At 35.3% G+C, this 144179-nt stretch overlaps 1 protein-coding gene across 8 annotated transcripts; it reads left to right on the top strand.

Annotated features, from left to right (window-relative positions):
- Window positions 1-35923: 35923 nt before the first annotated feature.
- Window positions 35924-134564, top strand: LOC145693633 (uncharacterized). Of its 8 annotated transcripts, none has more exons than XM_081769864.1 (12): window positions 35924-38520; window positions 48435-48762; window positions 84605-84695; window positions 95477-95572; window positions 96305-96445; window positions 106807-107514; window positions 111435-111523; window positions 112420-112550; window positions 116207-116360; window positions 125412-125481; window positions 126994-127147; window positions 129358-129497. In XM_081769864.1, exons 1-11 carry the CDS (start codon window positions 36901-36903, stop codon window positions 127136-127138), a joined length of 3573 nt encoding a protein of 1190 aa, XP_081625990.1. In that variant the 5' UTR covers window positions 35924-36900; the 3' UTR covers window positions 127139-127147; window positions 129358-129497. The 8 variants fall into 8 exon arrangements, with proteins under 8 accessions (XP_081625990.1, XP_081625980.1, XP_081626009.1 ...); XM_081769854.1 differs by lacking the exon at window positions 116207-116360 and adding an exon at window positions 115525-115684 and having other exon boundaries at window positions 35932-38520; XM_081769883.1 differs by lacking the exon at window positions 126994-127147 and having other exon boundaries at window positions 35956-38520; window positions 48435-48576; window positions 129358-134564.
- Window positions 134565-144179: the final 9615 nt, after the last annotated feature.

The raw sequence follows: 144179 nt of genomic DNA, 5'->3' as shown, positions 1-144179 counted from the left end.
TACCACGGGAAATCCGAAAGATAATGTATTGTTAACGTAATTTCACTTTCGCGGTACGCTTGTTCCCTCTTGCACATTATCAGCCCTAACTTTCAGCGTTTGTTGTAGTACTTAAGCAAATCTACAAATCAGATTTTACCTAATTAAAAGAGAAATACTAGTAATGCATAGTATGACATAACGTCTGAATTTGAACTTATATTTTAAAAGCAATATAAAGTCAAATATTTAGCAAAGCAAGCCAAATACATTTCTCAGGAATGTATTTACCGGACTGGAAATCAGGGTTTGCCCAAGTGGGCCCAGCCTGAAAAAACCCACCTTAAAACCCACCTGGGTTTTTGAGCTTTTTGTTAATATATTATTGCTACAACTAAGTTGATCACGTTGAAAGTGATTTTTATCAAATTTTGGACTTTCCTCGGGCGAATTAAATGCTTTCACGTTATGGTATACAACAACATTCTACATAAGACCTTTATAAAGTTCTGAATGCACTGAATAAATGAAAAAAACTTACCTTAGCTTGAGATAATTATATAACAAATTCATGTATTGATTATGCTTATAGCCTATTTGAAAAAAATGCAATTTTATATTTTAGAAAATACTTTCCGTAAATAGTGTGCTCGCCGACTCGGCTATACCGAGGGACGTTATCCCTCATAGGGGACACCGGGGCACATTGTCACAATTTTCACGTTTTATTTTCTTGTGATGCTCGTCTAAGGCCGAAAATTATAATTTTTAGTATACACATACTTTATTATCTTGTGCATAAGATATATTTCTCTGTCCAATGTATCTCGCTCTGAACTGGACTTATGTTTTATGATCAATACAGTTGTGACAATGTACCCCATATGCGGGGTAAGTTGTCACATTATGTGGGGCAAATTGTCACACGTTATTCTTGTAGCACTTTCCAGTGCAACTATTACTAATGCAAAAAGACTGTACATGTTACCAGCATTAAATACTTAGCGTCTGAAAGAGAATCAAAACATCATTAAATGAAAGGGGAAACTATATTAGTTAAATAGGTAAAAAAAAAAAAAAAAAAAAAAAAAAAAAAAAAAAAAAAAAAAAAAAAAAGGGGACCTTGTGATTGTTGAATCAATATTGGACCACTCTTAAAACTGTCATATATGCCTTGGGCTCCATAGCTTATATTTTCTCAACCTAAAAGAGTTATTGTTACATCAAGCTTTGTAGGAAAACCAAAACGGCCATGAAAACAGAACTAACTCATAGCTAAGGAATCAAAACTACAAACTGAAAGGTCATAACAAAATGACGAAAAATCATAGCCTACGTCTCCAATAGGCCAACACAAAATTAGCCAATCGCATTTAAGTTGTTTCTGATTGTAGTTTATGAATTGCAAAGAAGTCCTCTGATGGGACTACTGTATAGCTAGAAGAGGAGTAAATATTATTACGAAGTTTAGTTGCGTTTTATTAGTACGCACCGCAAACTAATTTGAAAATGTTTATCCTTTTGCTTCTACAAAGTACCATACCTGGAGGTCATCGTCAGAGTCACAGTTAATACACACGTAAAACATGTTCTGCTTCCCTCAGTTTTTGTAGGCCGATTCCGTACATCGAGTGCACTGAATCCACTTCTCGCTACGTGTACTCGTACTGTATGGATCGCCATAAACTAAACACAATGTATCGTCGTCCTCTGAGGAAGAATCGTAATCTTCTTTGGACCTTCGTTGACATTGTTTATAGGTGCAAAACTATTTCCTTGGGGAGTTCTTATAGCAAGATCATCACCATGTCTTTTCAGAAATACCGGATACCAGTCTGGGCCAGCAATGGCCTTTTCATTCCACAACTATGGGCATTTCAATCCTAGCGCTTTTCATAGTTGTAAGCCAAATCGCGAACCTCTTTTGTAGTGAGTCCAAATTATATGTGCGAAGCTTGTTTTGGTATGATACTAGTAATTCTTCCTAGTATTACGAAGAGTAACCTAATGTAAATCAGCATTGGCCGAACTGTAGTTCGCCATCTGTAACACGTGCACAGAGTCTTGCCAATGTTCTGTAGTGGACATGAAATTCTTGAGCAGCTTTAGGCCTACGTATTGATATGGGGTTGTTATTTCTTTTCATAGCTCTTGCTGCAATCAGTAGATCTTCCATTGGTGGTGTTTTCCTCTCTGTCTTTCTTTTGTATATTCTCACTGTCTGCGAAACAGAGTGGGGCACATTGTCACAGTGACAACATGCCCCGTCTTATTTGTGACAACTTGCCCCACGCGTCGCCATTACTCTTTTTACAAAATATTTATACCAAACGACAAGATTAGGCGCATTCAAAGTAGCACACTATGAAGCTCTATTTGTAACCTACATAACACACACAAAAATATTTGCTTCTACCGCTTTCACGAACACACAAAACAGCAATTTCAGGACTCGGAAAATTTACTTGGAAAACACACACAGTTCAACTGACGCAGCACCGTTGTTCCCGCGCATCTCCAAATGAGTTCAGTTAGTAGTGACATCTAGTAAGTAAACAAGAAAGCAGCACCGGCGCGCTAATATTTTCGCTTTTTTCAGAATTGCTACTGTGACAATGTACCCCGGTCTCCCCTACGTTTGACGAGTCTAAAGCCATATGTGCCGGTACTACCAGTAAATATGTAGTGCATTAGTAAAACTATTAGTATTATTTCTTACCTTTGATGGTAGCACAAGTATTCTTCAGTAAAATTTAGCTTTCCAACAATAACGGTTTAGTTCAGTTATTTGTTGATATTCTTCAAATAAGCATTCTTTAGAATCAACACCAACAATAGCGTAAACATTTTTGTCCAATTTAAGAAGCTTAATGCTCAGAGTTCCGAAAACTACGTAACACTTACTACTTCAAGTGCTGAATTCAAACTTCCGTACTAGTGGAAGTTTCGATGTACAGTAAAGAAAGCTGCATTTTCGAGGGGAAAAAAAAGTTGCGAAAGAAATGCTCGGGAAATTCCCGCGATTGAACGCACAAAGCATCGGAACTGAATACTTCAACAATAGAACTATTTCTTTTACGCTGGAAGATATTTAACTTCATTTAAGACATTTTGAAACATTTACTTTATAAAATATCAATTATATCTTCGTTAATTGTCTAAATTAATTTTCTGGAAGGAAACGTCTTGCAACATATGCTCGGGAATTTCACCTGATTGAACGCACAAAATATCGAAAGTGACTTTTAAATAAAACCATTTATTTTACGCTGTTAAATTAATATATATTTGGTGTTCATATTTGGCAAACGTCACTGAGGCTTCTGGGATGATTCGATCTACATTTGTTCGTTCGTCTGCCTGTACCACACATACTACAGGGTACCCCCTTCGATGTTTTAAGTTTAAATTTTCAGGGTACAAGCACGAGACACACTAAATTTCCAGTATAGATTTTGGCGGCGATCTAACGTATAATTTCAAAATGGTGGCTTTTAAAAAAAATAGCGTGTATCCACGCTACAAAGTGCAATTTTCGGTCTTTTAACTTGAAATTTTTAGAATATAAGCACGAGACACACTAAATTAGCTGTATATATTTTGGCGGCGATCTAACGTAAAATTTCAAAATGGCGGCCATTTTTTCAAAACAGCAGTGAATAGAAAATTGTTGCAAGTTGTGACAATGATAATCTTGAAATATAAATCACATTTTAACACTTTTACCTTAAAGACATTGAAATATTTCGAAAAAACCCAATTAAACCCGAAAAAACCGATTAAACCCGAAAATACCCGAAAAAACCCACATGGGCCCAGGTGGGTTGGGCTTTTTAAAAAAAAACCGGGTTTTTTCAAACCCTGCTGGAAATACATCTGTAAGAGTCTTATTTGAGGCATTTTCTCCACATCATGTGTGATGAGTAACACTATACTATGACTATAATAATTTGTATATTATGATAGACGTAATATTTGTATTCCTGACAGTGTCACTTCTACTCCTGCGTACGTCTCACTTTTCGCTCTACATAGAGTAACTTTCCTTTAGTTATACTTTGGGTAATTGTGTAATAAAAGGGATGTGTAAGCTGTTTGAATATGCATGTTTTAATGAGAGTATAATCTTTTGAGCTTTAGAGAAAAATAAAAACAGCAATAAATATTAGATATATCGTTTTTTTCTCAATATTGACTTTGTCAACTATTTCGATACCTTGATACCTGCTATGACAGATGCACAAGTATTATATATTATGTCCACTGTAAATAGCTCCATGGCAATATACAGTGAACAGTTTTCGCAAAGCTCAAACTCTCTGCTTTACTAGGGCACACGTACCACTTCGAAACGGTCTCCTGAAAAATTTAGAAAACTGGACATATGACATTTGTGCTCCCAAGATTCGATATATAATATAAACAGTAAAGATGTGAAAACCAATAACAGCAATTACGAGAATTCTTATATGAATGTCGTTCCCTGATTAGATAGAATAGCTCATTGAGGTTAAAGGGGACAGATGCTTAATGGCAGTGAATGATCATGTAAAGTTTTGTGCTCTTCCACCGGGAGTCAAACGCGGGAGCTCGTACACCAAAGACACGCGCTAGCGACTAGACCAACGGGGATAGCTACGGGTACGGGAAAAGAAGGATCAAACGTGATATCGCCGCCTCATTTCTACATCCAATGGTACATTAATGGGATCTGGGCCGAAAATAAGTACTACCTTACTATCCTACCTTGCTCTGGTTTTTCGTTCGTAATTATGACTTATTATTGTTCCAACCTATTTTCAGCAGGCTATAACTGCAAAATGACATTTGTACACCTAGATTATATATATATATATATATATATATATATATAAGGCCGGATTCTGGATTCTCTGAGGAGGGGTGCAAAAATAACTACCAGTACATTTGAATTAAATTTTAGTTTTTAAATGCCTTTAGGCATCTGTGATGTGAATGAGGAATCCCTTTGGAAATGTCTGCTCTCGATGAATTCTTTTTCTTCAACCTTCCGAAAATTGACTTAAACTATTGATTTTGCAAAACTCACTGCTAACTTCTCATTTTAGGTAGTGTATATTTACAACGAAAGGGGGTGCACGTGCATCTTTGCACCCCCCTAAATCCGGCCCTGTATATATAATATTGCTTGTCATTAAAAATAACAGACAAAATAGGAGCGTCGAAGTTGGCAGGCAAACCTCTGATATAAGTAGCAATTTTTAAACTTACATCTCTGTATGATACGTGACAACATGACTACAACGGAACAGAACTGGCCGTAATCAGTTGCCTGTGAGCCCACCGTGGGCTGTTTAGAACTTCTGCAACACAGCCAGGCAGCGAGAGGAGCCCTTGAATGTCCTTCTGGGGTATGGCAAGCCATGCGTCTTACGCGATGCCACGGCTCATCAACTGTAGCGACGAAGTTTGCAGTTATGAGATGCACTGTGCAAAATTAGAACAGATGTGCTCAATTGGCATCGGAAAACGTCTGGTCAAGGAAGCAGAAAGGCTGTGTCGAACCAGGGAATGTAGGACAGTACGTGTAACATGGGGTTCATGTTATCCTGCTGGCATGTGTTCCCCGGCAGGACCTGCACTAAAGGGACCGCAGTCGGATCCAACACCTCGTCAGTATATCTGTTGGCTAGTCAAATATTCGTTAATAAGTAGGAGGTAGGGATGGGCACGAAATCCAATGCCCCTTCACTCCATATCACCCGATACCGGACCGACATGTCGATGTAAACTGCAGCCCAGTCTATGTACCCCAGTAACAACAGATAAGGATGCGGCTATTATGATGCTACAAACAAAAGTGGGATTTGTCTGAAAGGACGGCGTCCTGCAATTTTGACTCTCCATGCGAAACGTTCGCAACACATTGTGATCTCCCAGCGGAAAGAGCAGCAGTGAGCGCCATTCAGATATGCCCAGCTCTGCTAGACGACGTAGAAGTGTTAGTGGCGATACTGGGCGTGTGCAACAGCGTTCGATGCTTGCACCAATGTGCGGGTTGTGGTTGTCCAATCCACCACAGACATCCACACAGGCTATTTGTCTTTACGGCCCATGGTATGTTATGTCGTTGGGATCTGGTATGTTTCTGCATAATGCTTTCTTGGAGCTTCAAGCCATATGCGCTACACTGTGGCAAAATTCCGACCAATATGGGCATTAATATCGCGGAAGGATAAACTACACTTGCAATAAAACAATCCCCCCCCCCCGCTATCAAGGGCTGAAACGTGCTGCAAGGTATGTCACATTCGACGACGAGACATCTTTTGATTGTATGCACACACACCAAACTTCTCTGTACCAGTAAACTGTGGTTTTCTGGCCTTCCTTGGTTTGTTGTCACTAGATGGCATACCCGGCGCCCATGTTGCTTTACTACACTGTCGTGCCAAATCTTTCAATGCCCTACATATTCTGCAAATTTTGATTTCCTCAGATGTCTCCTTGGTGTTATACCTTAAATGGCTAACAGTGTTTCTTCATGTTCGTGTGTGAAAATTTATTTTCCAAGGTTTCGATTGTTGTTTCGAACACCCTATATATAGCGAAACAAACCAAGGTAACCGGTACTACCAACTAAATGATGGATCTCATCAACGTATAATGTTAAAATTACTATCAAATTCGCATTTTTGTGCGTATATAAATATATAAAACTGATTATATTTAGTTTTGAGCTGAGCGACTTGATGGCAGAGCCACGGCTACCCTATAATATTGGTGTGGGCCATTCTCCGTGAGACTTCCCTGAATTTGATCCCTGCTTTAAAGATACTCTGTCTGATCTCCTTCTAAAAGTAGTCTTAACCATCTTCCCATGATTTGATGATTGTTTATGAATAAAACAGATTTTTTTAACGCTATTTATTAACTGTTTCACTGAATTGCCACTAAAGCCAGCGTGATTATTTAGGATGTTATCCTGCGATAGGAATGCAAAAATTGAGTGGGAAAATGTTCTTCAATGGAATGTTAAAAAAAAAAAAGTAGAAAGAGAGAGAGAAAGAAGGAAAGAAACACTTGAGACTGTTGAAGAGTCATGAAGCGTCTTATTAGTACAGAAGATACTTCACTAAGAGTTCCATAGATTATGTTTAAAAGCTAACATTTAATTGTTTGCACTTGAATTCTTTGGTGTAATGATAACGGAAAATTGTCGACTTTTTTGTTACCTGAATGATTGAAAGATAGAGTTGTGTTTATATGGTGTAAAAATTATTAATCACTTCTATAAACTTACAAGTTTATTTTCTTTTCCCATCTCTCTATATACTTATTTTAAGCAGTCATATTTTATACGTATTTATATTGATTCACTTGTATAAATTGAAAGCTTACAAATTCAATATTTACCACAAGCACAGTGTTAATATTAGCATTTTTTAACTATGCGGTAACTGTTTTAATGATCTCTCTTTTTTGTCCGACTTGAAATTTGCACAAGTTTTGTCATTGTTATGTATTTTCTCCAGTTCTGGCAACACAGAAGTACATGATCGATCGCTGCCCCATCTGTGAAGCAAAGCTGTAACTCATGCGAATGTTGAGCGTTCCGTATGTGATGAGGTCACGGGTATCATGGAATTCTTATGGAGCAGAGAAAGTATTTAGTATTCTCACTGGATTATGCGGCGTAGACGACTAGAATAAATAAAAGTTAATGATAATGTCGATAAAATGGAAGATATCAAGAAAACACAATAAAATGGAAGATATTCTTAATAACCCAAGAAACAAACACAGTTGTTCACTATGGGTGTTGTGTAGCCTAATAAGGATGTGCGCCCGAGATTAGCGTGCATCTATCTGCTTTATCTTTCTTTCAATTGAGATTTACTGGTATCCGAGTTTAACATCTGGGAGCACTTGCACCAGTTTCGCACGCTAGCATCAAGGCTATATGAAACGTGGACTTGCAGTTTACGGTGGAATTTGAACCATCGTAATGCCCCAAAAATTTAATTCTTTTCCTCCAAGAATCGAAACTATTAGGAGTGGGTAGAGCTTAAAAATGCACTGTAGATTTAAATTTAATCAAAATATTTTATATTTTGTAAGATGAGGGAAAGCTGAACTTCACCAATTATTTCAAGAGTATGCATAGGACACAGTGCCTAAGAGGTAGCGCATTCAGGTCTGGTACGAGGGATCTAAGGTTCGATCCCGGCCTTGCTAAGTTTGTAGCGGGCAGTATCGTGTCCATAGTTTCTCGGAGCTCTTCCGTTTCCTTCCACTGTCATTGATCATGTATCTCTTTTAGCCTACAGGACATAATTTTGCTTCGTAAAACTTCCAAGGTTTCATTTCATTTTCAGGGTATGCTAGGCTTTTTTAAAAAAATCTAATTTTGGAAGTTAATTCAAGGTTATTTGACTTCAAAAAATGCCTAAGATGATTAATAATCCTGATAATAGTTTCACTGAAGAAAATAGATAACTCTGAATCTAGATCAGTGATGGGCAAACTACGACCCATGAGCTAGACGCACTCCGCCTGAAAGATTCTATCGGGCTAGCGACCTGACAAATTCAAGTTAGAAGAGAATTAGATTTTTAAAATGCATTCACAGTTTTGTTCATCACACCCTCCTTCATAGTATTTCAATCATTAATAGGTTTAGTGGTACCAGAATTTTGCGAAATGTGTCATTATTGTTTTTAATCAATTATGTTGGCCAACGTTAAGAATTTTTTTGGCCCCTCCTAAGAAACTTCTTCCATCAGTGATCTAGATCAGTGGTTTTCAACCTTTTCAATTGATGACACACTTTACCGTACGCCTACGAGAGTGTGACACACTTGTTTGATTTTTTAAAATTTAAAATCATACATAAATTAGAATAGTCAGTGGCGTACTCTAAGTTTCATAAAGGGAGTTCAAGCACTCAATCTCATCGTTTCAGGATATACATGATTTTTGTATATATCATATATCTTAACATAACCTTGTAATATTGTCCTCAAGAGGGTTAAAATCCCGAAATCACACTTACGTACGCTACTTATAATAAATAGTGTGAGATTGAATGTTTCTATAAAACAGTGACGCTATGTAATACTGGGCAAAATTTGACGACACTTCGTATGAGATTGCGCGATACATCAGAGTGTCGCGACACAGCGGTTGAGAATCACTGATGTAGATAGTCAAGAAGAAACATTGATTGAAATATTTAGTACATGTAATTTACAGTGAAGCAGCGTAATTACTTTTTTTTTTAGTGCAACAAGGAAAGAAGCTGATCTTACATATTAAGCAAATTCTTGTTTGACAGTGAGGCGCTTCTTGTTTAGCAGTGGAGGATCATGTATTATCATTGTTGAATGAATGTTGATGCGAGCCATTGTTGTTTCATTTTCGGGTACAGCATGAAATGTGTAATTGCGTGCCTTCTGGCTACGTCTCTGTATTTATCCAACGTTCTTATACAACTTCTTGTAGGCGCATTTGAGAAGTTGAACACATCGTTAATTACAGAGTAAGCTTGTGAAGAAGAATCCCTCGACGGGCTGGCCATCCCATACCATCCTGCTCCGAATGCTCTGTTTTTATTCCTTACGTGTGTGAGAGAGAACGAGAGAGGGAGAAAGCATTTAACTCGGAAAGCCGTTGTATTCGTTAGCAGTTAATTCTATCCTCCGGATGACGAGTAAGCGCCGCTGGACTTCTCTTGTGTGGGTAGTTAGCACGTCGTTACTAACACGTTACATTATGGGTTTCCTTTTAGTGACTTTCCAAGCCAGACACGTCTTTCTGTTTGTCATTTGTTGAAACTATTGCCTGTTGTTTTATTCTTGTAATAGATCGGCCCAAACTTCTTCAGTGCATGGAAGGTTCTACGTGTACATTCCTTCATTTCCTATTTTAAACTAGAAAAATGAACCATTTATATTATTGACCGTGTCCAGCATAGACCCACTGCTTGTTTGTCATGCTTGTCGCAAAGGAAATCATTTGCGAGCTAGAGCAGTTTCAAAATTGAGTCGACCGATTTTAAAACTTTCATACCTCAAAAGCTATTGCACGTATCAAATAATTGACAAACTAAGCAAATCGCACTCAAATAATCGACTGAAGAAGAAATCTTAGGTGTCTTACATAAGGGAATTCTCCAATATAGTCAATCGAAGAATCACTTCAGAACATTGCATTAAACATAAACATTCATATAAAAAAACAACACATTTTTCAGTACCTAATTTTCGTGAGCTATCTCATTTTCAAACGACTAATTTCGGAAGACCTTGAACCCACCCATATTGATACCTAGGTGTAACACTTACAATGGAAATTGTCCTATGTTGTTTTGTTTGTGTCCTGTTTATCGGGAGTAACCTATTATATGCATTTTGTGGGATGAGCAAATCAGTTGAATCAGGTGAAGGTGGCTTTGCTTTTATCTTCACTTACTGGAGAATTCGACATTCGGTACTGATTATGGTGCTTATTGAATTGTAAGTATTGTGCTGCTTAACGCAATACCAATGTTTCATTTGATAATTTGATAGTGAATAAGTGAAATAAATAAAGATCCCAGGTTCGAAAAGTTATTGGTAGGTACTGAAGCAAACAACATTAATATATTAATAAAACAAAACTGACGAAGGCATCAAATATAGGAGGATGATTCAGAAAGTAATGCCTCCAATGGAATATCTTTGTGTTCGACAGCACCGATACAGGTGTCAGTGGAAAGCTTGCAATGTCAGCTGCAAATTATGACATCATTTTTCAACATAGTCCCCATGACGAGCAACACACTGGCGCCAGCGCGAAACAAGGTTTTTCATGCCGTCAGCGAAGAATTGTGGTGGCTTCTGTCGACACCACTGCCGAACTCCTGCTTCCTCCTTCGCGACACAACTATAGCATTGGCCCTTAAAATGATCCTTAAGTTTGAGGAAGAGCCAAAAGTCGCAGGGCACAAGATCCGGACTGTGGGCAGGATGAGGCAGAATGTCAATAACATCTTGCCAACAGATAGGACAACTTTTAATTTTTTGCGGAGGAGAGGACGTGTGGCGGTACCCCATCGACTGACGCCTCGTTTCCGGGTCGTAATAGTGTGTCCACGACTCGTCGCCGGCGATGAATGTTCCTGGGCGCAAACCTTCCGCAGTCAGAAATTCAATGACATCCCTTTGTTTCAACAGGACGTCACTTCGGGTGCCATGGATTGCTCCATTACTCTGGAACGAGAAGAGATAGAACGGTAAAACAAGTGGCATTCTATAGCTTAAACATCAGGGCATTAATGATAAACAGTTCAGAATGTTTGCAATACTATTGGCCAAGTAGTGGGCTTGGAGGTAATACTTTCTGAATCACCCACGTAGTAGTAGTAAGAAAAGGAAGCATCCGCATTAGAGCTGATTCGAAGCCCTTTGATTTTTAGAGATCAGTTCGACGCTGAAAGTTGGAGAAATGCACTACCAAGAATAAAATGTCCGATCAATAGCAACAAAGAACAAGCATGTAAACAGATAAAAATGGCGTAGAATAGAGGGACCTTGACAGGGTGATGTCCTTGAGACCAAAAGAGACTAGTCGAAGTACAGGAAAATTGATATTTTTTTGGCCCTCTGTTTTGGATCCCTATGCAATATTGAGGCTATAAACGATGGTTTTGTATCTGTGTCTCGATTTATAGTACTTTTTTCTTGCCTGCTAGATTGAATTTAGGCAACCAATAAAACACAAGATGTATAACTTCCAGCTACTTGATAAGGTGGTTAGACAATTAAAACGACACTTGCTATGAGCGGGTTACATAACTTACACCTTGCTGGTAACAACTGCAATGCTAGTTCGAAAACAAACTCCGGATATCCAAATCTCGGACTGAACATAATAGAACGAGACAATGGTTCTTGTCTTAGAATATTACTATTCTTATTAGTGTCGGTGTGGTAGTACAGTGATAGTGTGTGACCTATGATTCGATTCCCCTGTAGGGTATGCTATCTGCAATGCAATATACAGTATATGCTTCTTCGTAACGAGGCTGGGCGATAAGCCCCTGCAACTCCACATCATAAATAAGAACGTAATTATTTTATAAACTACTTGGTGAACTTTCGCTAATATAACGCTACTAGTTTTTACAACCTTTCGTTAACCTTATTTAAGAATTGTAAACTGGAATAAGAGAGAAAACATACAATGACGATGATTGTTTATTTATATAAGCTATACATACAACAAAAGGGAATCTGTTGGTCACTACTGTTTATTTGCTAAACCAGGGTCAAACTCTGTGTGTCATAAAAGTTAGTTTAACAGAGTTTAATTAAATCATATAGATCAGAGCTGTCCAAATGGCGGCCCGCGGGCCGCATGCAGCCCGCCAATCCATTTTCTGCGGCAAATAAAGCTCTCACTACATACGATTGTTATTACTGATAATATTTTCATTTATGTTCATTCTTTTAATGTTTCTACTCTTCTTTCGAAATAAGGCATCCATTTAGCACTTCTGTACAACAAAAAGGCCCGGACAGCCAAGGCAACACGGGAGTCGGTAGCTATAGGCAAGGCATCGTTGCTGAAAGGAACGATTACTTCAATTAACCAAAGCAAACCAACCATACCAATTCACTAAGAAAATTGTGAAGAATCGCTTCAGAAGCTGCCTTGGAGATTCTTCTTTTTTACATCTTCTGCGGCTCGCAACAACAGGATTGGATGTAGATATCCCAGCCCTTGTAAACTCTCCTAGTCACCCTCATTTATCACATTGAATGTAATATTTCAAATACAATTTTTATATTTTTCTTTTGTAGTATAATAATAATAATAATAATAATAATAATAATAATAATAATAATAATAATAATAATAATAAAACACAAGATGTATAACTTCCGGATTATTATTATTATTATTATTATTATTATTATTATTATTATTATTATTATTATTATTAATAGCTGCGGCCCTCCACCTTGCTAGCAAAGACGGTTATGGCCCTCAGGCTCATTATAATTGGACACCACTGATATAGATTGTCTGACTTACAAAGATTATTATATTACCAAAGTGATTTGAAATAATACGCTAGGCATATGATAAGCCTTGGGCTATATCGCTTAGAACTGCCTTAAGAGAGAATTTATCATTTATGCATTGAATTCCATTACTGGCTACCTACAGGTTTCGGCCTCGTCTTGGAAGTTAGCTTCTGGTCTCATATTCATACCACACGATAATGAGTTTAATCATGTACTAATTATAGGCACTGTAGTTTACTGGATACATCACGTCTTCCTCTTCCAAGCCCAGAGCAGCTGTTAGAATGCAAGCCCACCGCATATCTTTTGGTGTGGCTACGAAGTCAGGATCGAACTTTGGACCTCTAAGGATACCATTAATAGTAGCCCACATCAAACCTCTTTGCGTGACTATATAGAGTTGGATGGATCTCAGGACCTCTGAGATAGGCAACAGTCACGTCCCACAGCAAACCTCTTTGCGTGGCTTATGGAGCTGAATATAACTGGATTGAACTCTGAGCCTCTCTCTTCCGAAATCGAGGCAGCCTGTTAATCAAGAACTCTTCGGCGAATGTGCAGCACCTTGGCCTACCCTCCGAGAACGACCCTCGTGACCTCAGAACCCAAAGTTTAAATACTGCTTGCTGTTCGTGGTTTTCCAGGTCACAAACTACTTTCTGTAACTAAATTTTACGTGGGAAATTAATTTTTAGCTTGTATTCCGTGTCTTAATGCGGCCACGGAAACTTTTCCAATGGTTTTCTTGTTGACTTGTAGAAAAACATAGGTTTATTTTGTTTAATATTAGAACAAAATATAGAAGTTTTTATAATTTTTTCCATTCTTTCAGTGTATATTATCCTGATCCTAAATGATCATTACAATAAAGCAGCGTTTCCCAACTTTTTCAACTTGCGGCACACTACGGGTGTTACTTGAATTCTCGTGGCACATATAGATATTATTATTTGTAAATATAAAACACAGAGGTATTTTTTCTGTGATTATTGATCTCCTCACAGAGAAGAAAGCTATATCACTGGTTTTCCCCCGCGGTAAATCATTATGCTAATTTTTCATTCTAATTTAAAAATAGAAAACAATTGCAATTAAATATTTGACTCAGGTTTTAAAAATATGCTTTCTTTTTAAAAACTGTATCCAGCCTTTTATTAAGAAGGAAGATCACTAAGTAACGAACGAACAAATATCTTTAGCTTTTAAAAAACATATAGGCAATTTATCGAAAGGATTGAATGATATTTTAAATTTTCAAGTTACGAAATAGTCTGCAACAATAAAGAGGCAATAGTGGTTGGTCATAACAATGAGAACAATAACAAATACTTTTTTCAACATTAGAAATGTACAGAACAGTAACCTGGTATGAAACTTAAAAGTGTGGATTCATAGTAGAATTTCATAGTAATGTGAAATACAAATATATATTTATTTTTCCCTACGTTTTGCAATTTGATTGCTATAAAATTATTTTTTTTCGATTCCTCGTGGCACACCAGTGTGCCGCGGCACACCGGTTGGGAAACTCTGCAATAAAGAGTCAAAAGTTCTCTTAAGTATACTTTATTAATTGTAGAATCCATTACAGGGAAACAGAAGTAGTGCTTGAACAAGAAAGTCATGAAAATTCAAAACACATAAAATTTCCGGCTTTTTATCGAAAAAAAAATCTAACTCCTCCTCCAAAAAGCCGGCTATTTTCATCTCTGCTCCGATGTAATTCTGCAGTCAGCAACTCTCCAAGTTGTCGAACAAAACTAAGATAAACCCGTGAGTTTTTTCTTCTTATGCCCATTATGCCTTCAATCAGTTTGGTTGACATTCTTATCAGAGTTATATTATACGTATGTGGTTTTCTTACGTGTGTGTTTTTTTTTCTTTCTTTTTATTAAATCCTACTTCCCGTGTCTAATGAACCAAAACAGCAATTTCTGCCTGGTCGTTTGACCCCTCATCAACCTTGTGTGGTGATATTCCTTCACTTCACCATGCTTGTTGGAAGGAAGACTTGCTTCTTAGCTGTTTGAAATAACCTCGTCCTTGACTTCACACAAAACAAACTAGGTAGACAGTGATGGCATATCCAGTAAAATGGTGCTAAATCGGGTATGTAGAACATTTCGGAAACTGTTACATCAGATAAAACTGACATATCAGTTTTGTTTGAAATGTGGTCATGAATTCAGTGAGTTATTTTCTTACAGGAATGAGAATAATCCTCTGGCTCTATATCTACGTGTATCCTACGTCTGTTTGATGTTATTGGGATCATTATAGGATATTTTCGAGTATGTTGTAACATTTAATGGCGCTAATAAGGAATGACCAACCATACTTGTGTAGTTAACATTGACATGCATTGACGTTATTTATGCCTTTCTGAACTGAACTCACTCATCTTAATTACAGTACGTAATTCCTCAATGTCCTCACGGTGCTGGGGTGACGCATGGGAAGTGTTTCTAGGATTGCACACTCCCAAAGGAAGCATGCAGTTGATTATAAGTTTTGTTATCCTTGTAATTTAACATTACCGCATATTCCAAGCACTTGTCACGCCATGCTATTTTTTCATTGCATCTAATGCCTTTGTTCTTATTTATTGATTGATCTTGCTGTGAGATAATAGTATAATTAATATACATGTTAATGCACATCAAATATATATATATATATTCAAATTATTGATATTATGTTTTGATGGCCACTGAAACATATAACAAAAATATGTACCTAGTTGAACATTCAACGATGGCCAACATAAGCAGATTTTACTTTTTTTTTTTTTTTTTTTTGTGGAGGGCGTTTCAATAGTAGGAATGCAAGGACTAAAAAAATAAATATGTTTTAAAGAAGGAAAAATTTTCTTCAGTGCTTTATTCTTCAAATTGTTAGTGCATTCAGTGCATCCCTTCCGACAGTCGAATCCGGAATCTCGTGCATCAAGGCCATGAGAGCTAGCAACTACAGCAGCGATGAGTGGTTTCTAATAAAATTTGGAGAGTTCTTTTTTTTTCTTCATTTCTCTCCGCACAAAGTATCTTCTAAACTTTTTTTTTTTTCAGTTAGCTAGGTTTGGCTTTTCGGATCCCTGTCCTCCACCTGTTTCTGTCTTGTCACATCCGCTATCCCACCACACTGCACCATATCGTTCTTAAACACAATTTCTCCACTTCCTCTTTGTGCGGCCTCGGGCTCGTTTCCCATTCAGTTCTATAGCATCTACTCCCAAATCAAATAGATTTAAGTGGGGAAATATCAATGAAAAATGATTTTGAGTATTTCATTCGTAAACGACACTTTTTTTTTTTTTTTTTTTTTTTTGAATGAAGTTGTATCGAACATTTTCAGTTTTGTAGTTTTCAAAAATTCTGGTATCGTGCTCAAGAAGAAACATCTGCCAGATTTAATTACAATGAAAGTATAGGGTGTTTGAAAAAGAACTCCCTAGTTTTAAGTATAATCGGGAAATGAATGAAAACTTACATCAATGAGTACATATCATGAAAGAGAATTCCTTTAAGTTTTGCTTAATGTTGGTAGACTTCAACGTGAGATCCATTTGTGACCTTGCACACGTTGAAACGATATTCCACTTCTCGCCACGTATTCATCAACATTTCAGATGTAACTGTCCCAACCGCCGCGACGATTAATTCCCATAAATGACGATTAACTGTTCTACTGACGTGAAATGTAGCCTCATCAGTAGGTTTAATTTCATGCAAAAGTTGCAATTTGTAGGCGCGCAACTTAAGTCTTACGCACATCATCATACACAGTACCTTTAGGCACTTCCAATTGTAGACTACATCTGGCCAATGACTTCTTCGGGCTCCGAACACAAGAAACACGGATCTGTTCAACATCATCTTCAGAAGTTCTCGGTCTACCTGGTGATTTTGCTTTTAAAACACTACCGACTTCCTTGAAAGACATTAGCCAATGACGGATATTTTTTGCTGTAGGTGGTTTACCACCATACTGACGTCTAAAATTACGTTGCACTGTTATAACTGACTCAGTTTTCACAAGCCAAATAACACACTGCGCTTTCTGTTGCGGAGTAGAACTACACACCGAGTAACCAGAGTTCCTGTTCTACACGTTGTTGCTGAGTTGCTCTGCACTGCACGCCTGCCTGGACTGAACTGAGGAAACAGGAAGAAAACAGCACTGGTGCCGTCTCAAGGTCAAGCAGACCTGCCAACTGCAGGGGAGCCAAACTTGGAGATTTGATGAATCAAACACCAAAACTAAACGGCGTGACGAACATCTTGGCATTTAAAGGTGGCGCTCCAAGTTCCCTTCAAATGCTGCTAGCAAATGAGAGGCCAGCGGTATTGCCATGTTTATTTTGCACACATCCACGTCTATCCCCTGTCACCTGATCGCGCTGTAGTTTGTCTTCTTACCCATAGCCACACCCCTTTACCACTTGGCAACGTCACGCCATACCTTGCGTTTTATTCGTTTAGCTGAAATGCCAAGATGTTTGTCACAGGCCTTAGAATAGTGTATGTCACTTTGTACATATTCTAGGACACTTTGAAACCAGGGAGTTCTTTTTCAAACACACTGTATATAACTGCCGTGTTTCGTTACATAGAAGCATCATTGCTGGATTTTGACCACTATAGTTTTGAAGTAAAACTTGATAGAATCGAGGTCTAACTGTATTTAGAAACATAGCGTGAACAAATATTTCCATTACACTTAAATGTCTTCAAAATTTGAGGAGGAAGTTCAGTTTAATTTGTGACTAATATTTCAGTTTTAAACTATTGATAGGCCTAGGAAAAGAACGTCTCAATTAATGTAAAGAAAGTTATAAAATAAAGCTAACTTCAGTATCATGTAGAGTTTTACAACATACTCTCAATTGCCATTAATTCTTTCAGTTTCGCAATCGGTACTTACATCAGATTTTCCAAAGTCCTGGAATGTTAGGGAAAAAATGTGCTTGGTATGTTGTAGAATTACTTAAAATGCGACTTCCGTTGCTTTTACGTCTATTTTTCATTCAAAATACTATAGCTTTTATTTTGCATGTTTGAAGTTAGCAATCCAAGAAACCAGAATAATGTTTTTGGGTGCGCACATAGAGTGAAGTTGGCGAATAAACCCAATAAGTGTTACGTTTGGTTGCATACGATTTTAACTACCGTATAGTGTAAGAGTCTCTTCGGTAACTGAAGAATCCATTTTCGGAAGGAAATTCTTTAATTTCTTTCTTTCTTACCATATGATTACTTTATTTCTGATCTCATGGTTCGACTATCGATGGATCTCCAATCTGTATGATACTGGGACAAAATTCAAAATATAATATTTTTAACAGTAACACCAGTACCTAGGTGGTAGGGTTTCCTTCACTATTTTCGGTGGTAAATGGTTCTGATATTTCCATTGCTTGAATGTATAAAATCAAATACGTGGTGACAAATGAAACTTTTGTCAGATAGAGTAAGGTACACTCATGTCCTAAATTATTGTTGCATGTCTTTAAATATGTTGTTGGAATATAATTTGATAACGAATTCGCCCGGTATTTCTTATAATATTAGTATGTGCGTAATCGGCAAAGACATGTTTGTGGCAAATTTCATGTCAGAAGAGCAGTAAATAAGAACAATAAAAAGAAAATAAAACTTTCTTGTCTGTTTAGCAACATTTTGTTTTACTCTCTCTAATTTTCGTATTTATAATTCTTTTTCTATGAAATTTACGACAAATATACATTTCGCGATTACACACGTAGTATCACTGTTAAAAGTAGCCTGCAAAATCATTTATCAAATTATTTTCTTACAAGAAGACAGTTATAGATATGCGACAATCATTTTGGTCATGACTGTACATTTCCTCGTCACGTTACTTCCGTTCGCTTGGAAGTTACGTGCACTCGGCGCAGATCATTTAAACCACAAAACACTGCAACAATAACAATGCTGTAGGGACTACAAATAAACAGTTGAGAATGCTTGAAGAAGAACATTGCCAGAACGAACTTAAAGGAATGGAGAGATGGAGCGAGAAAAATAACTGCCATTGTTCCTACATGTAAATCTATTTATCTGCACTTCTTCTCTTTATCGCAAAAATTAGCAAATTATCATCTCTATTACTTACAGTTCTCGAGATAAGGCTGCTTAAATATCTAGAAAGTCGAACTTTTTTGGCCAATATCTGGGGAATGGTGGCCAGTTGGCCAATAGACAATAATCAGTGGCCTCCGGTTACTATTTGGTACCAAAATGTTCACCAACCTCTTAGGTATTGAACAACATCAATATGATCTCTGCGTGACTTACGATTCCCGAGATTTGGCTCCTTAAATCTCCCAAAATCGGGACTATCTTTTGACCAATATCACGGGAACGAAAAGTCATAGAGAGATGATATTGGTGTTAATTAATACCTAAGAGGATGGTAAACATTTTGATACCGATATTAATTGATGGCAACTGGCCAACTGAATACCAATATGATCTCTCTATGACTTACAGTTCCCGAGATATAGCTCCTTAAATCTCTTTAAATCGGCCGCTTTTTGGCCAATATCTCGGAACGGTAAGAGTGACGCGAAAAATTTTAATGACTTACCGTGATAGTTTTTGATGCTTTATCGAATGCAGGGTTCAAAATTGGAAAAAAAATATCAAATAACACACAGATGGACAAATACACACACAGACATAGAGAAAAAGGTCTAAAGAGCTAGTAATCAGCAGACTTTTACTTAAATACAAGGCTTTTATTTTACTATATTCACTTGAAATTGTGAATGTAGTTCTGATGTACATAGGTTTCCTTCAGTAACGATATGAGAAACACAAGTATGAGGTTACTATTGATAGGCCATTTTTCCATAAATTGGAAATCTGTTATATTCTACTGTTTTGTCGTTGTCGAAAGACACACATAATGAGGACGGTATTTAAGTAGAAGATAGAATGATTAAGTATATACCAGTGGTTTTCAACCTTTCTATATTCGCGGACCGGTAAAGCACCACACTTGTAGTGAAACTAATTAAAAAATAATTTAACGGACTGGATTGAAAACTACTGGTGGATACAATTTGAAGATGATATGGCGCTTATTCCGGGAGGTAAATAGAAAATTAGATGTTACGAAGACAAAAGCAGTTGAAATTGGAGATTGAACCGGTTGGTAGCAAATATAGAAGAGGAGAAAATAGATCTGACTAGTTTTTGAAACCTGGAGAAGATAAGTGTTATTTTGTGGATCCTTGAATAAAGCTTAAAATGTGTTGTGTGGGATACTGTACTCTGAGAGACAGAAACCGGAGTATTACTTAAACACGATGAAAAAAAAAAAAAGACGAAATGCGAGTACAGAGAGAAGTGGAGATAATTATTGAGCAGAACAGAAAACTAATGGACGAATGTGTAAAAATAGTGGGAGAGAAAATAATTTCAGATGTGATTAAAAACGAGAAAAGTTGGATGGGGAATTGGCTAAGAAGAAACTGTATCATGAGGGACGTGCTTCAAGTGAAAATAAACAGGAAGCGGCGAAAGAGCGACAGTTTATGAACTGTATTCAAACTAAATTCCTACTTCAAAGTGAAGAGGTCAGCTGAAGACTGTAGTGCATGAAAGTTCCTCGGTTTGTGGCAAGTGACTGCCAATAATAGCAGAATTCCTATGATAATATTGATAGGTGTGGTCCTTTTTAACAGTATCCATCGTTTGTTGGTTGAAGTAAGAGTTTAGCGTGTCCCACAGCAGCGAGGCTATGTGGAATGTGGACCTACGTCTTAATGTGAGATCCGAATCATATGAGCACTCAGCGGTAATCGAACCTGGGTTTCCTGCGCCTTCTTCACTTATTGCCTTTACCTTCCTGCGTTAGTTCTCCCCCACTGTATTTTATACATCTCTTCGATTCAAACGATGCGCTAACCAGTTTATTTTCCTTTCAAGATGACGGAAGAAAAAAAATCACTAACAATCTGGCATAATCATGGTTGTATAGTATGGCAACACTAGCTAGCATACAAGTCAGTTGAACTGATGTGGAAGTTTCTCACTAAAAAGGATCTGAAAATCATGTGGGAGTTGAGGTGAGGATTCAAAACGGGTGGGAGAAGAGTCTCCCATCCATAATAGCTAGCGCTGGGTAAATATTTTGAGAGATCTGGCTCGGCACCGTGAAATCATGTAATGTGCCACGGTTGAATCGGAATACTAGCCAACCTGCAATTAAGCTTTTCACTCTTCAAGCAAAAGCTCATGCTTTACGGCCTCCTCCTCTTTAGTGCATTCATTCATCCTTTACTGCAAACCACACCTTGTTTTCGACATACCTTTCTCTCTCTCTCTCTCTCTCTCTCTCTCTCTCTCTCTCTCTCTCTCTCTTATGTTACAACCATAAATTCTTTTCCTTCTTCGTCCACATAGTTAAATAAAGAATAACTAACTGCTTGACAGAATTCAAGATTTTTTTGTAGAGGAAATAAAACCCACCACATGATATTAACAGAAATAACTACCAACGGTTATTCTATGTTAAACTATGATAGTTTTACCTCACACACAGTGGCGGCAAAAACAGCTTCTTTCCCTTACATGCACAGAAACCCTCCTCCTGTTCTTTTGGGGTCTTCATTAGTTTTTCAGTTTTGAATATATTCTTTAAATCGTGTGTGAGGTGCAAATATTACATATTTTCTTGTATCTTGTTCTTTATATCTTGTCTGATGAAGGCGATGTTAGGTTTCGGAAACTGTTACTATTATTATTATTAGCCCTATATATAAATACACCTCTTGTAAAATAGTTCCCTCGCCTGTAGAAAGATTAGGAATTAAATTTCTGGGCTGTCGGCATTTATGGTCATTTAGCCCGTCACGTATATGAGGGATTACGTCCCTCGGCGATCACACTACCCGATGAAAGGGAAGGAAGAAAGCGGTCTAGAACCAATATGTTAGGTACCATCCCGGCATTTGCCTGGTGTGAATGAGGGGGAAGCCCAGGAAAAACTCACTCAAGATTTCAGACCTGAAAAAGCTGTTACACTTTTTCGACGAGAGTCCACCGGAAGTCGAACCCGGGACCGCTCGCACCAGCTGTAAAAAGAGAAACAGATTTGCAAGTGATTATGTAGGTAATAAATTCAGAAGCAATGGCATTACTTCACTCCCTGTTACTACCCATAATGTATAAAGTATTGTTAATAGCTTAGTTTAATAAAATTTGGAAACATTTTCGAATTATGTTCCAAGAATCGTTTGACACAGTAAGCTGTGTGTCTGCAATGGGGAATGCTTAATTTTAAAATGGTTGCAATATCAATCATGCTTAGTTTGAATATTATTACTTTCTTTAAAAAAATTAGTATTTTCACCGTTTAGTATGAAAGCGTAAAAATGTCGAAGTTTAAAAATACTATTCTATCCATTTCATTTAAAAAAAATCATAGTTAAAAGTATGTAGCAACCATAGATGTTCATTTTACTCTGACCTCACTCACCCTCGCAGTGGCAGCTGGCCCTCGTTCACCCTCGTGCTAGAAACTTGTCCTTGCCCCCCCCCCTCGCACACCCTCGCTCTTGGGATGGTTGTTGTCCATTGCCCTCGCCCGCCCTCGTCTTCGTGCTGGAAACTTATCCTCGCCCCCCCACCCGTCGCACACCCTCGCTCTTGGGATGGTTGTTGTCCATTGCCCTCGCCCGCCCTCGTCTTCGTTCTGGAAACTTATCCTCGCCCTCGCGAAGGGAATTGTCCATCACCCTCGCCTTCGCAGTGAAAGTTGGCTCTCCCCTTCGCGAGGATGGTTGTCCATCGCGCTTGCTCGCCCTCGTTCCCGTACTGCAAACTTCTTCTCACCCACCCCCGCCCTGGCAGTGACAGTTGGCCCTCGCCCTCGCGAAGGGAGTTGTCCATCACCCTCGTTTGCCCTCGTCCGCATGTCATTAAGGGTGAGGAAGCCCTCGCGAGGATTAGATCCTCAATTTTCCAGCCTATTTGCTGAATTATTTCCTTAACATACGTCCTAAACAAATAAAACTTAACATACCATCGTATAACTTACTACGGATCACCTAAAATGAAACAAATCATTAACTACTCCACGCATAATATTACCATGGATATGTTCAGATAAAATTTGAATAGAGTTTCCTTTACATCTTTCGGTGCAAACTGGTGTTGCCCATGAGACGAGACGAGAAGTAAGATTTATCATCTCGTCTCATAAATTTTATAGGTCTCGTCTCGTCTCAATTCTCAGAAACTTCTTTATTGTCTCGATTCTCGACGACTCGCTTCTCGTCTCGTTCTGTAAATTTAAGAACAAAATGTATTCCTTTATCTAGAAGTTCTCAGAATCCTTCTGCGTCACGAGAATTGTAAGAAGGGTGTATCTAACAACATTTAAACCATATATATTATTGGAATATATTGTGATTTGAGTATCTTTAAAGGCTCATAAATGCTCTTCATTCTGATCGTACAATTACTTGTTTCGAAGCTTTGTATGCCCAGCAGAGTTTGGAACTCCGAATGCCGAAAACGAGCGTTCTATAACGACGAGCCCTCCCGAGAATGGGTAGCGTCGCAGTAGGAATTTGTTTAGGATTACAAAAATCGTTTAGATTCTAAGAGAGAACGTGGAGCAAGAGAAGCGTGAAAAACCTTTGTGATACTATCATCCATCTCGCTCATCATCCCTTACTCTTAACTTTCTGTGATTTTCGTGATACACAACACTGTAGTACATGTCAGTCGTATTCAACAGAAGTTTCTCCACTTTGTCGTATTTTTCTATAACAAACATTCATATATACACACTTAATATAATAATAATAATAAAGAAGGCAAGAGAATAGAAGGAAAACACAATCCTGCGTTAGGTTTAGAGTAACTCTTTTTTTGTAGGGTGTGTCTGTGACATTCGGAATTGCCAGGACACGCAACATTTTTTTCTCCCTCCTGTTCCCGTGATACAGATAATTAACTATCACGCCATTTGCTATTCAACTGTTTTGTCACTCGTAGACATTGAATTAAAGAGGGGCGTGTTTCCAAAATAAAGAACTGAGCATATTTAAGCACTAAAAAGTTTTTTTTTTCCTTTTTTAAAATTGCTTTTAGTAACATTTACTCCTAACCTTTCCTCTGTAAATATGTGATTGTCACTGATGTTTGACGGTTACTCCATTCTAAAGTTGTTTATTTGTGACAAAATGTCTGTGTAGCTTATTTCGAGTGACTGGGGGTGCGTATTTATAATAACTGATTTAAGATCTTAAATAACCTACTTCATGCCAATGATACTAGCCATTCTTGCCTTACCGTGCATGAGACCGAGTTCGACTCCAAGTAGAAGCACACGTTGCTTGGTTTATACGTTGAATTAATTCCACGTCCCATCCAACCTTAGTGCTGAAAATGATTTGAGTCCAAACTACACATCTCGTGTTATTCCCGTTTAAATGAGAGGGCCACTATAAGCATCTGCAATTTTGTGTTACATCTAGTTGCAACAGGATTGTGCGACATCGCAAACTGCAAGGCAGTCAATAGAGACTGTGCGAGAATTATCCAGTAGCCGTGTTATTTCAAGGTTAGGTGACATTTTCTGGCACCTAATTTCACCCAATTTGTAAGTTTATATATATAATAAAGAGTCGGGTGTACATGACTCGGCCCAGAACACTGGGCAAATTGAAACAAAGAATCCAATAATTCAAAGGAAACTTGTGGTAGGTATCCTAGATGATATGTTGCAAGCATTGGGGACCTCAATACCAGACCAGGAGAATACATATGTGAAAGAGGACATAATTTTGAGATATTAGTAATTTTGGATTACATTAGGGGTTAATTTTTTCTGTCAATGAAATTTCTTGGAATATATATATATATATATATATATATATATATATATATATATATATATATATATATATATATATATATATATATATATATATATATATATATATATAAAGATTCAAACGTTGCACTTTTTATGTCAGTCACTCTGTATATACAGAACCTCATTTCAGCGGAGTTGGTAATATGTAAAGATTGTGATCAATATTCCAAGTCTCTTCCCAGCGATCATTAAGTTTTAATATTCTTCGTTTACTATTACCCTTCAAGGTTCGTCGTCGACAACAGATTTTCATCATCATGTGAGCGAGTGAAAGAGAAATTTTTCGGGGTCCATTTGCTGCTGAGTCGGTCGAAAGGCTTCCATCATTCGCAGGAAGCCATCCATACAGGAACTGTCATCATTATCTATCTCCCTTTTCCCTTTGCATTGGTATTCTTATGAAGGGAGAAGAATCACCGTCAAGCAGACAAGAGTTTGCTTGGGATTTCTGAAAGAACACACTAAAGCAACCATGGCTGAAGCATGCATGCATTTTTTCCCTCCTTTTTCGTCCTCTCCTGTAATATGCGAATTTCCTTCAGTCCTCTTCCCCCTCGTTCTCTGCTCATTTCACTATATAAGTTGGTGATGGGGGGGTCTCTTTCACCTGGCCATCCGTCCGTGCACATTGCGTCGTCTCGTGCTCTTCCTCATTTCATATTGATTTCAAACTTGAATGGGCAAATTATCCGGAGGACCGGCGAACCATCTTCTTCTCTGTTCGAGGTTCAGCAATCGGTAATTGACGATCTCATCCAATTATGGCGTCCCGTAGGCCCAATAGATTACTTCCATCATCTCTCTCTCTCTCTCTCTCTCTCTCTCTCTCTCTCTGCCTGCAACCCACTTACTCTTTTTCGAATTCGAACGAAGTCGTCATTCTACTCAAATTCTTCTTCTTTTACCAGTAGCTTTAGTGCTGCTTTTCTTCTCAGTGTTGCCAGTTAGCGTGCTATTTAGAATTAAAGTGGTTGCCCTGTTAAACTTTTTCTTCAATACCTGAACTTTAAAAAGAAGAAAAAGAAGCTGCCATTCACAACTTGAGATAAGTGGATCCTGGATACCACATCTTAGGTGTTCTCGGAATTAGTTGAAATCAGAGTGTAGAAAGACGGATTTTTATTAAAAGGCGCTTTTATGAAAAAAAAAAAAAAAGTTCTGTATTTGTATTTCTCTAGTTCTTACCTTGTGACACAAGGAAGTAGAATATCACAGTACATTTTGAAAGCTGATGGAAATAAGTAGCTAATGACGAATTGATTAAAACATGTTTTTATTATTATTATTATTATTATTATTATTATTATTATTATTATTATTATTTATAGTAATAGTAAACAGGTATTTAAATCAATTAAGTTCTTCGGTTTTTCGAAATATGCTCTTGCTGTCGGATTATAAGAATTTCACCAGTTTCGCACAACAAGTAGCTTCAACCGTCAGCTGGCAAGTGACGTTATGTCTGACTCGTTGCAACTTACATAACTTACAATAGTTGGGACACTAACCCCATGCTAAATCCCCACTAATTTTTAGACTATCTGGTATCACATAAGAAGACCTGAAGATTTGTTTCTTCTTTATGATGAAGATCACATCCTTAGCTTTTCTGCTAAACTAGAGTTGATCGGAAGTCCCTATGAATTTCTTAAATTTTCTGTTCATTAAATATCAGCATCATAATGGTGTATCATATAGGTAACGAGGAAAATATTTCGTGCGAAGAAAGCTATTTTTAGTGGCGAACTTCAGAGAAAAAATAAACTGTTCTGAAGACCAATTATCTGTAATTGCTGATACTGGAGAGGTCTCTCTCTTTTACTCCTTAGATTCTGAAGACGTTGAAGCTGTGATCGACACGAAATTACCTTTTGAAGGGAGAAGGTAGGGAGGAACTGTTAGTAGCCTAGCCTGGTATTTAGAGTTCTGAGATCAATTTGGCTGGCGTTAGAGACTGTTACCCGTGAAGGCAGTTAAGGTGTGAAGCGTTTCAATAGTCTGTTGGTAAATGCATATATTTCTGGCCGTGTTTTTCCACACCTTAGAAAAAGAATGGTTGATAATACTGGAATTCGAATGGGAATACTCAAGCCTTCTAAGTTTTTTTGACGCTTAACTCGGCTGTTGATTTTGTAAGTACGAGAGTACGAGTGTGTGTATAAAATCGAATAGAAGTGTGATGAAATTTATGCCAAAAGGAGGGAATTCGAGACTATCAAAAAGAAGTTACTGATACAGATGAAAATTTACCAGGGTGGAGTTAATGTCAAGAAAGAATACTGCAATGAAACGTTTTATCAGCTTCCAGTGGAAGCATAAGGGAGCGTAGTTTCACTCCAAATATATCTACAGGGTGGGGCATGTATCTTGATACACCCTTGTGTCTTTTAAACTAATGGACAAAAAACACTGGAATTTTGCACACAGCAAATATCGGCAGGGGGACATTGTTTAACATACTCTGAGATACCTCAAGGTTAACAGTGTTGCCAACCCAACATAAAGTTGTATTGTTTCAAATGGCACTACGTCAGGTTATTACAAATTTCACATCTATATGTTAAACGAAAACTTAACAATGGTACATTTGTTGTTCAGTGTTTGCAAGGTACATTTTAATGTTTTTTAAATCCATTATTTTAAAAGTTACAAGAGCGTGTCAAGGTAAGTGGTCCACTCCTTCATATGTATATATATGGTGTTTTTTTTTCTCAGTCTCTACTGGGCGGATCTGAACCAAATTTGATGGGCAAGTAGCCCGTCGTCTAAGGCAGTGATCGCCAAACTTACAATCTTCTGAACTACCACGCCGTTTTTAAATCCTACTGTGAGCTACGAACGAAAAAATAAATACCATTTTTGTTTAAATCTTACATTTGTTTATTGCCTATCAAGTGGAGAAATCAAAGTTAGCCAACCGGAGCGTTAACACGATCTACCGAAAATGTCCCCGCGAGCTACTAGTCCCCGCCGATTTGGCGATCACTGGTCTAAGGAATAAAATTCGCTATATTTGGTGTCCCATCTCGGCCACGGATAGTCTTGGCTCGGCAACAAAGGCTGTTTCCCTCAGCTTTGCACGCCGAGAGCTTCTGAGCTAGGTTTACGTTAGCTTGTATAATAGTTTCATTTCTTGTAAAGATTGTTCTTATTGAATATGTTGCAGTGTTAAGTATATTGACCGAGAATCTTATTTTTGCTTTTTCACAATGTTAAACATAAGTGATGGGTATCACGGGACAATGGTTTAGGTTTACTTGTCTGGAAAATGTGTCGAAGTCTTTTCGTTTAAAAAAAAATCCAATAGAAACTAGACTCGTCCCGAATATGGCCATGAAATGAAATAAAATTTCTAGTTTTACGCCCCACGAGCACGCTCTTAGCTTAAAAAAAGGGGGGGTGATCAATAAAAGGGAATGATAATGAAATTATTGGTGGAATGAGAATGTAAGAAAATACAAGCATATGTCATTTAATGCCGCTAACTTGTGTGGTTGCGGATTGAGCCAAGGATCCTTCATATCAGAAGCGGGTTTTTCTATCACTGGGCCCCCAAATATCGCCACGAAAATTTCGTATCGATCCTTCTTGTGTACAACCGTACTAAACCTATCGTAATGTCAAAAGGTAAGTTCTAGCCCGTTTACATGAAGTAGCTACTATAGCTACAGAGTTTATCAAGTAGAGGTAGGATAAGCGAAAAGAGAAGAATGATGAACGTAAGTGAATTACTATGAAGTAATTGAAGGAATGAAAATGTGAAGGAATCGGAATAATCTGGAGGAAGTCTACATATACAAAAGCACATGGTCCACGAACTCAAGTGGCCTAAAATTGAACCGTGGATCTCGTGCATTAGTGGTCAGCGCCCAGACCAACACATCATGCCCTCTCCGCTGGTCTAGTGAGAGTCTTTAGTATGCGGGGTCTCTGGTTCGATTCCCGTTTGGAGAGCTTTGAAATTTAAATGCATTACGTGGTTCGGATTCCACTTAAACTGTAGGCCGACGACTATATAGCTTAAAAAAGAAACGGTAAATTTCAATCGATCAATCTTTCTTCTACATCGTGACTACGCATATGAGAAATAACTTGTGTTAGTTAATTAACATTTTGTTGATACAAAAGTATATATACCGGTAACTAATACTTAGTATCACTATTTTGTTATGGTTTGTTGTTTGAATAATCAAAGGGAATTCTCTTATTGTAATATGTAAAAATAGCACTAATATTATTAAAAAAAAAAAAAACAACAATGGCTGAAAAAAGATACGTCGTTTACGGTATAAGATAACGAAGCCTGAAGTTATTAATTCTTGCTGAAGCTAATTAGCGAAGTAAAGTTGAAGAAAGACATGTTAATAATGTTGGTGTTTGTTCTCAAACGAAGGAGTGAAGTGGTTGCTTCTTCTTTAGACGTAGTCTAAGAGAAAACATTAGATTAGAAAATGGTTCGCGGAAACTTCGAAGCAGCAACGAATTTTTTTTCTTGTGGTTTGCGAGTGAAAAACACTTTCTCGCCGAGATGCTTCCAATGATTTTGCTGAGGTCGTGGCAACGAAATTGCTCACGGATGGAAGATCTGTAGCAAGCAGTCGTCGCCTGAGAGTAAATTAACTCCGTCTTCACAACAACGGTGGAAAGCCACTGGAAAATGCTGAACGTTTCTCCCTCTGTGCGGGCGACTACTCTGTTTCTTTACTTAATCGCCAGCTATATTTTTTTTATAAGTATATACTAGCGGCGAACCGGTACTGTGCGTCGTGACAAAAGAATGGCCAAAAAATTTAAGAATTAAAATTTTATACACTAAATAAAAGTGCACGCAGAAATCAGTTCTGTGTCGAATCTTCTTTGATAAGTATCGTCAGGTTTCGATTTATCTAGAGAACACAACATTCAACTTATTGTGTTGAGTTTGATAAAAATCGAAAGTTTTGAATAATTCCAAAAAATAAATAAGTTATATTGCGTACAGTTGTAAACAAGATACGATATAGATGTGTTTTGAAGCAGATTTTAATGAAATGTAAGAACATGGATATTGAAGATTAAATATTGGGGTGTTGTAAGAAGACGACTAGATGTAATCGAATAATAATAATAGAATACTTGATGTAGACTAGATTGATTTGAGACTAGAATAAACGAAACAATGATAAATATTATTCTGTGCGTTCCGTGTGTGGTTATACTCTTGATATTATTCTGCCTAGTTCGTGTTTTCCTTCGTTAGTATCTCGGCATTAGGGTTAATCATTGAAAACTTTCAGTAACGCCAAGTTACTTTTAAAAAAGTGGAAAAAAAAAATGAAATATGATCAGCTTATTTTCGAAACCTCACTTGTCCATTTGACAATTTATGGCAATTGAGGAATGATGATTGATAAATTATGTTCAAACTCTTTCGATTGTGGAAATATTTAGTGTGTAATAAAATATAGTCCAGAAAGTAACACACGAAATATTTTCATAACCAAGAAAGTTGAAATATAATTAATAGTTTTTTTTTTCTCATCTCTTTTGCCATAATTTTGTCAGATAAACAAGGGGCGTGTTTAAAAACTCTATATTAAGAAGTGCTTGATTTAGGGACAAGAGAAGAGATGTAAATTTTACAAATTACCTGTGAAATATAAATTTCCCTGCACGAAAATGTGACCGATTATCACGAAGTGTTTGAGAAACGTGGGGATGTGGGGTGATGTGGATAAATCACCAAGGATTTGAGTGAAGGAATAAAGATTGTTAAGTTCTCAGGGAGGAAGAGTTATATTTATCAGTGTTGTAGTTTTTGCTTTGATGCTATGAGACTCCGAAGACTCGTGTTGCCTACAAAACGAGACGATACTGAACTCGTCCAACAGATACTTACTTTTGGAGACGAGAGAGTATCAAATCTAGTTCCATGGGCAACACTACAACGGCTGGTTTAACATGACATTCGAACTCAATTGTTCTCCTAGTATGCCATGATTTCCATCAGACCTATTGGCGCATCGAGAGATTCATGGAGAATATACAAGAATTCCTTCACTGTATGCTGTGAGAGTAGGGTGCGTCCACTCCCCCTTTTTTTTAACCAACTTAAAAGAGCTTCTCAGTTTGACCTGTATAATTGTAAGTATGTTCACAAATAAGGACGACACCGTGGTCTAGTGGTTGGAGCGTTGGACTCATTTGCGCGTGGTCCCGGGTTCAATTTCCGGCCGGTGCTTCCACCCAGCGTCGTGAGGCAAATTCGGGAGTCATGCAAATAAAATACGTGATGGCCACTGAGTCTAGAAAGCTCCCGATACATTAAATTCAATAGCGTCATTTCAGAGTCTGCTTTGAATGTTTGTCGGGGGGGGGGGGGATCATTTTCAGATAAAAGTATTTTTTTTTTATTTTTCATTAGTATAAGTGATTAAAAATATACGTATCTCGCATACGTACGCAGGAGGACAGTTACTCTCCCTGCAGGTCCAAGTGACTTCACTGATTGGGTTGGTGTTAGATACTCGAGGGCCTACAAATTTTTTGTTCGTGATACTTCCATTCTCATTCGGAAATAAGTGCCCATGTTTTGACGAATTTTGTTTGCGTGTGTTTTTGTGAGTGAGAGAGAAAGAGATTTGACTTGAAGTTCAGTTTACCGTTTAGCAGCGAGGCTATATGAAACGTGGACCTACGGTTTTTAACGTGGGATCAGAACCACATGAGCTCCCGCTGGGAATCGAACCCGGGTCTCCCACGCGAAAGACGCATACGCTAACCGCGTATCCATTAGGAAGCTCATGTGTGTGTGTGTGTGTGTGTGAGAGAGAGAGAGAGAGAGAGAGAGGAGGAGGAGGAGGAGGAGGAGGAGGAGGGAAGTAGGTGCTTTGATGGATTTTGACCATCACTCTGCTTAGTGAGCCAGCTCGAGCCTGACTCTTTCCCAAACTATATAGGCTCGCACCGGTAATCGAACATGTGCCCATCGGAATTTGAACTAGGAGTCTCACGCGCTAAGACGATCTTCATAACGACAAACATGAGTATAGTTTAACTAGTAATATATTTGCCAATGAGTTTTGGAATGAGGAGTGTAAGTTATTCTGAAACAGGATTTAATATCATTTGAATCGTGTAATCGCAATCACATACAAAATTGCACTAAAGAAATTGCAGTAGTGAACACAATTATACACGTGTGTGTCACAAACTTGCTTGAAGAAAGGAACTGTCAAAAACAGTCATTTAAAGAACAATAATGCAGAAATGTTGTTCCCTGTTGTACAAGATGAAAGGGAACTGTCGGCTCCTTTTTACCTTGTCTCAAGAAACACTTCCGTTCCAGACTACACGACGCGTGTTACGATTACAACTTCAAATGCCACTAATCTTCTGAGATGAGATTGCCGTGAAGTTTGTATTGACATAATAGTAATAATAATAAAAGCTGTACGTAGGATTGTTCACAACACGTGTTTTCTAACGCATACATATATGCATTTACTTTTCCTGTTTTCCTTCTTTTTCACCACTACATGAAACGTCATGCTGCGATGCTGTATGCGTTGTGCTGCCACCTATCATATCGATCGTCACGGTGGAGCAAAGCAAGGTATCCAACCACCGCACAATTTGTCCCAGCTAACAGATACAAGAACTCGAAAAAAGTCTTCGTCCAGAAGTTAGTTTTTTGTACTAAAAGTTCTTTAACTTTCTACACAATTGAAATAAAGAAACACGAGGTTGTTCTATCAGTTTCCCAATTGTATTACCAAATAAATGAATAAATAAATAAATAAAACAAGTAACGAGTGTATTCTGAACGAAGAGTGGAGAGCGATTGAAAAATGGGTCATATCATACGCAAAGAGAAAAATCGTTGGCGCAGGTGCTTCTCTTGCCGCAACGGATGTTTTTATAACTTTGTAGAAGTATTAGGCGCTGGAATAATGTTGCTGGGTACCGCGTACTCCTTTGATATACGTGGTCCCAGGTTCGATTCCCACTGGAAGAGCATTAAAGTACGGTTGCTGGGAATCATAAAGTCTCGGTTCTGCACAAAGAACACTGAACTTGATCGAACAGAATGCAAATTGGTTAGTATATGCGTCTTCGGCGTTCGAATTTTGTTGGGAACTCATGTGAGGTGGATCCTATATTAAGCGGCTGGTCGGGGCCGCGGTGGCTCAGTGGTAGAGCGTTCACCTCTGGTGCTTGGGGTCCCGGGTTCGATCCCAGCCCCCGCCAAGTGATCTTTGTGGTGGACAAACACCGTGTGCGTGGGTTTTCTCGGGGTTCTCCCGTTTCCTCCCACTTTCTTCATTCCACCATATCATTCATTACTCATCATCACCGTCTCCTTTAGCCTAACCGGCATAACCGTGGGACGTAAAACTCAAAGATTTCATTTCATTTCATAAGCTACTGGTTCGTGTCTCATATAGCCTCGGTGCTAACAGTTGAAGTTAAACAGATAAATACATGACGAAAAATATTGAAGGAGTATCAATACTAGTAGTAATTGTATTGAAAGTGTTATTCATATTTTGTCCCACGAACTAATTAGTGATAACTTAAATAATGTGAGTGCCTAGGCCAAACCAGTGTTTATACCAGATTTAAAGCTTTTTAAAATTCAGGGAAGAGAAATCTAATTCGGACGTTTCTCTTTCACATGCATTAGCTTCAAGAACCTTCCCAGTGTATACATGTAAAGAAATAGCAGCTATGAATGTAGTAACTAACTACTCCGTGCTAAGCTTACAATATACTCAATATACTAGTTTATTAACTCGAACCGAGTGTTTCGAGTGTTTCATAGGTTGTGGAAAGGTGTGCTTGACTTAACGCGATATAATCAAACGTTTAATGACCAGAATAAGCACAGTATGTTCGAAGTTCAGCAACCCGCAGTTCAGATGAGAAGTTTGGTTGCATAACTTACAGCCTTGCAGATTTGAAAACCAACTGAGGTAATCAGCCCGAATTGAATGGCAGGTTTCACTTCTACTACTATGAACTGTAAGGTTTATTTGTAATTGTAGTCTATTGAGAAAAGCACAAATATAATATGTACGAAAACTTTAAGATCTATGATTTTTTTCGTTTTTGATTTTTTTAATTTAACGACCCACGATTATGCGATATCCTTTAGGGCACTGTTTCTCAAAATGTGGGTCGTGGGTCGCGAGAAGTTTTTCCTTTTAATTGTGAAAATTTTATTTTGATGCAGAAACACATGTTGTAAAGTAAGCGCCATTCAGGAAATGAAAATTGAAAGCGTTTGTTAATAAGGTGAAGAGTAAGCGATTACTCAGAACCCTGCCCTGCTGTACAGTCAGTAGAGATGCTGGGTTAAGATGGAAAGAGAATGGCTGAGTCAAAATCTGTCACGGGGTAGGGCATTGCGTTGAAAATAGTGTTAGCTCTGTGTTACCTTTATATGAAAAAAAATGGAAATACAATCTACAAAATTTAATTGGTTTGAAATACTACCATAAAAGTAGGTGGGCCACAAAGTACTTTTTAATATTTAATGGGGTTGCAGTAACAACAAGTTTGAGAACCACTGCTTTAGGATAAAGGAGAATGAATGAATTAATGAGGGTGTGAAGATTATGAAAGAATTAGTAGAATGAGAATATGGGAGGAAATGGAAGATGCTCGAGAGTACCCACGGATACGATAATCCACCATGCGTACATTGCATGAGGTTGAACCGAGGACCTCTCACCAGAGATAAATACTTTATTACTGACCCACCATTCTTTTTTTGTGAGAAATGAACAGTCTTCTAAGGAGGGTATAAACTGGTTTGATTTTAGTTCAGCGTCCTTCTTAACACCCAAGGCTGTATGATACATTAACCTAGAAGATCCGTGTAAGATCGGAAACACTTTAGTTCTCACTGGAAATCGAACTTGATAATCCGTGCCAAAGGCGCTAATGCCAATGAATTAGCCAGAAGGGAGCTCGTGACGAAAGAAAGAATTGGATCATATGATGGGAGATATTGCGTTGTCCACTTAATGCTTATAAAAGTTATAGATTCAAATTTTGAGTTGGGTGAATGAAGGTCCTACAAGGTTTGTCAGGTTCCCTGTATATTAAACATATAACCGTTGAAATTAGTAAAGTAGCCTCAGAACATTGAATATTTACATGTTTTGCGATAGAAGTGCTGAATACACACAAAGTCCTTACGGCAGGATTCTATTGAGCAACAGTATAGATTAAACCTTGTTTGCTTCCTCTAATTTATCCTTTTTATATACAAATGAAGACTGTATACCGGCAATCGAACCCGAAAACGCACCTAAAAGAGTAATTAACAGCTTGTCTAATAGAAGGCTTAGAACTGATAATCACATACCATACTTCTATCCCTTTTCCCGTCACGTAGTTCTATTCTAATGGTGTAGTATGGCAACACTTGTCGTTGGTCTGGCTTGACGTCATTACAAAGCATTGCGAATGGAGGGAGACTGAACTGAAATGCGAGTGTATACGGCAGATCTATTGTTTGTGTCAATCGTGTGTCTATACAAGAAAAGAAAACCAGGGGAAAAAAAGTTTTAACCAGAGTTCTATTGGATTTATTTTGGTCTTCTTTCTTTTTGCTGAGTTATCTGTCACAATAAAACTCGAACGACCTGCATTGTTAGCATGTGCAGGCATTATATGTCAGAGCGCACTTTTATGTACTTTTTCCCTCACTTTCTTTTTAATGACTTTTTTAAAAAAAGATGGAAATCGAAACATCAGTGAGTTTCTCATTTCTCTATCTGTATGTGCTGTGTATCTCTTGTCACCATAGCTCGTCATTTCCCTTCATGTTCCTACTTTGCTTTTTCGTTCTTTTATGATCATGTCTTTGTAGGTTGAGCTTTGATATCAAAAGTGCCGGTTGTTTCAAAAGCTCCTTTGCGCTTTGCCTTGATTACGAGTGAACAAAGGGTACCGCACTTTGTTTCCCCGTTGCCCCAACTTCCCTCCCTAGCGAAAGACTCGCCCGCCAGACTCTCTTTTTCGCCTTTGTGTAGCCGCTCGCCGCCGCCCTTGTATAGAGTAAAGCTGAGGTAGAAAGCAGCCTTTGATCCTGGCCGCTCTCAATGCAGCAATAGTTTGTGTGTAGCTCTCTGCTCGAATCCAGGGAAGCTTGCAGTCTCTCTCAGTTGGATTTTGTAGCTACGTGCTGGTGCAAGCTCTCTCATACACAGTGCGCTTGGTGTGCATTTTTACAGGACCTGAAAATAAAACATAAATTTTCCGTTTTCAACAGACATAATTCGTATTCGATTGCAAGTTACTCTCGACTTCCTGTTGGATTTCACAAGCAAACTAACTCTCACGATTGTTCTGAATGCCGTTCTCAATTCAGTGATTATGGTGACCGAGTGAGTGAACATGCCAGCTGCTGCAGTGGTGCAGAGTGCGAGTGGTGAAGAAGTTTTGTCTCGTGGTGTACCAATTTTATACGAGGAGCGAACGTTTTGTCCAGTGTAACTTAGAAATATCGTGTAGTGTCTCAAGACCAAGACATGTGTATAGTTAAGTGTGATGGCATAATAGATAATAAGAGATGAAATTTACTAAAGAAAAGATGGCGAAAAAAGCGAGCATGCAGCCGAAAGACAAGCAACCTGCTTTGACTTACCCACGTCCGAACCTCACACTTATTTATATTATTTTGTTTGTGAGCTTTTCTTTGTTTATGTATTCTGTCGGTGTCGCAAAACGTTTAATTAATCAACTTCTCAGAATGTAAGTTTAGTAATTCAAGTTTGCTTTTTCTAAGAAAAAAAATCAACGAATCTAGTCAAAATATTAGTCTTTATAACTCATCGAGTTTATTCATCTGTGATAGAAAAAAAAATTGTCATTTTTTTACTTTTTCAAATTTGAAGCTATTTCTTCGTGCGTTTTCAAGCTTGAAACGAAATATGACACAATTCACGAAATAAATTATAGAATGCCTTTGGGGAAGTTGAGCGTAAGTTTTACAGTGGAGCAAAAATTGCACGTGGTTGAGCGTGTTAAAAGTGGAGAATGTAGCCATAGGCGTATTAGAAAAGAATATGGTATACCAGAAACCACCTTGCGTCAATGGTTGGATAGTGAAACTCATTTTCGAGAAGAATTGGCTGAAATGTCAAAATCGTCCTCGACAGCATCTTTGGCTTCATCATCAAGGACTGACGATGATCCAGCAGACTCTACAGCCCAGATTGTCAGCAAGAAACTCTTACGCCCTGGTAGAGAAGTGGACATTGAACGTTTACTTTTTCGATGGTACGTACGCCAGCATGAAGAATTTGGTGCGGCATCTTTGTCTGATACCGAACTTCAAGCTAAAGCTCGCAGTTTGGCTCGTCGCCTTAACCGCCCCGATCTGAAAATTACCGATGATTGGCTTATCCGTTGGAAAGAGGCATATGGAGTTAAAACGATAAGCTTATCCCCTTCTTCACCGCCCGCTGCTACCCCTGCACCCATTTTGCAGAGCAATGGGGACCAAAGTCCAGGAGCTCAACTTCGAAGAATCATCGAAGATGGCGCCTATCAAAATGAGCAAATCTACTTTTGTGCCAAAACGAATCTTGCGTGGAAACAGTTACCAGATAAAACTTTATACAATAGTATGTTAAGTGGTGCTAATGTAGATAGTGTTAGTCTTTTAATAGCAAGTAACAAAACAGGGTCTCACAGATTAAAATTAGTATGTGTTGGTCGGGAATGGAGACCGAAATGCTTCCGCCATGTTAACATGGTCAACCAACCATTGTTGTATGTGGTTGGTAACAATACGGAACCATATCCGGAGCTACCACCCGAAATATTTGTATGGTGGTTTTATCAAGAGTTCGTGACATCAGTTACATTTTATTTACGGGCTAATAAACTAGATGAGAAGGCTTTGCTTGTTGTTGAACGATCGGAATTCCTGCCACAAGAGGAAGACTGTGTAACCGTTGATGGGAAAATTCGATTAATAATACTTCCGCAAGATGACTTCAGTGAGACAGGAAAGTGTTGTTTAAATCATATGGCCGTTACCAACGAACTAAAAATTCGATACAAGGCTGAGCTGCTCTCAGGTATGGCGTTAGTGAAAGACGAGACCTCCGTTACGAACTTCATTAAAAAATTCAACATGAAGGATATGTTTGTGATGTTGCACAGGGCTTGGATGTCACTTCGAGCAGAAGTGTTCGAAAAGTGTTGGTCAAAAATTGATAGTGCATCGTCATTCAAATGCGAGAACGATACTTTTTCGTCCGGCGAGCATGAATTCCATCAACAACAATTGTACGAATTGCAGTGGTTAGCGCATGATTTAGGACTGGAAGTGACCGATGACGATCTCAAAAGATGGGTTCAGATGGAGAAGCCACTGGATTTAACGGACACATCTGTAAAAGCAGAATCGGATCAGGATGCAGATGAGTCGAGCACCGAGGAAGAACCAAGGATTCCTACAGCTGGGGACGCAGCGTCGCATCTTGAACAAGCTCTTTTGTGGATGGAAACAGAACCTTTTGATCCTGCAACCCTACTTCTAGTCAAAGAAGTTCTGGCCAGGGCTAAACAGGCAAGTTTTTCTTCCTTCATTATTACGGAATGAAAACTCATTGTTTTCGATTTAGACTACTTTTTATTGTATTTTCCATGAGTGTATGATCATTCTTAATTAATGTAGGGTAGAGGGAATGATATATATAATCATAGTTACAAAATTTTACGATAATACTGTAGTCATACAGAGAATGGAGGTCACGTTGGCTCAATGGTAGAGCACTCACCTCTGGCCCGTGGGAACCCTGGTTCGATCCCAGCTCCCGTCAAGTGATTTTTGTGGTGGAACTACATGGGTGGTTTTTTTCCTGTTTCGTCCCACTTTAATAATACCACTATCATGATTCACCTAATCATCACCGTGTCTTAGAACTTTATTTAGTTTTACTTAGGTGGATGGGGAGTGCTATTCAAAAGGCAGCCGAACACTGTTGTAAATCTATGTTGTTCTATGAATGATGGGATGGTATTGAGATTTACTTAGGTTCGTGGAAACTGCTATGCAAACTCTTGTTGTAAATCTCTGCTGTTTTGTTTAGTTTATACTTTGCTAGGTTGGGTTAGCTGTAAACATTGATGAAGGCTACCTACTCAGTAATAATTAATTCTTATATATAATTCGTTATTTAGTTGGTTATCCATCTTTTATAAGACTCGATACATATGCGCATATATCGTTAGATGTGTACTGTATAACTTGATGGTGTTACCCATTTGTATACACTAATGTCCTACTGTTACTATGACGAATGTTATGTTATTGATTGAAACGACAAGAATGTGATTTGTGATTGCATATCTAGGTTTACAGTTAAGAATTTTAATGTATGATGTATTATTACTTATAGTTTTGCTCATCTACATTGAGTTTTAAGCGACTGTAACTAATGAAGGAGTTGCAAATATTTTTACTCGGTGATTTTATTACGTAAATTCAGTAGGTCGTAAAATTACTAACCAACACGTAGCTTGCCCATGATTATCTGGTTATCGTATTCGTCGTCCGCGCGAGAGACCTGGGTTCGATTCCCAGCGGGAGCTCGTGATGAGGTCGCACATTAAGCTGCAGATACACGTCTCATGCAGCCTTGCTGCTAAAAGGGACGCTAAACCCCAACTCATCTAGCCAACCATAATGCAACACAGCAAATACACATTATCATTCGTGTGTTAGTAGGACACTGACTTTACCAGTGGCTGTAAAAACGATAAGGGCAAACCACTCACTGCTTTGGACAGAAGATGAATATAGAATATTTTTATTTTTTCAATTATTACAATAAAGAAAGAGTATATTATGATCAATTACTTTGAAATTAACCTTGCTTTGCTATAAGTGATTTTTTTTTTTTTGTAAACTTAGTTGAACTTTTAATGTTATTTTATTCTCTTACATTGTTGGCAAGTAAGTACTTCCTTTAAAAAAAAAAATGCACACCTACGCCATCTACGTTTTTTAGCCCATTGATTTACATGGGGAAACTTTTTTGTGGTTTCTTGAATGAAGTGAACTGGAATTTTAACCTTTTGATTTTACTGATTTCTTGAAATCTACTAAAATATATCTTATTTTATAAATATTAAATTGTTGCACGCAGTTTGATAGGGCAAGGAACATTTAAGTAGACTTGAAAAAGAAATCATTAAAATTTACATGATTAGAATTCCAAATCATTCCAAAGAAAACGGGAAATATATCAGTGAGGTGAAATTGTTAATGAGGAATCAATTATCATACAAAATGGGTGAAAGCAAATTGTTTCAAAATGTCCTACAATATCGAAACATTACTTTTTAATTTTCTGGCTTGTAGTTCAGTTTTTGCAATTAACTTCTCTTAATTTCCTGCTAAATGAGATTGGGCCTATTAGCATTACATCTTTAAATCACGCGTGGAGGATTTTCAGATTATATTGTTGTAAACTAAAATAATAAACACAATTCTTCACTTCGAACCCAAACCAAGCATCCCTCACACCACAGGTGAGCGCTGTACCTTTTGAAGTTCCTCTATGCTTTTAGATACCGAGATACCGTGCTCCCTCGAATACATAATATAGACAGGTCCATATTCTCGTCCTATCCCCGGCACGGGGCCTCAGTGGTAGGGCGCTTACCTCTGGTGCGTGGGGTCCAAGATTCGATTCCCAACCAAGAGCTCCTTCATGGCTAAGCGGTTAACGTACGCGCCTTTGGCGTGGGAGACCCGGGTTCGATTCCCGACGGGAGCTCACGTAGTTGGGATTCCACTTTAATCAGTAGGTCCCGTCTCATAGCCTCGCTGCTGAAAGGGACGTTAAACTCAAAATTAACTCAACTCGATCCCCGATCCAGAAATGTCGTGGTGGATAGTGATGAGCGCAAGAGTCTTGGTCTTGCAGTTTTTGCAAGAGTCTTGCATGCAAGACCAAGACCAAGACCAAGACCAAGACCAGGAATCCCGATGCAAGACCAAGACCAAGACCATACCTGCAAGACCAAGACCAAGACCAAGACCATACCTGCAAGACCAAGACCAAGACCAAGACTCTTGCGCAAGAGTCTTGCACAAGTATGGTACTACTTGATTTTTTTATAGAATGTAAAAAGGAAGGAGAAAAATCATTACATCTTTCACGTGAACTTCTTGGCTCCAGTAAAAATACCGCCGGAGTGAATGTGTTCCCAGTAGTTTATGCAATCCATGAGTCGATCTGCTCCTGTAACATATAGCTACAGAATGTCGTTTTTTGAATGGGTTGTTCACGAGACGACCGACAGCATAATTCTATGAATTGTTACAAGCTATAATAACTTCAGTGTCTGATTTACTTTGGTCATCATTTGATCATTCACGACGGCCCATGATTGGATTTTGGGAAATCATACGAAGAATAGTTGTGTCCATAAGAAGTGGATAAGCAAAAATAAACTAGAGCATGTTATGGACACGGTAGCTTAGTGGCAGAGCGTGCACCTCTGGTACATGGGGCCCTGGTTCGATCGCAGCTTGCGCTATGTGAGTTTCTTTGGTGAACAAACACCCTGTGCGTGGGTTTTCCCGTTTCCTCGTACTTTCTTCATTCCACCATTTCTCATCATCACTGTTTCCCTTAGCCTCAGTGTAATAATCGTGGGATGTTAAAGTAGATATTTCATTTCATTTCAAAACATATTAATGGTGTTCTTCTTCCAAAACTAAAGAAATGTAGTATTGAACATCGGCAATTCCGTACACCATAGATGTCGACTACATGGGTATGGCATTGGCTCTGAGGCTCAAGCATCCGTTGAAAATTTTTAATGTGTACTTATAAAATTAATATTGAAATAACATTTTCATGACATTGACAAAAATTTAGCGCATGTGACCGCAAGTTTGATTTCATAGGTGGATGCTTATACGTTGAATAATTGTTTATCAATATAACTTATATAGCCCCCTTAGGTATACGGCATATCTAGGATTCAACGATATAACATTATACAACAATAAATAATCTATATTCACAACTGAGAGTGATTTCGTACTTATTTCAAATAACTTGAAGTTTGATGCCGTTATTATGTATTTCTAATGTAGGTCAAAAGTATTTATATAAATTGAGTTTACACAAGACATAGACAGTTGAGTCGTTTTCAGTTTTCACTCAAATTATTCTAAAATATTCGGGCCGCGGTGGCTCAATGGTAGAGCGTTCAGCTCTGCTGTTTCGGGTCCCGCGTTCGATCCCAGCCCCCGCCAAGTGAACTTTGTGGTGGACAAACACCGTGTGCGTGGGTTTCCTCGGGGTTCTCCCGTTTCCTCCCACTTTCTTCTTTCCACCATTTTCATTCATTTTTCATTATCACCGTGGCGTCTCCTTTAGCCTGACCAGCATAAACATGGGACGTAAAACTCACAAATTTAATTTCATTTCATATTCTAAAATATTAAGAGGTTTAATTATTATTATTTTAATTTTTTCTCTCTATTTTGGTCAATATTGCAAAACATATCATCATCGTCATAATAATAGCTATTCTGCCATTATTGGCAGGTCACTTGCTGCAGCTGAGAAGCTTCGATGACTGTGGTCCTCAGCTAGTCTCTTCGTCTTAAGGTAGCAATTTTCTGTCTTAATATCTTTCTTCAACTACAATCTCCTTCGGCCCCCCCCCCCTAGAGCACGTCCCTCATAATACAGTTCCTCCTCAGCCAATGTCCTCCTCTTCATTACATCTAAAATTCTTCTTTTCTCCCCTACTTCTACTATTTCTAAAACCTTCGCATTCGTTTTCCGTTCAGCTGATTCTCTCCTTTTTTCTCCATGCCCACATTTCGAAAGTCTAACTCAGTGGTGTCCAATTATAATAAGCCTGAGGGCCATAACTGTCTTTACTAGTAAGGTGGAGGGCCGCAGCTAATAATAATAATAATAATAATAATAATAATAATAATAATAATAATAATTATTGTTATTATTATTATTATTATTATTATTATTATTATTATTATTATTACACTACAAAAGAAAAATATAAAAAATATATGTGAAATTTAACATTCCTATTCAATGTGACTAATGAGGGTGACTAGCAGCGTTTACAAGGGCTGGGGTATCTACATCCATTCCTCTTGTAAAAGATGTAACCCGCAGATGTAAGAGAGAAGAATCTCCAAGGCAGCTTCTGGAGCGATTCTTTGCAATTTTCATGGTGGAAAATGCACTTTCGCACAGATAAGTACTACCAAACAGTGACACTATTTTCCAACACAACACACAAAAGCTAGGGAAACGTTTGTTAGAAAGTAGTCTGAAAAATCTACTCCTTTCTTTGTTCTTGTCTGAAACAATGGGTCAGACTGAAAGTCACAAAGTTCGAGCTGTAAGTTTGGAGCCTGTTCTTCGATGTTTATTGTCAATGCATTAGTAAATAATGCTATGCCGTTTTTTTAATTTGTCAAAATCTGAGAATCTCGCATTAAATCCATTCATGATACTCTCGATGTTTCTACAGAACTCAGAAAAATTAAACGCTTCCTTTTCAAAATCTAATGTCAGACGATTGCAGCTTGGAAAGTATGCTAAATTGTGTTTATCACAAGAAGTGGTGTATTTCTTGCGCGCTATGGCTTCTAGGCAAAGTTCGAGGAAGAAAGGGTCTGATTTAAAAAGCTAGATCAAATATAAATTCGTTCATTGAAGTAATCGTCCCTTTCAGCAACGGTTACATTACTGACTCCAGTGTTGTCTTGGATGCCTGCTCCTTTTTGTTGTATAGAAGCGCTAAATGGATGCCTTATTCCGAAAGAAGAGTGGAAACATTAAATGAATGAATGAATATAAATTAAAATATTATCAGTTATAACAATCGTAAATCATGAAAGCTTTGTGGGCCGCAGGAAATGGTTTGGCGGGCCGCATGCGGCCCGCGGGCCGCCATTTGGACAGCCCTGGTCTAACTGTTTCATCGTTTTTGCGTAATGTCCTTGTTTCTGCCCCATACAGTACATATTAGAATCAGTAAAACTAAATTTCAATATTTAATTGGAAGTTTGTTCAATACAAAGATGAGCTAATCGTGGTTGGAAAGAAAAGAATCTGACGCCTTTAGAGTGTAAAAATAATTTTGCAATTTATGGTATTTCAGTAATCTGTGCCGTCTTGATTTTCTTTCATGCGTCTCACTGTCAGGGGTAGCTTCCCCAGTTTGGGAACCAGTGGAGTATTGGATCTGTTAAAACATATAAAAATATTACGAAATGTTGTGATTTATCTTATAAGTAGTGAAGCGTGATCACCCATTGAAAAAAAAAGTAAAGGTCATCGCCTATGTTGTACAGTATCATCACACTTACACGAAGGTAAAATATATTACATTTAGAAACATACATTGTATTTCCCTCACTATTGACGCAATGTAGGATTTATTATCCCTTATATCCAGAGTAAAATTTACTTATGAAAATCATAGATTTCTTAAAAGCAAAACTTGCAAGACTCTTGCAAGCAAGACCAAGACTGGGTGTGCAAGACCAAGACCAAGACCAAGACTAGGTGTGCAAGACCAAGACCAAGACCAAGACCTAGGGTTCCAGTGCAAGACCAAGACCAAGACCGCATGTGCAAGACCAAGACCAAGACCAAGACCACCCGGGTCTTGGTCTTGGTCTTGCATTTGCTCATCACTAGTGGTGGACAACATTGTGTCCATGGGTTTTCTCGGCTCGGGGTACTCCTGTTACCTCCCACTTTCTCAATCCAGTTCTTCCATCATTCACTTGTTTTAATCGTCGTCTCTCTCAGCCTAAAAGTTGGACGTTAAATTGAAATATTTCACTTCTTTCTATCCCTCCTTCCCTTGCGAAATAGCCAGAGCGTGGCTTACTAAAAATAATACAAAATTTACCATTTTTCTTTTGCTTGTTTTTCATAAGTGAAAGGAGATAATGAAATGCAACTTAGCACAATCATAGATAATGTTATTCTACAACAGAAAATATGAACCTGAAGAATTTTCAATGTTTGAAGAATTCATTGAAATTACAGTGTTGCCAGAATATCATTTCCTCCAAAAATCTAAGTTAAGGCAGCGACTAGATGAACGAACTCAACTGCATTTAAATTACGTATCATGTTGTCTTGAAATCCTTTGAACTAATTTTTAAATAATAGTTTGTAATAAACAAAATAGTTTTAACATAGAGTTATTAAAATTAAATAATAATAATATTTAAAAAGTTGGAATTGTTATTCGGCCAATACTGTAATTTCTATGATAGCAACACTGAAAATTCTTCAGGTTCATGTTTTCTGTTGTAGAATAACATTATCTATGATTTGAGCTAAATTGCATTTCATTATCTCCTTTTACTTATGAGAAACAAGCAAAAAAAAAAAACTGATAAATTTTGTATTATTTTTAGTAAGTCAGGCTCTTAATGATCATTTATCAATCAATTGTTAATGGTAGTTTCACGAAAGAGAGAGAAAATATGGTATTATATACATTATGCATTCAATGTTGCACGGTGGCTTAGTGGTTTACCACTCATGTCTGGTGCGAGCGGCCCCGGTTCGATCCCAGTCCGAGTTTTTTTGAACATAGTGTCCATATGTTTTCTCAGGATTGTCTCACATTCTCATTCCACTAATGCTATCATAATCATTTACAATCATTAATCATCTTCCTCCTTTAACCTAAAGGGCACACTATCGGAATGTTAAACTGAAATAAATATTCCATTATATACATGACATTGTAAGATACAAAAATCGAAAATGGTAAATGATCTACCATCTAACCTCATCAGTTTTAGAAGCAGAGACATTCTAGTTATTTCTTGATTACGAATTCAACAAACCTCAGTGGTAGAACGCTCAATTCTGGTGTATGTGGGGTATTTCGTCTGATCTCTGCGCTCGCTAAGGGAGCGCTTTTGGTGAACAACGTATGCGGTATTTTTTTTTTTTCGGGGTTCTCCTGTTTCCCCCCCTACTTTCTCCATGCCACCGTTATCGTCCATCTCTTTGTCACTGTCTTCCGTAGTCTCGGTGTATAATCGTGAATGTTCAACTTAGAATAATAATAATAATAATTAATAATAATAATAATAATAATAATAATAATAATAATAAATATTTTATCATTCAAATTTATGCTTTACACAAGATCAGACTTCGGGATAAATTGTGGCACTTCTTGATTCTTCATCGTACTTCGTATTATTATTATTATTATTATTATTATTGTAACTTTTCATTTCGCATTCTCTATGCTCTCAATCACGGCGTAATGTTTATTTACTTATATAGTTTATTGCAACAGTATGTGGAAAATGGGTACATTTGTTTGAATATACTATTATTATTATTTTACCAATAGTATGATCTTTGCATAAATTGTAAAGACTTTTAAAAGTTTAATTAATACCCTATAATTTAACTGCTTTCGGCAATAAGATAGAACCAATAACTAATTGATATATCGAAGCAGTATTAGTTGGCGTGCGCAAATGATTACATCTGTTATTATTTAGTTCCTATATGTTCTCTATCTTAGTCCAGTTTCTTCGCTCTACATGTGTGATTTCCAGTTTTTTTTTTTATTTTCTTTCCAGAATGAAAAGAAACTGGCCACTGTACCACTGATCTATTGCGTAGTGGACTAATTTACCCTTGCCAGGCAAACAATAAAAGACCTGGAGAAAGTAGTGCATGTAAACACACATTTATGAGTTATACTATAAGCATTTGTCCTTTTATATAATACTTTAATTAATAAAGAGCCTATTCCAAAGAAGTTCCTTGTCTGGTTAATTCTGGACGAGAAAGGCGAACAGATAAATCTTCAAGATTTGTTTTCACGAAAAGTAACATATGCTGCTTTCGACTATTCAATTCAGTCTACTTTCTTGCTGGAGAACCTGGTCCAATCCCAGGCCATGTGAGTTTTTGGTGGACAGCATCCTGTCCATAAGCTTCCTCGGGAGTTCCTCTGTTTCCTTTTACTCTCATTCCATCCCTTTCATTAATTATCAGATTCCTTTAACCTAAAGGTCATAACCATGGGACTTAAACTGGAATGTTTCACTTTCTATCTTACCCTCCTATAATGCCCCGTGCAGTTTATGAAGACGCAGTTTGTCAGTTTCCAATTTGCGTCTTCGTTGGGATGGACTTCCTCAATATTTCTTCTTATGTGCTGAGAAATAGGCAACCTGCACTACAATGAAATCGAGTGGGTTGCATACATGATCACACAACTGGGGTCTTTTCTGAGTTTCTGTTCTAACCATCAAGATTGTATGTACTCTCACACAAGTTAGAATTTGTTTATGCATTTTGAATTGGAAGTTAGTAGGTTATTTTGATGTAACATTTTAAATTCATTGTAATACCTAATTCAGGAATTTTCTTAGATAAAAATTGTGATTTGGGAAAAGGGCATTAACCTCGTCAAAATTGAGTTATGTGGGGAATTATTTTTCTATTTTCTTTGAAATGAACTGGAACTTAAATGGTTTGTTTACTAAATGTCTTACTCAAGTCTGTTTAAATATTACTTATTTCGTGAAAATAGCATGTTGATCTGTCTGTATATAAATTAAATATTTAATACTCCAATGCAATTTAAGTAATATAAAACTTTATGGTGTAAATTCATGCTGACCAAACAAATGGACATTTAAATAAACTTGGAGGAAACATAAAAAACGATTTGGCGTATAAATCAATGGACTATAAGAAATAAAGATGGCGTAAGTACGCAACACGTTAAGTTAGGTAAAGGATAGAGGAAATCATCAATAACCAATAGTGTCTTTTAAACGCAGTGATAATTCTAGAATTAATAAAAAATTTAATGACTTCCTTTATTACTTAAGATTCCTGCCTCGATCTTTTTTTTTTCTTTTTTTTTCTTTCTTTCTTACTGTAATAAACAAACAAGATGTCTGAAAGCTCCTTGGCTTTGTAACCCAAGAAATTTGTTCCATCGCCAGGAATTTTATAGGGACTGTTTATTTACAGAGTTTATTATTTTTCGCCTTCCTCTTATTTTGGTTTCTCATACATGTCACGTAGAAACATCCGTCACCTGTTTAACTTTTTTTTTAAGCGATCTGGTTTATATTGTGCTACGGTTCGTATTATTAGAATTGTTCATGGTGTGAATTAATTATTTGTCATGTGATATTAATTGTTCATGATCTGTAATATGTCAATCTCTTTTCTTTTTTCTCTTTACCGATCTACTTTGAAATTTGCTCTGGAACTTATTTTAAGAGACACCTATTTTAACTCTTGGAATAAACTTGGGTCAAAATGAGCCGAAAACTTAAACTGCTATAATGATTATTATTAATTTTAACTAAAACATTTAAAGTCACTTAAGTGTTTCTGTTCTAAATATGTAGTTTTCCTAAATGTAATTTAACTTACAATATTCTGTTCTTCTTCTTTCCAGGCGAGCAAGATGGGTTTGGCCCCCACTCACCCCGGCGCATCGCTACCTTTCTTCTGCCATAATGGGGACCACCTGACGCAGCCACCCCCAGCCCATATGGGAATCCCACCCTATCAGCTTGACCCCAAGACTGGCGCCATGGGTGAGTACTGGAGGGGTCTCGGACTGGGACTCACCACCAGCCAGGGTTTGAGGCCTGGGACCGGACCGCAGGTTAGGAGTCCTGGACCAGCTCCAGGCCCAGGCCCCGGTCCCGGCCCTGGGTCCCCGTCAGGGGTTGGGCTAAGCGCAGGGGACTGGAAGCGGCTGGGGCCACTCCTCGCAGCAGGTTAGAGATCCCACTTTATGATTACACTCAAAGACACTCACACATACACACACGACATATGTACAATTCCAAGCGTAGATACATTTCACCAGATTCACATTTTTTCCTACAGTCTCAGATACACGTCAAATTAATAGGTATTTTAATAGTTTTTTTTTTTTTTTTTTAATACCTCCCATATAAGTCTCTGTCAGTTTAAGCGTGGCCTTCGTCAGGTTGAGTAAATAAATATTTCATTCGTTAGGATCGATTTTGGAGTGGGAGGATGAGTGGAAAAATCTAAGGTAGTGAAATATTGGGATTTTTACATGAAGAAAGTTGGAATGTTATATGCAGCAACTAATTTAATGATGGCTAAAATTTTAAATGTCATATGTAATCATGCATAGTGCATGGGAAATGACTTTTAGCACATCAACTACAATAATGAATTTTGAAAAAAATAAAATAAAAACTACTTGAGTTAAGGAATAACTAAGTCCGATTAGAAATCCAAGGTAATGGCGTTAAGAGCCTATGTGCTAACCACATGAAAAATGTGGCTTACGATTCCAGCAGGGCTATAACAGAATGGAATTACAGTACTATTACACGAAGATATGTTGTTTTGAAGCTGGAGATTAAGTTAGCTAAGAAACCAAAATAATATCAGTGTTCGTGAAGAATTCAGGCTCGTACCCACTTATTAAGCTAGGGGAGCAGTGGCGAAATGGCCAGTTCCTTTTCCCCCAGCCATGAAGAACATTGCATCTTAAAATATATGAACAGAATAAAATATAAGCAATATTTCATTGAGATTTTTTTAAATTTGTAATAATACTTTTTTCGTTTCTTAAGTAAAGAATAACATTAGTTTTGCAGTGCATCTGCAAGGCATTTTCGAAATCAGCAGCATAGTTAAGTTTATTGTTGTGTACGAGTAGAGGAGAATTGCTGTATTGTTATTACAATGCAGAATAATTAAAATATTTACATTTCGATAGGGTTACGGCTTATAAAAAAAATATCTCAACTCATGTTTCCGCACGAAACGTTTTAGATTCAGTGGAATAAGCAAAACTAACTATTGTATGTATCTATTCCAGCAAAGTAAAATAACCGATAGTAGGACATTATTTGTCGGTGATCATGTGGAACTAAATTGTATTGTTTAATAGTTGCTTCATTGCTTGTGTTATGTTCTTCACGTGTTTGTTATTGCGTCTCATCCTGTGATGTTCGTGTGATTACAGTGGAGGTTAAACGAAAACACATTTGTGCAATGGAACAGCCAGAGTATACATAATCAAATGCACACGCAAACACAACAAGACATCACTTACTTAACACACACAATACATACATACATACAAATACATACATATATATGCACAGCAGTAGTTGAGTTGGTGGTGGGCTGTTAGTGAAATTAGTAATTGGGTTTAGATGGCCTCCTGGTTACATCAGTAGTTAGCTGAATAACCTCATGGTATGGGATATCAATTTACAAGTAGCTTTTATTAATAAATAAATAAATTGAACCAGATTTTATTTGTTGCAGAGTTTATGTAGGTAAAATTATAGGAGAGTGTCCTTTGTCTTTGAGCAGCAGTATCCACAATAAGAAAATATTATAAATCATGTATATATACTTATTTTCTGTTCGGTTTTCCTACTGAGAATGCCTAAGTAATAATAATTTGATACATGCGCATTCAATCATAATCAGAAAGGGGTGATGAAAAAGAGTATTTGTTATTTCAGTTTACACACAAGGCAAATATAAGGTCTCTTCAAAAAAAAATAGTGATTTTTTTTCTTTTAACAGCATTATGTACGTACTATTTATTTAATCACTTGATACAACAATATTGTTAGAAATAGCAGAAATTGCAGTAACTTGCTTCATAACTCCAAGCATAGAATCACAATTACACAATAATTGCTAATAAACCTTTTATTTATTTATTTTTGAAATATTATCTTATGTTAAAGTACTTTACGCAAAATTGACTGTTTATTATATCTCAAGTTCAGTTGAAGGTTCTGGCAACGATATTGTTTCGAAATTCTGGCAACCAGAAAAGAACACGTACGTAAATCAATTAGAAACTTCGGAGAAAGAAAGAAAGTCTTTCTTGCCTCTGTGTCAATTCAGTCCAGCTAAGTTAACTTGTCATCTTCAAATATTAATGCTTGAAGATTAGTATAAATTTAGATTTGGTTGTTACTATAGTTAGTAGCAAAAGAAAAGAACACATTTATATATTCTGCGTATATAAAATGCACCTTATTTTTCTAACTTAATTATATATGTTTGGGATTCATTCAAGAAACTCAGAAATCGTGATGAATCATTTATTTCATGAATGAGAAAAAAGCAGGAAAAAAAAACAAAAAAAAAGTTCAGAAAGAAAGCTTTTTGCTGGCAAAAATTATGTAAATATTTTGACGTTAGTCTAGAAGGTTTCAAGATTTTTGAAGTATACAGATAATTGATGTAACACTGCGTGAAAGAAGTAAGCGAGTCCAATTGATTCACCAGGAAGGTTGAAGTTTAGCGATAAATTAAGCACACAATGAATTCTCTTCATTATATCGTTAATGACTCGTTCCCGAATAGTTATTACATCTTTCTATGTATATTAAGTTACCTTAATTTATTTTGAGCTCATAAAAGTGACCGAAGTTTTTAGATGCCCCAAAGGCTCAAAAGCAAATGAAGTACTTGCTTTTTTTCTATCTTCATTATTTACGAGTATTGAATTCATTGATATACAATACACCATTCTTAATCGCCTTGTTTTTAGCGGAAACAAACAAACTTAACTGATACATTTGTACATCAAAGACTGAATTTCGTGTCAAATGCTAGAGAGACAAGGTTTGAGTTATAATGGTGTATAGTTGGTGGTTTTATCAGCGACGTTTTGTTTCTTAACTGACCAATATGTCGAGGAAAAAAGTAGCGATTGTACTCAGGCTTTGACATCATATATAAAACAACAACTTACCATCAGCATAATTTATATGTAAAGAGTGAAATTAAAATCATTCGAGTTTCGGCGAATGTTGACAAGCGAGATGATAAAACGTCAGAATAATAAAAGTATTCATTAACATTTTGGTAGTTCAAATATGTGAATGTGATTGCAAAGTAATGCCTTTGTTTTAATATGTTAATTTGTCACTTAAGTGTCATTTGTGAGCAAAGGATACCAGATAAAAATGAGAGAACGAACTCAATTGAAAGTCCAATATCCCAAGTAATATATGGAAGAAATTCATCCAAAAGAAAGAAGAGAATAAACTTGTAATATTGCAATGGAAGTATGTATGTATGAAGTATGTATATCACTGCACTCCTACCATGGACAACAGTGATACAAGCCGTAACATGACAGGCGCTCTTAAACATACTGACCATCTGAAAAACGAGAGATAAGAAGGACCTTTTTCGCTTTATGTTCGTTTGTGCCAAGGATGTCAATCGGCTTTATTAAATCAGGAGTTACTACAACCATTAAAAGTGAAAGTGGAAGTTCTTGTGGGAGAGCTACTCACTTGTAGATCTCGCACTTGCTTCTGGTGTGAAGTAACTTACGTTTGGTATCACGCTGGACAAAATCTGATTTTTTTGGGGGGGCAGTTTCCTCTCATTGCAGAATTCTTTTACCATCATTTACTTGCCCCTTTATTTGTTTCTAGTAGTCTCCAGGATATTGAAGAATAATAATTACAGGGTTCCTACTGATCAGGGAAGTCGAGGAAAACAGGGAAAATAGTGTAGGTCAGGCAGACTTAGGGAAAAAGACTGGAAGTCAGGGAAGTTTGTAAAATATATTTTTTTCTAACATCAATTGTACACCAATTTCAATCAGCCAACCATTGATGATCACAGTATGGAACGTTGCTCAGATTTCTATGGGTGTAAGTGGAATGTACGTATAAGCAATTGATTATGATTTGTCTCTATAGAATAGATGTTCTCATACAGATATATAAATATTCACTGTTATTTATTCCTTATTTATATGTCAGCGTTATCGACACCTGTCATAAAAGTCAGGGAATTTCCTGCCAAAGGTCAGGGAAATATGTTTCTCCAGATCAGTAGGAATCCTGAATTATAACTAGTAGTATTATAAGCGTGAAGAAAAGAGACTATTAACGTTATTTGTTTCTTTTTTTTTTAAATTTGTTACTCGTAAGATGAACTATTTTATTTCTGTATTATGAAATCAGATCTAAATTATCCAATCAATAGTAGAAGTCACATCTCCACGATATAATGTATTCTTAATTCAGAATAAAAATAAATAAATAAATAAAGTTTCTTCTTCTGCGAAATTACTGTATTATCAACAGGTTTACATATCTGTACAATATTTCAGACCTCTAATTAGTGTTGACGTGAAATTTAATTTTCAAAATTTGACATGAGCAGCCAGAGAAAATAATCTAATAAAAGCATTATAAATATATCATATTCAGCGGACAGATTTCGTTTTCGAAGTTCCGATTTAGAAGAAAAACTAAAAAACAGGTAATTTCTTTAATTTTATTTGACCTTAAGACAGGGAACTTCGTGATATCGTGCATAAGCTTTATAAGAATCAGGGAAATTTCAAATTGTAAGCATAGTACTTTGGAAACTGCTTGAATACTGTAGTAATTCCGCGTGTAGTAGTAATATTTACTAGAAATTCCAAGAAAAAAAAGTCATTCAACTTTCTAAAGTTAAAAAAGAGTTCTCTTTTTCTTTTCTTTTCTTTTTTTCTGACCAATTTGCAATCTTAGTGATATTAATCTGGAAGAATACCATGGTTAGAAGTTTCTGAATGCAGTATAAGAGTCTTTATTTATCCCCTTTCCACTTCAATCCAGGCTATGACCGACGATCCCGAAGAGGAGGAGGAGGAGAGTGGAAAGAGGTGAGGGGGGGGGGGTAGAAAAAATGACTCGTCCTGAAACCTGGCACCTGCTGGTCTTCTTGTCATTAATCAAATCCCCTTACTAGATTCCACCTGCAAGCGTCGCTGATGAGAAGAATGTCTGATTGATGACATAGGAAGCTGAAAAGTGTGCAATAGAGAACGAACAAGCGGCAGGCTTCCTTCTTTTCTTGTCCTTTTTTTAAAATCCCTAACAGAATTCCTCGCACCTCTCTAGGACACAATTTTTTAAAAACTTTTTTTTTCTAGTTTTGTTCCTCCCTCGTTGTGGTACCACCTACCACCCTTCATCGCCCTAGAAGTGGCTCCTGGACACTGCACCAAAAGAACAAAATGGTTTCTTTTCAAGAAAGCATACGGTGAGAGCATTATCTAGCAGAGCTTAATAAATTACATCCAACAACAACCTACTTGCAGCCCCTGCTGTTACGTCAAAGTTACCTATAGTCACTCCCGTGAAAAGGATTCCCCGAATTACCTCTCGTTTCTCACCTCTCCTCTTTCTTCCTTTCTACAAGAGTATGGGGACTCCGGTGACATTACTACATAAAGGATAATAATAGTAAAGAAAAAGTCTGAACATAGCTGCAAAATAGCGTTTATCAAAACCGACATCTTTGCTTGCAGCATATAATATGTGGTGGTGACATCATACGATAAACGAAGTCTATGCAAGCATTGAGAAGAGCAGTTGGGTTTAAAAAGAGAGAAGGATAATGATGATGGGGAGGAGTATAATGCTGCATCATTGTCATCATCTCGGTAAGAAATCATGAAGAAGCAGGAACTTCTTCCCACGTAAAGCACAATTTAAAGAACATAATTGACGGCGTGAGATTATGATGCCGTCACTCATTTCTGCGTCTGGCTTCTTGTAAAAATAACACTGCTACTATATACAAATAAGAAAAATGGTTTCTTTCAACTCATTGCATGAGCAAAATTAAGTCATGATTGCGTTTTTCAAGAGCAAAGAAATGAGAGAAAAGTTTTAGTTTTTTTCTTTGAAATATGATTATTTCAGAAACAAAAATGATACAACATCGTTCAAATGTTGCTACATATACGACGCACATATAAATAAGGGAGTTTTAGTTGGCTAGTAGATTTTTGGCTTAAATAGAACAATATATTCATACCAAACCCTAATTTGTCTAAGTGTAATTTCTCTAAAGAACTTTCTCCAGATTGAAAGTGATGGTGGAGATGAAGAACTTCAGGTTATTTTGAACAAGGACATTCGTGGAGATAAACGTATGTCATACAAAGTATCCTCATGGTGCACATCGATGGATAAAGTATTTGTGTATAATTTGCATGTACTATAATTTAAAGCTAGTCAAATCACCTAGTAAACGAAAATAGGCCTAATGCTATGAAGACTGTATCGTTAACAAAGATTATAAGAATAATTTGTTTTTTCCACTCGTTGTTTCATTATTGGAAAAATTCGAGTTCGGAGTATTAGGAAGGGCTGTTAGTAGTCCAGAAAGTCCTACGTTCCAACATAGGTAGGCGATAAAAGCAAGATTCTTACTAGTCTCTCATATATCGTAATTCTCATTGTAAATAGATTTATTTATTTTGAAAGAAATGTAAGCAAAAAGCTAGTATTCAGCCCAAAAGACAAAGTATTCTTCTAAGAGCGCTTTCGGAAGACCCTGCTTCCATTTTCAGCCAAGAACCAATTCGAAGAGGATTTAAAACATGGGGGAGAAATGTGAATAGGTAAAAAGTTAAAAGAATTTAAAATATGTGTAACACAAGTCGTCTAGTCAAAAACGTCTTATTGGCATGTGTTCATTTCTGACATGAAGACTTTCGTTTCACATATTCTAAAACCTAACTTTTTTTTTTTTTTTTCTATCCACATTTCCCTCAATGTTTTAAATTCTCTCTCAATTGTTTCTAGACTGAAGATGGAAGCAGGGTCTTCTGAAAACGCTACTTAAAGATTTGTTATTTTCCGGCGAGTATTTTCCTTTTGCTTATATTTTTTTCTGAACATTATTACTGCTCGCAATACTATGGTATTATTTTGATAATGTTTAAGTAGATTGAAATTTTGTATGTATTATTTCACATTTGTAAAATAACATCTGAAGGACGACTCCATACTGTTAAAAAAAAAAAAATAACTTTCTTTCTAAAAAAAAATTCAGTGTAATTTAAAATTAGAATTCTAGATATTCTCGAGTTTTGTATATACAGCTTAACTTCAATCCAGATTATTACTTTACTTTGATATAATTATTTATCGGATACAATGTCGTATAAATTTCTCGCTATTTACATTTGCTTTTAATGGATATCAATCTTTAACATCTTTTTAAAAATATATATTTTCATGTGAATTAACAGTGTATTTTTCTTCAGTGATACAAATTGTGCCACCTGGAACTATAGTTCGGCGTCACTACATTTTCGCTCTTATCGATCGTAACTGAACGCAAACGGGGTCCTATTCATTGGTTGTCTCATCTTATTCGTTATTCAATGGAATGAAACTCACCCCCTCCCCTCTCCCCTCGTTGCTATTTTTTTATGATATATAAATAGAAGCTGTTTTTTCTTCTTCTGCTCAACACTTTTCGGAAGTTCACAAGTGGAAATACTGAAGAAAGAAAGACAAAATGGAACTATTTGTTCTATTATAAAATTAGCGTTTTACTGCATTCGTAAACTAGCGTTTTTAGTGTATTCCATTTTTAAACCTATCAGTTCAGAAATAATAAACACTTCTGACCAGAGTATATACACTTGTTTATTAAAAACTAAATTACAGTGTAACGGTTTCAACAACTTAACGTTGTCTTCTCAGACACTAACTGAGAGAGATATCTTAGAGCATAGATATTTATACTAAAAGTGAAATTCTTTAGTGAGTTCCAGAGTCTATCAGTTCAACTAATTTCTTCTTTTTGCCATATTCACTTCTCATATAATAATCTTGCCTTATAAGTTTCAGCAAGACTATAGAGCAGCTAGCAAAAGTATCAAATTGTATTGACAAAGTAACAGATCAGTACAGATTTCATACAGTGTGGTCCGGAAGTGGGCGTACCTCCTTTTAGTTTCAACAGCAAAGTGTTAGTTATGGTAGAATGTTTGTGAGTCATAAACATCGGTATGATGATCATCCATGTCGTAATACAGCTGAATTCTACGCTAAGTTCTCGCAGATGTTTTGCGGAGATACTCTGGAGTCACGAGGATGCAGGCGTGTTCCACAGCTGCTCGTAATTCCTGCGTTGTCTGATATCAAGTGTTTCTTACTTATTGCTTTATGAAACTTCAGAGAGCATTGTCTGATGTCGTCAGATCGGAATTTCTTGGGGGACCAGGCAAAGGAAACTGATAAAGATGCACAACCTCTTTCAATCCAGCATCCAGAAAATGTCTGATTCAGGTAATTGCACACTTAAATCGTGAAGTGCGCTGGTGCTCCATCCTGCTGTATCACAACAGTATCTTTAATACCATGTTACCAGGCAGTGCCAAGCAATGTTACCAAACAAATGTAGGTTAAACCTAAAACAGTCAGAAAACACCAATTAAGGGAAACGCCCACTTCCGGACTACGCTGTAGATACTGTGACCCGGATTTTTTTACTTTAAAATTACTTTCAATTGTGTTACAAATAATAATAGTTATGATATATATATATATATATATATATATATTTCCGATGTTCTCAGTGTAAGTACTGATTTCATAGTCGATAAAAATCAGGCCATAGCTATTCTTCTATGTAAGTTACAGCTTCACCGTCATATTTAGAAGGTAATTAATTTGATTTATAAATACGCATTAAATCCATAAATATGCATAAAATCCAAAATATTAAGTAGTTATAAACTAAAATTTTAAAACGAGGGTAGATCAATGAGTAATTTTTTTTGCGTCATATTCTACTGATCCATGGTATTTTCTGGTATTTCAAATCTGGGATGTTAAAATTGAAAAAGAATCACTGTAGCCGGTAATTGTTCGATGAGGATCTCTAGCACCAGAAGCGTGAACTGCTGAGCAAGGATTGCGTGTGTGTTACAGTCTTGCCTGCCTGCGAAAAGCTAAAAGGTGTAGTTCATTTCTTTGTGGACAAAATGACAAAAATCCGAGTGAAATTCACAGGGAAATGGTGTCTCTCTAGGGGTAATACTGTATGGATCGTAGAAGAATCTCCAGATGGTGAAAATTCTTTGAAGAATGGGATGTGAACCAAGACCTGAGACAAAGAAGGCATTCATGCAATGGCAACATACTGATTCTACATTCAATCTATAAAAAGTGTGCCAGTGACTGTATTTTGGGTTATGTCAAGGGTTCTACCGGTGGATTTTCTAACACATGCGGCCACTGTGAATGCTGTATCGTATGAAGGAACATGGGCCAAGTTGGGTTTTGTGCTTCATGACAAATACCTTGGCTGCCGTACAGCCTTATCTGACACATTCACTTTTATGCTTTTATACTTCCAAGGAATTCTATGAACAGGAGCAAGTATTTAAAACTTGTGCCACGATGAGAGACATGTGTTGCGAGACTTGGCGGTTATATTGAAAAATTACTTTGTGTGTTACTTGTTACAGTTTTTTCTAGATATTTGTGAATTACTTATTGACCTGCCCTCGTAATACGGAAGTTCGTCGTGACAATTTACTTTCCGGAGCTACAGATTTTATAGTTTTAACTTAACGTAACGAGATGTAGTTGCTATAGGTCTTACATATGTAGCGTTGGAAAATTGACTCTATATAACTGTGAATCATCTGGTCTTCTACACCTCTTCACAGGTGCAGCGTTATTGTTTATTTTTATAACAGAAAACTAGTTATTATAACTTTTTTCTAGATAGTTGTTTGACGTATCTGTTTTACTTTAGAATGAAATACTTATTACGAACGTTTAATATTTATGATTAATGAAGCCAAAATTAATAGCGACACGTGTAGTAATGTCAAAACCAGAAAAACTATGAATAATTCTTATAGGTAATTTAGGCAGAAAACATCGCTAATAAATTTTCTTGTCAAATCCTGTGGCGTTTCTAGTGTCTTACGACAGCTTTTTTGGTTGCAGTTGTTGGTTGGTAAAACACTTCGTTTAGTTAAAGCATGAATCGTGAATGCTGCTTAGCCTGTTAGCAGGATTACTTGAGCTTCTACGTTAACTTCACAATTCTTGACAACTTGCTTGTTGTAGCATCGAAAAACGACCAGGAAAGACATTTGCGGTGTACATTTCTTGTGTTTGGGGAAGAGTAAAAGCCACTGGAAGTTTCCAATCATCATTAATATTTCTTTACTTAATGCTTCACAATGCTCTTTTTAATTGGTGGTGCTTGTTCATGTCCATCGAGTGTTATGTCTGATAAACAAAGAAGAAAAATAATGACGATCTGTAGCTGAAACTAAATATAGGCTCAATCAGTGTAATGAAACCTGATATTGAACGAATATCTTGCTGGTCCAGTTTTTCGAGTTAGTTTGCATTCAAATTGTCAATGTCAGTCCAAGAATATACAAGGTGTATGTAGGATAATACCACTGGAGCAGTTTCTTCCGTTATTTTGGTAAAGCAGTGGTAGCGTTCCATATTTCCAAATTAATAATATACATGATGCGTAGGCATGGGAGTTTGTATAAGGGTAGGGTGCGCCGCAGTCATATCTATTCGTTAGCCTGTGATTTTGGAGATCTGGTATACACCTAATATCAACTTTTTAATGTTTATTGTTAATCTATTTTTGAGCTTCCCATTGGATTGGATACGCTAGTAAAAGAAGAAAAAAAAAACTCGAAAACAGGTTCTTGCCTAACAGTGTTTTACGGCTTCATACTTTATTTCATTAACACATGCATTATTAATTCGTGCATTTGTTGAAGACTCCATTCTACGTGTTCACTTTTTTGTTGTGAGAACTACCTACCCTCTATATGATATATCAACTAGTATATGATATTGATTAACTTTTCGTAGAACTGTGGTGTAAATTTAATTCGAGAAATCAAAAATATCAAGTCTGATGTTAGTTTCATTATTTTTGTATCCCGCTTTTCCGGCATCGTTTTCTTTGATCGTATAGAACATTAAATCTCATAAAAGTGTAAAATTCGGAACGTAATGAAATACAAGAGATATATTGACATGAGCGTCATTTTCTGATCTTTTATGTAGAGACTATGAAAAGTAAGTAGTCAGTAGTCTTTTCAGAGTTCATAAACACCCATGGGGCACTTTATATGGGTCTTGGATTCACAATTGGGTGTGTTCAAGTAGTTAATCTTCCAATATCTTAAGTGTTTTGTCATTATCACTGATGTATTGTTATCGTTCTTCAGTTATATGATCTACTAAATACATGGAAGTGTATCGGGATCGTAACACGGCAACTTATGGATGCCTTAAAATATATAATACTTCTGATAAAGTGGATGCTTTCAAATATCTAAGATCAATATTAACAGACCAAAATCATATTCACGAAGAAATTAAATGTCGATTAAAAGCAGAGAATTCGTGTTATTATTCAGTTCAAAATCTCTTGTTGCGAATTCTGTCGAGGAATTTGAAGCGTAAAATATATAAAACGACAATCATGCCTGTTGTTCTGTATTGTTGCGAAACATGGTCGCTTACTCTGAGGGAAGAACGTAGACTGATAGTATTTGAGAACAAGATCCTGTGACGAATATTGGGACCCAAGAGGAACGGGAATGGCGGAAACTTCATAACAAGGAACTACATAATTTATACGGTTTACTAAACCTTGTTAGGGTCGTCAAATCTAGGAAGCTCAGGCGGGCAGGTAATGTGGCCACGGGAAACGACCATTAGGAAGACCTGAGTAGATGGGAGGACAATATAAAGATGAATCTTGCAGAAATAGGAATACAAAGTAGAAACTGGATCCAATTGGCTAAGGATAGAAGTAAGTGGAGAGCTTTCGTGAACGTGGCATTAAACCTTAGGGTTTCATAGGCCATAGAGTGAGTGAGTTGTATGATCTTGTGCAAAATGCATACTACAAGTATTACATATTTGAAGTTATATTTGTATCTTCTCACAAGTTAATTCCATCTGTACAAAAACCTCCGATATCCAAAGTATATTATCAATAATATAATTATATAAAGAATGGAAACTCAATGGCCAAAAATTATACATTTTTATATTTTCTTTTTTCCCTTTTATCTTTTCTTTGTTTTTATTTCTAAACACGACGACATATGTTAAATTGTTTGATGTTAATTATTGATAAGATATGGTACGAGTACTGGTAACCCGATCAATTGTGGATATGAAATGTAATAATTCTATTCTTAGTTGTAAAACCAGATCTTCTAAGTGAGATAAAGTGATTTAAAAATTATTCTACCTATTTTGCTTTTTTAAAAAAAACATTTCAACCGGATTTTTGTATAGTTTTGGTGTGTGACAATGCTGACAATCTACGTTTTGACAGTGCTTGTTTAACTTTGCTTATGGAAGAATCTGTTAGATACAGGCTGTAAGGCATTCGTCAAGCAAAACACATCACTAGAAGCTACATAACTTTGATTTTATATTTTAGTCATAAGCTTCGCGTAGGTAAACCAATATTCGTAGAAAAGTCTTTTTCAGTGAGTTATATATCGTTTGAGTTTATAGGTTTAGTTGGTAAAATTGTACTGCATTTACTGTACTTTCTATAATTGTTTGAAAATAACGATAGTTCCTCGCTATGACTTACTTCAGCAAGTGTTTTATTTGCCTAGATGAAATCGAATAGTGAAAATAGGAATAACTTCCGAGAGAGTGAGTTCATGTCCCCTCGAATCATTTAGCTTCGTGGAAAGGTAAAAGGAGCTTGGCGAGTGTGATGAGGGGTGCCGCCCCGAATCGTTAGCGCGGTTTAAGGTTGATTTCATACATTTAATCGCCTCATGTTAGTTCGTGTGACGGAGCTTCCGAGGGTTAAATTAGCCAAGCACTTCCTCCTCCACCATCCTAACATTTCTCTTTTTCATGTCCTTTTTCTGCCTTTTTTTCTTTAACATTGCACACTTCGTCGTCAGAAGGTTGGAGAGGTGGAGGGTGTAATTTGTATGTTTCGTCATTAATTAGGACTGGCTAATGAACTAGGATTAAAACGGGAAGCGGTACAAAAGAGACCAGTTGAAGATATGATTGCTAGAACTATTCGACAGAAAAGGAAATTACTTTTTTTTTTGTGCCCCTTCGTGGCCACTTTCCTAATGCGCGTTGATCCTTGATTCGAATCTCTCTTTAAATAGTGACCCCGTCTCATAGCCTCTGTGGTTAACTTCAATTTTCAGTATTTGGAAAGTACACGGAGCCGAATGCATTTTTCAGGTTATTCCGAGTAAAGAATTGATATAAATTAACATGGTATTACGTGAAAGTCAAAGACTCATTAAGCATAAGATCAGTAAAATTTGTGATAATATTTGAAAACAGTCTTTCGTTATATATTTTTTTGAAGTTAGAAAATAAAGAAAAAACTAACTTCCGAATATCGTGAATTGAAACTTTTTATTGCTATAAAACTGTATTATTCGATAAACATTGAGGGGGAATGTGTAGAAAATTATGCAATCGTTTCAAAGTGGTGCACGAAACCTAACTTTCCAACTTGCATGTATGCATTACGAATGTTTCTGAAGTAGAAATAATATATTCTTGTTTTCATTATGATAATTTAGAAGGAAAGAGGAACTGTAAGAATAAAGTTTATCATAGAACCCAAAGATCGGAAAACATACTGACAGGTTCTACTTTGACTCTGCAGTGCCCTGCGTAGTATTGAAAGCTTGAGTTTCCACCGCGAATCGAACTCAGAATATTGTGCATAAAGATCGTTCGCAGTAAGCATTCCGATACTTGATTAATAAAACTTCTAATAATGCGTAGTATAAGTCTATATTTCAGAAATGTAGTTGGCGTAGTATACGGCACACTAAAAACGCCCTTCTGAGTTTGTTTAAAAACGATCCTTTTAAATTTTAAACATGATTTTGACAATAACTCATATAGGCAGAACTAGGGCTAAGACTGCAGTACTAAACGTTTCATGAGAGACCGCGTTATATTGTCACTTACGACTGGTTTACCATGTCAAGGAAATAGTGTTTTAAAGACTGAATCATCCCTGTGGTAGTAGAAAAGAAACGGCAGTAATTATGAAAATAAGGTACAAAACTCTAACAGGAATTTTAGGAATGATCAAAAAATGGATCAACAGATTGCTGTCTTGGCCAAGAGTGTTAGGAATGATCCGCAAATATGCATCAGAAGATTGCGATCTTGGCCAATAATTACTTTTTAGATCAGAGGCAACAAAATTATTTGAACGGCTCCTAAATCGAGTTTTCGTATTTTTTACGGAATAAGCACATCATACTAAGTTAAGTGATAGTTTAGGTTTGGCTACCCTATGTAGTTCTCCAGATATAAGGCGTACAAGAAAAAAAATTGATTGAAATATATTGGATCTTTTGAATTAAAAAAAAAAAAAAAAAAAGTAAGGTACTTGATTAGTAAGTTCTACGCATGTACGTAAAACTTACTAATGAAGTAACGAATGTTTCTCTTGTTATGCTGGAGTGCATAAGGCTAATCCTGAATAGTAGTTCAGGTGAAGATAAACGATCGTATCGATAATACGAAAATCTACACCCAGTCGAAAGAAATATTAGTCATTGTGCATTTTTCGTGAAATTCGGTTTTGATTCTAACTTTTTCTTTGGAACAATAGTCGAAGAAGACCGAGCTTTTGGTTCCTTCTCCACTGTGTAGTCTTGTCAAGTATCTAATTTTCGAACTGAGAATTCCTTTTTTATTTTTTTAATTTTTTTTTTAAAATAATAACAGCAATTTCCTATGATGCTTTAAATACTTCAGTCGTCTCCAAAATGTGACAAACTATGTTTATTCTCTTTCGCAATATTATTATTTTTCCCCCTTCAGAAACCCTTTGTCGTTTTCCAGCGAAACGAGTCTGCAGGAATTTGTTTCCAGTTACACTGCGGTAAGTTTCAGGTGACTATGAAAGTAAATTAACATGACATGCATACCTTCTCTACGTGTAATATGGAGGATCACGTTTCTTGTGAATAAGAGTAGAAAGTGGAGGACTAGTATTTTCAGAGAATGCTGCGAATAACTGAAAAATAACGAGGTGAGCATAACTGTAAAAGGATGTAGCGTGATATTAAAATTATCGAGGGTTAAGAAATATTACTTGATTTTATGCTGATCTCTCAGGTTGAAAAGAATTTTTAAAAAATCCTAAATTTTTGTCAGCAGAAACTAGTTCAGTTGTATATGATTTCATTCTTTTTTTATTATTATTATTATCATTACTTTTTATTTTTACTCTTGTGTGGAGGTAATTTACTTAGATAAGAGAGTGGGAAGGGGTGTAGGGTTGCTCGTGTAATACAGTGCATAAAAGTAGTTCCTTTTCGTGCTACTGCATCGCTACACAGTTCCCCCTTTTTTGTCGTTTCTACTTTTGCAATACATCTCTCTCTCTCTCTCTCTCTCTTTAATTCTCCTTTTTCTCTTTCGCACTCGTGTTTCAGTACCGTGCCGTTTTGCACTTAAAACCCAGACCATTTCGCGAACAAAAGAGGGAAGAAGGGAAAAAATTATTGCAACGACAATTTATGTGCGAGTCAGCAGCAGCAATGACTGACGTAATTGCGTACCAAAGTGGAAGCTGGAAGAAAGAGAGATTTTTCCCCTGACTTTTTATTTTTTTCACTTTACTGCGCTTATTTCAATTATCGCTTACAACTGTGAGTCATTTACGTCAGACATCTATCCATCCACCTATACGTTATTCGCTACATTTTCTCTGGTTGTGAAATTATGATAGAGGAACTAGTTGTCATGTTAACTTTTTTGGATTTGCATTCAATTCCCGTTACGAGCTGTTCACATAAAGTTATGGAAGAAAACTGAATACATTGCATGAATAATATGCTACACAGAAGAGAAGGGGAAGAGGTAATAATGAAATAAATAGTCCGAAGGGTCTGTGTAATGCCGTGGAATTTCATTGCAAATAAGTGATAATGATTGCTTATTTATAATTCGGAAATGCAGTATAGATTAATTAGTTAATTTATGGAGTTATTTGACCAAGAAGAATAAAGATTGAACTGTTAAATTCAAATGTAATGTAGCAGGTATTGACAGATATTATCCGTAGAAAGGAATTGGTGGAGAAAGTAAGGACACTGATCATGGAAGACCAATATGTGACACTGCGAATCCTTGCTGAAGAGTTGCACGTGAATAAAGAAACTGTGTGGCAAATAACTCACGATCACAAGGAAGATCTGTGTCCATTTCGTACCTAATTCTTTAACAAATGGCCAATAAAGTGACAGAGTTGATCACTGCAAAGAACTGATTGCTACCACCAGTAGGGAACCCTAACTTCCTCCTAGGGATGACTTTTTTTTAAATATGACTCTGATAAAACGTCAGAGTGCAGAATGGAAGTCTCCTAACTTTCCACAAGCTGAAAGAAACACTGCGACAGTCAAAATCCAAAATCAAGCTTTTGGTGATTGTGTTTTGCGATAGTAAGGACGCGATTGTAAGGACATTGTACAGAAGGGATTTGTGCCTTAATGCCTCATTTTATCTTGAGGTATTGAAACGATTACTGCAACGTATCACACTTGTGAGGCTCGAGTATCAGGGTGATGTTCAGTGGCCTGCTCCGTGATATTGTCCCAAGTCAGAAGGCAATGGTTGTGCAAAACTTTGTCCCAAAAGAGGATAGGTATGTTGTTCCATCCTCCCTGTTCACCAGATGTTGGCCCATGCGATGATTTTTTTTATTATCATTATTTCCTAAACTCAAGTCTGCACTCACAGACTCGCATTTTGATGACGTAACGGCCATCAAGTGGGTTACGATAAGGGTTTCCAACAGCATTCCATAAAAAAGACTTCCAGTAATCCTTCTATTCACTAACGACAAGGGCGCAACGATGTCGTTGCAAGAGGGTCGTTCTTTCAATGATTCAAGGTAAGGAACTTCTATGTTCACTCTATTTTTTCCTACGTCTCCAGTCTCGATTTCAAATTGCCGTACTGTATAAATTCCGTATTGGCCCATAGGCATACTTGTATTTCCTTGTTGGCCTGAAAATAGTACGACCAAAAATTTTGGGGAGGACTTCAAGGGAAGAATAAAAATATCCACCATAAAATATTATACACATGGAAGATATATAACTGAAAACACCAGTTTAAACAGTTAAATTTTAGTCCTTTAGTACGTTTTTTCCTCCAATAATTATCACTTCGTATTCAGTAATCTGGTGGTATGTTCAGACTGATTTCAATACCCCGTGGAAACGTATTGAAAAGATGCTAATTTCAATTTTGGGTGTCAATCAAATCGAACCATAACGTGACGCATTACCATTACCTATGTCTTACAGCTATATGTCAAACCTTGATGAATCAGTGGCCCCGCGTAGTGTAGTTGCTAACGCTCTCGCTTTCGGTGCGAGCGGTCCCGGGTTCGGTTCCCGGTAGGAACACTCGATCGAAAAAGTGTAAAACGCTTTTTCAGGTCAACCACCCTGGGTTTTCGTCATTCACACCAGGCAAATGCCGGGGTGATACTTATAGGTCCCAGCCACTTCTTTCCTTCCCTTTCCCCGGATAGTGTCCTCGCCGAGGGACGTCATCCCTCAAAAGCGTGACGGGCTCAATGGCCTTAGATGGCGAAAGCCCAGGAATCTAAATCCTAAATCCTTGATGAATCATGCAACGGCACGATGATACGACATTGTCGCAGGAGAGTGATATAGATAGTACAGTAGTGTTGGAAAATTTCATGAAAAGTTTAAACATGAAAAGTTCGCCGAAAGTTCGGCTCATTTTTTTAAATTGTCCATTAAAACATCCCTGTAAAATTACAAACATTTTGGTATATAACATGGCTATATTAAAAATCGAAGTAAATTTATTTTAGTTTCTTTTTTCTCTTTCTAATAGTACATAATTTTCACATTTTTTCAAAAGACGTTACGGAGCGTTACAAGAATGTATTTCAAATTCCAAGCCTATATCATAAAACAGTATGTTTTCGGCAGAAACCTTCAATTTTACATGATGCTGACAACCGAAAACTTAAATTTGACTTGCACAAACAAGTTTATATCATAAACTCATGCATTGCCAATACAAAATTAATCATTTTATTTAATATTTTTTCTTTGTGGAAAGCACTGATTCAGTTACACTAATGTGTTTTACGTGTTTATCCATATCATGTATAATGTCAATGTGTGTCAGTCCATCTTGTATCATTATGGTGCAAATAACTATACTGTATAACACATAGCTAGCTCACAGTCATTACACTATGTTCAGAATAAGTTATTATAAAAATGAGTGTCGCTAATTGGTAAATTAAAAAAAAAAGCGAAAGTTCGGGAAAAGTTGCTTATGAAAAGTTCGGAAACGAACTTTCGAAAACGAAAGTTCGCCTGAAAAGTTCGCTCATTTACATCTCTATAGTACAATCCTATGTGGTGTGAGATAAACTTAGAATTGGGACGTAATTATAATACGAGTATGTTTCCGAAACAGTTTTTATACTAAAAATATCGTAGTATGTCCGAGCTAATACAGTAATGTCGACTTAGTTCAGAACTAAAGACAATACATGTATCTTTTGCTTCTCTTCCTGCTAATACATGTCATCATCTACGAATTTCGATTTTCTTGGTATAGGATAGATATCGAAATGTGGATTCATGGATCGATTGTAGAGTAACAGGGAGACCTCCATTGTCCTCACATTACCATTTCCTCATTCTCAGTGAAAGGAAAAAGAGGATCAACAAAAATTAAAAAGAAAAAAAAATCGAGAATACGAGAAAGCAAAAAGGCTTCACGAGTGACTTAGCATTGAGAGGAAATACAGTATTCTTCTCATTTCGAATGTGTACGTGAATCAGTCTTTATTTCCTCCACCATCCATCCAACCCTTGGAGTATGCGGGAAGGGGAATCATTTTCCACTTCGTATTTTCCGTCTAATGACGACAACCGGCTCTTGGGCTTGAAGCTTAGATTAAAACTGGGCTTACAAAACAGTGTCTCCATCTAAATACATTTCAATATGTTCTGATGAGCACATATTCATCTAAATGAAGAGTTAAAAGAGTTAACAGAATGCGAGTGGCAATTGATTTATTAATTTCTTATCTAAATTCAATATGAATCTTCCCTAATGCGTTTGTATGTGTGTATGTTCGTGTTTTAACTTAAAATCGCATTAACTATTTTTAAACAACTGAAATGGGGAATCCATTTATTATTGTGCGAGAATTTGTGTGTGCTCAAGGAAATTTCACACATTGAAATAGGATTTCAGTCAGTAGGAAAATATTTTCAAAATGTTAATGGAGATACATCGTTGATATCATGTCTAGAAATCCATCCTCCATAGTTTATTCCAGTTTGTCAAGATATTATTTCCTTAAAACTTATCTATTAACCGAGCTCAGGTTGCACCTACTCCTCTAGAATGTTAGTAACGAAAGATGAGAAACAAGTTAGCTAGGACTGTAACTGTTATATTAAAGATACATTTTTCAAAAAATGCTTGGAACTCTTGACTTCTCGATTATAGAACGAGTGTGCTAGCTCTTTACTTAATGCTCATTCAGTTATAGGACGAACACCAATTTTTCAAAAAATGCTATTATATAATTTATTCTATCTCCCAAACTCCTTACTTTCCAGTCTCCAGCCTCCGAACTTCCATTATACTGCTAATCATCTTGTTCATCTGATTGTCCTTCTAGGACTGTATCGTACCCTAATCCACCCAAAGTAGAGCTATGAATGCATTGTTTATGGATCTGCCAGATTTACCACGTTACGAAAACTGAACACTGTCCATCATTTTGGTATACGTTTGGCAACTGGAGCATTCCATAGCAGTTCTATTTCCAGTTTGTATGTTGAAGCTCACGAACTATCTTTAACTCAGCGCCGTCATCGGCTGGTGATATATATAAATAAATATATATAGATCTAGATCTAGATTCTATAAATCTAGAATCAATGTCTCATCATCCTGCAGCTTTTGCGCTGGAAGCTGAAGAACGCTATCAGACTTTATGAAATTCGTATTCTGGAAATTTTGGTTCAGTTTGTCGTTGAAGTTACCCCTTTGTCAGTTGTTTTCTACTTGGACTCTCATGGAAGACGCTTCATCCAGCTATTTCTTTTCATCTAGCTCAATACAAGAAGATAAACACCAGCCCTCACGAATTTCGTCAAGAGTTTCGTTTCTTCTTATAGCAGTTTCAAGACCTTACTGTTTTTTCCACTGATTGTTCTAAAAGATGCTGACTTTTACAACTACACGTACTTACTAATTTAAATTACACGCCTTATACTGCTGAACTGGTTGCAGTTTTACAAACTACACTGTCTCTGCATGCTGTATGCACAGGATCTTAATCTGCTGTGATTCTTAAAGTGATCTGAGTAGCCTTTTTGATGTGCAAGGTAAACATCATTTTGTCCAGCAAATCCTCCTATCATGTCGTAGATTATTAGCACGGGGATGTGAGGTAGAACTGTGCTAGGTTTTGAGCCATGTTCGCATTAGCTGGTAATGAAGAGGTAGACCATGCAGCGGAAGTTTCTGTCCGTGAAGGAAGAGAACTTGATTTCCCCATACCCTGAAATGCTCTGCGTTCGCTGTTCACTACTCATCCGCATCAGCGTTGACTTCTCAAATAGGACCAGAATGTCAACAAACATAAACCTGCACTTGGTGTCTGTACCACCAGCTCAAAACACTCACACTGCAAACACATGTCTTTCTACTTCGTGGTGAGAACCTACCGTCGTATGCGGCCTGTGGAACTAGACAAAATATTCAACTTTCGCTTGTGGATTGTCATCATCATGCTCAGATTTGAGCTGACTTTGCCTTACCAGCAGACTTATCAACACTGCTCGGAGGTGACCATCGAACGATTTCTCAAGTTTTTATGTTTCTTAGCCACCTCCATGTCTTACCTGCATTGTGATTGTCCTAGTGTATATTTAACTCATTTCTTTCTTCTTCCTATGCGATTGTGCCCTGTCTACTGTCATTAAACGCATTTTCGTTTCCCGTTCAATTGACAATCCCGACAAGTATTTGACTTTTATTTTTCGTAGTAATTTGGGCCTTACCTGGTGGGAACATACATTCATAGTTAACGTGAACTGTGGTGCAGGAAACGGTAAATCACATTTAAACCAAACCAAACAATTCAAAGAATTCCAAACATATATAAAAACTGCAAAGAGCTCGTAATAAATAGTGAATTATAAATAGTTGTTCATAGTTACACAAGGTAACTTACAATAGAATCGAATAACAATACACATTCGTCTAACGTAAAATGTACCCTATAAATACACGACCTTTTTCAACGCGTTTTATCAAACGTTTTTTTATTTCTTTCGAATTATATCACACACAAAGAATCAAGAGCACCTGTTAACAAAGGTGAGCCTTTCCCGAAGATCCTACTACGAATAACATAGAAAAGAATAATCCCATTGGATCCATAATACATTTGTAATCACCTGTATAACAATTCCTTTTCTTTCCTGTTGTGGAATAAACAAAAATCGATAATCTACCCTAGCAGTAGAACATGATAAAGTTGCTTTAAAGTGCACAAAGCTATTCTTGCTTATAATATAGCACATCTTATGCTTTGTTTTCTCGTTGTTTTCTGACATTGTCTGTACTAGTTTCGCATATGAAAAGAAAGGACATAGTATACGTATGTTTTCTTTAGTTTCATATATAAAGTATGACACTTCATTTAGTGAGCTAGTACTTGTACAGAAATTTCGTGCATTTACGAGTAATATCCGTGTCCTTTTAATAGTATTGTGGTTTCCCGTTCATTTTACTTGTCATGCAAGAGCCAGGAACTACACAGCCCACTTCCTCCGGATTTTGAGGATGTGGAAATTAAGGGAGTTGTTATAATCGAGTCAGTGATGATCGGTTCACTTAAATGATTCCGTATTAAGAGGAAAAAGGGGATGAAAAGGATGAACACAGAAAGATTTGAATCCTCGAGGGACTGATTTCTGGAGTGGGTGGGATATAGAAGGGTCAGAAGACTTTTTTTTTTTTTCATCGGAAGATGGCACGGAAGGAAACCAGTGATGAACGTTGGCTGTGTGATGATATTTTTATCGAAATGAATATGATACGATGCTCACACGGCTCAGTGCAAATTGAAAATCAATGGAGGGAAAAGAGCAGACAGGAAGGAAAGCAGATCTTGTAGTTCTACTATAATGTTCCTCTTCCGCGTTGTGAACAACCCCCTAAGATAGATCTTCTGTTCACTAGATTGCATATTTACAGGCAGCGAAACACATAATTTGACCGCTTATGTACATTTACGTGGACTTTTCTTCCGCCCCTAAGACATGGGTTTTGTGCATTTGTCTGTTTAAAGAATTAATGCATCCTTTTTTTGTATTAGAGAAATTTGACAAGTGAATACATTAAAAAGAATTTTAAAAAAGAAGTAACATTTAGAAATATGTGTATAAAATTTCGTAATTAACAAATTAAAGTAAACCCTGGCAAAGACAGTAAATAGGATCACGCGAAATTTACTTTCATGAACTAACCTATGCTACCAAAAATCTTATATTTGAGGTTAAACTGATGTCAAACAACAATAATACTCTAGGTTTTATACACCCTCCCATACCCCAAGTATGTGAAGGCTTTATACACCCTCTCATTCCCCAACTAGTGAAGGCTTTATACACCCTCTCATTCCCCAATTATGTTGAAGGCTTTATACACCGTCTCATAACCCAAGTATGTTGAAGGCTTTATACACCGTCTCATAACCCAAGTATGTTGAAGGCTTTATACATCGTCTCATACACCAAGTATGTTGAAGGCTTTACACATACTCTCATACCCCAAGTATGTTGAAGGCTTTATACAACCTCTCATATCCCAAGTATGTTGAAGGCTTTTAATACCCTCTCATACACCTATATCTCCCTCATTTCTACTAAAAGCGGAACTGGTAGAAATTTACTACAACTTTCGGTTTTATTGTTGATTTCATAAGGCATAATAGTTAAAAACAAAGCGAAAAAAGTTTATGTGGATTCATCGTTACATAAATAGGTTCTGTTTCCACCCTTATCGTTCTGTTCGAACCGAGAGTAGTAGAAAACTACTATTTCCGGTTTCAACACATTGCAATAGAGTAAATTCTGCAGTAGGTACCGAAAAGAATTTTTTGATATGGATTCAGCATTACAGACATAAATGTGTTGTTCTTTTGCTATCACTTCTGATTTCAATATTGCGAGAATTGATTGTTGGATATGAATTCAGTGCCCCAAGAGAAGGTTCCATACTTGCCCTCATATCTCTCTGCCGAAACAGGAAACTGCTGCTTCCGGTTTTAATATTGAGCGCCCATTAATTTAGCTTGGAAGTACACGTAATTTTACAACATAAAATGAAATCAACTTCTGTTTTATTAATAACAAAATGAAGGAAGATTTCAACAATGGAGACTTAAAAATTCATACACCTGTCAAATAGTGCATGCTAATGCATAGTTGCAAATTGTTCACTTGAAATCTCTTTTAGTATTTTTTTTTCTGCAGTGTACAAATTGCAGAAATCGGAGAAAACAATATCAAGGAATGGATGAAATGTGTCATAATGTGATAAGTGTACTGAATGTGTACATCTGTAATGTCACCTGTTGTACAAAATATTCACGGCCATAATAATAAAAAAGTAATTCAACTGTATGTTAAAAGTTAGACCTTAAATTTGTATAAGTTCAGTTGACACAATTTTTAGAGAAACATTTCTTTCCCAATACTACAGAAGAAGTACGTTGTAATTAGAGAACGAAAATTATCGATATATACGTGCATTAGTAGTAAAAAACTGTTTCGCTATAAATTTAAAACTAAAAAATTTCGCTATAAACTGTAAAAAAATTTCGCTATAAATTTGGTGTATTGTAAGAAAAGCAAACGATAGGCGAATTTCATTCTACTTGCCTGTGGTTTTTTCTTTTCCTTGAACAAATTTACTTGCTTGTTTTATTTTTCTTTCTTCCTCTTGTCTGTATTTCTTTCTGATTTCCCCAGTCTTTTGCACTTCTTTGTCCACCCTACTGCAAGTCGGCGGTCCTGAGCGACAGCAGATGAAGCTAATTTCGCATGAAGTAAGTCACTTCTGAGAGAGTCTGGTGGGTTCGATATACCCATTCTACATCTAAAACCGCGAAACGCTCACGTCCAGACAGAGAGGTTTAAAAAAAAATGAAAGAAAGAAATGCCCCTAGTTCTCTCTTCTTGAGTAACTTATTTCTATGCAGTTTTTTTTAAAGCCACTCCAATACAAGGAAGAATAGGACTATCAAGCTTTGTATACATTCTGTGTTTAGTCTCTTGATTTATAATTTTCAAGAAAGGATAGCCATTTAAAAGAGTTTTCATGCTTCCCATTTTTGGGTGGAGAAGAAATTTGTTTCATTTATTTCATTGTAACGTACATTAGCGATCAAACATATTCTTAATAATCGTATTTTGGATTTCATTTCAAACTACTACTACGGAGTTCGCAAATTTACTCGGCTGACAGTACAACGCCTTTCATAAAATCCGAAGTACTTACGTATACTGTCACATTTTCCACATCTGTAGTAGATTGTGACTTTAATAACGTCCATGCTGAATCAGGATATAAATACAGGGTTCCTACTGGTCAGGGAAGTCAGGCAAAACTCAGGGAAAATGGTGCAGGTCAGGGAAGATCAGGAAAAAAGACTGAAAATCAGGGAAATTTTATGAAATACATTTTTTTAAATAATAATTGTACACAAATTTCAGCTTAGCCAACCATTATAATACCTGTTTGGATTTTATTGCTGTTTTTATGGGAGGTAAGTGGAATGTAGTATAAACAATTGATTACTATTTGTCTCTATAGAAAAAATTTCCCATATGTATTCACTGTTGTTTATTTCTTAACCGATACATGTTATGAAAGTCAGGCAATTTTCTACCAAAAATCGGGGAAACAGATTTCTCCAAATCAGTAGGAACCCAGAAATAATAAATCAGGCGATATTTGTGAAATTGATACATTTCTTACTACACGATTGACATGGACCTTGGAAGTCAGGGAAGTCTACTATACTTCATGGAAGAGTAAGTTTTTATTTTTATATATATATAAAGCAGCCTACAAAAGATGTGAAGAACACCTCAAAGAATTAAGAACAGATTCAAGATGATGGTAAAAGAATAAAAATTAAAAAGTGGTCATATTTGAGAAATAAAGCGTGAAGAGTATCGAAAGGTGTTGAAAACTTTAAGCTTTGAGAACAGAACAAATTAATTTTGAAATAAAAATGAAATGCTGCAGAATAAAAAAATAAATTAGCTTTGTTAGTTATAGATTATCAGAGATATAGACCATATTATCTAGGTTTACTTCTTTTTATGTTTGAGTATATTCTGAATGCCAAGATAATTAAAGTTACCGTTAGTGTAGAATTATTGATTGGTATTAGTGTTTCATTGCATTCCAAAATCCAAGAAGTTCGACTTACAGTAATTATTTACAGTAAAAAAATAAGTGTATACTGTATTTATGAAAAATTAAATAAAATTAACTTTGGATGGCTATGGAGATAGTGGAGGTCAGTTAAAATAAAGGATCGTGTTGTAAACCTAACCGTGAAATACAGTACTTGTAATGTCATGAGTCATGGAAATTCAGGGAGAAACAGGGAAATCAATAGCAGAATTTCATTGTGACTGTGCTAATAGTGAGCGCCTGATCAGTGTACTGAAAGTTAATGAAACTGAAAGACATGTTCTTAAACAGAGAACTAATCATTATCCGCGGAATTGGGTGGCGCGGTAACTGCAGACAAGCGAATCCTACGGATAATCCGCAAAATGACCGAAAAAGAACAAACTCGAAAATGCTTTCAAGCATTATTATTACTATTATTATTTATGATAGGAAGCCTACACATACAATTATGACTTAACATCGGTTTTCTATATTTACAAGTTTGTTTACATTTCCACAAAAAAACTATCAAGTGCTTTTTTTTTTTTTTTTTTTTTAGCTGAAACATCATCTTTATTCATGATTGAAGTTTTTATACCCTACCGCAATTTATCGTCGCAAAAAGGAAGAAGAAAAAATGAAATGAAGACTGCTAATTAATCCGCAAAACGGACAATGCGCCCGCGGATGATCGAAATTTGGCTTTGTTAGTAAATAGGAAGGTAAATTTTGAATGTTGGTTTTCAGACCCCAACAAATGCAAAGACGTTCTAAACTCCATAGTTTATCAAAATCTTGTTCTGAACTGCACAACTCAATCTTTTCTTATAAACGTTACTGTTACGTAATTTTTGCATATCCTATTAATTTGGTATGTGATTGAGTTACTGCTTAATCACAAGATTCAGTTCATAGCACAAGCTGTCAAACCAATTCATTCACACATGTTCCGCCATGTATCTTTATTTCGTATAGATAATCGGGCCTCCTGTCATTCAATTTTGATCCTTCCGCCCCCATAGCAGAACATGCCGCGATCTGCGATGTGATCGCAGAAAATTTGCCGCGCCTGTGCAGAAAAATTGCCAGAGGGAAATATATATCCAACAGAAAAGTGTAAAAACATACCTGCTATGTGTAGATGCCTTAAATGCACGGACGACTCGCATAAATATAGTTTGATTTTTTTTTTTTTTTTTTTTTTTTTTACGTCGCGAAAAGCGTATTTTTAACAATCACAAATGATTCTTCTGCAGAAAATGTTTGAAGAATTCGTGCAGAAAATTTTTGACTTACAAAAGCTCATCGCAGAAAGACAAAGAAAGTTCTGTCCTCTGGCCTTCAGCAAACTCTTACAGAATTTATTAAAATTCCATTAATCATTGTTTCACATAAATGCTCAAATCAACAACTCAAAAGATTCTGTGTTGACAATACAGTTACCATAACTATCAACAAAGCATGTGCACCGTATCTAAACCTTCTCCCTATTTTAGGCTAGGTTTCCGATTGTCGATAATAAACATGAAGTTTAAAATGCCTGTCATTACCTTTTTTTTTTTTTTTTTTGTTTATTTATATATATATAAGAAGACGGAAGTACGTCTTTTCAGTAAGTCACGAAATCTACAAAGGAACTATTGTTATTTATTTTTATAATAAAGAAGTAGAAAAGAGTTAAATTTGCTAGCGCTAACAATTTTAAGAAGTGGTGCTTTTTCCAATATAACGTTCAATTATTGAATACAATCTAAATCTAATCACTGAAAATACAAAACTATCATTTTATATAGATTGAGAGGGTGCAAATTAAAGATTATTTTAGTGATATGTACAAATATTAGATAATAACTGGCTTTCATGATTTATTTTCCTATGCATACCGCGGACTGAGTAGCGTGCAGTTGGTGAGTCGCCGTCTGCTTTTTTTTTTTTCTCCGAATGATACGTAATCGATAACATTGGGTACTTTTCGCCGCTAACCAAATGAAACAGCAGCAAAGCAGCTAGCTTTTGAATCTGCCTCTTGTGTCATTACCGAGACACGTGTCTGCAGACAATTAGGATGACAAAATCTCTCTCTCCCTTGTGCTGGTACTAGTGGTGGCGGCGATCTGCAAAAGCAAAGCAAAGTAAAGAAGCACGCAGAGTACAGTATGTGTGGGAGAAGGAGAGACTGATAGTTGTCGTCGTCATGTAGTGCGGGCGAATGTGGGTTGTGTGAAGCTGCTGGGAAGATTTTCATATACTGTTTCTCCCTTCATTTTGAAAACAATTTGCATTGATAAAGAGCAAAGGATAAGATGCTGGAGCCATTACAAAACAAAGGAAGAAATATTATCGGAATCACATACAGTAGATGCAGTCACTGAGTACAATATTCTGTATTTTTTAATTCAATTGAATTGTATGTCCTCATTCTTTAATATAGTATTTTCTACTTGTGATGGAATCTCCCATAATGGGTAGTGATACCTGTGCGTTTTAGGAAAAAACAAACGAATGAGACGTAGTTTTGTTTCTACAAACACATTCAAAATAACTGCATAGACGTGTCTATATAAATCGTAACTAAACAAACTTTCGAAAGCTTTTAAAAATGGAAAGGGATTAAGGAAGTATGTAACTTGACCTACTACAACTTTACGCGAAAAATTATACCATCATGTTAGTATCTCAGGAATGGCTTAATTAGCATGAGTTTTGTCACTTTATCCGGAGGCTTAACTTTTATACATAGGCCTTGAGGAGTTGTCCTTGACCTTATATCACCTTAAATCTTTTTTTATTTTCAAGCTACAGATTTCGTTACATGAGGACAAACAGGGAAGGAAGCAATGGATTTGTTTGTTAAATTTTAAGATTTAAAAAAAAAAAAGTTTTTCATTTTAATTAGAGTCACTGTAAAAAAGCGCTAATCACCACCAGATGGCAGCATATATCCCCTATCTTTTCGGTGTATTTTGTAGGGAGCGATAGCATTCACAATAATTTAATCTAAAACTTTGTCCAAAAAGAAATTACCAGAGTAATCAATGCGTTTTAGTGGTATTGTATTTCGTTAACTGCTGAGAAAGTTTTAGTTATTGGAATCATTGCTTCCGAAGAGTAAAATTAAGATCCGGTACAATGAATAAAACAAAATTTTTCTTTAGTTAGTTCAGTTTGTCTTTGGACAAGGTTCGAGTATTAATCTTGTGAAGATAATTGAATTAAAGTGAATATTGTTGCTTCCTACAAAATATATTGCAAGGATACAACTTATGTTTGGGCTTGAACTGCAACTAAGATTTAATTTGTGATTGGACTTCAAAAAATTAGTTAATGTTGATTTCGCACTTTGCAGACATATCTTGAAATTAATGAAAATGTTTAATTTTATGTCTTATACTGATGGTATGTAAGGTAACTGATTAAAAAAAAAAAATCAGGTACTTAATACTGATCGAAAATATGAAAGCAAACGGTAGCTATGAGAATAATGTTCTTCGATATGATTTATGTATATACACAGAGAGAATCTCACTTGTCAGTTTAACTCACTTAACAATACTTCCTTTGCTTTTCCAATCATTATTGATGGTAAAATTAGGTTATGATCAATCCAAAATTTTTCGGTAGTATTTAAGGGAAAGTAAAGTACTATCTCTTTGAGGGATTTAATTTGTATAACTACATATGTATGTAGAAAACTTGAGAAGCAGCAGGAAAGAAAAGCTATGACGTAACCATCACCTTGATTGGTTAGATGTATGTTGTCCCCTTTACATTAATTGGAATGAAAAATAGTGTAATTGTAAAAGCCTGTGCTCTTTTTTTTCTTCTTTCTTAACTAAAGACAATTAATTCCTTCAAGTACTTCCTAGTGACTTATTAATATAAAAGGGAAACGAAGGAAATACACATCGAATCTTTTCTTCAATTGCAATATTTCTTTTTCGAAAGCATCGTATATTGTATTTTTTCTCCCGGACTGTTTCAATAATTGTGTTTTCTATTGTAGCTGAATTAATTATTTCAGTTTAATGTAATTAGTATCTTCTTTTTTCTTTTTTAAATTAAAAGAAGGAAAAAAATAAGGTATCAATCCTTTTTCTCTTTTATTTCTCATATCTATACAATGAAAGCAAGAGAGGAAGCAGAAAAAAAGGGGGGAAGAAAAGGAAACAAACGCCGGTCGATCTGAATGCGAACGCCTCATCGACAAAATTAGAAGTATTTCTGCTTGTAGGAAACTGATTCACCGCCAAACTTCACCCAAAGTTTGAGGGAGAAGAATTCTTTTATTCATTCGTTTCCCCCCGAAATTTCTCTCTCATTGCCCTTTCCCTCTCCTCTTCATCAAGTATTGGAAAAGATGTGGGGGGGGGGGGGTTGAGATGAGTAGTTGAGTGGGACATACACTAAAATTTGTAGCTCGTTAGGCAAGTGGAGATGATGGTGAAACCAGTGCAGTTTCTGTGTAGATGTCATTGTATATATGTATGTATCATGAGCATATATGTGCGTGTGTGTGTGTGTCTGTGCAGCCTGCGGTCGTGCGTCGAACGACAGACACGTGACTGTTTCAGGAGGACAAAAATTCGTGCTCAAAGAGGTCGAAGGGAGACAGGAACAGGGTTTCCATATATTGCCTTTAAAAAAAAAAGTAACAGGCAACTGCTTCGTGCATAGTGAACAGTACGATTGGAAACCAAGTGATATTTGATGTAATAATTATAATTCTTTGCAATGAAATCTGTCAGTCTAATCTATAGTACAGTGCTAGTTACAACGTAGGCCTATTCAGTTTCCGTATTTATTCTCATTTCGTGGGAGTAAGAAATTAATATTATAAATTCTTCTAATAACCGCAGCTACTAACCCCATGCAGAATGTAAAGAGAAATTACTGCCTGAGCTCTTTATGTATAGGCCTACCTATTTACGTCAAGTCTAAATTATTTAGTCAAATCAATGAAATAAATATAATTTTATCAAATACGAAAGTAATGCTCGTAATTATGTGAGTAGAATTAACGGTTGCACATTTAATTCCAATATTGTTAGGATCAAACTAAACCATTCAAAAATGCTATTTTCAAATTTGGTCGAGTCTGAAAGCTATTTTCTTCTTTACATAAATCAAAATTAGAAGTTTATGCATACTCCAATTCGAAAGTAGGTTAAGTGATACGTATTTTTTTTTTTTTTTTAATTCCTAGTCAGGAAATTATTTTTCGGGATAATTATACACTTTTTTTAAAACAAGGGCTCCTAAAATTTAGTCATGGAGCAATATCAGAATTTTGAGATTTTTCGATGGCTAGTAGATCGTTGCGGCAAGGGAACAATTTTCACGTGACCAGCGCTTTTAAGTATTTCAAGAAAAGGGTTTACTCTACTATCTCTACCAATTTAAGTTTAACACAACTTAAGTTAGATGACAACACTGGTTGAAGCCAGTACCAAAAATTGTCTTGTTGAACGGAGAAAAGGACTTTTTTTTTTTGTTCTATTTTTTTTAACTCTTCTGTTGAAGAGCTCTTCGATCCACTCCATATGAACAATGGAAGTATTGTCATTGACAGTACCGAAGGGATTTTTAATCTCTTACGTCATCAAGCGTTGTTAACTTACACCCTTTCCTCCCTTGAAGTTCCAAGTATCATGATAACGTCTTGTGCATCTGTGTAATACATACCCACATCTTACAGTGACACAAGTGACTAATCTCATTTCATGATTTTGAGAGAGAGAGAGAGGGGGGGATGTGTGGTGGTGGCAGAAACAGTTGCGTATGTGTGTATATCATTGTTTACTGAGATAGGTAGGTTTGTCTTGTACGTGATTTCAGTGCTCCTTGTTCTGGGTTCGATTCTCGGTAGTCACTGGCCTCTGATATAAATCGAGTAGTGGTTTCGGATTTTACTTTAAACATTTTGTCCTTTTTCATACACACTGAAAACGAACGTTAAACTTCTATGAACAATCCAGTATGAGTGCCTGAGTACGAGCCTCGTAAATCACCAGTATTGGTCCACAAATGAGATCTCATAAGGATGAGGTTAAAAGTGATGTGACCTCTTTAAGGTTGAAATTATGAAACAAGTAATTTCTGATTAAGAGGAATGTTGTGTGAGAGGGACACACAGAACATTTGTGTGTGAGAGAGAATTCTAGATCCTCCTTTTTATATGGTGGTGCCATTGTGTTCTAATGAATTGCAGCGAACGTAGTGCTCAGGAAAAAACAGTTCTGTCATGAGCCTTACGTGAATTATGTATCCTGAAGGAAAGGAAAATTAAAATCAGTATGTCAAGAGTTTAAATCGTGTTATTCAGCAAATGTGAAAACACAAACAATATATGTGTATTTGAAATGTTGTAGAACCGTTCTAAAAGGAAAGGAGAAAAGCATATGTCATTTATAAACCCTGAATGTGCTTTTTTTTTTTTTTTCTGGAAAGAAGTAAAATCGGTATATCTACTACGATGTCAGAGAATCACCCAACATAATTTGTTCAGCAATGGAAAACGTGTAGAAATTCTTTGATTTTTTTTTTTTTTTTTTTTGCAATGTCTTTTAAAACCTTAAATATTTATGATGTTCTTGTATTACGAAGTTGAAAAACCTAATTTTTAATTTACATTTATTTACTTGAGTGATCTGAGGAAAATTAATATGCTCGTATGTTTTTTTTTTTTTTTTTTTTTTTTTTTAGATTCTCGACTCAGACTGCCGTATTGTAGTACCGTTTTTGTGATGTCTTCAAAAATAAATAAATAAATAAATAAATGCAACTGAAACTAGTGGAACGAAAGTTTCGATAAGGCCGAAGATCATTTTACTCATAAAAATAATTTTAGAAAAAATAATGGAAAGGAAAATGAGGAAGAAAGTCACCTAAAATCTTAATATATTTAAGATACAATCCCAGTATTTGCCTGGTGGAAATTCTATTTAGGATGACCAGTTCCGGGTCTTGAATACAAGGCAATCCAATTGCGAAGCATGAGCTTACCCTCGGTCGGTTAGCACGGACACCAGATGGACTGTGTGAAAATTTTCCTATATCTTTTATATTCTCTATGATTAAAGAAAGCGGGAGAATTAGTAGTCTGATGTGTATCTCGTGGAATGTCATACCAAGTCGTAGAAAATTACAAATTACAATTTATGCGATACTCAAAACATTGTTGGAAATAATATGATTAAGAAAACACTAAACTGAACTATAATTACCGACAATACTCATATAGGGCTCAAGGATATTTAAAAATAAATAGTAATTTTTTGTGGGCTAAAACTGAATTGAAGTATGTAAATTTGGCCCTCGTGTTGCAACGTAACAGTTGGTTTATATCGCATGAATCTTTGACATTGTATGTCGAGTGTAAATATACAGTGAGTGCGCTTTCATTTCCTGTATTTATTTGACCAAGAATGCGCGTGAGGGTGTTCTCCATACTTCTCTTGTTTTCTTCCCGACCTGCTTTTTGTTAATGATTCCTGAACTATTGAAAACTGTGAGATACTTTCCTTATGGTGTAGGGTCAAAAAATCCATATGTTTCTAGCACACAGGAACCGTTCCACTTTTTCTTTCATTCTCAATGTTGCAATATGTTTGTACTAACTATGAAGTTGTTCATAAATCTTGAATTATGAAAGAATATAAAGTATTCCCATCGGAGTGTGTGTATGCTTGTGAGAATATGTGATAATTCCTTTATTTTTAATAAAGTAATGCTATTTAAAAATTATATGTATATTTATTTATTTATTTGCTCGAAGAATATGCCATTCGAATTTAGTAACACTATTCGAATGATTAACTACTGACTGTTGTTTTAAGCCAATAGGATCAAACTTTGTTCTCTGTGTGAAGTCGTGCATAATTTGATTGCCCATACGGTTTCTTATGTATTGATTCTTTTTAGGAATAGACGACTTCGTTAATTCGTAATTTACTGTCAAGTCTTCCATACGCGATTCAATTACAATTTGAGTAACATTTTAAAATGTATTTAGATGGGACTTCGTCTACAGTATCTTATCTGTAGCGTACATATATTACACTATTCGGCGGTCTAATAATTTATTTTCCACCATACTTTAAATAAAATTGTACTCTTTGTAAAATTGTGTAATTAGTCATGGTCAAATTTTCTATTGGAATGTAATAGTTTGCATTGTGTGACCTCCAATTAACTACTGACTGTGATTGTTTTATATATCTTAGACTTGTTCAAAATAAAAAAATTAAATTATCCGTATTGAAGATTCGTGGCTCCTCAAGTAATACTTCGTAGCTATATAGATAATATTTCAGATCAAAGTAGCAAACGTGGAAGAGTCTCAAAGGGAAAGCTTGATTCTTTCCTGTCGTCGTAAGTTAAGTGTCAAACAGATATATGATGAAGTTTATAATATAATTCGATTCTTCAGCGGTATACATACACACTAAAATATTAACACATTAGAGTTCTTCAGCGGTATACATTAGCACTGAAATGTTAACACACTCTTTTTATTATTTTTTTTAATATATAAAGATCATGATTTATATGAGATTAAATAAAACCATTGAGTATAGAATTCATGATACTTTGACTTAGAAAAGACTGTTAGCGCTCAAAGTATTTAAATTGGTGCCTCTCGTCTTGCGAGGAGTCGATGCATCTGCTTCCATTCCCCATCCCATGCATAATAAGCAATCGAGCAACATGCTATATTGACTGAAATGTCTTTTTAGTATAATTTTGGAAGCAGTTTTCTGTATTAAGCATGAATTAGATACATGAGTAAGTTTATCGTGCATTTCGTTTATTATTATTATTATTTATTTATTTATTTATTTATTTTTAAAAAAGTCAGTCAGTCTAGATGTTTCTTAGCATATTTTGTATGTTTTGCTTTTCCTTGGATATGGCTTAAAGTTCCGTTGTGTAGCTAGCTAGTTGTTGCATGTTAACACGTTTTCCGGTAGTTTTGCAGTGTAGATGTGGTGGAAGTTATTATTTATTGCATATGTGCGTAAATTGTTTTCAGGGTCATTATGAGCTTTCTCATACTCATATACATATATATTACACTACACTTCAGAACTTATTGCAAGTTAACTCATAAAATGTTGCATACATTATAGTCATTATCATAGAGCTCATTTTGATGCTGAAAACTTTCAATATAACAGAGTAAAGCAAAGTTTTTAAATTCCAATTGTTTGTATGCTGGATGCAGAAAGGAATCCCACAAAAAAATGTTAATTTAGACATCGTTTTAACGGAAAGGAAAACAATGCAAATAGTTACGCGCAGTATTAAATATATTTCCATGTTAAACAATATGTTAGTAAATGTGCTTAAATGTATGCATCAGTTATTAGCTAAATTCATTTTTTATTTTTGTAACGAAACAACTTTAGTAGAACTTCAGTAATGAATGAAAGAGACATCTTATGATGTATACCTTGTCTTTAGAAACACTATTGTTTGTTCGTTTTAACGAGTAGAAAAATTTGGAGCAGATATTAAAACCATGTCACAAGATTTGAATCTAGAATTCCCAGAAAATCTTAGAAAGTTCCTTAGTACAGATGGAAATATCATCTTAAAAATAAGCTCTTAAGAGATTGAAGGCAAGAGCTTTCTTTCTATAATTTCCGGGTAGTATATTCAACGTTCCGGGCTAGATTTTCAGTAGAAGTCTAGCTATTTAATGAACTGTGTAATTTTTCATAGCTATAATATAGGACATAACTATATAGTAAAATAAACGCTTACAGAAGAAGAAAATCGAACTAATCTTGTTATTTTGAAATAGAAGGAAAACAACATTTAAAATTATCTCTTTTAAACGAGAGATCTTCACTATTTGGAACAAAACTAATAAATTATTAAAATAATTACTACAACAGATTTCGTGGAACAAAATTGTGTTTCTTTTAAATGGTAAAAAGCTATTTCCGTGTGTACTTTCTCAATATTTCAGTAGGCTTTCCTTTCTGGATAATAACGTTATATTCTTACATAGTAAAGTGTTTGTAATGCATGTACATATTTAGAAATCACTTGTTGCATTGATTATATATATATATATATATATATATATATATATATATATATATATATATATATATATATATATATAAATTAAATAAATATTTCTATTTGATATATACATGCATGAAATTGTGTAAGATGCAATTGACTTTTATAGCTAATATGAAAACTTTTTCTCTCTTTCCTTATGTTCGTGTCCACACAGGCCTTACGCGGCCGCCCATGTATCCGTTTACCACGAGCCAGTATCCGTACCCCATGTTGAGTCCCGACATGTCGCAAGTCGCAGCCACGTGGTAAGTGTTCGTTTTTATCTAAATGTGGTAACTGATTAATAATATGATGATTGCAGAAAGGACATGAATCCACTGTTTATATATATATATATATGAAATTGGTCTATGAACTTTTCTCTAAAGGTATAGCCAGTTTTCTATATAGTCGAAAGTTTCACAACATTTTAAACGCAGTGTTGAATTATATGTTGAGTGCAGAAAGCTGGTCATTGCAAAGATTTAAATAATACTTCAAAACTATACAAAATGGATTCAGGTTCCTTCCACAATTATCTACTCATATGTTTCTCTTGAGAATATTGTGTAACTTAACAAATTGAAGTAATTTTTAAAACATTTATTTTTAGAACTAATGTTTCTGACTTTGATCTAAGAAATCATTCTTAACATAAAATTCTCCACAACAGTGGTTTAATTAGTTTCTGTATAAAATATAGGAAGCTGCTTGATAGTTTATGTTAGTGCATGCATGTGTTATTGATCAAATGTTTTAATTTCTTGAATTTCATCGTTGTTAAACATGGTTTCAAGTTACCTGATTTTAAAAATTCTATTTTGTGGTTAAGTCTTCTAAAAAGAGACAGAATACTGAAAGTAGTTGAGTCGTGCTTCTAAAGAACTGAATGTAAGATTATAATTTTTTCATTTTCAGAAACTACGACGGTAAAAGTGTGCATTTTATATGTTACAACTTATGTATTTCTATGGGTGGTGCTTAAAATAAATAGGAATTAAGCTAGAGTGACTGATAGTTGATGCAGATAATTCTCATCGCTTTAATTCCAACCGGGTTGTGTTTAATTGTAAAAAAAAATAAATAAATGATGAGTTTGTGTGTGTTGTTCATCAACGTGTGCATCTAGGCATTAAAAGCAATTGACCCACAGGTATTGTACTATGCAGTGAAAAGTAAAAATTGTTTGCTAGACCGTTTTAACAACGTTTTTTGCTAGTTAGTTAGTATAATTTTCAAAGACAGAAATTATCAAAAATAACACAAGTTTTGGTGTTTTATTCCCTGCTGTATTCCTACTCTACTCTACTTTTGCGAGGATGTTTGAAGTCATAGATACCGGGAAATACTATGTATTTTAATTGGTCGTATAAACGTGTAAAGGAAAAGCTTTTGTCACCGTCGTTAGCTCTCTTTACACACACTGTAGACTTGTAATTTTATAAAGACATGAAAGTAACAGAGGAAGTACTTATGCTTTATAGAAACCTGTCTGTGAATAAGAATATAAGGCAAAGCAAAATGGAAGCAGTTGGGGAAAAAAATACGATTGTATATCTGGATAGAACATAAAATAACAGAAGAAAATGCATTCAAGCGAATTCACAAGGAACAAATTAGTTTTTCATTAGGACGAGTTTATTTCGTAGTTGAAATTGCGTAAACAGATTAAACTGAAACCTTTAGATCAGGGGCGGATCCAGGACCGGGGGGGGACTTCTGGGGGGGTATCATACTGCTACTTTTAAGGGCTCCAAATATTGGGATGGGTTATATATATATATATATATATATATATATATATATATATATATATATATATATATATATATATATATATATATATATATATATATATAAATAAATAATAAGAAAGTTTCCCCTTCCTGGACCCGCCCCTGCTTCAGATCATTTGGTTAGAACATTTCTGTCTTACGTTCTTCCATTATCGAATACAACTGATATCTATGGATGGTGAGCGTCATCTGATGATATCACCATTTCAACAATTATTATTCTATTATTACTATAGTAATAATAATTAATAAATAATGAAATAATTGCTTTAACTTCTGACATTAGCATCCTTATCGGAAAAATAAAGCCCAGACGTGGTCAGTGTTTAAATCAGAAAGAATTTTTAAGTTTTGAGGTGATTTTTCTTTTACTATACAGAAGCATTTGTTGCTTAATTTTCTGTTTGAAGGGATATAAGAATAACGGAAACATTACATGACCTAAGCAATGATTGGGAAAATATTTATGTGAAATATTCAAAAATTTGTTTGTCTTGAAATATGAATGATATCAGCAAAATTCAGTTTGTTTTCGGAGAGCGCCAGAAAAGCATGCTACGGCCACTGTTGTTGGACAGGGTAAATGAAAATAAAGCGAGAAAGAAATACAGATGAAAATGACGAGTCATACATTCGTTTACCTCTATATAGCTTATTATAGTAGTCTCCTGTTTCCAGTTGGGTTTACTTGTGGCTAAATTAATGGCGTTTCAATGTATGGTAGAATTGAGTTGTGTGGTAGTACATGAGATTAGAATTAAAGTTATATTACACTGTAGTCCCACGCCTCGTATATCCTCCTTGCTAAAGCTTTCCAAGTCGAGAATACTGGCACAATTCTGCAATGCATTCCAATGTAAAATTATACTGTATTATTTTTCAAGATCAGTTTATTCTCACGAAGGCGGTATCTTGTTAGGAGGTACGGTTTTAGATTGTTGCGGAGCCTGAAAAGGAAATTAGTACTATTTTAGAAAACTTGAGGAAAGTCTGCGAAGAATATGAGCTGAAAATAAATATTAGAAAGACGAAAGCTATGGTGACTGGAATGAAGCGGTCGGTGTGAAATATAGAAGGGATGAAAATAGAACAGGCGAATAGTTTTTATACACCTCGGTAAGATTATTAATGATGGCATGAATTGAGAATGTGAAATGAAAGCAAGGATAGGAATGGTCAAGGAAGTGTTTAGGAGGAAGAAAAGTGTACTTTGCGGGTCCTTGAATAAAGAACTTAGAGAGAGACTTATAAAATGCTTCGTATATTGCAGGATATAAGGCAGAAACATGGGCATTACATAAAATCGGTTTAAAAAGGCGATCGGAAAACTAATGAGAGGGTGTTAGAAATGGTGAGGAGGAAAAAAAATACTTTTAGATGTAATTAAAAAGAGGAAAAGGAACTTATTGGAACCTTGACTGAGAAAGAACTATCACGAGGGAGTGCTAGATGGTATGGTGGCAGGAAAGAGAGGGAGGAGGCGAAGAAGGCTACGATTGATAGTTAGCTAAAGACTGTAGTACATGGGAGCTTCTCAGTTGTGGCAAATGACTTACCAATAACGGCGAAATACCTATAATGAAGATGATTAGTGTATTCTCTTTCTTTCAAAAACAAAATATTGTGTTTAAGTTTGTTCTTTCAAGTCTTTCAAAACAAAAGCCTAGATCAGAAAAATAAAAGTAAAACACAGAAAAACCTAGATGAATGGAATAAACTCAAGGATTGCAGTAAAGGATGGAAAAGAAACGAAAAAGACCCGAGAGAAGAACGCACGGCTTCTCATTTGTTGCGGTAGCAGAGCGTAAAACTGCGCTCTTGAGAGAGGCCATTGTGGTTCATTCCGGCTCATTTGAGAAGTTGCTTGGCCAAATCCGTTTATCGCTGAACTGGCCCCAAACGCTGGGCCCCTTGAGTCGAGTGATCAATCAATCAATGAAGGCGCAACAAGAAGAAAAGAGAAAACTGGAGATGGGGAAGAGCAAATAGTCGCAATGGAAGAAAGGGGAGGCATTCTTCGAAATTCTGCAGTGACTTTGGTTAATTTCTGCTTCTCTTGCCATCAGTACTTTCTACTTTCCTTAACATCCCTGCATTACAGTTTTTTTTTTTTTAATATGATTAAATTTTAATGTAAATAAAATCGTAAATTTATTCGACTGCCAATATTCTAGTTCAATTCAGCTACTTCATTCAGCTCATTCAGCTAGAATTTTGTTGCAACCTATTCTGAAAATGAGTCATTGTGTCGAGTTAGTCTATGAATGGAATAATCTCTCTTTTTTCTTTCCGTTCCTTGCTTCAAGATGTGAACTGATAGAGAGAAATTTCATCTCCTTTGCCACTCTTCTAGAAGTTTCAAGACTTGAAAACACCTGGAAAGAGAGTGGGAGAGAGAGAGTAAATAAATGAATAATAATTTAATATTTTTAATTTGGCAAGATATCAAAATCAGACGAAATTTCCAAGAATTAGTATATGATTTCAGTTTTACTGTCACTTTAGTTATTTTCGTTTGCGTGTTCGAACATAGTAGTAAACGTGTATCATGCAATTCTTGATTCAAAGGATTTGCCAACAGTTCAGCCTTAATTTTGATGATAGTACAATTTGTTTGCCTGGTTGCTAAAGTCAAATCGAAAAAAGAAAAGAATTTTTTTATGTCACTTTGACCTTTTCGAGTAGCTACATTGTATAATGGACCATCTGGTACTAGATACTGTCCATTATACTACAATTCACAATGTAGCTTCTCAAATGTGAAAAAGTAATACACTGTTTTTCCAATTTGACGCAAAAGAAACAAGCATGTTCTATTCTCGTATTTTCTAATTGTAGTAACAAAAATAGAGATAATTGTACATAAGAGAATAAGACAAATGGGAGAAATGTAAAAATGAAATTCCACCTTTGTGTAAATCTCTCCATATAACAAGTCAATGAGTGAGTGATTACTGGCTGATCGATCAACGCCCTGACCAAACTGCTTGAGCCAGAAACTTGAAATTTTGACAGTGCATAAGATTTGTGACATAAGATACCACTAAAGAATTTTTAAAAATTCGAAGCAGAAAGAGGGAGAAATGGGGTGGCAATTATTATAGTAAAAATGCATATCTCTGAAGGGCAGAGACATGAAATTTGGTATATTTGCTTCGTGTTTAAAATTATCAGATACATGTTTCACCGCTTTTCTATATTTCTCTAGAAGCTAAGAAAAAAGTGGGAAGAAAAGAGTGAGAATTACAATTGTTATAGCAGGATGATCATATCTCAAAATTCTTTAAGGTTCGAGACATGAATATTGGTATTTAGACTTTTTCATTTACAATAACTAAAATGCCTGTTTCATTGTTCTTTGTTTCCCTTACAAGGAAACAAAAAACAGTCTGGGTTGCAGTTGTTAAAACAAGATGACCATATTTCGAAATTCCTTAAGGTTACACACATTGAAATTTAGTATTTAGGCCTTTCATTTAAAATAATTAAAGACGTGTTTCAGCGCTTTCCTTAGAAGGGAAGAAAAAGAGTGGAGATTCCAATTGTTACAATAAGATGACCATAACTCGAAATTCCTTAAGATTAGTGGCATGTTCGGGATATGAAACTTAGTATATTAACTCCTTATTTAAACCAAGTGGGAATATGTCACAGTATTTCCGGAAATTCCGCTTTTAGCGAGAGAAGGGGGAGGGAGCAATTTATATTTTTTTCTCAATATATAGAGATTACTTCAAGGAGGAAAAACGGATAAACTATTGGAAATTAATTTTTGAACATAGAACTTGGACGGAGATGTGTTTTATCAGTTTACTTCAATCGAAATACGTGTTTTAAGGGGAAAATGCAAATTTTTCGCAAAGAACAGTACCGTAAAAGTATTTTCGCTGTGGAAAGCACGAAAGCAAAGGCTGAAACATGAGGTGAGGCCAGAGACCGAGCAAGTATTGAGGTATGGGATTAAAGTCCCTAGCTAGTACGTAATATTTTTTCAATTGCGCGGAATTTTGCAAGTAAAGGAAACATTTAATTACAGGAGTGTCCTTTGTGTCGGAGCAGCAGTAACCACAATAATATATATATTAGTTTTCATTTTTCCACCTAAATACATTGTTTAGAAGCGCTTTAATGTCTCATCTCAACCATCTTTATGCTGTTTATTTAGTCACTGTGTACCACTCAGTCGTTAATGAGAATAACCTACTATTGTTTCTGCACGCACAAGCTAATAATAAAATAGTAATAGCAAAGCGGAGTGGGGAACATAGGAACAATTAAGTTCAGTTTTTGTTCTTTCTGTTTTGCTGGTGCACGCGCTAATCTGAAAACTAAAATGTGTGTGTGTGTGTGTATGTGCTTATGTTTCTATATAAAACAACAGTGTTCCAAAACGCAGTTTTCAGGCTCAACCAATTTGCATGGTCGTAACTAACCTTGCAGCCATAACAGCAACTGGAAATTTCGTTTCTGCGGAAACTGATCGGAAATCGAACGAGTTGCCAGTATATGCAGAACATTAGAATGCGCGAGTGGGTGTGGATGTGCTGATTCGATAACGAGCTTGAAACCTTTATAACTGGGTTATCATCTCTTCTCACTCTCGCTCCTCTTCTCTTCGTCATGCAAGTTTTTCATTCGTGATACGAGTCTAAATCAGAATTGTCAACACAAGCGCCATCTTCATTTAAGCAATTTGTAGAATATCAAAGTTTCTGTTGATTACAAGTAACTTCGCACACTAAAAAATTTAAAAGGAAGAACTTCGCGTTCTTTTTTTTTTCTGTCGATAGCGAAGACGAAGTAAAATTATTTTGTTTAGTGTGCAATAATTACAAAAAAAAAAAAAAAAAAAAAAAGAAAAGAAAAAGAAAAAAAAGAAAAGCGCTGAATGTGAAATAACTTACCTCAAAAAATGTAAGTGGTTATCTAATAAAATTATTCTCGAAACTGAATTATGTGTACATTTTATCAGAATCGATGAAATGTAACAAATTTCAGTTTCAGTTCACATTTTATTCTCAGTTTTACGATTGACCGTACTTGTTATCGTGAAATGTTGTGTATTGCACCTGAGAAACTTACGTGTACTTTTACATTTATTTGCTTGATAAACTATCAGAAGACAAATTTAAATCTTTCCTATTTGAAAATGTGGTAGATTGTGCGTTTATACATACAAAGTAAAAGGGTAAAAAATACTAATTTTAAAGCTGTTATTTAAAGACGTATCTTGTATGCAAATAATCGCAGCTCGTATTTACTGTCTGAAATAATTTATACTCTCAGTTATACTTTTTCTTTGAAATACAATATTTTAAAATCTAAAGTTATTGGTGGACATACATAATATGAACAATTGGCACTAAATTCTTATCGATATGTCGTGTGAATAGCGTGACAAGTGACAGGACTGCTATGGCTCAGTTGTAGAGCGCTCACCTCTGGTGTATGGGCTCCTTTTGTTCGATCCCAGTTCCCACAAAATGGTCTTTGTAGTGAACAAACACTATGTGCTGGGTTTTCTCGGAGTTCTCAGTTTCCTCTGATTTTCTTTTTCTACCATTATCATCAGTTTCATTACTACAGTCTCCCTTACCTTGGTGCATAAACATGGGGCGTTAAATTTAAATTTTAAAAAATGACCAGAGACGTGTCCAATACCGAAATTATCAATTTTAGTGTATATTTATTTATAGAAACAAATGGTACTAGTCGTTAGTGTATATTTATTTATAGAAACAAATAATACTAGTCGATCTGTAATATCTTTGTTTCTTGAAAATATAACGGGTATTCAAAATTTTTACACAATGGGAACTTTTTTTTCTTTTTAATAGTAGCATTAGGACGATGAAATTTTGTGTGCATGTACTTGTGTTTTCTGTATACATTCGGTAAAATTCCGGACGCTGACTACTATACCCTATTTGACACACGCAATGAGTTCTTGGTCATTGGCAATCTGCCTACCACGAAGACGACCAGACAAAGAAATCGGACGGACGCATGTCCGGACTTCAGGGTGGTTGAGGGACCACTTCCCACCCATACTTCTGATCTTCTGCTGTGTGTGATTGGCAGAGTGGGGTCTCATATTATCTTTGTGGAGACAGTTTGATTATTTTAGAGCTCGATCTCTTTTGTCTTTAGACTAAGGCTGCATTAATGTTTTAAAACTACCGACAGATAACGTAGTCTTTTCAACAAGCTGTCGTGTACACATTTGTCATTCCTGATGAGTTTGTTAACGTCCTGCAGTTGATTGTCTACCGAACCGTGGTTGGTCCAGCAGACTGAAATCACCACTATGGAACCTTTTGTATCCATCGCTGGATATTGCTGCAGTCCATCGTCTCATCCTCATGCACAAGAAGCAGTTTGTGTTGAATTGATGTGGCTGAATGTTACCGGTTTTGTTTAGGAATTCAGTGACAGACCGTTGGCGAGTGCGGGTATTCATGTCCTTATCCATTGTTGGCGTGCCAGCAGAGGAAGAAAATTTCTTATACAACTTCAGCATATAGGGCACAGGTACATTCACAAAAATGTTTATGGCCCATCATATAAAACTTTTTGAGCGCCTTTTATAGTATATGTCCTAAAAATTATATCATCTCGAAGATACTTGATATAAAGAACTTTAAATTGTAATTTTACGTAAATAAACATTTTAATCAAAGTAAAGCAAAAGCTAATTATGAAAGCTTTTCTTTTTTAGTTTGAAAACTAATTGTATCCTTCAGAGTGTTCTTCATTAGAGAATCGTTACGAGAAATATTTGTAACTCAGTCAGATAGAACCGAGTAAATAAAAAAGAAAAGAAGTGATCATTCTTGTGTCGCTTCGCCAATATTGTCGATTTTTACCATTGCCCAAGAGGAAAAATTGGTATTGCATAAGCTACTCTAGAGTCAAGCAACAAAAATGTAGAACTCAATTATTCCGTTACGTGGTAAGACAAGGCATTTGTAAAAATTACCTAGTTGTGTTGCATTATGATCTCGTGGCTGTAAAAGTACTAATACTGGATTATCCGATTTATGCGATGAAGTGGCAAGTGTACTGTGCGAGCAGTATTTTTAAATTCACAAGGTGAACGGGTAAGAGCCATAATTTCCCTACTAAGTTCTGACATCTAGAACTACACTCAGCATTACGTGGTTGTATTGTAAATTCAGGTTTGTCATAATTTCATGCAGAAGTTTCGGAGTAACATTTCTTAAATGACACTCCATTCGTGAATATTGACATTAATATCTATTTCACTGTGCAGAATTTGGTTATTATTCATTCTTTGGTTCTCGTGTTATAATCAAAAATGAAGCGAAAAGAAACAAAATATGACTGACTTCAACATAAAATTACAAATACGGACAAATCAATAAAATTATTATATCAATTGATCTTGGGTTAACTGGAGACTTCGTCCCTACACTCCCCGTATTTGCTCGGCCTACAGCTTCGTACTTCGTGTTTCAGTCTGTTTTTTCGTGCTTCGACACAGCGAACATATGTTTACGGCTAGGGTCGGATCCAGGATTTTCTGAGGGGGATGCACTATAACTACCAGAATAACCAGACTCATTGAAACTCTTGTGACAATGTTCTTTACACTTCAGAACGGTGATACATAGAACTGAAGAAAGGGGGGGGGGGGGTTAAAGGAGATCGCAAGTGGTGTGCAGGAAAAATTGTTCTCTGTTCCCGGCTTCTGCTTCCTTCCCTACTTGACAAATGTTATTTTGGTTTGTTTGGTAAAGCCTTTTCCTTCAACCTTCAGAAAATCGACTTGCAAAACTCCTCTTTCTTTTAAGCCCCAAACGGAAACATGACGGCAGAAAGTTTCGGGAAATGTTGATATTTTCACTGCTGGCTTCTCATTTTAGATAGTGTATATGTACAAATCCGACCCTGTTTAGGGCATTGGGCATTATTCTTTGCGAAGACCTTAAACCGCTTTCCCCCTTACAATACGCATTTCGATCAAAGTGAAATAAAACTCATCTCACTCCAAGTGCTAACCGTGTTCAAAAGTCTTTCAGATAGTTCACCAGATTTCCCCTAATGATGAAACTGATAACCTCGAATTCATTTTTAAATATTAAGAAAACAATTAGAAATTGCCCCCTCCCTTTCTCATTAATAGCGGAATTTTCGGAAATACTGTGACATATCCCCACATGCTTTGAAGAAGGCGCCCATATACCAAGTCTCGTATTCCTAACGTATTCCTAATCTTGGGCACCTTATTATAACAATTCAACCCTTCACCTTTCTGCTTTTCCTTCTTTAATTGTTTTAAATAAAAATTCTAAATACCGAATTTCTTGTCTGTAACCTTAAAGAATTTCGAGATATGACCAACTTACTTTTTAACAATTGCATTATTCCCCGCCTTTTTCCCTTGTAGGGAATGAATATACCATTTATTTTGAAATTACATATAAATATATAACACGTATATCATGTAATATTCCAAACAGGTGTAATATTACATGTCTATAGCCACATATACATAATAAGCATATGGCACATCCCGATATTATTAATATATCCATTTCAGAGTATCTTGTTTGGAAAGCTAGTTGCATTAATGTAATACCTCAGATTGCATCCCCCAAATTACCGTCATGTCATACATAATAACTTACTCTGGTCCTCTGGTTACACACATTTTGCATCATACATGCAGTACACTAGTTAGTATCTGTACACACACACTTTAACAAAAATATAATTATCAAATAATATACATTATTGTGCTACATATAATTTTAAGTGGAAAGTCTGAATACCAATTTTCATCTCTATAATCTTAAAGGATTTCGAGATATGGTCATCCTGTTACAGATGTTGTTACCCATCCTTTTTCTTCCCTTCTAGGGGAAATATAGAAAGACAGTGAAACAGTATCTAATTATTTTAAATGGAAATATGATATAGCAAATTCGGAAACATAGACATTACACTATAATAATTGCCACTCACACTTCCCTCCTTTCGTGTCGAGTTTCCAAAAATAAATCCTTCTTTAGTAGTACCTTACGTCAGAAATGCTGTGTACTGTCAAAACTTCAATTTTCTAGGTAAGCGATTTGGCCCGAGCGTTGACCAATCAGTCAGTCAGTCACTCAAGACTACTACTTTTTATATATAAAGCATTAATGGAAAATAGATAGGTTTTCCTCTAAGTTCCTTATACAAATGTTTTATGTACTATTTACACATGTTAAAATCTTCCTAATTTACAGGCACACTCCAAGTATGTACCCGATCTCAACGGCGGGAGCCGGTTTCCGTAGTCCGTACCCTTCGTCTTTACCTATTACAAGTACAAGTTTATCCAGGTAAGGAATTGTGTATCCTCCTTTCTAGTGTTAAAATTGAGCATTGCCTATTCAATTCAATGCACAAAGCAGAACATTTATATGAGTTAAATTTTTCAGATAAAGACAATTATTTCTCTTGAAAAGCATCAGAAGTTTCTAAACAAATATAAATTATCGTGTAAAAGAACAATAAATAACTTTAAGTAAATAATGTCAAACTTATTTTTAAAAGAAAGGAAATAGAGAAAAAGAAAATATATACTTATTACAGTAGTAAACAGAAAATTGGAATAGAAAGCAAGAAAATATTGACCAAAAAGAATTTAATTATTGTTAGTTTTTGAATCAATAATAAAATAACTTCCTATATATCATATCTGGAAATTCACAGTGTACTTATGTAGGTGTGTATTTCCGTGTTTGACACGAAACAACTTAATCTATTTACTAAAATTAGTTATTTTGCTCAATAATGCATTAAGTGTTCTCATCATTAATTAGGTATTTATAAATAACGACTCTATTATTGATACCTTCTTTCATGCAGAGTTCTAGTGTTCGTAATGTATGTTGTACCAAAAAAAAATACATTTTTTTAATGTTCTTTTTATCTTAGGTTTCTGTTTTAGTTTTTCTTTGTTATAGTCTAGTGTGATTTAATTCTTTAATTTTGATGCATTACTCCTTTTTTTCACTCCATCTTTTGTTGACGTTGCATACTACTATTAATTAGTCTGTATTCATTTGAAGCGACTTTTACAGGTTTTCACCAACAGGGTTAATTCAACCCCATCCGGGTCTTAGTCCTCATCACCCTTCTCTATCGCATACGGCTATTATGGCCCAGGGACCAAAACAAGAACTTTCGCAATCGGTGGAACAAAACCACAGGTAAGGGTTTTGACTAGTTAACCATGATTGGGTATCTAACAAATAAATGACATAACATATAGGATACAAGATAGTTATATGTTAAACAAACAGGTATTTCTTTCACTAGACTGTAGATTTAAACACACAATTCACTATTTTTCAGAAATTTATACTCACTGCATTGGTAAGTTATTATACGTAAATATTTTTGTCCGTGTAATTCATGTACTAATAAATTTAAAGTAGGAATAACATTGTATAACAACAACAAATGCATAAATAGTTTCGAAATGACAAAATTGTGTTATATATCGTTTTAAAAAAACGTGTAAGTATTTAACGATAGTTCTAACTCATATTAAGGCATGCTTCGTAAAATCAAAAATATTTGGTTTGCTAAGATTTTTTCCTCAGTACTGTACTTAGCTTCGGAAACAACCTTCGGCAGCGGCTTCAATTTCTGTAACTTCCATATCCATCTATAATTTCCAACATAATTTTGAAGTTCTACTGAAATAGAACTACGAGATTGTACAATTATATAAGTCATACGTCATGTCATTTTTGTGTCTTACAGGAAAATGTCCATATTACTTTAACTGCCATTCGTAAAATTATTGAATATTGATACCTTCTTTCAATAAAATTATGAATCAGTTGTCATGAATAACTGTATCGTGTCGAGACTTCGTTTTAACAGGCGTGGCGTTAGAATCTGTAGTTGGAAACTTATTTCACATTTTTTTCTCCTACAAATGCGAGTACGGAAGGTCAAATTATTTGTTTAATCAGGTATCAAAAGTGCTCTCTATAATCTGTTTATAAAGTAAATGTTTAGATTTTCAGGTGAAGTACTTTTTCTCAATTCCATCACATACACATTTACCAAATGTTAAAAGAGTCTCCAAAGCAGTAACAGTAACATATGAATTTATTTTCAAGAGGGATCTTTTGTATTCTACATTCTTGTCTTCTACTTTGAAAAAAAATAACAATAAATTACATTACGTTCCCTAGCGTGTAGAATATTAAATTTTGGCCAAGACATATCTGGTGAAATATTTACCATATTACAAAAGCAAGGTAAATAGCTTGAATACAATAGAATGATATTCCATTTCTAAGTAAATTCATGTAATTTAAAAGAACCACTTGCATTTTGTAGTGTCCAAATCTATAACAGTTACGTAAATATTCAATTTTACTAGTTATCAAAATCATCTACTCTAAATGACTTGCGTCGACTTTTTCCTCATAGAATAATTTCACACATGAATAAATAAATAAATAACTTCTCGTTGTCCAGGACAGGGGTTAAAAATGTAACTCCGTAAATTTTCTTGTAGTTCATTGTAAGTTCAGTCTCTGATTCTTAGATTCACCACTGCATCATTTGGTCGCCTCAGAATCTTCAATAAACGCTCATCTGAATAAAAATTTACAAAGATCTGAACAATTGTGTAGTAGTAAAGCTTTATCGTAAGAATATGTTCACACAGGGTTTCTATTTAAGCCCTCCACTTTTGTGCTGTTGTTAATAATCCAACCGATTTTCCCCCTGCTCGTTCCCTGCTTTCTTGTTTAGAAGGATTGACTTTAATGAGGGCTCTGCAAGAGGGTATTTTGTTGGATTAGCCAATACCCGAAGCTTCTAGCAAGAACACGATTTCATTACATTCCTTGTTGGGAGTGGGGGAGGGCCTTGGAGAGTCTGGGGTCTGTCCCTATTGGTCAATGCAAGTTTCCATGGCAACACAATGAGCAGCAGAGAAATGGTGTTGTGTTGAGAAAGGAAATTTGCAAGGGTTGAGCTAGAAAGATGTTTGGTAAAATAGTTAGATTTTAATTTTACGGAGCTTTTTCTCAATTATATTGAGTGAAAACGTAGTAGCAACAACGCAAAGTAAGTTCGTATTTTGTGTATAGAAATACTACTAGTTTTTTTTTTTTTTTTTTTTTTTTTTTTTGTCGTATGTTTTGCATTATCACATAATCATTATTCCTGGTTTATTGAATGACACAAAATAAGGTGAGATGACAAAATTCTTTTTAAGTTATTGAGAATAATCAGAAACAACTCTAGAAGTGAATTAGAAATTTCTTAACAAAGCTCTGCTTTTAGAATTGTAAATTATTATCTGAAAAATTCCGGCATCTAGTAATCCACTAAATATACCTCAAGTTCATTCTGGTACTTTCGGAGACGATATGTAACTTGTAATATAATGCTGTTTGTGAAAATTGCAATACCAAGGAAGACACGTAAGAGTGGAATTGCAATCAGAGCTTCTATACGTCATGGTAACGAATCAGACAGGCGTGGTGTGTACCTGAGGATTCTCCTCCCATGCTGCTGTATACGAGTCCTCCAAATATTGATACTAACTGATAAGAGAGCCATGACGAACAAGACATCGACAAACCATATTCCATACATATCCGTTGGTCATATCAGGCGACCGCGCAGACCATGGAAGCAAAGGTACCAGTCTTTTTTCGAAGAAAACTTGCACATGTGACCAGACTGAAATATTGAGTCCAGAATTGTCTAAGAAATGTAAACCCCGGCCTCCTAATACTTCCTTATTGTTACAGTCACTCTGTTTATATAGCCCTCAATAAGTAGCAGCTTGAATCGCCTGTTGTGGTCGATGGTGTTCCACACCATTACGCATGCCGGTCGGTTGTTATGATGCTCGACAACGCACGTTGGTAGATTGTGCTCACCACGATAGCGCCTAATGCATATGAAGTCATTACTACCGGTTAGGTTGGAACTGGACTCATCGTGAAAAGCGCGACGTCTGCCAATCAGCATGCCAGCAACGATATTCATGCACTTTGCAGCCTGAGGCATTTGTGATTCTGCATTAGTTGAAATCGACGCAAAGATATCCACGTCACTAGTTCAGCGTTCAGTTGATTCCATCAAACCATCTAGCTAACACTGTGTACAACGATGTGTGGACTATCAGACCGTGCGGACAACATATCTTCTCATTCCGTGGAATGATTACATTGCGCGATTCACTGACCAATCGTCACTGTGAAAAGTTCAGTTTGTTTCCATACACGCATCACTGTTGTTGTGGCGGTACACCATGTGAGCGAATAGTCGCCTTCCTGTAGACCGACCACGTAGTCGCCTTCGCAGGGGTCTTGTTTAAATGGCCACTTTTGACGTCGACGAAGCAAAGTTGACTGTTCTTTTGCTCAGTTATGTGAGCGTTTCGTAAACCGCCCTTCCGTGATACATGCCATTCACCGACCTGAGGGCGTTACTGTACCCACACATGCGTTATCCTGCGAAAATTATAATCGTTCTTACGTCGTATCTTACGTACAAATGGTGAGTTTAGACATATTCCCGTTTTTCCTTCATGGACCTGCAATTTTCATATCCGTGTATGCTTAATTATTCTTACATCCGCAATTTGATAATAAATCAGTATTATCAGTGGAAAAGTTATAATAGCGTACTTCTCTATTATCTATGAAGTGCTATGTTACACGTACTATCTGGTACTACCAGACAATGTCGTTACGTATAGAATATTAATATTGCAATAAATACTTTGAAATTAGTTAAGGTGGAAAATTTCACTCCTAGGTTAAATATTAAATATTAATACATGCTAGTTAATAATCTCAAATCGTAAGCATGGCCTCTGACATCAGGAACATCTTTGCATCGCAATCCTACCTTTTATACAAGTTGATAGTAGTTGTGAATATTATTAAAAAAATAATTCTTCCCCATCGTGCGAAAATCTTATATATCGATGAATTTCTAAAATTCATGGTGTCAAATAGAGTCCCTTACCCTGCATGCAATATTAAAATAAATAGTAATATAGGTGAATAAATTTGGTATGAAAGTATACCTAACACTTCCCTTTTAGAAATGAATTTGTTGAATGGGGAAATTTGTCATTTCCAAGAGCAAAGCCAGAGTTGAAAGGAAACCGAGTGTTCCTGTAACTTCGCGTGGGTGCGTATGCTTGCAAGAGCATTTGCTGGAAAAGACTAATGGGCGTTAGAAAGTTACGCACACAATAGTGGCAACACGCGAGGCAACCATCAACCCCTACCAAAAGTTTCAATTATTAACAAAAAGTTTCTTTTCTTTCTGGAGGATGCCAGTATTTTTTTATTGATCACTTCATAATTAACTATCTTTTTCTTTTTTCTCACTTCCTTTTTCATAGTAGTTTCAGTGCACGCAAAAAGAATTTTTAAAGAGTAACGGAGATCTAAAAGACATTTTTAAAATAAACTAATAATAATAGTAATAACAAAATAACGATTAAATTTTCGTCTTGATGTTTTTTAAAAGTACGTCAGTTGAGCAGATAACAAAGACTTTAAACATCGCTATCAAGTCAAATTACCTAGCTCAGTATGAAGGCAGTTTATACAGGGTGTCCCAAAATGAATGGCGAAAAATAAAACCACAGATTCCTGGCAGCAGAACAAGAAAAAATGTTTATATGACATATAGTCCGGAAATGGACAGGGGCGGAACTAGACAGCTTTAAATGTTAGGGGAAAAGAATTTCATACCTGCTAGCGCAATAATGATAGGAGTTAGGAAGGGGGTTCAGAAAGACATAAAAATCGTATCGGCTTGACATGTTAAACGCGTATTACATAACTGCGCCAGAGTTTCTCCATACGTCATTCAAGGATTCACCGAATGTCTGTACGAGAGGGATAATGAAACGGTGCAGTAAAGATGGAAACCATACAGAAAAAAATGCACGTACATGTACGATGGGAGTCAAAGCAAAGAAAACTTAGCATGATTGCATGATCTCTGGGGCAATGGAAAGTGGTATTCCAGATACAAACTTGCAGAGAGAGGGTAGAAATAAGAACAAGTGTAACTAGTTGTGTCATGTATTGAAATAACAGGCAAAATCCACAACGACGTACTGTATTTGTAACATAGTGTCTTACACAGAGTAGCACTAAAAACTACTAGGTCATACGTGCTGACAATAAACGTACCTAGAGATGATGTTCAAAGTGCTGTCCTCCCACATCTATGCAACGTGCTAATCGTGAGTTTCGAATGCATTCCATCACTCCCGGTGTGTTGGTGACTGTTCACACGCATCTTCAATGCGGGTTTGTAAATCGGCAAGTTCCTTTCCCTAAGTGTGATGCCCCCCTCCCCACATTCGAAGCTGTCTAGCTCCGCCCTGTCCACTTCCGGACTATATATCATATAAGCTTTATTTCTTGTTTTGGTGCCAGGAATCTGTAGTTCCATTTTTCACCATTACGTTTGGGACATCCTGAATATAGCGCAAGTGTGCTAACCTACTTAGTAAGTTAGTGTTGCCACTAAGATATAGAACAAAGGTAGGGCGTCTGGTGTAATTCATTTCAAAGGGTATTCAAATAACGTTAGTGCTAGAAATAATTTATTTCTTGGTATAAAAGACATTTGAAATATAGATCTCTTTGTGACTTGAAGAGTGAGTTTTAGCACACTTGGGTTTTTATAAGATTTCCTTTAAATAGAACTGTTTTCGCCATTGTAATAGATTCTTATGTATGTGTGTTAAGATTGTTTGTTTGTTTTTTTTGGGTAACAAATAGCTAAATAAATTTATATAGCAATTATTAGTTTTTTATTAATTTACTTTATTGTTTTTCGATGTCATGAAAGTAAAAAAACTTAAGCAAAAAGTTGTGTCCAAGGTGATAGCTAGTTTTGAACGTGTCCATATGAAGCTGTGTATGAAATATTGAAGCTGGGATGCCGTGAGGAAGTGCGAAATTAGTAATACGCAGTCCACAAAGTGAACATTCATTTGTATGAAAGAAACACGGAACATAATTTCACTCAAATGTTATATATGAGTGAAATTATGTCATTCACAATATATATAAATGTTCTACACCCAACACTTATCTCGTTATTTCAATTAAAAACAAAAGGTCATAGGAAAAAGGTATTTTGACATAGTGCTGTGGAACAACTAGATATATCATTAAGGGCAGAAAGGGGTACTGCTGAAGTCCCATGTTTTTGCTAGTAATCGAGTTACCGAAAAGTAAGCTGGGGTCTCGAAATCCCATTGTGGAACTTTATTTCGAGATTCAATAAAATGTTGAGGGCGAGATAACTCCTTTGTCGCCAATTCTACTTTCAGTTTCCCACAGTATTGTGTTTAGTCCGTAGTGGATAGTGTTTTTGTTACTGAGAACCTAAAACGCACCCAAAGAGAAACGTTGGTTTTCGACAGGACACTTATCTGAAATTTTTTGACTATATGTACTGAGATTGTCCTGTGCTGAAGTATAGACCGTGATAAACTGTTGTTTGTCGCAAAAATATCTTACAAGTAAACCTTACGTTTGGGTGAATCGAGTTGCTGACGGAGACACATATGAAAAAGTAGTACTAAATGTGGTCAGTATTTCAGTGAAGTTATAGGTGCGAAGCTCCAGGGGTTTAGGAGATATAGCTACCAGAACATTACATGGAAGTACAGAATAGTCTTCATACAGTTGGAGGTAAAAGCTCTATAAGACCTCTTGTAACGACAAAAGATGAATAACAAATATATGGGTACATATTAGGACTAGGGAGAAGTCATATAGTAAGGGTATACCTGACGGCGGCCAGCTTGAAATCCGCCATTTTGAATGAAGGTTAAGTTTTTAAAAAAGGAATAGGGTCATGTGATACATGATTTAAGACTCTGATTTAATCAGAAGAACAATGGTGACGTTAATTTTGATTTACGCGCAATTGGTAAAAAGTTACAGGGAAATTAAATATTGTTGCAACATATGTATTAGTCCTTTACCCCGCCTTGTAAATTTTGTGTTAATGATAATAATTAAATAAAAAGCATGTGGATAAATATTAGGTCTATGGTAAGAGTTGCCTTGATGGCGGCCATGTTCAAATCCGCCATTTTGAATCAGACAAAAGTTTTAAACAAAACGCATAACAGTGACATCTTATTAATAGCAAATTTGCCATAAATCCAACGGTATAACCATTTTTGCTTTATCATTATTCAGCACAAAATTAAATGGGAATAGAGTAATGCAATAGATGACTTCGGGCTAGAAGTTAATCAAAAATAGAATGTTGGCGTTACAATGTTAGTTGTTTGATGCTGTACTTGCACGCCATTTCGTTGTTTTTCTTGTATCCTGTTCACATCTATTTCTCGTTCGCTATTTAAAACTTTGTCTGATTCAAAATGGTGGATTTGAACATGGCCGCCATCAAGGCAACTCTTACCATAGACCTAATATTTATCCAACTGCTTTTTATTTAATTATTATCATTAACAAAAAATTACAAGATGGGGTAAAGGACTAATACATATGCTGCAACAATATTTAATTTCGATATAACTTTTTACCAATTGCCCGTAAATCAAAATTAATGTCACCATTGTTCTTCTGATTAAATTCGCGCCTTAAATCATGTATCACATGACCCTATTCCTATTTTAAAAACTTAACCTTAATTCAAAATGGCGGATTTCAAGATGGCCGCTGTCAGATATACCCTGACTATATGACTTCTCTCTAGTCCTAATATGTATCCATATATTTGCTATTCACCTTTTGTTGCTACAAGAGGTCTTATAGAGCTTTTATCTCCAACTGTATGAAGACGATTCTGTACTTCCATGTGATGTTCTGGAAGCTGTATCTCCTAAACCCCTAGAGCTTCGCACCTATAACTTCACTGAAATACTGACCACATTTAGTACTACTTTCTCATATGTGTCTCCGTCAGCAACTCGATTCACCCAAACGTAAGGTTTACTTGTTAGTAATAAATTATCATCACAAATCTATATCATATGATTTTCCTAACTAGTTCTTCGTTTTCATCGCATTTCTGATTTTGTGTAGTAAACTATGATGCGGTACCGCTTTAAAAAATATTGATGTATTAGATTTCATTTACTCTGCAAGGTGAGAACATTTGAATATAAGTAAGCTTTCATAAATTCAGCTTTTCTGTTTCCTACTTCATGTTTTTAATTACCAACAAAGTACTGCAAACAAGTTTGCAAAATTATAAAATACACTGGTGTGCAAAAGTTAAGGCCGAACGTAAGCTTTGCATGCTGTGTCACTCCCATGTGACATAGATTGGTGAATCTTAAACCATACATAGAATTTACGGTTTACGGCCAAAATATTTCATATCAATTTGACGACAATATATTTTAGCAATACAGTGCACTTTCATACATCTCCACATCTCACACCGGTTAATTACCATCATGGCTTGAAACTTTTGGTTTTCAATATCATAATTTGTTTAAAAAGTCGGTTTCTGCTAAAAATATGATAACAGGAAACAACAGAAAGAAACACATGGTTCGAAGAACAAAAGTGAAACTTTTTTTTAGAAGCAGTAACTTAACATTGAAAGCACAGCGACTCATGATGCTCCTGACATTATAGGAAGAGTAAAATGGTCCTTTAAAAAATGTGTGACCAGCACGGATAGTGATGGATGCTCTGCTTACAAGGTTGGTAATGAGTTATGGTATGGAGTTCCATTCCTCCAGCAGCGGTATTCACAACGGTTGAATTTTCCTTAGCGTGTCTGGACGTGCTGCAAGACGTCCCCAATACCATTCTAACGTGTTCGATTGGATTCAAGTTGGGGAACAGATAGGGCAATCTATTCATTAAATATCCTTTTGTGACAAGAGTTTCGCAATCTGTGCTGTTCGATGCAGTTATCATCCTTAAAGAAAAAAATCTTGGCTGATTGCACTTCTGAAAAGACTGGCATAGAGAAGAAGGAGTACACAGTATCACAATAATGTTACCCGTTGAAGAAATGGGAGGTCGGTATATGCCAATCCAACATTGTCTCCCTACACAGAAACATCGGACCACCAAAATGATCATGCTCGAAAATATTTCTGGGTTCGTTGCGTGTTTCTACCTATCTCCAGATGTGTGTATGTCTAAAATTATTACTCAGACTGAATCTGCTCTCATTGGAAAAGAAACGCGATCCCACTCCTCGATCCAGTACTGATGTTCTTGGCACCACCGCAAACGGGATACCCCTAACAACGGAATGCAACGTTATGGCCGTCGGGCAATGGAATATTATTCCCATGAAGCCTACGTGCTACTGTGGAGCACGGACGACTTGTAATCCTTGGAGATGTGTTTCCGATCGCATCCGTTGTTTGACGTCAATCCCTTCTTGCCCGTTTCACAATGTAGCCCTTGCCCTTTGCTGTAGTTGCCGTGGTCAGCCACCACTTCTCATTCCCACAGCATTGCATGTGGTTCGGAATGCTAATCATGTAAGGAAAACAATGCATAATACCAAAATCCAGGGCCAGCTCGTCAATTTCTGTCCTCGTTTAGTTTGCCGATGATTCTTCCCCGTGTGAAATCACCCAAATATTGTCATGGGCCATGTTGTAACACCACCATAATGTACCTAGGTATGTTAACTCTCGAACACATACTATCTCGTACCTTCATTCAACTTCTTCGTGTTAGACGAGCAGGCCCATTCGGCGCTATGGTTACACCGACTTCATGCTATACAACGTCTTGCTCCCTGTGCACATGTGAGAAGCCTCTGGCAACATGCTGCCTGTCTTTCATTGCCATCGACCATACATAACGTTTTATTTACTTTATGTATCTCGTCCTCAAGTTTTGCACATCTGTGTATATGTTTGCAGTAGAGAGCTTAGAGCTATGTAATTCCGTACTTGGTGTGCTTAAAAATAGTAGTCCGTCTTAGTGAAAGCTTACGTACCAAATTGAGAGTGTTAATTACCTAATTTTGAGTTTTTCATATCAATATTCACATTAGATTGGGCATCGTAAGAACTGTGTTTTCCCTTTCATAATCATACTTAATTTATCACGTACTAAAAATTCGTACGATTCGGATGTAGTATCTAAACACATTCATATACTTTTCTAATCTTTTTATGTAATTTATCAAGTCAAAAACATTTATACAGTAAGTTCAAATTTTTGTACAGCAGTGACAACAGTTATTTCAAGAAAGAAAAGTTTTACTTTCCAAGTAATGTTCTACTGATTCATTTGAAATGTTGCCATTTTACACAAACAACATAATCTAGGATTTTATTGTTTTTCAATTTAATGTAACATGCATCACTATGCATTTAGGAAGATGCAGTATTTAGTTTGTTAGTAATTTATTTTCTATTGTTTTTGCATGCAATGTTTTGTTATTTTAACGTATTTTCTTCCCCCTCCCCCCTTTCTTTTTCCAATGTTTTACTTGTACTGTGCCTTTTTTGATAACAGAATTTCACAGTGTTTTGTCTTTGTTTCTGTTAGAATAGAGTTTAGTAATTTATCTTTTTCTTTAGCGATTGTCGTATCCCGAATTACGAAGATAAACAGTTTTCAAATTCGCACTTACTTGCTGGTAATTCATCACAGCTTTCCGCAGGCCTTAGATCACCTTATGCATCTAATTCCAGAGCCACTTCTACCGTAACCAGTAGTAGTAATAGTAGTAGCTCCTATTCTGCACTTCAACAGAATTACGACAGCCAATCTATGAAGTTCACTACTAGAACGGGAGTAACTTGCCTTCAGAAACAACAGGCTGTAAACTTAAATCGAACTGAATATCAGGCACATCCTACTGGTACAAATAATGCTGATTTTTTGGAAAATATGTTTGATGAGAAGCAATCAAGATGCTATGATTACGCGAAACCTGAAAGCAATCCGAATGAGCAGTTTATTCCAAATGAAGCATTAGGACATTATGGACATCGTGTTAACAATAATGATCAACTTATTGCGTGTGGCTCGGCTCTTGAACATGAAGTCGGTAATTGCAGTGAAAATGTTGACTCAGTGCAAAATAACATTCTACCTTTCATCGATCTCCAAAAGCAATACATGCAAATGGTGGATTGGTATCACAAGCACCATCTGAGAAACATTGCCATGCAGATACAATGCTACCAGAATTCTCTTCTCATGACGTCGAGAATGGCTGCAGCGAGAGAGACACTGGGATATCCATTTGAATCTCCATCACAACAAATAAAGTCAGAACAATGGTAATGCTTTTTGTGTTTTAAAAGATCGTTGTTGAAAAATCAAATTTCGTAGTTGTATCTTTGATCAATTTCGTACACAGCCACTTAGAATCGTTTACTGTATATTCGCACTGAAGAAAATCATCATCTTGATGTTTCTGATTGTCTATTAATAGCCATCAAATTGTTGATCTTGGATTATTCGTAGGTTGGCAGTAGTATACAAATAACTTTATAATAGTTTTGATTCATTTCCTTGTGTAATTTTGTGCTTGTACATCTGTAATAGATAGATCATATTAAAATAATAGTGTACGTAGTAACATAATTCGATTGCTTATTTTCATTTTGGTACTTTTCAGTAATTTTCTTTAGGAAATCGTTAAATTACCATTGTATAAAACAGTAGGTTACTACGTGAATCAGTATTTGCTCGCTGCCAATCTAACTACTGGTACAATTTATTGTTGAAATAGTGTTCACAAATAGTATGTACGTCACTGGTAGGGGAAGATAAATAACTAACTATAATCTGCTACTTTACATTGCATTTTGTTACATATACATATAGTACATAAAATAAATGAATTACGTCGGCAGAATAAAAACTACGACATACTTCTTAGCGCCATAAAAATTAGTTGTTATCGATTTTCTCGAAAACTGCGCATGAGACTATACTCCCAAACGTGGCATTCTGTTCAGTTCTTATATCGATTGATATGTCTGATCTTTAGATAATATTAGATAATAGTTAAATAAAAATTAAATTTGGATTATATCTCACTAACCTTACTGTGTACAGTCGCTTTGCTAGTCACAAGGAAGGGGAAGAGTGGCGGCCGCTCCCTGGTGGGTACGTATGCTCCCTCCCCAGACATGTTGCATTGCAATATAGATCAAGTAATATAAAACTTTTTTTTTTGTATTAAAAAAAAACTCTCCTCCTGCCCCCTCCCCACACAGTCCAACCTACTGCCACTACAGAGATTTCGTGGTCACAATAGTGTTCGTCTTCTTCTTGACCGGTGTAAGTTCTTTTGAAATCAGAGCGGTTATTTCTAACACAACTTAAAACTTCTTCTTGTGTTCGGTAGACGGTGTTTTTTATGTTGACATTTGCAAACCACTAGTCGAAAGTAATAAAATTACATTTAGATACATGACATCAGCTTTTAATATTCAATTGTCCTTCCGAATACACTATAGTCTAGGTGAAATTCTCTGTTAATTTATTCTTTAACGCATAGGAGTCTTCCATCATTCCAAATAGATGTAAGTATTCATATCTATTTCCATGTTTTAAATTACTATCCGTGAATTTGTTTCGACGTAGTTGAACATACCTCTTCTTTTCCAAATTCATGTTCAGCCCAATTTTCTTCCTTATCAAATAGTTTCATTATATATTACAACTATGTAATATTAAGTGCAGAAAAGAATGGTATCACTAGCAAAACGTGAATGGGTCGGATATTATCAGCTTGTATGATCGCTTTGTTTCGTCAGTTCAGAAACAAGTAATCTTTAAGTTTGGTGAAAAATAGTGCCACTCTGTGTACTTTCTTTTCGATTCACTGTCTTCAAGTACAGCCAAACAGTTAAAATATTCGCACTAACTTTATTATAGATGTTAATCTCTCTTTCTCACACCCACTTCAACGCTTAAACATAACGTAATTGCAGATTAATGAATCGCTTATAATGTTCTTTAGGTTTTTAATACTTGTATCTTCAGTTTTTTACAGTGCGTTGATCCCCTTCTGAACAGTACGCTGACTTTTCTCTACAGTGTTAAGGCTTGATGTTATTTCAATAGTTTTTCTTCAGATGTTACTGTTGAGTTTTCTTACATCATGTTATGCTTTTGCATACTACATTGCAAAGTGTTATATATATTTTCATAGTAATTATTAGTTACGTATCAGGGTGTATTTTTTTAAAAGATCTTCAAGAGTGTATTGCCACAGTAGGACTATTGCCTTGAACAGTTGTTAATTGTATTTTATCATACATTAATGTTAGCTGTGAATCGTCACCGCACTTACAATAGTCATTAACATTTGGCCTCGATTATGAAGCTATCACCTACAAGAAATTACAATCGAATTTCTTTTAATTCAATGCCGGAAGTTCAGCACTACTACAAGAATGACCGAAGAGGCCGAAAACACATTACGGAAACGATCGCTATAATTAGTCGACTTTTTTTCTTCGAAAACCACAGTGAACTGTATAATTTTCTATACCTTTTATATTTCAAAAATAATCTCTTGAAAAATGAGACAGTGGATGGATTTCAATTTCCATATTTCAGAGTTACATAAACAAGTTAAATCACATTTGAATTTAAGTCGTTGTTGGTAATGTTTTAGAAGTTTGTTCTTAATCTTTGTATGTTGTTTGCGAATAACACAAGTACCTCTAGAAGGGGCTTCTTGCTTTTATAGTGTGCTAAACTTCAAACTACTTGTTCCAGGTATTAAATTATTATTAGTATCAATATTATTATTATGTAAATCATTAATTCCGTTAATTATGGCTTTGTACTAACAACTTAATTTTGCTTTATTGTAAAATTTCAATATCAAAATAATTAAGTATGTGTGATTGTTTATTTTGATATATGTGTATGTATATATGGTGGTAGTTCGGTAATTTTCATTTGTTTTTTAATGTTAATTGACACTATGATAGGAAATAAACCAAGATTGAATGTGATCAAATTATTTAAAGTTATTCCGTATAGTATTAATTGCAATATGCACATGTGTCATGTTCCGGGACAACACAATCATGGTACATAATGTTTTGTAACTTCTTTGCTGTAAATAAAATTGTGCATTGGTGAAATTACTTTTGCAAGACATGAGATGTTCTCATTTACCTATATATATATATATATATATATATATATATATATATATATATATATATATATATATATATATATATATATATATATATATATATATATATATGTATCATTAGTTTCTGTCTTGGTATCTTTTTATAGGGTATCTGTCTAGTTTTCATCCGATTTAGAAGTCTTATAGCTTAAAAACGGCTAATGGTATTTGAACGAGTTGATTTGAGTTAATTTTGAGTTTAACGTCCTTTTCAGCAGCGAGGCTATAATGAGATGGGACCTACTGATTAACGTGGAATCCGAACCACATGAGCTCCCGCCGGGAATCGAACCCGGTATTTGAACGAAACACTTACAGTTCGAAAGAGTGCGTGTTATCAGAATTCCTCGCGTCGCGAGAGATCCGCGAAAGATGTGATATCACAACATTTAAATCATATTTATTATTGAAATACATCGTGTCATGACGTGCTTATCTTTAAAAGTTGATAAGTGCTCTTCATTGTGTTCGTACAATCACTTTACCAATTTATAGTTTTTTAATACTATGAATCATGTAACACTAAAGCCATGTTTGAAATCTAACACTTGCGTGAACTAATGTTGCTCACAAAACCAGTCAAATTCGTTGTTTCGCCTATAGAAGACGAGGCGAGAAATTTCTCAATTCGTGAGCAACGTTAGTAATTTCCGTCGACAATTAGCACTAGAGTTCCTTCTGCCCAGATTATTAACTTTTTCCAGAGATAGGATATTTATATGCTAAAAAACACATTCTCTTTCGAACTGTATGCATTTGATTCAAATTCGATTAGGTGTTTTAAATCGATAACACTTTGAAATCGGATGAATACTTTAGACACACCCTGTATAACTACGTGGATATCCTAAATGGTGAACAGCTTGAATTACAAAGTTCATTGATTTTATTGAAATGTGTATGTGGTCACATTAATTGTTTGTCATCCTTAACAGTTGTGGACATATTTATCAAGATTCCCAGTTCCATATTATTAATTGTTCTAACATCCTTTTAAGATATATAATTACAACTATTTTCTTCTATTTGCAGGCCTCCTGGGCTAGACCAGAAAATCCCCACGACCTCAACGACAGAGGGCAATAAAACTCAGGACTCGGGGCAAACTAGTAATAATCAAGGTAAAATACTTCGTAAAATCAGAGTTGGAATTGTAAAATAATACGGAAAGAAAAGTCATCTCGAGTAAATAATGTAGAAACATTATTCATTTTTAAGTTAAAGAAATTGTTCAGAAATATGCATAAAGTCTTTTCTCTTACAGTTCAAAACTCAGAGGTATAAAGTGGAAAATATTTTAGAAATAGTAATTGATAACCTATAATTAATTATTTCAGAATTCGTAAACAGAAGCAGCAGCTAGCCATAATGTACATTTTGATGTAGTTAGCTGTTTCAAGTGAGTGCATAATTGAAAGCATAGTTGGTTTCAATTAAAATTTGTTGGTGATATTTTGTAAGAGTTTAACATTGACTTCTTTTTCACCTTTAAAAGGTTCACTGTAGACAGTCTTTGAACATTTCATACCTATTGGTGTGTGGTCACATTCGAAAGCGGGGTCCTTTTCAAAAGATTTTATTTCGTAATTTCTGAACTACTGAACCGATTTTAATATTTTCTTTAAGGTAAACGTAATTTTAAACTCTTAATTGTTTGTATGCTCTGTAACACTAGTAAGTGGATCTTACTTCAATACCAGAGAGTTGCTATTTCTGATCGTAAGTAGCAGCAACACTGACCATCAGTTTTCCGGTAGCTAATTTGGTAGAGCAATCATCCTGCAATGGAAGATCAGAGTTTGTGTCACAGCCAGTTAATAATCCGATTTTCTTTGTTATTCCAGCAAATTAAGTTACTTTTAAAGACAGTGAAAAGTCTAGTGTAACTGATCAACAACTGTTGCGGGAGTTCTTGACACAACAAGTTTCATAATAGAAACCCCGCTTTCGAGACTGACCATACAATGAAAATACTCATACGTTTAAATTTGTTATTTATTTCATAATTTCTTTATAGACAAAAAGAAGCCCCATATAAAGAAACCTCTTAATGCCTTTATGCTGTATATGAAGGAAATGCGAGCTAAAGTTGTAGCGGAATGTACACTTAAAGAAAGCGCAGCTATTAACCAAATATTGGGGAGAAGGGTAAGTTTGTTTCCCTAGTTTTTTTCTTTTTAAGTTTTTTTGCTTGGGTCTATTGTAGATTCCTTACGATAAAATTTATTGGACTTTTTTTTTTATTTGTACTGATTATTATTCCTTATATTATGGAAAACAAATTTCTTTCAAAAGGATAGTCTGTGGGAAAGATTTTAGAAAAATCCGATAGCTTTTTCAGATATTTTTTCTGTAGCCATTATACATTAATATTCTATTTAGAACAGTGATTTTCAACTTTTTAGACAAAATTCATTCATCTTCACTTTTTAGATACTCTCAGCTTATTTCATGATTATTAATAGTTTACTGCAGATGATAAAAAATTAATATAGAAATATAACAAAGTATTCAACTGAAATATAAAATAAAAGAATTTCTAAATATATATATCACCTTATATGTGTGAAGAATGCATGAAAACCATAGAATTGAGATAAAAAGACCAATTAATTACTAAAAAAGTAATAATAGTTTGCATACATTTTGATGTGTGTTAATATTGATTAGTGCAGGTATATAAATCTATATTATGTCAGCAAAAGAGACAAAAACTAATATTAGTGTTAAGTAGTGTACTAGTGTTGCAATAAAAACATACTTAGCTTTCAATATAAATTATTAAAATTAGAGCCAATAATGTAAGTTTCAGTGTATTTTATTATTAATATACATAATAGTTCGTTAGAAATTACTACCATATGCTATTCACGTATCTCAGTTGAGAATCACTGGTCTACAAGTTACATCTTACACTATAGAGATACTTTATTCTGAAAATAGTTGACTAATTTTTTTTTCTTTCTTATAATTCTTATCGCTCATTGTGAAATAATTGCGAATTCTTTTGCATGAGTAAACGCGATTTAGTTTCAATCATAGTGTAACCCTTAATTCTGTTTCAGCGTATTTTAAACAGAGATACAAACTACATTAATTTGTGTATTAATTTCTTATTTACAGTGAGTTTTGTATGAAATATAAACTACAGAAATTTATTCAAAATAAAGTCTCATAAATTAAGGAAAGGGAACAAAAGTGAGATTAATGGAATTGTGTAATGATATAGTAGCTGAAAAGAATTATTAATTCACTTTATTTTTATCAAGAAGTTAGTATAAAAAAATATTTTAGCATAGTTAAACCCCACTGTTGAGCGAACTGAAGATCATACTTTTATAATATTCACTTGAATTAGAAATTTAAGGCGTGTGAAGTAAGAAATGAGGTAACTACTTGAGATAACTGAAAGATGGGAATGCATTACATGAAAGAGACTGCAAAGGAAGAAAAATATGGGAGAAAAGACTTTCATCAAACATATTTAGGAACTACATTATTTTTTATTAATTCTCACAAATATTTTATTTGCCTTACATTTTTCCCATAGGCAAACTATAGGGTCGATATCATAATGCATATCGTTGTGAAACTCGTATTTGAACTTCGAGTTTAAATTCTTGATTATAATTATACAGAATAATATTAATTATTTTTACGTACAAAAACTCGTTTCATTATTGTTTTGTTTCTGATGAAATGCTGGTACCTTCTTTTATATGGGATTCTTTTTTAACAGTTATCATTTAAAAGCACAAAACATGACATTTGATAACAGTTGTCGGTTCTTCAGACACTTCGTGTGAATATTTTTCGTTAGTAATCTTGTCTTTGGTTCCCTTTTTTCTTACATGAGAATTATATATTCTTTTATGGTCCTGATAATACGTTGGATTCGTCGGAATGCACTTGGAACAGGAAATTATCTATAATAATTAAACACCACAGCATTTTAAAGCAATTCCTGGGAAATAGCGTTGAGAAAGGAAAGAAAAATGATACATAGATCACAAGATTAATGCCTATAGAAAACTACGAATTTTTTATTATTATTCTAAAAATCAGTTTGTGTACAAAGGTTAATTTGAAAATTCGAAGACTTCATCGAGAGAACAGCCATAAACAGATGCGTAGTCTAGATCGTGGATAAGGCTAAAAGGAACTTACATAATAATAGAAATGATGTTATGCAAAAATAAGTAATAAAATTTTAGGTTTTGCTCAACGTAATAACTGTTTAAGAGGGATTATAAATATAATAGTTTCTTTTCCTTCGAATTTTATTGTAATGAGTGATCATTCAATGAATGTGAATATATTCCTGTTACACATTGAAACCATGAAAATTACAAAACTATTTGGTTTGTTTAATTTACTTTTTTTTTAATGGTAATTTTTGTAACTACAATATGAGCAACAAATTACGAATGCAATATTAAGAATTAAGCAGAAAATCACATCTCGAGAAATTTGGTGTAATTTTACCTTTATAATAAGTTTTCTAATTAAATGTTAATGAAGGAACTAGTGTTAGAAGTTACAATAGTATGATGTATGTTTTTCTTGATATCAACGATAACATTTCTTAAGATCCGAGTAAGCTGCGACTTCATTCTATTAAAAGATTATTTAAATAATTTAATATAGTTTTCAATAGTATAGGTTTCTTAATAGGCAAGCATAACTCATAGGTATGTAATATGTTAATATGTGAAGCAGGTAAGTATTACTAGTAAATATTGTGTCAAGTATTTGTTTCAGAATAGAATTTAATTTTCGTTTTCGATTCATCGATATGTGGGGATAATGTTCAAAACAAGGAATATAATTATTTACAATGTGCCACTTGCTTTGGAATATTGTAATTTACATTTACAAGATGTAGTTGTCTCTTCTAATGAATTGGGTTTTGTGGTCTATCTTTATAAACATTTGAAGCGTTGTAGTGGCTACTTCTTATCCAGGCATATATGACAATAAGGGTGGGTAATTTCTTTGAGAAAAAAAATGAAAGAAAAATTTTAAAAATGTTCCTTTAGAACTTAAACAAAGAAACAACACTGTTCTTCATACTGTCTAGCAAAAAAGACAAATCTCACTGATTTTGCCATGCATATTATAGTGGCACTCGTTAAGTCGGGAAGAACAGGCGAAATACTATGAGAAGGCACGGCAGGAAAGACAGCTTCATATGCAGATGTACCCAGGATGGAGTGCGAGGGACAATTATGGCTATGGAACAAAGAAGAAGAAGAGAAAGAAAGAAAAAACAGCTGACGGAGGTATCTTACAAGTAGTGCTAGAACAGCAGCGGATAGGAAGTGGGTTTCAGTTCTTTCAAGGCAACAGCTTATTAGGAAACTTGCTATTTTTTCTCTTTTTTTATTTTAAAAAAGATAGTAATAGTAGAAATTGGAACAAAATTAACTAATTTTCTTTTTTTTAATATATTTTATATACTCATATATGTATATATATGAAAAGTAAAGCTTAAATGCTTGATGAAGATGTTAAGAAGAGTACCGAAACGTCTTCTTCTCTTAAGGCTACACTGGATTGCTGAGCAGAATAGGTTCATGGATGCATCCACCCTCGTTTTATTGGCCGTGCCGAGTTTTGTTGTGAAGGGATGGGCCGCCCGCTGTCTTGTACACTTTCTCCTGGCTGTTCTTCTAGCACAATTGCTGTTATTGTTACAAGGCAATAAGAAAAAAAATATGTTCTTTTTTTAGAAAAAAGTTTCAGAAGAGTTCTTATGTACCTTTTATGTCGACTCATATGCTCTCCTATTCATTCCTTCCTAGTGGCATGCGTTAGGCCGTGAGGAACAAGCCAAGTATTACGAACTAGCACGCAGAGAGCGACAGTTGCATATGCAGCTCTACCCCGATTGGTCATCTCGTTCTAATTCTTCCCGAGGGAAGAAGAGGAAACGCAAACAAGACACGAGTGATGGAGGTAGATAGATGGCTTGTTAAGCAACTTAATTTTGTGCATGTGATTTTATAGGAAAATCAATTTTTATGATTTTTTCTCATTATTTGATGTCGAAATAATATAAAAAGAAAAGCACACAGTCCTGTTGTTTCCAAAGCAGCTGGGGAAAGATGCCGAGTTCAGTTATTTTTTTCTACACATTTAAAATTTAAAATATATATATTAAAAAGCAAAATGTGTGCATTTGCAGGAACCTATTCTGCCGAATGCTCAGTGTACTTTATTTTTTATTATTCTGCATTATGTCTCTTTTTGCTAGAAATTTTTACCCTATTTTTCTTGCTTTTTTACTTAATTAAAAAATGAGAAACAGTTTTAAAAAATTGAAACCCTCTTCTGTTTTTTTGCATATTATTTCTTGTCTCTGTGTTGTGAAAGTTAAATTCTCAATGTGATTTGTAGTTAGAATTTTGATGTTATGTCATTTAATGTTATAATTTTTAAGTGTTAGTATGTAGATGTTGTTAATGTGTTAATTGATTTTTAAAAAATAATAATAAAATGGCAACGTCAATTTACATATCAGAAGAATAAGGGACGTATAGTTTTGTTATGAATACTGAATCGTTTTTGTAGTTAACGTACTTTTTTCTTTGATACCGGCACAAAATTATAATTGAAGCTATATGACAAGAATTTTGTTTTTCCCAAAAATACTCAGTAATGTCGCATGATTGCATGTTAAAGAATTAAGTGGATAAAGATTCAAGCTTGTGTAAGATCTCTCTCACTGATTCACATTGTTACTAAATAGAAATTTGAATTAAAAGTTAATGTAAACAGTATTTAAGAAATTATGCAAGACCTATTTAAACCTACCTTAAAATTCTTCTTAAACATAGATGACAAACTCAAACTGAAAATCATCTGTTGTAGGGTCATTTGTTTCTTCAAATATTTTTCTCCTATGGTATTCAGTATGCAACATTACTTTGTTAATGTTCCCGGCGGGAACTCATATGGTTCGGATTCCACGTTAATTAGTAAGTCCCGTCTCATATAGCCTCGCTGCAGAAAGGGACGTTAAACTCAAAATCACCCCACTTACTTTGTAAATAGTGTTTTTGGATCAAAAGTTCCAATATATTTCAGTCAAAAATTTTCTTCTAGGCCTTATGAGACCTACATATAGTGTAGCCAAACCCAAACTGTCACTTAACTCAGTATGATGTGCTTATTCCGTAGAAAATATGAAAACTCGATTTAGAGGCCGATCAAAAGTTCTTCGGACCTTGATCCAAAACTAATTATTGGCCAAGATCGCAATCTCTTGATACTTGATTTGATTATTCCTAAAATTACTTGGCCAAGATTACAATATTTGATGCATTTTTTTGGATCATTTCTAAAATTCTTGTTGAAGTTTCTGTTCTGCCAGTTACTGTTGACAACATATTTTTAATACATTCTCTATGCAAATACATTATGCTTTTTTAAACGCCTTATTGGTATTGGCCTTATTCAATATCATCAAACTGTGGTGTTGAAAGAACACTGGCTGCTCTTCTCTTAACCATTGCCAAGTCCCCACGTTTCAAATATATTTTAATTTTCATCTGTAGACTGATAGAACTATGTTCTTTGCACGGGAAGAATAAGGTTTATGGATTTTTTTCTTTCTTTTTTTTTATAGGGTAAATACGAACTTATTCTGGTTTTCAAGACAATTGTTGAGGCAAGTTTGTTTTTACCGAAGTTCCGTAAACCCTCTCACAATTCACCCCACACACACATTCCATGCTTTCTCCCCTTTAAAATGCAGGATTGTTGAAAAGGCAGTTCACGTGTTTCCAATAAAGATTTATTATACTAAATTTCACACCTCCAACTCAAGAAAATAATGAGCAGTTTATAAGTATAAAATCGGAAATTAGAATATTATAGAAGTTCTCTGTTTTAGAAGCGTAAATTTCGAAAACTTTAAAATATATGTTGTATTTTTTAATGAGTTTATATGCGCTGAATTTCATTTCCCTTATTCCGCTCTTAGAAACATTTTCCCATAAGATATATATATGTTTCAATCTAAGTGATATCATAAAAGCCCGACGCGACCCAAGTGCTAACAAGGGGCCGCAGTGGCTCTTTTCATGGGATTCATGGTTCTGCGCCAAGTGAACTTTGTGGTGCGTGGGTTTTCTCAGGGTTCTCCCGTTTCCTCCCACTATTCATTCCACCATTTCATTCATTTCTCATCATCACCTTCTCCTTTAGCCTAGCAGGTATAACTGTGAGATGTGATTTCCAAGTACTAACAATGTTCAGAAACCTATTTCAAACGTTTCATATATATATATATATATATATATATATATATATATATATATATATATATATTTTTTTTTTTTTTTTATGTGATATACAACCTCGACTTTATATATGTAATATGAAGTGAGAGAGATTTATGTGCATTTTAATTATACTGTGAGTAGGTTTCGACGCACACAGAAGAAAAATACTGACCTTAACCCTCCGTTTAATTGAAATTTGGTTACAGTTTCAAAGGTTCTCTGTGTCCATCTTCAGTGTTTTAGAAAATAATTTACACTACTATAAAGATTACATATTGAAGTATTTCCTCGCCGCAAAAACAAAATTCTGACCTGTTTTCTGCCTTGGCTTCTCAACATGATGTATAAGATTTGTAACTTAATGAATTTCAAATTGGAACACAATTCAATCACTTATTCGGTTTAACACGAAAATTGAGTGAAAAATACATTTGTCCGGTACACTAGCGACACTTGTACACAAAGTGTTCGCTAAAGTCAAAGAATATTAAAAAAAAAAAAAAAAAAAAGGAAACTCTATTATAAAATTAAGATACTACAAACGTAGATCATATTTTTTTTCACAACATTGTGTCAGATACGAATTGAGATATATAGATTAGTTTTGCAGCCTTCCTCATCATTTCATTATGTTGCGTTTTAATTATCCTAAAGCAGGGATGTAAATAAGCATTCGTCCGGGGCGAGTGGTTCATCGGTGCGGGCGAATTATTAAACAGTAAAGACTATAATAATCACGATTGGAATGTGGGCTAGTAGCTTTTCTTCTTGGGCTAGTAAAATTTTGTTGCTTATTTGCATTCCTGTTTTAAAGGTAATGTAGAGATTGCTTATTTACCTAATCATTAATGATGCTGTTCAATCTTTTGTCAAGATCTCTTTATCCAAATTCAGTGTTGGACTTTTAGTTCCTATATGGAACCTTCTGCTCCCTCGTGCCTATATAGTTACCGAATGCGTCTGTGGCGCAGGAGACTCGAGTTTGACTCCTTGTTGGAGCACGTGTATTTCGGATCCCAACGTTAAACTATAGGCAGGGGCAAACCGACATGTAAGAAGCGGGTGTGGATCTCCACTCCCACACCAAACTTCGTAACTCGACGTATATTTGTACATTTACTAAATCTACACTTGTTTAGCAGAGAAATGAATGAGGTAGCATGAAAATTTTATCTTCACTTCAATCTTTATTTCTTATAAATATATTTTTTTTTTAAATAGTTTTAATGTAGTATTTAACAATTACTTATCTTTACGGATGTAGAATAACATCGGTTCAATATTCCTCCCAACAAAAAATTCTGTGTGCGCGCCTGGTTGTGTAACATTTATTTTTAACGTTCCTGTGCCGTAGGGCGACATGCGCTTCGATTCCTATGAAGAGCAAACCACTGGTAACGGTATAGGGTCTTAATTAAGCTTTTACGTTTCAGGAAAGGTTCGTGTCACCTAGACGTAACGAAACTATAGTCACTGGCCTACTACAAGAACACTTTTTTTTTTTTTTTTTTTTTATGCAAATACAAGCTAATAACTAGGAGGTTAATACCTTGTATTTGTACAACGCTAAACGTAACAGTAAAATAGTTAAATGTTAATTAAATATTTAACATAGCAAATATGATTTGTAGGGAGCTTTAAAATATGTAGTGATATTAATAAACATTTATTGAAAGCAAGGAAAAACGTGTTGTTATTGAAACATAGTATGTAACTTACCAAATATCATAAAAACATACAACAACACTAATGTATAAAGAACATTTCGATTATTTTATACTAAAGACACGTTAATATATTTTTAAACTTCCGTTTCTTTACGTATAGCCCTTTGATTTACAAGTTCGTGTCGCAGATGCGCGATTTATCTTCTGGCACTTTTATTCATGCAAAATATTAACATCATTTCGATATATAATATATATAAAATATAACATGTTCTTTGACTGTAGCAATTAGGGATGGCCAGAAAATTTCATTACCCAGTTTCGAATCCATTGAGAATCTAGTACCGATTCCAGAATTGAGACTCTGCATGATCTAGAACCGAGAATCTCGTACCGAAACTGAGGACTGCATGTCGCGATAAGTGTTCAAACTCCAAAGAAGGAATAAAAATTGAAAATGTACCTGCTTAACTAACAGTACTTTCCTTTCGCTAAAATTGACATTGCAAAGTAAAATCCTATTCAAAAGAATGATGGGATATAATCATATGTCCTAACTCTGATTTCTGTCTCTTGGAATAAAGTATTCTACCATGATTGCTATGAGAAAAGCGTTAAGCAATGAGTCGTCGTTGACATTTACCATTGAGTGGAGGCCATTTGCTGGTTTCAAATATACAAGATTGAAAACTCTTACTACCGTAGCCTGTATTAAACGTCACATCCGAGGGAATCTGATCTGTGTTCAAGTGAAAAATGCTACTCGGTTTTCCTAGTTTACGTAACTCTCAAACTTAATATTGACGCTTTCAATTCAGCATTTTTTTTTAAGCTTGAGGAAATTCCTTCTGTCGTGTGAATAAATAAATAATAATGTATTACTATCAGTAGCATTAATATTATTATTATTTGAATGAACTGATGGTATAGTTGAAAAGTGCTTTCAGTATGTACTGGAACGTCAGAAGTTCCATATCGAGCAGAAACAATTATTAGAACACTGACAGACCATGACATTTCCTTAGTTTCCTCAGTAGGTAGTGCAGGTAAAACTTCCTCTTCGACAGGTAGATTAAATTGCGACTCAGCTAAGATTGTTGGACGCAAAGCTCGAAACTGTTTCCATAAACTTCCGTTACTTCCAGTGTTCGTTGTGCAATAAAAAACACGCTGCAAATTTACCAGTCATATCTTTTTTCAAAATACTTCCAAATAAACACCTTCCTCCATAACAAAGTACAATTGCACTAAGAGTAACAAAAAATTTGTGGAAATTTTAATTCATACTATATGAATTAGGTCCACGGGTATTGTAGTTTCTTCAGTGGTTCTTCTTGTCATCGAGTGAACTGTTAACAGAGTCAAATGAATTCCTTGTTTAGGACGATTTGACTTTCATCGGCTAAAAAGCCGACATCAAAACTAGTATTTATTTACAATACCTGCAACAAAACATTAAGTCGAGTGTGTTTTACACTCAATATTAGGTTATTTACCAAGTGGTTAATTTGCATTCCAATTTAAGATTCATGAAGTAACATGTTTTATTCATCACACTGAGGGGCTGAGGAGGAAAAATAATTAGTTTCTTTCTTTTTTTTTTTTTTCATTTTCATTTTTATTCAGTCGTCTTATTTCTATAATTAAGAAATAATATGTGTCGATGTGTAATCCTTATACGTAGCAGCGTGAGTAATTTTCTAAGGTACTGAGGATGGAGGCAAGAGAGTCTTTAAAACTGTAAGCAAATTTCCATTGAACAGAAGCTTGTAAAGCATTCCAGTAGCCGTGTAGAAACAACAGAGTTGCGTATTCCCTGTGAGGAAAGATACACGGAATTTCGAGATGTTACAAACACTTCATTGCTTTTACAGGCTTCCACACTGTCGCAGTTGTCTTTAGTAAAGACTTTTTAGTCTGTATTCATATTCTGCAATCAGTTGTTTAGTTGTAACTTCGTTAACTTGGAAATGCTACAGGATTTGTTGTGGAAGGCAATAGTTTCTAACTCTTCCGTTAAAGACGCTTTACAAAGGTCTTGAAATAACACTGAAGCACTCTACCATCTATTGAAGTAATGCTTACGTAATTGACGTTGCCTATGCGTATACACAATCTAAATATATTTGTGGTGACTTAATTTGAGAGGAAAACGATAAGCTAGGGTGAAACTTCTGTGAAAGTATTGTATTGTCATCGTGTTAATGTACCTGTACAAAATTTAAGACCTCTAATTATATCTTGTTTAGCTTTGGAAATATTCACAGTGTTAATAAAACACACTGACTAAAGCATCAGATATATATTAATAACACTTGTGTAACAGTTTTGGAAATGTAACTTCAGCTTTCATCACACATGTTATATCTGATGCTTTAGTTACGTTGCCGAAACTGTTACACAAATATTATTAATATATATTTGATACTTTGATCAGTTTTGTTTTATTAAAGCTCTAGTTACTATGGAAGTGCGTGAGATTTAAGATTCAAGATTTGACTCTTTCTAACAATCAAACAAACAGAAGAGTAACTAATAAAAAGCATTGTAAAAATATACATTGTTGCGTGGAAATTATAAAATTATTTAATAAAGTACCTGAAATTAAGAGCCAGTAAGTGATAGTTAAGAGAATGTAGGAGGAAAGGATCAATTTCTAACTTTAAAGTTGCACTATTTATTAATACTATTTATTAATTGTAATAATAATAATTAATACAGGGCTGTTATAAAGTCCTTGCTATAAAACAAATGCTTATAACTTTCTTTTAAATAATGATATTGCAGTGAAATAAATGTTAGGATCTTTATTGAGACTTACATTATGTATCTTTATCCTTAGATACACCGCTGCCATCATCGCCATACTTCTAGCTGAGCACCATTGACATCCATACATTCCTGCAACCTCCGTCGAAATCCGTGAATGCTATTTCGTCTTTTGACATCGTCAGAATTGTCATTGAACACTTTACTAATATTAGCTTTCAGGTGCTTCATGTCCGTTAGTTTTTCCGCACACACCCGTATCTTAACGTGACCCATAACCCATAAAAATCACAGGGTGTCAAATCGGGGGACTAAGGGGTGGGTCCTCTGCGCCAATCCACCTAGGTAATCCCTGATGACTTGTGAAAAATGTAGGGGGGCTCCGTCTTGCTATTAGTAGATGCAATCCTTGATTCCCAACCTAAGCAATTCGGGCATCAGGAAATTTGTAAACATTTGAAGGTATGTCTCCTTTCTCAGTGTTCTCATCGAAGAAAAACGGGCCTATGAGGTGGTCCATTGATACTGCACACCACACATTCACTTTCGGGCACTCTCTTTCGCGCGCTTCATATTCACGAGGGTTTTCAGTTCCCCAAACAAGACAGTTGTGCCTTTTTCTTTTTACCTTCCCTGAAACATGGAGAGTTGCCTCTTCTGAGAACATGAGTAACTGCAGAAGTTCCCTGTCATCATTCAGTCGTTTCAGCATCAGTTCGCAGAACTCGTGTCGTGTCATGATCTTCTGTAAGTTAATGCACAAATTTAATCTGTACGGTTTGACTTTCAAATGTTTACGCATTATCTTGCACGTTGTTGACTGAGGGATTTCCAACTCCAGCGACCGCCGCGGAATCTATTTTCTTGGACTTCTCTCCAGGCTGTTGGCAACCCTTCGCACTTCGTTTGGGCCGGTTCATTGGTGGCCGACCACTTTTTTTGCATATTACAAACACTCTCAGTAGCCAGAAACTTGTGCCACTTCTTTATACTCCTGACATCAGGAGGTCCTTTTTCGTACACTCGTCTGAAGATTCGCTGCAACAATACACCTGATTTCAGTTCTGCATACTAACATACTGTACTTTCTCTTCTACCGTCGCCTTTTTCATAACCTTTGTTGTCACCAGTGTTGCCAACCAAACATTTTCAGATCATCGCACAATTTGAAATATATTTCACTGGAATATCGTTATTTAAAAAAAAAAAAAAAAAAGTTTTGAGCATTTGTTTTGCAGCAAGGACTCACTTTTAAAATGAGAGAGAGAAAAAACATTAACATAAAAGTTAGGGCTAATTCTTAAAAGAAAGAAAAGAAATAAATGCTAAATTACTGTTTGTTGATAAATGATCGATTTTACAAATGTGAAAAGATAGGCCTAAGAAAAGTCAAAATTTTACAGCATTTATTTTTTGAAAAATACATACACGAAGTACTCCCACGCGGTACCGTGATGCAAAATACGACACAAATAAACGAAATGCCAAGGTAAAGACACTGAAATAATAATATCCATTGGTTGATTTTAAACTTTGTGCTCGTGCTTAACCAGTAGTGTTGAGCATCTTCCAATGGAAGAAGTAGTAAAGCTTGTTTAATCGGAGTAACTCTCACTTGTTACTTTCGAATCCCTATCCTCCTCGACCGACCATGTACCTGTATGAAAAATTACTTTCATATCGTCTGAATAAATTAAAAAAAATAAATAAAATAAAATAAGAAAAATACGAATCTATAATTTAATGGAAAAAATATGAATTATTAATTTCAATTACATTTCGAAAAATTAAGTTTAACAAAATAGGCAAAAGGACTTAATTTTCATTAATTATACTGAAAGTTCGAAATTCGTTAAAATAAATATTTTCACACATTAAATAGAGAAGAGGGAGGGATGTGTCCTGAAAATAATTTCGCAATTCTGAACATTTCGTTATACTGGCGTTAATTTAGTTACGGCGATATTTGACTGTAATAGATTTACTCGCTGAAACTTCCTCAGCTGCATACACTTATGATTTTTTTTAAATATATATATATATATTAAGAAAAGAGTGGTTTTCATTGTAAGATATATAAAATTATTCTTCTAAAACTGGGCTGAGTCGTAACTGTAATGTGGGAGGTTTTTTGTAATTTAGCTGTCCTAATATTGTATGTAGTGTATGGTATTTTTCAGGTACAAATATTATATTAGTATGATGTATAATATTTCATTAACTTGAGTTGTGAAACGTTACATATGAGGAGTAATATATTTTTTCTTTCTTTTTCATGGAAACAGGAAGCAATTTAAAAAAGTGCAGAGCTCGTTATGGACTGGACCAACAAAGTCAATGGTGCAAACCCTGCAGGTACATTCTTTTTTTAATCACATCCGTGTGTTTCTGTTTATTTTGTTTATTATTTTTGTTTTGTTAATTCTGTGGTGCACTCTGTAGTTCGTTGTTGTTTGTGGTCGTGGTGGTGTTGTTATTGTTGGGTATAGTTCTAAAATTTCTGAAAAGGGGTCACTATAGAATTTGCCATTGTTTCCTTTCCCCCCTTCGTATTTCTAATTTTCTCTTAACACTTTTTATTTATAAAAGTGTTGAAAATGTGATAAGTGTCGCAGAAGCAAGTTGATATGTCATATGAAGAAAGAGTAGGCGCTCCTTTTAATATCTGTCTAATTAGTGCTGCTAATAAGTATTACACTATTAACACTCACAAATGTGCTGTTACAATGTTTAACGTTGCATTTGCATCTGCGGTTGTATTGACCAGCATGATCTTGTATATTCAGTGAAGCATAATAATGAATATTTTAAAATAACAAAGTTGAGAACTCTGAATATTAGAATTGATAAAGAATGAAAAATTTCTCACAGAACCTAAGTGACCCCTTTTCATATATTTTACTAAATATTATTTCTTTTTAAATAAAAACAAAAGGGACCATAGCAAAAGGTCTCACTTCATTTTGGTGTAATCTTGTCTATGTGGAAAGACTGTTTTTTTAGGTGTAGTCGTGAGAAGACACTGGATGTTTTTTTAAACATTAAATGTGATTGCTAGTGTGTGCAGTTTTTTTAACGTTATAAAATAAAAATCCTTAGGATTTTTTCTCGTTTTAATGTTGTTTGCAAGAGAACTTGAAAAAAAAAAAAAAAGAAAAAAAAAACTGTTCAGAAAATGTGTCTTCCCACAAAGAGAAGAGAAGCCCAAAATTGCTATTATTTTATTGGCATTACGTACAATGTGTTTTTTAACTTTTTTTTTTTTTTTTTTCGAAATGAAAGATTTAAATCAACTTTGAAGATTAGTGAGAGCTTTTGCTATATTTTAAAAGACCACGGTTGTGATTAAAGGGGCATGTTGCAATGTCACCTCTCTCTCTCTCTTTCTCTTTCTCTTTATTTACTCTCTCCTAATGCCTTAAAAAGTGTTCCTAAAACAAACAAACAAAAGGCAGTAAAAGTTAGTGTTTGTTTCGTAAATTGTTTTGTCAGCTAAAAATCAAGCAACCGGTTAATTTTATGGACAAAAAATTGGCTTCGGTAATCAGTTTTTTTAATTAAAAAAATTTCTTTGGAGTCTCAAAAAAAAAAAATGTTAAAAGGAAATAAAAATTGACACATTTTCTGAAAAATCTTTAAAAAACCCCTTTTTCAAGTGATTCTTATTGATGTTGAAGAAAAACTTTAAAAACTAAATAAAATAAAATAAAATAATTAATTAAAATTATAAAAATAATACATATACAAAGTTATATGATAAATGGAAAAAAAAAAGAAAAATTAAAACATCCTTTGTTGGAAATGTGTTTTGATGTTGGTATTTGCCCCTTTAATTCTGACTTTGGTTTCATTCTCTGCACGCTGCAGTCCAGAGACTACTAGCGGTAGCCATGGTAATACCCACACAGGAAATAATGGTGTCCATGGTAATCTAATCCATGGTAACAATCACACAGGAAGTACCAGTAATACTTCTGCATCTCCGCAAGAGCCTACATATGTTAATCTCTAGTCTGAGTCTGTGAGTCTTTTTTCTTCTTCAGTGTTTCAAGGCATGCCAAAACAAAACAAATTGTAGTCCCTAACGAGATCGTACTGCTGTGGAAGTTTTTTTGTAGACAGTTATGATTTATTGTATATCTTCTTCAACTGATATCCCTTTTCTTTTTGTTTCCTATTCTTCTTTAAAATATTTTTAAAAATATAACAGAAAAATGCAAAAAACAAATCACTGCATGATTTTTCGTTTTTCACACCATTTCCTCGTTTCACCCAAATACTAATTTTCTTTTATTTTCAGGCGTTAATGCGGCATGCCTGCTTTCTGTGTGAAAAAGATTTTTTTTTCTTTCTAAGAAAAAATAATTCACTCAGAAAAAAAAATTCAGGTTTTGTACTTTTTTGTGCGTGTGTTTTATTTTATTGTGTTCATGTGAGTGTGCGTACATGTCATTTGTTAATCATAATTCTACTCGTATACAGCTGGTAATGTTTGTATAAGATTTAAGTTTTCAAATTGCCAAGAATATACATAGTTACATAAATCTCAGTGGCAGATTTTGTTTCTTTTTTATTTATTTATTTATGAATTTATATTTTGTAGCCTCACATTTTACAACATTACTGCAGAGTGTCCCCACTGTTTTAACACCACCATATTTTTTTCTTTCTTTAATATTAAATTTTCACAACGTGCATGTTTAGTCCAAATGTGTGCTTCATAATTCCCCTATAGCATGTAGATACTCGAACATTTATATTATATAGAATTAAGCAAGTTTGTGCTTGTCACAAAATGTATCGTTTAAATCAACAATTCGTTGCTTATTCGTTAAATTTCATACAATTTGAAATGTGTGAGTGTGTGGGAAAGAAGAGAGAGTGGTGAATTGCAAATCATATTTGGTTATTTTTATAGGAAGGAGACCAAAGTCAAGTGTACTTCAATAGGTTTGATTTAGATAAATGAAATACATCTGCGTATTATAGTAATCGCAACGATTTGTGAAGCCCTGTTTTGCCTCACGTGTAGTGCATCGGAAGAATTTGGTACGATTCGTGAAGCTGCCTTTCGGACGCACACTTGAGAAAACGTGAAACATCAGAAGTGTACCACTGGGTAACCCTCGCGAGACGTTTCCGTGTAGTGCGAGAGATGAAGCTTGCAAAATTTTATGGAAGGGGGTGGGGTTGACTACTGGGACACACCCTCTCTTTTTATTGGGTGATGAAATTGGTAATCTAGGTCAAGCTTCACGACTCCTTGCGATCACTATAGTTACTACGTGTATTTTGATTGCGCCTGTCGTTATATTAGTAAGTATGCATTGCCTGTTTTTTTATAATATGTATACTTCATGGTAAGTTCTGTAGATAATGTGTCCGTACAACTACCTTGTTGGAACATGTAGGTAAGGGACATATTTGTACCGCATTTCCAAGATATCTTAAATACTCTTCAATTATGTACTGAATAGCGAAAATTCAGGAACACATCCCGTGTTGATTTCACACTGAAGAAGCATGTAATTGTGACTTTATTCTGCTACAATGAAACATAAACTAGCTGTATCGTTATCATTCTTACCGTTTCATTAGAGTCTGTTTACTGACGTAGTCTTTAGTGCAGTCGTTCTCGTCTGATAAAAATAAGACTGATATCCAATACGTAGTGCTTTATTCTTTTGAAAGATTTCAGTGTGGCTTTTCCACAGTTACGAATGAACACTGTATAATTTTACTAAATAGTGTGCAAGCACATTTGTCACATATGTTTTCAAAAGATGAATATGTTTCTGTAAATAAGAATATCATTGGTCAGTAATTTTATTTATTTGCTTTATCGTTTAAGAAATTGAGATATTTTCATTATTATAGTTTCTTACCTTTTTGCGCAAATGAATTGAACATGAATAGCATTATTGTTTGAGGTATTCTTGTAAGAGTTTTAAACATATTGAAGCAGCTGAAAGAGCGAATACAACATAGTGGTTACTGTTGTAAATTTCCAGATCGAATAAACGGCGATTGAACAATTAATATGTACTCAATCATATTGTTCTGACAAGAATCCCAACATTTTCTCCCTTTTTGCTTGTGTAAATGACAGATAACTTGTAAGTGCGGTATATGAAGGTAATATTTAATCTCTCTTCTAAGATATTTATAGCAAACTGTATTTTCATTATTGATTTATGTATACTTAAGATGCTTCTTTTTTCTGGGTTTCAGGCGGAAAAAGAAATGTATCAGGTATCTGGAAGGTGGTGACGGAAACCAGTCAGAGGACAACTTGGGAAGCTCAGGCAGTGTTGGAGATGCAATGACTCCAGAATCGAAAATTGGAGACTCGGATCATGACCAACATAATAATTCTTCCGAATTAGCGCTGTCAAGCCCTGGACTTAGTTTAACATCGCCAGGCATGTCGCTCGCCAGTCCGAGTCTCACAAGCCCGTCAATGATCCTTCCAAGTCCTAGTACAAGTCTGGCAAGCCCCTCGGTGAGCCTTGCCAGTCCTTGCATGAGCCTACAAAGTCCACTGACGCCCCATGAGTCAGAGACAAAGAGTACCATAAACAATCATGTGGTCCCGTCGTCGTCATCAAGTAGTTCCAGCATAGTAGTTCCCAATGTCCCGCCCCATCGCAATCCCGTTGGTACAAACCCCCATGACATAAATAACCCGTTAAGTGTAAATCAATTGACTGGACAGTGTAATCCAAGCTCTATTAAAACAGAGAAGCAAGACTCTAGTGCTCGTGCAGTCATAAGTGTTACATAATACCACAGGAAAGATATTAGTTGAGTTGGAACCTTTTGTATGGTGTATATGGAATTGTTGAGTTGAATGATTGATTTTAACTATATATATATGCATAGATATATATATAAATAAATAAATAAATAAAAACGAATGGAGTTGCATACAAGCAAACGAGAAATAAAAGAAGACAGTGGAACTCGTGCTTTCAGAGAAGCTGTGTGCGAAGTGTGTGTTTGTGTATGTGTGTGTGTTGTTCTAAGGTTTGAGAGCCAGAAGACAATCAAGATGAAAGGAGAAGAAATACTCAGGATGATGTGTCAAGAAATTAAAAAAAGAAAAAAACTGCATTTTTTTGCCTTTTTTTCCATAAAATATTTTGCCAAACCGTGTGTCACAGTTCTTAAATAAAAGGTTCCTTAGTGCCACAAATATTTGTTTCAAACTTGTGTGTGTTTTTTGTTTGTTTTTTTTTAGCATTGTGTTTCATACAGTCAGGTTGCTTAAAGCATCATAGAAAACCAGAAGCATGTTTGGGCGCAGTAACAGATATAAAGAAAACGAGAGCAATTATATATATATATCTGGTGATTTATTTTCAGTGTAAAAAAAAACGTTGCAGTGTTCAAAAGAAAAGATCTCAAAGTGGAAAAAAATATCTTTTGTTAAACTGAGCTTAATTTAAGTATCCTGTTCTGTATGCCAGCTGCAAAAAAACAATTGAAAAAAGTTCTTCCTTTTTTCTTATGTACGTGTGAATCACTTAATCAGTTTCATTTAGCAGAATAACTTAATCAGTTTCAGAATAATAGAAATTTGTAGTATAATTGAGCTTCAGTATGATTATAAAATGTTGACGCAGAATATTAACTCTGAAAACAATGTAAAAAAAAGGATAGCATACCCATTTAAACATGTTTGTGTTTCTTCCTCTCATTTCATTGATAAGAGAACAACTTACTTATAAATGAAATTATTCTCTTTCCTTTCTGTGAAGGAAGTAATGGGCAGCCGTACATAGATAGAATAATTTCATTATAATGATTTCCAATCTAAATCGTAATATCAAATACTGGTTTGCCTGTAAGTATTCAATATTTTTAGTATGTATATCGGGTCGAACAAAACTTATGTATACTTTTTCAAGTATCAGTACACCTCATCAATTTTTCCTAGTAATTGTTAGAGACACACTGATATGATGATCTTTCTTACATTATTTAATTCTATACGTTATGTTCATGTGATAATCATTAAAAATATATCTAATGCAATTAAATACATAACATGTGCTTATATTTTACGTAATTTGAATGTTTAAAGGAAATGGTAATTTGAATTTCAATACAGAAATGTTACTCCTTTTAACACTGATAATACAAGTGCATTTCATTTCGTAAGTTACATCGTACATTTATTGTACGTTGTACTTGATTGTGTCACTTTTGTGTATATCAGTGGATCAGTTTCACTGGAAACCATTGAGAAACATACATATTCTTTTGTTCTAGTAATTGTGAACGTGATATCTTGAGCTTTGAAGTTTGTGCGTATATGCATCAAGTTTAAATCAACGAAGTTCACGTTTGCAATATACTAGTATGAGTCATAAAACAAAAATGTTTGGTGCCTTCTAAATGCATAATAATAATAATCAGTTGCTTCTCATAAACCAGTTGCTTTATTTCTGTGCTGAATTCTATTTTTTTCTTTTTTAAATGCCCGATCTCTTATTTACATAAAGAATGGTTGCGACATGTTTCACACTCATACCTCAACCTTAAATTTCATGAATACAATATTGAACCTTATGTTTGCACTCATCCTTCACATTGCCTTTCTTTATATATATATATATATATATATATATATATATATATATATATATATATATATATATATTTATTAAAGACCGTTCCTTGTGTCACAGGACTTTTCTTTCTTCCGTGCGGATCATTTTCTTCACAATTAACACTAGAATTTTTACAAAGTACTCACGTTATCATCACAAGACACAAGCACAATTATCATAAAATCGAAGCTTTGTCGCAATCAGTTTTAAAATAATAAAATTACAGTGCACTTAAAGTAAATCAATTTGGATTAATCAGTTGTGACGTGTAACTACTTCAAAATATGTATATCAGAAAGTATTGGAATAATCGTATAATAGTTTAAGAGAATATTGGTTTAGCAACAAAATATGTTAGGAAGTTTCACTGATTAATAGAAATATAAACAAATTCAGTTCTCAGTGGAATATAAAGAAACAAATTAAAACACTTGCACAATTTTTCTTTGCCATGTGCTGGATGTTTTTGTTTCATCATTGAAGACTGCAGTTTCTAGTCATTACACGAAACACCTCGAAGTAACTCAGTCATCAATATAAAACTGGGAGGCAAACACACAAATTTTGAATGAAGAGAGGAAGAAAGCTATTCATCGAAATTTATAATAGATATTCTGCTCAACATATCTTCAAGTTAGAATTATTAATTTAAGAGACGAACAATTAAGATATTTGATACAAAGATCAATATTTCCGAAAACACAACACATCAAAACATCATTGGAAAATCGTTATTTAAACAAATGCAGATTATTTCATATACATATAACACACATATTTTCTTTTCTTTATATTGTTTCAAGTTGATGGGGATATAATTTTCCAAGAACAGTTCATTGATCTGTATAAATGTGATATTTTACACTGTTGTGTGTCATGAGTACGTTTTTATTTTTATTTTTTAAAAAACTAAAATCTATATCTCTTTTCAGGAAAGAAAGGGAAACACACAATTTACTTTAGCTTATATTGATAAAAAAAAATAAAATAAAATAAAATAAAATTCAAAACCAAATATGTATGTAGCATGATGTGTGTGAAGTGAGAACGAATGCAGAAAAAAAGAATTCGGTGAAAAAAGTCGAAAGAACTTTTTTTTTTTTGCCATTGTACCTGTTTCTTGCTAGAAGAAGCTGTGCCACCTTTCTCGTCATTTTTTTCTTCTTTTAAGTCACTTTTAAATCTATCCTGTGGTTCCTTAATTCATGTATATCATTTGATACACTGTTAAAATGAATATATATAAATATAAATATATTATTTCGTTATAAAATTTAAGAAAAAAGTGTAAACATGAACAGTGTACATTGTGGTCTGACTTGTGATAATTCTTAATCCTTTAACAGCCAATTACGTGATCCTTTTCTGAACGAGAATGCTTGTATTGTTAACTGTTGCAAGAGACTGTAGTTAACCTTACAACCATCTCACAATATATAGAGGTAGATAGATATAAGTATAGATATATAGATCAGAATGTATAATACTAAAAATACCAATAAATTGGGAGAGTGCAATTGTCTTTTTATTTTACTTGTGTTGTGACTTCGCTATACTAGTGTAGCTTCAGTTTTTGTATATTAACTTAGCCTTGATATATTTCTTCACTATACAGCGTAAATAGGTGTTCTTTTTTGTGACTAGGTTTCGTTGTAGTTTCATCAAACTGTAAGAGAAAATTACATATTTATATTATGTTTGTATCTAGTAAGTTTTTAATATATGTATGTAACTGTGTACAAATTTAAGCCCAATTTTTTTTTTTACGTTACTTTGGACACTTCGAAATTGCTCTTAGGTTAATATAAATACATATCAATGTTAATTAGCTCATGTACTAATATTGTTCTGTAATTATATTGAACTGCAAATGTTTTGAAAACTGCCAATTCGTTCCATCAACAGAAATCGTGTGACTGGGTGAAGAGAAACGAAATCTGGAGAGGCTAGTTAAAAGTGTGAAAACTACCCAGTGTAGAAGTTGCGGGTGCTCTTATACCTTATTTCCTTTACCATCTTCTTGTAATCTTACTTTTTTTTTTTCTTTCTGTTGAGGGAAGGTGTGGTATTTTTCAAAACATCAATATTTAAATATAACATGCCAACATAAAACATAATTTGAGAACAGCTTATATCCATTAGAAGTGATAAATTTTTCTTTTCAACATGAAAAATGATAAATTACTGTGTTTGATTATTATCTTAATTAAATCTGTTTGAAAATATATTTTAGAGAATCTGTTTCTTGTTTTTAGTTTTAAATTTACTAGCTCAAAAACTATGTTGTTACAGTTTGTAAGAAGCTACATTAGCATATGCAGTCAATATATATAGTCATATCAAGAAAAGGATCCGCAGTTGGGCTACTGTAATTTAGGTAAGGTGTACAGATATTGTTTTATAAGAGGAAAGACTTTGTTTTTTAAGAAAATGGATAAAAATATGTGTAGAGTTTAAAAAAAGAGTTCTATTGAATCAAGAAAAAACTACAGATGCCATAATATTATTTTAAAAAAAGGGAAATGGCATTGAACGCCATTTTAATTATTAAAAAAATATATTGAGACATTTTCATAAAAAAGAGGAAAAAAAGAAACATTTCCTGTACTCATGTCTTTGTTAGTTTTCCCTACCTGTCCCCTTTTCCCTTCCCTGCCTGTATAGTATGTGTACCATACAGCATTAGAAAAAAAATGCCTGAATGTTAAAAAAAAAAAAATGAAGTTGCTGTCTGATGTGAATAGAGATAGCTCATGTCCTTTGTAGGCATTCCTTCGTTTCCATATTTGTTGTAAGTAAAGGAACGTCCATTTACAAAAAAAATTACTGTAGTTATTTTTCTTCCTTTTCCCTGTTAATTACATTAATAACCGAATTGGTTCCGTTTTTCATGTGGTCGGCTATACACTTTCGTAAGGTTTAGTACCAGAGAGTGTACTTTAGGCTTCGAAACTTCTCATATTTTGTAATGCGAATACCCGAACTGCACAATTCGTAAGAAAAACCAGAAGTCAAAAACAAATTGGGAGTAAATTTCTCCATAGCTTCATGTAACTTGGTTAAAAATTAGAGTTTCAGTGATTACGTTTGCTATCCTCTGTGAAAACTTAGCAAATTATATAAAGAGCTTCGTGATGTGATGAGCGTATTAAAAAAAAAAGTTTGAAGAGAGTATAATGTTACTAGCTATTATGCGAGTTACTTATTTTGTGTTGATGTGGTAATTATATTCGTACAAAACATTACAACTTAGCTGTAGCATAACAAACAAAAGAACGAAGAATATTTTACAGAAAAGTGGCTTTATTCTAAGAAGGAAAATTAAGAATGCCTGCGAACTAGATAAGCTGGAAAAATACTTTTATCGCTGTAACTTAAATTTTTGAACATGGCAACAAACAAGTAAACATATATTTTTTTTTTTTATCACAAAACACACTTTCGTGGTGAAAATGTAGTAAAAAATAGGTTAAATCTACTTAAAAGTGGAAAATCGGATAAGATAAACAATTCAGTCAAGAACAGACAGTAATGACTCTTACTTGTTCCACATTAAGTGATTCCGAAATATGAGTACTTTCAAAAGTGGTTTTAAGTTCGCTTCTACAATGAAAATCTTCCTAGAGAAGGAAATGATCTGAACGGTGAAACCAGATTAGTACTTGAACATTTTTCGTCTCATGAAGACAATAAAGTGGAGAAGTTTAGTATTATACTTGAACATCTACGTACAGCAAAAGGCAACTGTGAAATCTAATATAACTAAAGCATAAAGGCTAGAATCATTGATGGGATCATTTAATGAGAACAAATATATTGTAATTTTGTCTATAGATAACACCAATTCTACGGTAGTAGTGCATGCAATTGGAGTGTGAAAATTTTGAAGCAATCCCTGAATTTTTAAAGAATGTAACTTCAGTCCAAAAATACTTTTTGATACAACTCAAAGTAAGCAAAGTAATTAAATGTAGCAAGCTTTCAGGCTATATTAAAGATAAAATAATTCCGCTAAAAATAATGAGTTTAACGTGCTGCCACAATTCTGTGATCTTATCAAAACTATACAAACAGAATGTGCTACTTGGACCAATTGTGCGTGCTTTCAACTCTTGGCTGTTCTAAATATTCTGTACTAAATAGGCAATACTGAATACTATGTAAATATTCAGGAGAATTTATGGAAACATTGAAATTTTTAGTTACAAGAAAAAGAAGATATACATGTAATCTTTGTTGTCTGTCTATTTATGAAGGTACTTTAGGACACCATTTAACTTCGAAAGCAATTTCTACAAGAAGTCGTGGGTTCATTTCAGTTGTCCTTACATCGAATTATTTTAAATACAGAAGAAAATTCTCGGAATAAGCAGATGACTTATCTATGGTATGACTTCTTTCATGTTATATATATATATAAAACAAAGTTCAGGGAGCACAGATTTGAAGACCCCAATTGAAGTCAGATCGGTAAACATATTGATGATTCATTTCTAATTTGATCCCTTGGGGAAAAATACCTTTTAATGGATTTCTAAAGGATTTGAACACCACTCACCTGAATATTTAGTCAGTCAAGAATGTACTTAGGAAAAAGGAGCAAGATTGGCATTTCTAGCTATACTTTTAATCGGAAACGATAATAGATTTAGACACAATGCCTGTGATACCGACTGTTGGTAGGAAGTGTCACGGTAGACTACTCATACTGTGTAGCGTAAGATTTATAGTCTGTGGTTATGTTAAGATAAACAAGATGTATTGAAAGATTATGAATATATGTCAAAGGACAAAGATTAGGAAGGTTATAAGTATATGAATTGAGAAAGATTAAAGGAGATTATTGTCTAAAGATATAATAACAAGGATAGAGTTAAATGGAAGAGGAATAAAGAATTCAGGTTAAATAATAGTGTATACATCTGTTTGATTTATAGTGCAAATAAGATTCCGGATAGATTACGTTAAATTTGATTAAGCTACTAACACTAGCCAAATTATTCCTTACACATTCCAGAGAGTAACACCGGCCTATACCAATCTATACTGGAGTGGATCCAAATGATTCTGAGCAGAAGAAGGCTCTTCTGAACACACACACATCGTATAATAAACGTTTTTGATTCATGATCCAAGTCGTAAAAGTTATGATCCTAAGAAGTCATTACAGTGAAACCGCTATAAAGCATTAATGAAAATTAAACCCGGAATAAAACAAAGAATGGTTTATATTCCATATAAACAAGTATATGGATGATTTGTTTGTATGTTTCACCGAGTGGCATTGAATGTGCCCCCTATACCTTTCCTCTCAATGTGGAAATAAAAAAAGATAATGTGTTAGTGATGATTTCCTCTTGTATCTTGCTAATTGTGGTCGCTACACTTAAAATGAAGAACACCAGTGTTCTACGGGTCTGAATTTACACTGGCAATAAATTCTAAATGAAACGGGAAGAAAAATATGTCAGGCATTCTGTAGGGATATAGTAAATAAGTGGACAGTAGAATGGCAGTTTATCAAGTTTTATTCGCTAAGACAATCATGTGCGGGGACGATTTCCGAATTGTCCACGAGGTGACCCACGCACTAAACTATTTTTTTTTTTTCTTTTTGGTTCATGTTTCTAAGAGTTCTGTTGCCGTGGTTCCAGTCTTCAAAGAAGGTTGTAGTACGTGAGCACGTATTATAAACAGAAATAAATAAATAAATAGTTTGCCGAGCATTGGAGACATCGTTGTTGCGGACTATTTTTGATTTTCCAGGTAAGTCTTTCTTCATGCTGTCGCTTTTACAGTTTCTTTTTAGGATCGAAATTCATTAAAACCTTTCTGGGAACTCATTATATTGATTAAAAACTCATTTATCAATATAGGGCGTTTTAAAAAGTGATTTATCGCGTTGTTGACAGTGGTTTATACCGAGTGGAAGTTCATGATCTAAAAAATATCCCTAAAAATAACGGGAAAATTATCTAAAGACTAAAAAATGGCAATTTCTAAATTTAACTTACAACATTTGGTTATATTTTATTTTCACCAATGTTCGTGTATCTTTTCCAAAACTAGAACACCATAGTTAAGAATTTACAGAGTAATCAAAATTTCATAATGTCAGTAGTTAGAATTCCATAATATGCACCATTTTGAGTATTTCAAAAGTCATAATTTAAAATGCAAGGTTTACAATTATATTAAAAATATAACAACTAGAGTCCGGATTTTTATGTAATATCAACCCCCTAAATATGTACATAAATATGTAACAAAAATCGCTTAAAAATGTAAGAAATATGTAATATTATATAAGAATATGTAATATTACATATTTATGAAAACGTAATATTAACGTAGCTGTATGAGTATGCAATATTTAAACGAATTAAGAAAATAAAAAGGAAAATCTTCTACACTTTATCCTGCTTAATGCAAGTCCCCCCAATGAAATGAAATGCTTGAACAGTTGAGACAGCCATACGTCACTGACATGACTGATTGCAGGATAATAAAAATCAGACGCGAATGAAGGAAGATGTGAATCGACTAGAAAGGGAAACAGGAAAGCCCCGAGAAGAGCAATGCATACAGCATTTGTACGTCAGAAATCTCATGTGGTGTGGTCCCGTTTCAAATCTATAATCCTTTACACTAAATGCACAGCCGTCATCACGGCCCAATCTTGAAATGAATTATACGCAATATACAAATTTAAATACTAAAAGCAACTTAAGACGAAATGTATTGTTTTATATATATTTATTTCATGCAGGGAAAAGCAGTCCTATATCCTATACCAGCTGAACTAACATTGAAGAATATTTCCACTAATGAACATTTTTAATTTGAAATAAAGTACTTACAAAAGATGTGCCTGCAGTTCAACTGTGTGTTGTTGCACAATGGGTTACAAGGTACATTTCCAAATGATCAGAAGTAAAATTTTGTCGGCGATCGGATAAAATCTTCTTGTATGCAGAGAATGATCTCTCCACATCATATGAGGTAACAGGAGCGTATTTTAACAGGGGGATGTAGTTGGGGGAAATTCTTCAGGGGAGGTTCTTGTTTCATCACTGAGAATCTCACACACTGCCAATAGGCTGTCGTAACCCGGGTTTCTTTCCAGCACTGCATTTAGTTTCTTTCGAACTTTTTCTCCTATATCACACACACCTTGCAGCAGTCTCGGCATCCTCTATGATTTCCATGGATTCCGGAAGAGGCCGTCCAACAGTCTCTAGCTTTTTAATGCTTGTAGGTAGCCAACCAAACTTGCTGTCTATGTATGCAATATCACACGCTACTTTTGAGTCATTAAACAGTTTCTGAGCAATGCCAACTGACACAGTCGATTCCGATGCAAATGAATGAACAACAGACTTAATTTTTTGAAAATGTTCATTGTAGAAATGTACTGCCTGTATCCAAGTGCCCCATCACGTTAGCACAGGCTCCGGAGGAAGTGGCACGTCTGGCAGTTGATCTCTGTAAACTTGAACACGTTGTGGTGCCTTAAACATTTTTTTTCGTGGAAGAAACTAGTTGATTTACTTCGCAAAAGTTCTCTCTCACCTCTTCAGCAACACGCTGAAGAGCATGGGCCATACAGGTGAAATGAATTAAGTGAAGGTAAAAAAACTGTAAGTGCTCTAGCCGCTTTTAACACGTACACTGCACTGTCTGTATAAAGAACAAGGACTTTTTCTTCATGAACTCCTCCCGGCCACAACACTTTAAGACCATCGTTTATAAAGCGAGCAATCGTGGAATGATTCGTGCGTTCTAGCAATTTACTCGCAATAGGATAGAAGCATCTTCACTTAACTTTCCAATCACTAAATTTGCTACATAACGTCCCAAAACGTCTGTTGTTTCGTACACAGAAATCCAAATATATGAACTACCTATTTCTGCCTTAATGGTGTCTATAGCTTCCCTATAACAAACTTCGAGATAACACTTTCGAAGAGTGGATTCGTCAGGAATTCGACGCCCGCAGTACTTCTCCACAAAAGCATGGTATTTTGGCACTTTAACTTTGTTGCAAGGAATGTTTGCTGCTACCATTGCTTGGCACAAGTCTTTGAAAAACTCACTCACTGAAGTATCTTTATGCATTTGTGTCAAAAGTACTTGTTTTTTTGCAGTTCGCAGATTTTTATTTCTTGCATGGAGAGTGCACTTCGTACATGTTGTTCTAACAGATTTCATTGAACATCCAATTTTTTTATCACACACCTGGCACAACACCACTTTACCGTCCGTAGTAAACGCATCATCGATAGTTACCCACGACCGCAATTTCGCAGATAAAGTTGAGGCAACCGAAGCCATTTCTAACTTCGACGGTCAGTACAGAACACGTGCATTTTGCAACTGCAATACAAGAGTACTGTCGTCCTGTCATTCAGTTGAACAAGCGAAGTTCTTTGAAAGCATAGGTTACCTGCTATGATATTGCCATTGTCGCCAGCTTCTTGGAACGAACTCTTGCAGTAAATTCCTGGAAGCACACTAGCATACAGTTTTAACTTGAATTGCAGGATTCGCTTTAATCTTTTTTCCGTCCGACCTCCGATAACAGTAAAATAGACTTCATTTTAGGAATTTCCTGGCCAATCGCCTGTCAGGCACGTGATCTGTCTTCCTGCAGAGTTGAGAACAAAGGGCGCTGCTAATGTACCCCGGAGGGAGGATTTTTACTTGTTTTTTTCTTATATTTCTTTTGTTATTGGTAAAAATTCTGCGAAACATGGTTTGACAAATTAATATATATATATATATATATATATATATTATCTCTTTCGGTAAATAAACGAAAAGATAGACATGACAAAATTGAATCTAGATGCAATCCTTGCACAGTTGGAGGGTTTTTTATATTTTTTTTAAATTAAAATTTCAGTAAACGCAAAATTTTAAGACAATTTTATGTAAAAAAAAAAAAAAAATGTAGAAACCATAGAAATATGTAATTTTGGTCAAAATATGTAAAAATATGTAATATGGAACTTGACTTGAAGCACCCTACAGGTGTGAATCACAAACATTTAAGGATTTGACGAACCTACATATGAAGGAAAAAAATATGTAATTACATACAAATCCTGACATTAGTGATAAAATAAACAGCGAATTCAAATCAATAAATTATTATTAGAACCATCTGCAGAATACCATTGAAAAAAAATCTATCTATCTATCTATCTATCTATCTATCTATCTATCTATCTATATATATATATATATATATATATATATATATATATATATATATATCGGGTGTTGCAAAATAAGTGTTACAACTCTTGGGAGGTGAATCCTGCCACTGAGACAAGAAAAAAAAGTTCTGTTGAACTTTCGGCTATCGGACATAGTTTCAGATCTACAAGGTGCCGAAAGCGTGGGAAAATGACTTTCAGACGCTAATAGTTCGGAAACTATCCAACGTGAAGAGAGCGGGTAAAAAATTCATTGAGGAAGTCATACCTGCTGTATTGAATTTTGCATGTTTCACAATCCTAACATGCACGTGCAAGGGATTCCCCAAAGGAACGTAGGGAGTCCCGAATAATCTGCTAAATGATAATCGGTCTAAATTTATATGAATTGATAGGGTTCCTACCAGGTAACAATAATTCGTTTGTATTAAGTCGATATCTGGAACAAATACAAAATGGCGGAAACCTTCATGCTCGTTGTGTGTGGTTGCATAATCGCCAGGTACGGATGCTGGACAACAGTGAACTTCTGACTATTAAGTGTAGCGAATTTGTACTCAAATGCTCTAGAAAGACATCAGAAGTGTTGGTAGAGCACAACAGATGAAGCAGAGTGATTCACATGTGTGGAACACGTAACGAAAAATGCCCAGAAATGCATTCATGTTCAGTAAACGTGAGTTCAAAGAGTCGGAAATGTAGGGATTAGCTTCAAGAACATGAAAGTCAATTCACCAATAATATTCCCTCAAACCGACGCAATATGATGTGCACGGTTGCATACAAATAAGGATGCAACAACTGAGGCCAAGTTGAAATTATGCAAAGGGACTCACTAAGAAACTGGGTAAACTAAATGAATGTCTCTAGTGGGATCGCATGATCGATATTGAAATGTGGCCAATGTGTGTGTTGATATCGACATGTTGCAAATGGATAAATGTCAACATGTCCCACTACTGCTGGAACACCGTCTCACATGCGAAAACTAGGAAAATAACGTTGTACATTCTGCTATTACATCTGGTGCACTTTTTGGTAGAAGGTAACTAGAACACGATTGTATCAATGTCCCACTTTGTTTGGGACATTATCCCACAGTCGACACATATGAAAAGAAATCTCTTACCCCTTGGTTCAAATTGTGATAGAGCGTAAAAATAACAAACTTGTATCATGTCTAACGTCTTCTGGGACATATGACGTACTCGATATCAAAATACCTCCAGAAATATGTATCTTACACACAGTACACATGCCAAGACAAAGACGAAAATGAACCAATTTGGCACATGTAACACTACAGCTGGAACACCATACATATGGGAAATAAAACGACATGAGAAATAGGAAGAAACGTCTTAAAGCTCTGATTGTTTACAACTGTGCAGTAGGAGTAACAAAATGTAACACACAAGCATGTCGGGAGGCTGTACAAGAACGCTTGCCAAACAAAGTGGGTACTCCTCAAAGAAATGTATACAGAGAAAGTCAGGCTCCCTCGAGCCTCAGGACTAGAGCGCTCGCTTTCGCTCGCGTAGTCGCAGTTTCCAATCCTACTGGGAGCCCACGGCCTCAGATTCAAGACCCGAGTAGTTATTTTCCTATTTTTCCCACGTGGGACGGTGTCCCAGCAGTAGTGGCACATGTTGACATTTCTCCACTAGCTACATATCGATATCAACACACAAATTGTCCGCATTTCAATATCGATCATGTGACCTCACTAGAGATATTCATTTAGTTTATCCAGTTTCTTAGTGAGTCCCCTTGCACAATTTCAACTTGGCCTCAGTTGTTGCATCCTTATTGGTATGCAACCGTGCACATCATATTGCGTCGGTTTGAGGGAATATTATTGGTGAATTGACTTTCATGTTCTTGACGCTAATCCTTACATTTCCGACGCTTTGAACTCACGTTTACTGAGCATGAGTGCATTTCTGGGCATTTTTCGTTACGTGTTTCCACACATGTGAATCACCCTGCTCTATCTGTTGTGCTCTACCGACACTTCAGATGTCTTTGTAGAGCATTTGAGTACAAATTCGCTACACTTAATAGTCAGAAGTTCACTGTTGTCCAGCATCCGTACCTGGCGATTATGCAACCACACACAACGGGCATGAAGGTGTCCGCCATTTTGTATTTGTTCCAGATATCGACTTAATACAAACGAATTATTGTTACCTGGTAGGAACCCCATCAATTCATATAAATTTAGACCGATTATCATTTAGCAGATTATTCGGGACTCCCTACGTTCCTTTGGGGAATCCCTTGCGCGTGCATGTTAGGATTGTGAAACATGCAAAATTCAATACAGCAGGTATGACTTCTTCAGTGAATTTTTTACCCGCCCTCTTTACGTTGGATAGTTTCCGAACTATTGGCGTCTGAAAGTCATTTTCCCACGCTTTCGGCACCTTGTAGATCTGAAACTATGTCCGATAGCCGAAAGTTCAACAGAACTTTTTTTCTTGTCTCAGTGGCAGGATTCACCTCCCAAGAGTTGTAACACTTATTTTGCAACACCCGATATATATATATATATATATATATATATATATATATATATATATATATATATATATATAAACTTAAATGACGTTAACAAGAAATAATAATATAATTATCTCGTGGGAAGTAGCGCCTCAGGAAAAAAGCTTCTGTAACGGAACGAGCCGTTGCATATAGAAGGTTCAGATTTGCTTTCTTCTGATTACCGATCACAAAAATAATTACCGTTTTGTGTAAAATTAAGAAGTGAGATGCTTTAGAATGCATTTTTTTTTCTCCCAATACTGTATCATAATTTCCCGAGTTGTACATTAGAAATAAAATTTTATTATTAGGTTTAGATACACGAGATAAGTTAATGATGAACTGAGCTTCTAAGAAGCAAGCATATTTTATGCAGAATGGCAAAAGGGATCTTTTCTAACAATTTGATACGTTTGAAAGCTAAGAAAATATCCCGTATTCATGAAACGATTACGCTGTTAAATACTGGATATCCAAGAATATTATTTGCGTTCAACGAAAAAAAAAAAAAAAGAAAAAAGAAAAAAAAAGGATATCCAAAGATAAAATACAAAACAATCGAAACATTTCATTGAGATGAACAAAGTGATACATGTGAGTAAATCATCATGCGTACTTTCCGACAAAATCGATAAAAATAAATTTCTTTTTGTAAACTTAGAAATGTATGCTG

Source organism: Thermobia domestica, chromosome 1, assembly GCF_964235325.1.
Source record: "Thermobia domestica chromosome 1, izTheDome1.hap1.1, whole genome shotgun sequence".
Lineage (NCBI taxonomy): Eukaryota > Metazoa > Arthropoda > Insecta > Zygentoma > Lepismatidae > Thermobia > Thermobia domestica.
The sequence above is the reverse complement of the archived record's forward strand: the minus strand, read 5'-3'. Positions and strand labels throughout refer to the sequence as shown.

Bases quoted from the DNA above. Each gene is read 5' to 3' on its own strand.
- LOC145693633 (XM_081769817.1), top strand. From the start codon at position 36,901: ATGCCTTTGGGGAAGTTGAGCGTAAGTTTTACAGTGGAGCAAAAATTG. The intron at 95,573-96,304 runs GTAAGGAATTGT...ATTCATTTGAAG, and splicing joins ACAAGTACAAGTTTATCCAG to CGACTTTTACAGGTTTTCAC. The intron at 112,551-115,524 runs GTAAGTTTGTTT...TGCATATTATAG, and splicing joins ACCAAATATTGGGGAGAAGG to TGGCACTCGTTAAGTCGGGA.